The sequence below is a fragment of the Dromaius novaehollandiae genome, chromosome Z (genome assembly GCF_036370855.1).
Source record: "Dromaius novaehollandiae isolate bDroNov1 chromosome Z, bDroNov1.hap1, whole genome shotgun sequence".
Classification (NCBI taxonomy): domain Eukaryota; kingdom Metazoa; phylum Chordata; class Aves; order Casuariiformes; family Dromaiidae; genus Dromaius; species Dromaius novaehollandiae.
The window spans coordinates 29,988,399-30,132,577 of NC_088132.1; the positions used below are offsets into that span (position 1 = coordinate 29,988,399).

Here is a 144,179-nt window from a genome sequence, read left to right on the forward strand (position 1 = left end):
GGAACAGGAATAAAGGAATTCACCATCTAGCAACTATTTTGAGGCAAAACAGTAAATAACACAAACGTAATTATTAATGTTTCTACATTATTTGTTATTATTACTTGAAAAATATAAGAAAAGCTTCTTTTGCTATGGAGAATCAGTCATGCCTCATTTAAAACCAGAAACACATTGAAGGAACACCACTGTGTAAAATAATCACAGTAAATTGTCGGGGTCAGGCAATGCTAAACAACTGAGTTGTGACAGTTTAAGAGGTTGTCATTCTTCGCTATCCCTTCTGCCCATTTATCAGGAATAAATGCCCCAGGAACAGAACAGAGTATGTGTTTAAGCTTTTCCAGTTTCACCTAAACCACCAGACTTCCGACCAAGACCAGTAAGGGAGGACATGTGCATGTGTCTGCCAACACTGCTGCAAGGGTGCTACCATTTCGTAGAGAAGTAGGAAGTAGTCTGAAACAGCTATGACTACAGTGGATCTTCCTGTGAACCAGTGTGCCTATGAGCATAAAATGAGATTCGGCCTTTCAGAATATTGTACCTAGATAAGTACAATAAGATATATAAGATGTGGCCTTGGTATTTTCAACAGCATGCAAGGTGGGGACAAAGTTTCACCTTTGCCTCTGAACTACACTGTTAGAAGTTGCGGCCCATAACTCCCAGTTTGAAATACGAACCTAATTATAAATACAACATTATTATTTAAGGAATGTGGCTGTTATCCTAATTTGTTATATAAGCCATTCATAACACCTTTTTTGCACAGACTAAAAGCCATAGAAGATATGAGAATATATATATGCATATTCACTTGGGATGAACACTGAAGGTGATTTTGTACTACTAAAACACAATTCTTTCCAACTGCACGTAGTACATTTCTAGTCTTGCCTGTAGTACGAAAAACGTGTTCCAGGGTTAATATAGATTTGTATGAAAACTAAGGAGAAATGCACAGTGATGTTAATTCTAATACTTGGAATCCTATACCCCCTGAAACTTAAGTCGAAGTTAGTTACGGAAGGTACTGAGGTAAGAAACCTTAAGGGTGAAGATCTATTTATGCAGGGAATTGCTATAATATTGACACAGCAATAGGAGCATTCTCTACTGCTCTCGCTGGGCTGATTTACAGATTTTTCAAGTTCTGTGTCACAGTTAATCCCTGGTTTTGGCTGACTGCCAGAACTCACACCACCTACTTGTCATGATTGTGATTTCACAGCAAAGGACTCCTCTTCAACAGGGCATTAAATAGATTTTCTTACCTACAGTATGTAGTTCAAAGAACATAAACAGTGACCATTTTAGTTAGATTTAAACAGGTACAAAAATGTAAGTGGTTCCATTATACCCTCACATCTCGCAGTTCATGATTAACATAAATTTAAGCCTTTAAAGAAACATACAGCAGCATATCACTGAAGAGAGAAGCCAAAAATCCTACTCCAATTTCCAAATCAACATGGTAAGTCCATCAATCAGGCAGCATCCACCAATGCTGCCTTTGAACCAGCAGTTACGTGGTGAAAGACCATCTCCCCATTGAAAATCACTGACAAATGTAGTTCTCTTGAATTTTTTTTTTAGTCCTTCTACACAAGGCACCCTTCCCCTCCAAAAATAACATTTGATTTGCAGCAGTAAGCATACACAAAGTTCTCATCAGTTAAAAACCTGCTATAACTTAGAAGCATTATTCTTCATGCTTTTGAGGCCCTTGCACATGCAACAGAAAATGAATGCCAGAATTAGGTCACATCAAGTAAAAATAAATTTGGAAATACATTTTTCACAGCAAAACATGTCAGTTCTGTAAACAATGGGGTGCAACTTCACTTCTGCATTAGATCTTATTGTAAGCAGAGACAAGGGGGAATAAGAATTGGTAGATGACAAAAGACAACAAAAAAGGGTAAAACCCACACCATGACAGTTTGACTTTAAACATGGAGGACACAGAATAATTCAGGCTGCATGGGACCTTGGGAAGTTATCTAGTCCAACCTCCTGCTCAAAGCAGTGTCAATACTGAATTCAGATGAGGTAAAAGATGTTTAAACCAAAATGGACCTTCCCTCTTAAAGCATTTAAATTGGATATACAGTTAATGAGGCCCAAGTAAATTGAACTCTTTTTAACTATGTGCACGTTGGACAAGAAAAACTGAACTGAGTAGCTAAACATACATACAATGTATGTATCTAACCTCTTCTTATAGCCACGTTCACTTAAAAAAGTTCATATTAAACAGTGGCTTAGGTGATGCATTCCTTCCTCACAAGAGATGGCTGTATTATGTGGAAGAGTTTTTATACAAATGTATAATTCTTCTAAGCATAGCCTGTTGCTGGTCTGTGTGCAGAACTCCTGAACTGTGAACAGACATTACATATTTTCACTTAATACTGTTGTAAAACCATATAATCCTCAGAGAAGCAAGAAACAAGTGCAACAATTCATACATCACTTTTTCATTTTTAATTTAGTAATTGTTAAATGGTTTCAGAGCAGGCACTACATTATTTCAAACACAATCAAATATCTTTAACATAATTTTGAAAAATAACCTCTTCATCTCAGTACACACACACGCATACACACACACATTAATTTAAAAAAATCTGTACATACGTATTTTCCAGGAAGCAACTCAACTGTACCACAAAGAATTAGCTTCTGCACTCTCACACACCACAAGTTATAATCCATTTGTTGATAACAGAATTAAAGGACACAAAATGCCATGCAATGCTATTCAGTAGAAAATGAACTGGTAAAGAATTTTATTTATTCAGTGCTAAGGGAAAGTGCAGAATTCCTTAAATAAAACAAAGGCCAATTTATCATAGATCAGAAACATTTATTGTCCCTGAACTAGACAGGCCCCAGTTATGTGCATCTCCTAAGCCAATTCTCTTGATAGACAAGAGTGAGGAAGTATGACTCTGAAAACCCAAGGTACTTTATTATTATTACTGGCTGCAAAGATGGTTCAAGAAAGGAGTGTCCTTGTTGATTCTGAGTCTGAAAGTCCATCTTCTTGATTAGTGGCCTCATAATCACCTGCATTATCAGCTAATTCAATGTCTTGGTCATCATTGCTCTCTGCGCTGTAATCAACTTCTTCAAGGAAGCGAGGCTCATCTTCATCCAAAACATATGTGGTGGGGCTATAACGAACAAGAAGCTGCATGAATCATTTTAAAAGGTTTACTCTGAGCACTACATTCAGACTATGGAATTTCCCTGTCCTGACATACAATAATCCAAAAAATGATCTCAGGAAAGGAGCAGTTTACCTGAAATAAGTATTGATTTTTTTAATTGCATGTAAAACAACTGAGAGACGAAAGCGCATTTGTAAGACCTTGAACTAATTAGTCAATCATACACAACTCAATGTCCAATTATGACATAAATTAACTACACTTTATGGACCCACAGTAATGGCCTGTAAGTAGTTCATATAATCACGGTAGTGTCAGAAGTGTTGCAGAAGGATACAAATACATAAAGAAACAGCTATTGCTCCTAGGTTTAAGCAAGCTAAAAACCAGATCAACATCTAAAAATTCAGGTAGGACTTTTTATTTTACTAAAACACACATTTTACTAGAGAGCACTGTGAGTGATTCAACTGTGCACAACAGAGGTGATAAAATCACGTTTTTGTCTACAACTAATGTTAAGTTCCCATATGGTTCATATCAGGTCCTCATATACTTGCATGCAGTTAATGCTCAAAAATTACAGGTTAAACCCGGCAACCCAGAAGTAGTAGATTTAAGGAACTGAGCTATTGGTCACAGAATGGTCTATAGCGTCTGTGCCCTTAACCAACAGCATCCAAGACTAACAGATATTAACACCATTAGGTTAACTGCAAAAAGGTTAAAATACACTTTTTTGAACGTCTCACCTTCTTAAGAAGCAGAAAAATAAAGACCAATGTGTTTTCCATGCATCGTTTTACTACTCTCCCTTGCGACATAAAAAGCTATCTGCTTAAAAGCACTAAGTACTTCTAAATATTTCATAAGTAGTTTTGAATTCAGATGAGGTTTTTGTAATGCACTCATTTTAATTGATAATCAAATCATACAGAACTCCTACAAAAACAGTCAGAGTGTTCTGTTTGTTGAGAAAGATCAGATACTTGAATAAATGTTTAGGTATTAATTTTGATGAATTTCATCTCAAGGTATGGAACAGCCTATCCTGGCTATGTCTTTATAGTTGAATAAGATTAATCACTACTTCTTTCTAAAGGTCTTTTTAAGAGCTTCAGTGGACCACCTGAATCTGCAAAGCAGTCTATTCAGTACTAATAAATTGCACACTATTCTGCCCCCATCTGTAACTTCAATGACATGCAAATGTTTTGTGCAGTTAGCAACTGATTCACATATTGGGACAGCAATAGATTGGAAAAAATTATTAGTCCTAAGTGTTTTTTTGGTTTTTTTTTGTTTTTGGTTTTTTTTTTTAAAGAAAGAATGAAGATAGAAGGATGAGGAAAGTAACCAACATCTTTACTAATAAGCCTCTTTCATTTTATGGGTGGGGAAATCATGATACCACGTGGATACATGTTTTGCACAAAGAAGCTGTGGTAGAACCAGCCAAAGAAAATAAGCTCCCACGTTGTGATGCCTTCTGCCCTAGCAAGTCACTACCTGCCAACACTTCTCTAAATATAGGAAAACACAGAGTTGAAAATTTTCATTTATTTAAAAAACAAGTGAAAGGAAGTCTGCCAAACGCATCTCATGGCAACAAATACCCAGCTTTTTCTGCAACTTCTGCCTCTAATCGCTTAACACAAATATTGATTTGTTAGGTTTCGTAAACAAGGAATCCACACTGCAACTGCAGGATAGACTGTGTAATTCAATTTACAGGAAATAGAGCCATTAAATCTGAAAGTTGCCCCAGTATTAACTAATAATTCTGAAAACTGAAACAGAAAACGAGAATGAGCTGTGTCAATGACAAATATTTTATGAGCCATTGACAGTGGGATGTTAATGCGTAAGAGATGCATTACTGTAGGCACTTATAAAAAATAATGATAGTGAGGTATAACACACAATAGGAAAGCTCTTCAAAATATCTACATATATATTTTTTAATAAGTACCATGATTTGGAAATTAAACTCACATGGTTAATCCAGTAAAAGAAGAAAAATAAAAAAAGCAACCAACAAAAGCTATGCAAGCAGAAAGCACAGAACTGGAGAGTTAAGCAAACCATCTAGTTCAGTATATATAAAATGGCTTCCCAGTTCACAGAATATGTTCTATTTTAGATTATAAAACACATACGTACACATATCTATCTAAGGCACTGTAACATACACAAAGTACTATCGCTGCAGTATTTTAAACTTCATTTTAGATTAGCTACAAATAAATTACCGTAAAAGCAAGCTGAGCTTCAACAGGATTTAAAAAACAAGGAAAATCGTGAAGCACCCAAGCTTTTAACTTAGAAATTCAGCCAACATGCACAGTCTTAAAGCTGCCGTGTCCAACGTAACACACGAGGTACAGCATTTTAGACATTTGCTACTGCACACGTACATTCAAAATTCACATCAAAAGCAGAGGGTTGTTTTTAGTTGACATTTCTCCATTTAATAAATTAAAATCTACTTTATAATTTATTCTGTCTATTCAAGAAAAGCACCGGTACCAGTAGAATAGATGCACAGATCTTAATTCTCAGAACTACGTAATACCTTTAACATAAGCACTAGCTCTGAAATCTGCCTGATAATGTTAGCTTTCTACCGTCATCTACAACACAAGGTGCCACCACTTCCCCATGATTTACTATTGAAATTAAGTATTAGGATTATCTTTCAATTTATTAAGATGAGTTTTTCATTTTCCCCCCTCTTGAGTTTTTATTCCTCACACAATAGTACCTGAATACTCCCTACATTCAGTGGAAAACCCTGTGCTGCACATCACTCTCACATATATGTGCTTTCTCATGGCTTGTTTTCTTTTGATGTAGCAAATTTTAACCTTGGATATTTAACTTTATAGCAACGTTACTCTGTAGGGTACCATGAATTTGCAAAGTATAGTTATTACTTCACTGTTTTACTGAGGCTGGGTCACCAGTAATGCAGAAATCCAAACACCTGAAAAAAAACCCTACTGTTTAATCAAACTCTTTATTTGCCTCCCTGCTGCTCTCCCCCGCCCCCCCCCCCCACCCCAATCTTGTGACAATATATTTTTAGCTGCCATCATGCTGATTCTATGGGTTTTAATTTCCTAACTTTTCCCTCGGGCTGTTTCTAATTAGCTTACTCAATAATCCCTCTTCCTCCACCCCTACACCTCCTGCTCTCCTTTTTTAAAGGAAACCATTATTTTTCCTCAGGTTAGGAGACGCTGTTCATCACACGACTACAGTTTGTGATGTAATGGATGTCATAATTTGTGTATTTTCTTTACAGTCATGGCTATTAAAATATAATGCTCTCTGCAAAACTTCAGTTTTCATATATTTTATTTAGGTAACATTTTATGGGTAAAAGGATGAACTTCTAAATGTGAATTAGTATACCTGATACCATATTGTGGTCCTCGCATCTACAAAGCACTAATGCTTTCTAAGAATACTCCTTTCACCGAAATATACATATGTATGTGTATGTGTGTATATATGTATATGCATGTAAGAAATCCCCATCTCCTGTCATTTAAAGCATTCAATTTAGAAATGAATATTACTTATTAAAACAAGATCTCATTTTAATTAAAAAAGTCAGTATCTCACTGTTTTTTTTAAATTTAAATTAATGCTCTGAACATACTCAAAAATAAACCCAGTCACTAATACAATAGATGTTTTTCCAGCTGAAATTTTGTTTTTGTCCTTCAAAAGCTATACTTAGATTTTTAATTATCCATATGAGTCAATTATGGGGAAATTAGTCCATAAGCCAGACACAACCAATACCAGTTTCAAGCCTGCAGAGATAAGCAGTTTTCTGAGACTATGAGGAAAGACTATATTTACAAACTTCAGAAGAAAAACAAAATTAAGAAATACTTTCTGCCAAACTATGGAGAGTTGCAGCTGCTTGGGGAGTTGGGAAAGGAAGGAAAGAAAATCTGAAGTAGTAATGACTCCTTTTAAAATTGTGTTACCAGGGGAGGGAAAATGAGGTGAAAAATAATCAGGAAATTTCACGAAAGAATCATTTCTCCATACTTTTGCTTTTAATTTCCCCTTAGGGTCTATATTGTCTGTTAGGGATCAGCAAAGCCTCTGCAGTAGGCACTATCATCGCACATGCAGCTACATTTGCTGTCCCCTTAAGGAGCTCTTCACCTGTGTGTTTTTACCAAGTAGTAGGATATTTCCTAAAGGGAATTTCCAAGGCCAAAGAGGAAGAGTTACACGTCAGACTCCTTTCCAAGCAATAAGCTGAGTATCCAAATACCATTTATGCTTTGTTTTCTAAAATCCTGATTATTAATGTTATGTAATTTCATTCCATGGCCGAAGAAACTGTAATCTCAACACTCTGTGGCATTGCCCCAAAATACCTTTTGTGAAACTCAAAACTAGACTAAATTAGTCACATTGAACAATCATTGACTGCAGCACTTTAAACATCAGTAATTGCATCATTGTAACAAAAGCATGAAAGTGATATGAAGAATAATTAACTATTAATACACTACTATTTCTGGTTTTTTTTGTTTTGTTTTTTTTTTTTTAAAGCTTACTACTTCCCCACTGCATCCTGGAGAAGACAAACAATTTTGAACTAAGCTACTTTTTTTGTATTAGAAAAACTGGAACAAAAGCAGAGAGAGAACCCTGCACTGTCTCAATAAATTGGCTTCCGTAACCCTGAAATTATCTGTACTCTGTTTCTATAGCCTACAGAGAGTTAAAAGCTAGATAACACCAATGCCAAAGGAGGGTCTTGGCACTCTCCTCCTACAACTGCCACTAGGCCCATCAGTGAAATCCCAGGTATCATCTTCAACAGCTTTGCCTTCCAACCTTCTGAAAAGGACACAGGAAAATAGGACAAAAGTTGCAGTGTAAGATGCCTTCTTTTTAATTAAATTGTGTTCCTAAGATACTGGAAGGCCAAGAAAAGGTTAACAGATGTCAGCCTGGCATGCTGCAGAAAGGTGGGAAGAAAAACTTCCAGTCCCCTTAATCTGTGAGCAGAAGTATGCAAACATCTGGGCAAAGTTTAAGAGTAAGTTTAAGAGTAAATAAGGTGGAGAGAGTAAATAAGAGAGTAGGTCAAATCCAGTTTCCTTCTGGCAGCCCAGGAAGAGACCCACTGCAAGAAGGTCCTAGTCCAGTTCTCCCTTGCATGGACCCCTCATTCTTTCCCCCTACCAGTCAGATGTATTTTCTCAAATGGTGAGACCATAAGTGCAGGAAATGAGTTTTGCAGCAGTTTTTTTCTTTCTCATATCTCCTTTTGGCAGTCTACCTTTTTTATCATTCCCTAGATATGCCAGGTTCCAAAAGCTCAGTATGCTTCTCTGTTATAATTAAATTAAGTTTATAAACAAAAATACACTATGTCCTAGAACGTACCAATGAACCTTTAAAAAAGAAAAAGCAAATAAAGGACTGGAATTTCCAAAAAGAGGTCAAGTTAGCAGGTAAAAGATAATTCCAGTAAGTCCTAGTAGTTATGACTAGTCATGTGTTTTTATTTCATTGCATACAGTCTCTATCAAACCTGTCAGCATAACAACTATAATTCTTACTACAAGATCAATATTACATTTAGTCTAATCTTTTCCATTTGGAAATGGAGGAAAACATTGGCAAATGGTTTCAAAATAATTAAAGAAAAATAAAGTGTTTAATTCATCACTTAAAATGTTAAAGTGCACTGCCAGAGGGAAATAAATCTACCTACTGCTTTATTTTTCTTAAGTCAAGTATGTTTCAGACATGGTTCAAAATGAACTCAAGGAATCTGAGACTACATCTAATGAAATATTGGAAGTATATTTCAAAATATTAACAGTTACTTGGTCAGTTTAAGTACAGCTAGTAAAACCAGAGAGTCTGAGAAACCCTCAAAAGCATTTGCAAAATTAAGAATGATGCCTCTGAAACTTTTTTTTTTTTTTTTTTTTAACTCCAAAGCATTAAAAATTATGTTTTTAAAAAAGCAACATCAGTAACATCCAAAAATATAGAGGAAGTAACTATGATCTTATTCATTGCTCTAACTGGGACACATAACAGTCTTGTAAAAACTACTCATATTTCTATTTATGAATTTCTTACCCGAATTTTCTGTAGGTAGTTTCTCTTCTCATTCCTCACAGTAAGTAATGAGCAGTGAAAAACAGACATACAAGGAAAGCATAAGCAGTATTTTTATTATAGGAAAATAATTGGTATGGAAGTCTCCCCATATAAAGCAAGAAATTGTGTGATAATCCTCTGACCAATGACTACCTTTGAAGTGGAATAGAAATTAGCTTTATAAGTTTTACTCAGTAGAGGCTCACTGTATATTTCTAGCACCCAGGTGAATAGATGCCTAATAAATCGGCTGGTACAGATTTTTACCACCTTGAGAAACTCCAGTCTCAGCACTGTGGATGCAAGGTGTGGATCAAAGGGCAAACAACCTACCTCCTCCACATATTTGACATGAAGGCTTCAGGAGGTGTCAATAAAAATTACTAATTTTTAAAGTACTAAGGAGTAGAACAAAATTACAGGAAATCTACTTCCCATTAATTATGAAGAGAGGGACTTATTTTGAACAGAAAGGTAGCCAGATCCATAGAGGGGGAAAATAACCCTACCAAACAAACCCTTTTCCTCAAAGCAGTAGTATGGCTTGTTAAAGCCAGGGAGCCCAAATCCTCTGCGCTTCAGGGGTAACAGTTGCCAGAAATACCAGTCCGTATTTCACTACTGCGGACCTGGAAAGGGGGGAAAGGAGCCCTCAAGACTTTGCCAACCTTCATTAGAAATGTCACTAAGAACTGGAACCCATTGAACCTCTGGAAATTAGTCTGAGCCTTCTAGTCAACTATTCAGAGCATCTCTCACACCTCCAAAACTGGAGGGGGGCGGGGGGGGGGGGGGAACCCACCACTCTATGAACAGCAACATATTGAGGCAGTGTCCAGAATTCTTTTTCACCTTGAAACAGAAATATAAGATAACCCTGAAAACTTATTCAGTGATCTCAAAACACTGCTTATGTAGAAAAATATGTGAAAGGCTAGTGGAGAATCCATGCTGAATCTCACTTTCCTTCTTCAGCTGTTAATATTTGAATATTCCTCATCCAGGAGAGGAGCTCCCACTTGATACAATCCAGATTTTTTTTGGAGGGGTAAATATCTCATCCTTAGCTAGCCATTAAGCCCTTCTCAAGTACCTCCTGAGACAGCAGAAAGACGCTTTTAGGAGGATATATTAAAAAAGACACTTTTATTAAAATTTATTTAAAATAATATCTAGAATAGAGGCATCTGCTATTTCCCTTGTCCCTTAAAAAAGTTAACCTTTAACCCTACTCTGTTTTACAGTATGTTTCAGCTCTGAACACCAGCCAGCCCCTAAAAGGTGAGGAATATGAGACTTCCTTTGGGAGTACCATCATTGGTAAACCATGTGGATTTCTGAAGTTTCTGCTGAGACATGTGGCAAGTGCTATAAAAGCCAGGAAACTGGGACCCCCCAAGGATATTTAGTCTGGTTGTCATATAGGCGTTTTTCTCCAGAAGCAGAAAATTGCTTTGCTCTAGACAGACTTCTCCAAGTGAACAAGACAGAAAATCCGGTGGCCTGAGATGTATGGCACAACTCAAGCTTCTGAGACCTCAGAAACAAAAAGGTGTCAGTACAGTTATCTTGATAAATTCCTACTACTATGAAGACACACTGGCATCCTCCTGTTTTGGAAGGGTACCCAAATTATTGGCTTAAAAAATTCTAGTCATACTGCTCTAGATTTACTGAAAGAGCATTTTGACACACTAAGTATTATTTACTTTAATATTTTCCAATGTTTTTTACTGGAGATGATCACTTAGGTGACTTTGGTTAAACAGATCTGTTTTGATACATCAATAGGTTCAATCGAATCAGTGGACACATATAAGGCTGCTATGGTTACATATAAAGTCCAAGAAAAAAAAAGTCACACTTGACAAAAAAGGGACTGTGAGATACTGGGTGTATTATGGTAGTGACAGAGACAACAGGAGTTTGAGCTTTTCCCTGAAAGATGCCCCCTGTCCAGTTAAGTGTCCGATTCTGCTCCCGGTTTTTAGTAAAAAGCATTGCCTTTGAATTCAGTGAAATGAGCCCCTGTACGAACAATCATGAGTACCAAATCACTTTTCAGATGGATTCAGAATGTATACAGAGTCAGATACAAATACACAACTTACTTCAGTCTTAATGCCACATTTTAAAGATCAGTTGTTGGAACTTACACATCTAATTTTTAGTGTTATTAAAATCGATCTACATTTATTATATTTAAGAAACAAAGCCACCAGACATTAGAAAAAAATCTAAAACACTGCCAACAGATTTCTCCAATAAAGTCTAATACTAGTTACATGAATGCTTCTCCATCACAAAAATTTTGACGTTGCATGTGCTCACCGCCCAGTCTGGCTCTTTCTAAACTGTCCTCGTTTCTTCAGTGCAGAAGCATTTGGCTATGATCTTTCATGATCTCTAGTTGTGTAACACTCAAAGGTCATGGGCAGGGAAAATTTTTTTCATATCATTTTTGTACAAGCATTCAGTTTCAAGCGTTACTGAAGTTATTCAGTGATCTCTCTCCAGCTTAAAACTTTGGTTTAAAATACAATCAGTTTTGAATTTTCATGACTTGGTCCTTTAGGATAGAGTATGAAACTTGCCAGCACAAATAGCTTCTGAGCTGATTATATTACGGAAAAAATCCTCACGTTAAGCCTACCAATGAAAAACTGGTCCTTAATGAACAACCACAAACCACAGCTCACCCTTATCTCTGTGTGACATTCCATAAAAGAGCTTGGTCATAATCAGTTTAAAGTAAAGTTCAGCTCCAGTGATCGAGTTAGAAAAGTCTTTTAAAAGAATTTCAACAGACCTTTAAAGCATAAGCATTAATCAATGTTACCTTTAATGCTGTGAAATAGTATTTTATAAGCCACTATCTAAACCAATTATTTTGCCAGGCAAGAGTTCTTCTCATCACAAACACCTGTCCTATTCCTAGGCCAATTAAATTACATTATTAATCTTCCACATAGGTACCCAAATCCTAGTATCATCACAAGCCTCAGGATAGTAAGAGATGCTCACATACTCCCTATTCATCTTTGCTTTACAGCCTTGGACGTCTTGCTAACCGCTTTCTCTTTTATGAGGAAGCCCAGCTTGCTACCTCCCATAACAACTTAAAGTTACCATTACAGCATCAGCATAATGAGTTTTAGTAATGAAGACAACATTTTTCCATGGAATAACTAAAAAACCAATAGGTATGTAAAATCTCAGTAAAGACCATGTAATTCTAGCTTGGAGTAATATAGATGCAGTCAGGTACAAGAGGAAGATGTAGCATTGACATTTTCTAGATACCTTAGAATAACATCAGTGAAGAGTAAGATTTATGACCTGATTTTTCAAGAACCATTTTGAGTTCCAGCGTAAGGAAAAATTAATCTACATTTCAGTAGCAAAAGTGAATGGTCAACTAAGTTCCGTGCAATGCTTTTCCTACTGGAGACAAATGGGAGATAGTGGGACTTGCCAACCATCTGGTATGCGTTACTTAGGGTGTTATCGGATCTTTTGCATTTTTATGGTTATGTTACAACTTAAATAATTCTGTATTTTCAGTATAACTGATTTCTGGAATACATTACATAACACAGAACGGCCTTGACATTGAAAAGCTGAGACAAATACTTGTTATGTGGAAGGCTTTTAGCTAAACTTATTATTGCTGTCATATTTCCTCCACAAATTTAAAACACATGCTTCATATACAAACAGTGTGCAAAAGCAACAGGTGCTTACCAGTTTGGAAACTGGAATCTTAATGATGAAATTTCTCTTACATTCAAAGTAGCTGCAGTGTGATTATTTATTAATGTGTGAAAAATTGATACCAAATATTCTTTCAAAAAAGTATGAAACACATGAATTGCTGCATTTACTGCAGCAATAAAAATTAAGTGAACAAAAGGGAAAAACATTCCAAGCTGTTGTATTTGGGTAAGCGATACTAAATCCAAATGGCACACAATCTGAAATTTGTGGTATTCTCCTTAGAGAGGAAAAAATGCAGCTGTTAAGGAGAACATCAGTGTAACACATCATAATACAATTTAGGATCCAAAGTAAAAACAAATCATTGCACACAAGGTCATCCAAACTATACTTGTAACCTATGTAAAGCCTGTGAGGTTGCCTAAGTTCTCATTTAATAAGGATAGAGGAGCTAGAATACATTTAACTTGGCATATCTCCAATACTTCATTTCAGTAACTATTATGATAATCCACAGACTAAATGAATTATTAAAAACAGCTTGGTAAACTCCTTGCCAGTAATTGGGTGAGTACATGTCATATTTACATAATGATTTTTTTCCATGGTTACTGAGATTTCAGATGTCCTGCACTTAAACTGAAGCTTATCACTAACATAAGCGTACCCAGTAATAATTAACAATTAAAATGAAGTTATAAAGGCCCCTCCATCAAGAACAACATAAATGGAGTAGGAAATTCAGTCCACAACTTTTCTGAAGCACAACCACTAACTTCATCTGTGAACTGGGATGTTAGCCTTCTCTAAAAAGATAACATAAAATACATATTCTGCATCTGAGGCAGCAGTGAATATAAAGTTGCAGAGAAATCTGTGGCTATCTTCCAATGCTCTCCTGAGGATTAATCATTTACAACCATATCTTAATTCAAAATACAGTAATATTTCAAAGAGCGAGATTTTACACTGAAGCTTAGTCCTAACAAAATTGACAATAACATAACGCTTCTGCATAGGGTCTCGTTATATAGCACTTCTAGATAGCGAAAATAATATGCAGTCTCATTAACATATAATATTACCTGCAAATGAAATAAGTAAACCTATTTTTGAGAGTATGTGCTCAAGGGTAATAATGTGAGAAACCTCACAAGTCATAAAATAAGTATTACATATCAGTATTAAATGATGAAGTTCAGCACGCTGAACTAACGGACATAAGGAACTTGGGAGGCCATCCACAATAGCTGTGAAGTCAGATTGCCTTAATGCCAGTCCACATTTATGGAAGAACAGATACTCATAAAAATGTTAAAGCATATATGGCAGAAACACCAAAGAAAGGGTTTCAGGGATTAGGAACTTGGCTGTAAAAGTTCTGAAAAAATCAGACTGTGATTTTGGAACATTGCATTTTGATTATCTAAGTTAGCACTCTAATTTAGAGACATGCTAGCATACAGCATCTTTTGAGGCCAGACTTAGAGATACTCTTCCTTTTAAAGGGGAGATGCAAAGCCACTCTCAACTATTTGATATTTATGGATAATTATTTCTAGCCTGTTACTTACTGAAGAAGTTCCACACTTCCACTTTGTCTACCTCTGTGTGTAAAGCCAACTCAACTATTCCCACTGCCATTCTGGGCTAAAGTTTGTCTACATTATTCTCAATCTCCTATGGAAACTCTGCAACTTCCCCAGATGATCTATTCCAGAACTTCATTTTTGCTTACCACACACAGTTTTTTCCTAATGTCAAGGTCGACTTATCCTTGCAATTTAAGGCCATTACTTATGGTCCTATCTACCCTGGAGAGGCAACAAGTTCCTTGCATCTGTCTCTAAATATTCAAAGGCGGCTATCATGTTCTTTCTTCCTCCATCTCCTAGTTTTTCCTCTTCCTTTTGATTAAGGCTTTGTGAGAAAAATAATCAAACTATTTCCTTTTATTTGCTGTAGCGTGACTTCGTGTGTAATAAAGATTGAATTGCACCTGGTGATTTCCCTCAAGAGCTTTGCAGCGTAAAGCATTCCCCCCACCTTGCTTGCAATCCTTACATATATACCTATTTGGGATGTGCTACAGAATTTGTTTCAAGGACCTAGACAACGCTTCCTCAGCAGTTAACGCTTTTACCTTGTCAAGTTTTGGGTTCTTTTGCCAAAACTTACATTTCATCCTAAAGAACAAATGAAATTTCTATCAGACAGATTCTCGTCTTTTTAACAACCACCCTGACTAGATTATGTTTAGATGATACACATCTGCACATCTGGCCACACATACAGAACAATACACAAGCAATGCAATCTTTTCCTTAATCTGCCCTCTGTCCATGAGACAAATCCTACTGAATCTGTTTTTCTCACCCAAAAGTTTAGGGCAAGAGAGCTGCTTTCCACAGTGACATGATGATCAACAACCTGAACCCCTAGGGTAACAAGGGAGGGAACATTTCCTGAGCTGCCTGCACGGCTGCTCTGTAAGCTACAAAAAAGGACACACGAGACTTTCTAGGGGAATGTAAAGAGTTGTATTAGCTTACTCTAAAGACCAACAAGATTTTTAACCAACGCAAGAAATCACAGAAAGAGTTCAAGACCATTCAAAGTTTCTTCCCCACTTTATTTAAATACACTATAGAGATTACTGAAACATGGTTTTATACCTGCAAAAACAAGGACACTAATCAATTTTTTTCCTTGTCAAACTACCTCCTACAAGGCTCACAGTAATTCATACACCATACAAGTGAGAACTTAGAGCAACACACTGAAGATTAATACTACAAACGTTGAACACCGCTCTCTGCTGCTGGTGGTGTTTCAGCACTGATGTTGTGGCGGTACAGTAAGCAACAGCAAGGCATTCTTATTAAATTAAATTAAATTCGATTAAAATGCTGTGTTTAGTCCACAGCAGAGATATCAGCCTGAAGCCATCCCAACAGTTTTAGAGCATTGTTGGCTTTTTTCAGCGTCTGCTGCTAGACTTCCTCCCAGTGAACCATTCCAACTCACTCTTCAGAGGAAGGCTTACCCACTGGTGGGAGAGGGGTACTCCAGAGTCTCTCACATCGTATCTCTTCCAGGAGTCTTTAACTCAGCCTGATCTAGGCTGAGTCAGAAAAGCTGATCTGATGGTGGCAGTTCAGCAGCTAGCTGCCACACTAATGCTGCACTGACGAGCAAATGGTACTGGGGGATCCAGGCATCCAGCACCTTCAATCCAAGGCATCTACACGCTGCAGCTACCTTTCATATACTTTTCACCACATCCTTCAGATGCTCTCACTGTTACTTCCTTTTACCGTGCACTTTTTATTATTAAAACTGTATATGCTAAGCATTTTCTCAGGCTCCAGTTATTCCCAGCACTCCACATTCTGGTGACACTTCATGTGCTTAAATACTGGAACTGAAGACCTTCTCCCTCCTTCCACAGGGTACCACAGATGTCCTCCCACACCTCTGCTAGTATTCATGGTCTACAGACTAGCTAACTGCTCAACAGTCTAGCACCTAATTGAAAGTTTTAGTCCCAAGCACCTGATTACTTGAGTTGTGCAGATACAACAATAAATTTTTTTTTTTTTTTGGATTCTCAGTATTGCTACATTTTCAGTTGTAAGTACACCAGGCAATAACATATCCTAATGTGTAAACCTTCCTCTCTTCTACTCTTCTCTTTAATACTGAAATACGTAATTCTTAGTTTATCACTAACCAGCTTTTCAGAAAAAGAAACTTGTACATTTGAATTAATGTTTCCTGTGCATCTCCAGTTACCATGTGCATGCGGATATCGAATCATTACTTAGGGAATGGAAACATAATTCTACAAGCCTATCTGGAGCTTTAAGAATTTGGCAATTTAATAAGCTAGCTACTGAGCAGATACAACATATTTCTTTGTGACCGTGACATTATTTCATGTATTTAAATTCTTAAATGTTGTTATATATTTGTACCAGGAATAGGGGGATTGGGGAAAGGTTTGGAAGAAAAACTTAGTTCTCTCAGTAATTTTCAACTTATATAATTTAAATCTAAATAAATTTTTAACATTGTAGCTAGTAATTAAAAAAAAATGTTCCCAGAAAAAAAAAAAAAAACCTGAGCACTACTGAGTTTTACTGGACATAGCAACTCCCTGATAACATTAAAATTCAAAATCTTTATACCAGCAACAAACGTAACTTACAGTCTAGCTCAGTATTACTGTTTTCTCTAAATCTGAAGCAAACAGAATCATCAAGATCAGTTTCCAGTACTTAAATTCCTGTTACCCTAGTACATCATGATACATAAACATCATTTCTGATGAAGTGGAAGAACATTTGAGTGAATCTTTACCTCATTTTAGAGACTGTCCAAAAATAAAGTAAATACAAAAACTGTGTACTACCTTGTCACTTTACAGCTTGACTCAATCAGCTCATTTTCAATATCCAACAGACTAGAAGGCAGATTGTACTCCAAAGGTGAGGCCAGTCTTTTTAAACGCAGTAAGCCAACACAGAACTTGGCTCCCATCTCCTCCAGTTCTCTTGTCCCTATCTGCAATCCCTAATTTAAAAATAAAATTTAAAAAGATAAAATAGGTACATATAGATGGACCCACACGTACTACAGTATTATACACATTCCAATATTTTTTTATTACACTTTTGCTCTAAAGACAGAACAAGTAAGAATTGTAGAATAAATGCTTAGCAAGAGTATTAAAAAAACCCAGAGAATAACAATTTGATTCCTCTAAGATAGAACAGACGTTGCTGGAAGCTTCAACATTTCTTCCAAGCTTCTTGGTCTATACTTCTAGCATATGAATATCAACAGGACTTACACAGTTGCGTTGGAAGACAGAAACCAGGGATTACCTCTAACTTTAAAAGTCTAACAATTAAAAAAAGAAAAAAAGAGACACAAAATTCACCAGTGGGATGTAACACACTATGAAATATAAAATTATTCAACAGAAAGACCTGTCAGAATAAAACTTCACATTGTAGGTGTGATCAAGTTCACTGACATTTTAAGACATAAATAAGACAATTTAAGGCAATAAAGTTACTCCCTGTCAAAAGTCATCTCTTCCCCTCCTGTAAGTTAAAGGTTATATATGTTAATTCTGAAAGCGTTTGCTCACACATTTAGTCACTAAAAAAGACAAAAATAAATAAGTTATCCCATCCTAAAGCTGTCTTCTATCTTGAATAAGATAGTAAGACATTTTCCTCTATATAACACATTTAGGAAGTGGAACATATCCATTATTCTCTAAGTTTAGAAATGTGACAAAGACTCCCATCAGATAATTATATACATTTAATTTAATCAACAGTACAGTATATAAGGAGAGAGCATCTGACCCCATCTCATTTATGAAGTTGGAATGATATTCCAGAATGGCTCTCAACAATTACCTAATTGGCTAGTACTGACTGTATAAACAATAATAAATTCAATGTCATACCCCCCCTCCCAAAAAAAAAAAAAACCACACACACACTTCTGGATCTCAGGAGAATCTGAAAATTTGTTTCTTCTAAATCTTTTAAGGGAAAGGGTCGTTATAAAAAGGAGCTTTGACAAAACAAGCAGGGAAGCAGAAGAATCAGAAAACGGTGGCAAGCTAAGTCATCCAGTAAGAATACACACAAAGCAAAAAGAAAAGGGTAGGCACTTTTTTGCCTACAAGCTAAAAAAACCATACACACAAGCTCTGTATGTTGCCACACTGATGCTGTATGTTAAAATGCAAAGTTCAAAAGTGCCACGTTGCTCCAAAATGGTAGTCTGCAGCATTCTTCATGTGCTCCTGTTTTGAACATACGCAAACATAATAAATGGGAAGTTTCATTTTCTTTTTCTTGTGAGTTCTCTTTTTCTCAGTAATCTTCACAAATAAGGCCATTTCAGTAACAAGAAAGCTAAAGTTGTATTCACTATACTAGACAGTGCCATCCTCCAGCCAAATGCTACAGAAACCTCCTACTAGTGAACAAGAATTGGATAGTTGAGTATTATTCTTAATAGTAATACTACTTACCTCTTTTATAGTGCTTTTGTGCTGTAGATTTCAAAGCACTTTATCAATAAAGGAAGAATTATCCTCACTTTACTGATGGAGAAATGCAGGCACAGAGGGTTGAAGCGATTTGCACAGTGTCTCACAGCATGTCACTGACCCCGCTGGGAACAGAAATCAATTCTCCTCACTCTCAGTGCAGTACCTTATCCACAGAGGCCAATTTTTTGTTTTTATTTTGTATTTGTTTGCACATCAGTAACATTCGAAGACCCCAGCCATAGCTGGGTCTCCACTACGCTAATCACAGGAAGACACAGTCCCTGCCCCAAAGAGATTAAAATAACATTAAGGACAAGAGGCAACAAATACGTGGAAGAGGAAGGAGAAGGGTAACAGTAATCTCACTGTTACACAGATTACTAATGCGTGTAATGTTGATTCAGAAACTTTTCCAATCATTGCCTACATCTGCTGCTGAAGAAGTTATCATTAGTTGGCAGATTCCTTACAGACAGTGTAAGAGTGGCTCTTAAGTAGGAAAAGGACAGAGTACAATATGAAAGAAAGTGCAAGGACAATTGTTAGAAAGATAAATAGCGTGTGCATATTCTATGGCTGCTACTTTCAGCACAGCAGAAAGAAGATATGTCTCTCTTGAGTTGTAACTGAATCGGATGGGAGATGGATAACTGCAAAATATCTTGAGGGCAAAGTCTGAACTTGCTACATTGAAGGGTCTATATGCCTGGGGTAGAAGACTATGCCAAAGTCTAGATTTGCTTCTGTCATTTCTTCGACTCACAATGCAGAATACAATACTACATGGCTGCCAAACACCAAACTTCTTAATCTGTTGTTATTCTTCCATCAAACAAATGTCCTACTTTGCATGAAGCAAGGGACACAAAGTTTGCTTCAGTTAATGAAATTGCATATTATTTCCTAAAGGGACTGAGGTGAAGTTCATTTTCTCTGAATTCTTCATTGTACTTCTCTTCTCGATCTTCTGAATAGCAGCAATTGCTACCGTGGCCTATTCCGCTTCTTTAAGTGTTATAAACTTTGCTTTTAAGCCCAGGCATAGCTGTTTAAAGCACGTATAGAATTTTTGCTAGCTGAAATTTTGTAGTTCATTCCTTTTTCTTCACATTCTATACAATTAACTTTCTTCCAAGCAGTAACATTTTAGAGCACCAGCTGAAGTCTTCCTCACTCAGTACAACATGAAAATGGCTTTATACGAATAGTTCTTGATGCTGAACTTTGCTGCCTAAAAGCAAAGATTCAATACATGCAGAAGGACTGTTACCTCAAGCTGAGAAGAATCTTCCTATAATATGTATTTAACACATTTTAAATGGCCATACTAAAATTTGCAGAAGTCACTGGGCAGTATCTGTGGCACTAATTCTCAATGCACAACAAAGACCTTGCAAAAGCAGCTGAAGTGAGATTGCTTCCAGAGAACTCTGTCACAAAGGATCCTAAATTCAGGGAAGAATTGTCAACTACAATTAAACAGCTTGCTTCCTTCCTGAACGTACTCTATCACCACCACTGTCCAAGTAAAATAAAATAAAAATGCTAAATTGATGTTTTGGTATTGTACCCAGCTTTGGCAGAGACTCATCATTTGTTTCACAATGAACAGACTTTTTGAGTAATCCTCTTCATGCTTTGATAGAATTTAGGATGATGCTAAGTCACAAGAAGAAAAGAAAAGCATTTCAGGCCTTTAGGCAACACATACTCTTGTGATCTGAACTATCATGTCATCTGAGGTGGGAAGTAGGAAGAGAGAGAATTTCTACAGTTTAATGCCCTGTGTTTTGAAAAAAACACCTATTTTGAAAGACATGAACAAGTTTATACCACAAGTTCATTCACAGAGTTGCTGGCCCCACTCCCTCCCTAGGAAAAAAGGCTGAATCTCTTTGACCTTCTCATTGGAGAAATTTTGCTTTTGTTCTATCAAGTGACCTTAGCTCTTCAGACGCATTTTCTTAATAAGACGATCATTACTACAGTGAAGAAATCATGAAGGTTTTTCCTGTATGTTCAGAGAATGGATAAGACCTTGCATACTGTTTGATTCCAAAGAAAATAAATGACAAAACAGCAATTGCACCTTGTCGACTAGTTTATGATGTGGGAGAACTCTTCCCTTTTAAGCAATTGATTTTTTTGACAGAATTCAGCTGTTTCTTCACCTCTTACTGAATGCTTGATCATAAGACTTTACAAGTTAAGCATCTTAAGTTTGTCCACAAACCATCTCAGTTCACCTTTCTGAAGAACTTTCTGTAGCAACACTGGTAAAGACATGAAAGTTGAAGTTTGCAAGAATATTCTGGATGTTTCAGATTAAGTGAATTGTATGAGTTACCATTTTTAAAAGTTCCATAATACCTACATCCAAGGAACAACTGAAATTAAAATGTAATATTCTGGAAGTGACAGTAAGAGGGATGCTTCTGTTGTTAACTGTCGGAATTAATTCATCCACCCAGTAGTTACAGACCTACTGAAATTCCTGCTAAAACATGTCTTCTACTGTCCAGAAAAGTAAGTGTGGGTGCTACAGCACATGGTAGTTACATATCTTGTTACACTTTTTTCTTTCTTCTTTTTTCTTCCTTTCCCCAGCCTTCTGGTCCTCATTTGGTTAAACGCCTTATTTGAGGCTTGTAGTCATTTTCTTGTTCAGCATGCCTAAACTTATTTTCAAGCAGAAGAAACTGCCACTTCCTCCATGAATGTTCACTTTACAAACTTGCTTCAATTTGTAGCTAAATTTAACACAATAACAGAAGTTGAAGATCCGATGTTTGGGTTCTTTTATTCCATTTTTTTCCTAGGAAGATTTTCCTTGTGAAGTAGGTTTCTTATTTAGCAGGAAAAAATACACAAGGCCACCTTTTGTTTTCAAATATCCAGCCTTGCTAACATGTTTTTGAAGAAGGTAATTTGAAAATAAATTCTGAGTCAAGAAGTGAAACAACTATAATGACTACTTAGAAATGTACAATTTGTAATGTTGGTAACCTGATATTAAAAGTGTTTTGATTTAAGCCTGTTTCTGCAACTAATTCTGAAAAGGATGTTACTAAATACCTGTTGAACCACCATGAATTGACATAGTGAAGTCTCAAGCTGCCACATATGAAGGAAACTTATTCTATTGCTTGCATGTATTACTGTCCAATTTTAATAATGTACTAGAAAGAACAGTTCTCTGACTTATTTTTAATACGTGCATTTGCATGTGTCATAAGCAAACATTAATAGTAGTCTTGTTAATACAGCCAAAAAGCATAACACATTATGCAGTGGTATTATTTTAAGTGACAGATGAAGACTGCAATGCAACCTATAATATTGCGCATAACATTAATTTCTAAAACTCCTAAGGTCTCTGTGTATTCCAGTGTTGTAGTGAAATAAACAAATACAAGCAAGCTGGATTATAGAACATGATACCAATGCAGATGGTAGAAATCACAGAACAAGAACCGTTCAAATGATACGGTTCCTTACCTTATATTTGCCCTGGTCACATCCACATAACGTGCTCTCCATTGTGTAGCTCCTTTGTACTCCTATCTCTCTCCAGACAACAACTCGTGCTGTTGATTCCTTGGACTTTTCCACCACAAAGCTGCAGCTGCCCATACAGAAGGCTGGGGCAGTCTGACTGAGGATCTTAGGGAGTGCCTGCAGGAGTGGTAATTTGAAAAAGACAGCAATTCTTTCATTTCATTTATGAAAAAAAAAAAAAAAAAAGCCACAAACTCCTATCAGAAAGTTTTGCTCAAGTTTGAATTTGAAGAATACTGAGAACACTTCTTCAGCTGGAGTTTTCAAAAGCCAGTGGGCTCAAGTGACAATAGGTTTGTCATTTCCTACCTGTTTAAATCCTCTTTTGTAGACCCAGTTGCTAAAAATGAAGCATTAGTCATGTGCATAAGAATCATGATACAAAAGAATTCTTCAAACAATTCCCACCCCCTAATTCATCCAGCTAATTTTGTTCAAATTAAGTATAATACGTATCCCATGTAATTAAGAGAACTGTAATTCAGACTTCATACTGGTTCAATAATCCAATTTGCAGACCTAATATACACAATATTTTATTAATACATAAAATTAATCCCTATTCAGCAGAGCATTAAGCACATACTTAATTTCAAGTAAATTATTCAATTAAAGTTCAATATAATTGTTCACATTACAGCTTTAGAAAATGACAAGAAACAGTTATGCAAATACACATATTATATGACTAATCTTAAATACCTTCATTACCTTCATTTTTGTTCAGCTTTTATTTGCACACGACCACTTTGAATTTACTATTTCAGTAGTACATGTACCATTATTAGCGTAAGCTTTCCCAGATATTTCAGTCCCCCTTTTCTGAAGCAAAAACATTTTCTCCCCCACAACACTTACTGTTTTTCGTATGTTATGGTAACGCAGGTGTAAGTGACAAGACCCCAGACAAGTAAGAAGCGCAGCAAGTGTGAATGACATCAGACTCAGTATCCAGGAAATTACACACAAAACACTCAAATAGTACAAGAATTATTTTAAAAAGTGGGGAAGATTTGAGAAAATTCTGAAAGCATCTATAACTCATTTACAGTTTTCAGATGCACAACAAGCCTTTTAACATGCATTTACATGGTTAATGAGTCTAACTGCATTCAAAAAGTGGGTCTGAGACACTAAGCTGCACAGACTTGCAACTGCCACAAGGCGGCGGTGAGGTTACATGGAAGCAACTTACACACAACCGGTATTTTATGAATTTTTAAAAGCTTATGCAATGCACTGGATGTTGTTTGTCCAAGTCTATCACACATGCATTAGGGGCACATGCATTAACTACACATCTTTTTAAGAGGATCCTTGCCTCTTCCCATACACAAAAACAAATGTTTCCCAGAGCAATTCAGTACTTTTTTTTTTTGGTTCTGGAATATCCTTTGCTGTGCTTAAATGATTCTTCTTTCTTTCATTGATTATAAATGCACAGAATTGTATTTCCCATGTATTCACTATAAGGGAATATTGACCACAAAGAGCATGCAATGGTACCAAAAAAGATGAATCACTACTAAGAGTAAGTTCTTAAGCTATGTTAGAGCAGTCTTTAAAGCTCTCAAAATATTTTGAAATACATTCATGAACTTGAGAGATCTTTCTAAATAAGCCTAGTTATGCTGTAAAGCCCCGTATGTGCATAGCACAAGTATATTCCAAATTCATGCCAGGTATCAAAGCTGCGACTGTCAAACTTACCCTGTAACCAGGGTCTTCAACCAGGTCACAAGAGGAGGCACTAACATTAGTGTGCCACATCGTCTCTTTGATGCTGCAGCCGTACATAAATACATTCTTTTTACGAGAATGACCATGATAATCACAGTAGACCTATAATAAATCATTCAGCAAAATGAAGCCAAGGCGTATCAACTTAATAGTAACATTAAAAAAAATCCTTATTTCTCATGCTATTACATTTATGTTTGCACTGTTAAAAGTTCCAAAGAATTAGGAAATAAGACTTATATGACTAACTCATGCAATAAGAGAATAAAATCAGATTCTTTTTTTAGTAAGGTTTAACCTTCTACCCTAACAACAGAAAAAAAGTTTAGTTTAAAGGTTTGCAGAAGACCAGCTCTCCAAGTCACATTTGTAAGTGTGATATAGTTTACAAGAACCTATTAAGAAGTTTACTTTACAGACTAGCTACATAGACAAAAAGATTCCGAATTGCTTACACGTACATACTCACCAGCGGTAAACGTTTTATGGAAGCCAGATATTGCAGTAAGCCCTTGGCATGGTAAATTGTGGGATGCAGATCTGGATTTGGATTTTGCCACTGTCTGTTTAAGTCCTCTCCACTTAAAGAGCAACGATGGCTATTGGGGGAAAGGAAAAAAGTGCATGAAAAAGTGTTTGTACCATCATGATAGCTCTGAAAAATTTTCCCTCCCTAATTCAAGTTTTGTTTGTCACCACTGCTTCTTTGGAAGAGTCCAATGAACTTGTTTGGCTTTTCTTTTTCTTTTTTATTTTAAAACAACTGTGCTCTCATATAACAATCTACACCTGCCCAAGACTGCAGTTCAGAGAGTCAATTAAAGTGCAATCTCAAATCACAGGAGAATGATTATCACCCTTAAGCAACTGAAAAGCTGTTTTTACAATGAACTCATGGAACAAAATTTCTGCCTTTAAAAAGCCAAAAAGCCCTGAGAAAGTAAGTCCCAGCAGTTCTGTAAGGATTTTTTTTAAAATATATATTGAGTATTGCAGTTATATGTTTTTAGGATTAGTTTTTTTGTTTGTTTGTTTTTAAACAACAGATGTGAAGACTTAGTATTAACAGCTTACACATTCGTAAGTAAACTTAAGCTTACTTTCCATTGATGACACCATCTGGATTGAGCATTGGAATAATTTTGAAAATATAAGATTCTCGTAAACTTTGGGCACTTGGATTATTGCTCATAAGATACTCCAGTGTTCCCTTCATAACCCAGCTTGCATTCGTCTCTCCAGGATGTACACGAGCAGATAAGAAAATATAAGGACGATTCCCTAAAAGGAGCATAAGAGTTAAAAAAATATGATTCAAGCTAGTTGAACAGTGTTTACAGAAGAGAGAAGCAATAGGCCGCTCCATTCAGTACAATGCAAAGTACAGGTTTTTTTTTCTCCAGTGCATTCACATAAATGGAGCATTCTTGATAGAACTCGTCAGAACATTTTTGTAAGGACTGCTAATTACACAAGCGTCTCAATGGAATTTTAAATTCAGTCTGAGACAGCTACATGGCAACAGCCAGCTCAAGATGGCAATTATAATGGGATATACTTTTACGGTTCTTTTTCAATAGACTAGAAAAATACTGGGGGAGCCAGGGGTGGAGGGGGCACCAAGAATGCTCTTACAGCAAAAGCACACTTCAAATCCCAGTAGCTGAGACATTCTCTCTATGGAAGATTTTTTTGACAAGCTGATTTCCTCAGCTTTTGGGCAGAAAAGTTACTCAAAAGTCAGGTTTTTTTCCCCTCCAAGAAGCATTATCAGCAAAATGTAACATACAGAAATATCTGGTAACTGATTTGATACGAAAAAGAAAAAAAAATTCAGACATAAATACCCAATGGTCTTACCCGACCATTACAAATACATTTTTTTAAATACAAAGGAAATCCCAAATACTAGCATCTTCTAGTCTCATGAAATTCATTAACCTTATTTTACATTGCTGTGCTTACAGTGCACAGCAGTTGACAGAATAAAAATTTTTCATTAAGAGCTGGTTTTGCATTATTTCCTGTTGATGACAAAGAAGTCATACTTACTGAACTGACAGATATGTTCATAGTAATTTGACTCCGGCATGGCTGTAATAGTGACTAACGGACAACTGTTGCCAGCTAGGGTGTCACAGAGAGCATCGTGCCGAAAATATATCTGTTGAGGATTGTGCATGGATTCCAATCTCTGTAGATGCATCTTCACCCCCAAAATAATAAAAAGATACTTCAAATCTTTTGTAATCATGTACAACAGTGTATTCTACAGATATTTTTTGTTGTTGTTGTTCTGAATAATGCTAAAGCGTCCATCATAATTTTGACCATGAAATATTATTCTCTGCATTTCTAGCCAACTGAATTTTTTTTTGTATGTTTTTACAACTGCTCTGAGGAAGATGAAAAGTGCAAAGGATAAGAGTTTCTTCATTTTCTACTAGATGATACTTCTTCCAGAAGTTTAGTAAATTAGTAAATTGCTTAATAAATAGCTTAATTCAACACTGGTATACACTAACCATTGAATCCTCAAGTATGGTTTTGCTACTACAACAAAAACAACCGCCAAATATTCTATCCAAATGTTTTCTTCAGTATTAAATGCTTCACAACACTCCTTTCGCCTAATTCATTATCCTAAAACTGTCTGTCTCTCTCTATAATCTTAAATATAATAGCTTAGGAAGGTCAGTTATGAACCGCTGTATGTAGATCAGTAGGATAAGAGTCATCTGACTCATGTAAAGATACTTCATTCAATTACTACACAATTTTCCAGCCAATTATGAATATAGTTGCAAGTCCTAAAAAAACCCAGATATACCATTTATCTTGAGAAAAAGTATCATTTTGTTTCCCAGGAACTGTTCTTTAGTACAAGCCACACCCCCTGTCATTCTACTTCAAGACTATATGAAAAATTCTCCATTTAAAGGAGCATTTTGGAAAAAAAAAAAAAAAAAAAAAGCGAGCAAAATTCACTTATGAGTACTTATTTTATGCATCACAAGTTCTCCAAAAGTAGAAATTGTTACCTATGTAATGGATCGTAATCTTCTCACCTTTAAGGTTGAGTATGTATATGGATAATGGTAAGCAAAATAGCAGACATCGTCCTTATGTTGGAAAGTCACCGTGAATGTAATTGTATAGTAAGATTTTCCCTTCTGACCCCCAGCAGCAATCGAACTTCTTGAAAAGTGATTCCTAATAGTAAAATGAAGGTAATAAACACATTCAAATAATTTATTTTTTCTATCACAGATTATTCCCAAACAGACATTTTAAGAGTTAGGAAGACTTTTAGTGATTGCATTTCTCTTCTGTGTGCATGCAAGTTAAATACTAAGTTCACTGGTTCCCACCATCTGTAAAGAAACTTTATGATAGCAGTGATATACATCCATTATGGGAGGAGGTGAGTAAGAGAAAAAAAATGAAGCAAACAACTGTTGACCAAGAATGGTAACAAATGGAAGAATAACTTCTCATCCTATGTTCTAGGATTGCTTTAAAATGATTGTACCACAGGATACAAAAGACTAGTCACAGGTATCACTCGATCAGTATTACTGCATGTCACCAATAACATTTTAAGTAAGTGCGCACATATACGTTCCATTAAACATTTCTGTAGAATAGAACGCAATTTCTGGCCAACATGAGTATACACGTAAACTACTTTAATGCTAGCAGAGTGATAACAAAATAGAAGTCTATGTATTTTGATCACTTCTGTTACTTCTCGATAGTAACTAAGGAAGAGTAATTAAGGAGAAAAACTGTGTTCACAACAGAACTAAAACACAAAAGCAAACATTTTTTGTCAGCAAAAATTCTATCTCACAGTCATCTTCAGTATAAGATCTTTTCACTATATTTGGTTGGTGTACTTACTTGTAGTAACAAATATCTGTCCCAACACGAGTCCAACATGGTCTAGAATTTAATGCTTCCTGAACAGAATACATGAGGGGTTGCATACCTTTAAGAAAAGAGGTGTTTCATTTCAATGCAAAGATAGCACTCTAACACTGAGGTATCATCAGTAATGGACCAGACATTTTTATGCAATTTTCCAAGCTGGGCTATACTTTTTTTTTTTTATTTACTATCATAGAATATATTTTCATGAAAATCTGGATATGCTCTTCCATTCAGCTCAAAAGATCATCTTTCCCTCCCCCATCACATCCTAACTAAAAAAAAAAAAAAAAAAAAAAATCTGATCTGCAGAAGACAAACTATTTTAAATAAAAGCTGTGGTTCGCATGAATAGTAAACTACAAGAATCCTGGGCTCCACTCCATCTAGCTCATCATTACAAAAAGGCTTCAAAGTGAACATAAAAGATTGAGACCATCATCTGTTCACGTGGATAGCTGGTAAAAGACTGATGTTTCAAGACAATATCACTATCTTTTTAACAGAAGCTTCCAGGTAAATTAGCTAAGAGATTATCATCTGGTTAGATCATGTGAACTTGCCATAAAAGTGCAAATATTTTAAGTAAATTTTTATATGCCCTATTTCTCAGCAACTTTTTAAATGTTTGTATCTTAATCAAGAGAATAGTAAAGTTGAACACTTAATATCAGTTTAGAATGAATGTGGATCACTTTTTACTCTATATTATTTACTACTTACATAATCAGTCAAATGCAAATATCAAGTCAGTTGATATATTTAATAAGAAGCCAAAGTACCAAACGAATGCATGCAACATATTAATAAAGATCTAAAGTGACTGATGAAAGTTAACAAGTAATTTAAAAGGAACTTACTACTGGTCAAACTATCTGGGTATACTTCTTAGATTCTATCACTGTCATTTGTACAGTTATGACAAAGAAGAATATGATGTTATTCTGTCCCAAGAGTTTGAGAATGGAGGGGAGGGAAGTCTCTCCTCCTTCTCCTTAAAGGACTAAAAGGAAGAACTGCACAAAATCTAGTGGGGGAAAAAACTCAAAAGAAGTTTTTTTAAGCTGAATGACCTCCCTTGGGCAAATGGAAGGAAAGCTTATTACATGAGGCACAAGCCTTGCTTGAGGCTTGAGCAGCAAATGCTATGAGTTAGAAACTGCAGGGGGTCACATGTGAAGCCCAACACTTCAAAGGGGAATGAACGACCTTACCTTTCCCTCTCACAAATGCAGTCCCTCCCTTCCTATCAGTAAGAAAAAACTCTTCGAGGCTATCTACACTTTTTCGCACTTCTGAAAACATATCTCAGTATTCAAGAAGGTACTTATTGACACCAGTTCTCATTCCTCTTGCACCTGTGTTGATTGACAAGGTTTGCTTTCCTCCATCCCAAATGGTCTTAAGACAGTTTTAGCTGCAGCTGCCAGCACTATTCTTCTGTTTTGGCTTCGATCGCAACAATATTTAATTTTAAAAACTGGCAGCCAGTGTTTTGAAATACTTTTTCTTTTTAACTGAAATCTGTCATAACATTTTTCAGTGCGACTACTAAAAAAAAAGATCTGATCCATAAGACAACATGAATATATTGTTGATCTTTGGAGGGGATGACACAGCTGAGCTTTCTAGTACAGATATTCTACTACACACTTCTTCTCAAAGAATGGAAAATGTATCTTACCGTAGTTAAACTGACTGTTTGACTTTTCACAGTTGATGATGTTAAACCGATAACCAACACCAGTTTTCATTCCACTGACTTCAAAGTAAAACCACTGATGATAATGATTGCTATTTATATCCGAGTTCAGAATTAGATCATACTCATTTCTAGAGATTAACAAAAACAAATAAATCTTTTTTTAAAAGTCAGAAATGAAAGGTCTCACAGGTAAAAAGAAAAGTTGAAATATCTTACTTTCGGATCTGAATAACTTTGCGCAGGTTTCCAGATTCAAATTTGGAATTAAACTTCAAGACATCTGCTTCCTCAGGTACTGAATAACTAAGGGGAGAAAAGGGGATCAGAATGACTAAAAGAAACTCATGAAATTTTTCAATTACCAAGTGAGATCTGAAGCAAATTATTCTGAACCTGCCATAAATACAGCCTGAATAGCAGAAACGTTATCTCACAAGAAAGTTCTAGTGAGATCTGTAATTATAGTACCATCTTAAAAATTACAAATCATATCATAGAAAGAGCAGAATATACTTAGGCTATTCACCGAGTACTGTTTTCAGAAGGCTAAAAGCTTACCTGGAATTATCAAGGTCATACACAACTCTATCTATAATGTCATTTTGATGAATCAGTCTTTCAATATCTTGAGAGATTTTTGTCCTATAATAAAAAGAAGAGTCCCCACTTAAACAGTTGTACACTGTTTCCAATTATAAAAGAGAAATAACAATGAAAACTAACAAAATTAACATGAAGACAGTGGGACAGATGTTCAGAGAGACTTCAGCCTCGTCCCCACTTATGTGCACAAACTGTAAGTGTACTTATTAAACACCTGCATTCACAGCTGACCGATTCCAATATTTGTATGTGTGGAAACTGAGTTTTCATGCACAAAACCCACTGGGTTTTATCTTACAAGATGAATGCATCATGTCATAATTCGCAGTAGCAGCAGGAATTACTCAAACATTACTTATGTTAATGCTTTAATCTAGGACAGTACTTGATAATATTAGTAATTTACATGAGTCCTACCATAACTATAATTAAAGTTTTAGAGAGTAGGTCGTGCAGTGAGTGTGTTAGTGCACTAGCTTTTCACCTCTGGACATCTAGGTTCATATATCGACTAGGTAACAAATAAGAATGAATTTGGTGATGTCAGCCAAATGTCAGGTGTATATTTATCCAGATCATTAAACCATTGCACAACTGGCAGTATCTAGGTCCTGGTTTGGAAAAGTAAGAATGTGCTGCAGTTCAAGAATGAAATATAGTGGCAGAGCTGTGGGGAAAAGCTTGCACAGCACCTGCAATAAGAACAAAAGGAGGCAGATTAACAATGAAGAACACAGGAACAGAGCTGTAAAGTATGTTCAGGCTGGAAATTCTGTTTAATTAAAATAAATATCGCTGACAAACAAGGAGAGAGAGAAAGAAGGGACGTGTACAACTCTAGCACCTCTTACTAAATTAGGACTCACTTGGAAAGGAAAATCAAATCACATGTCCAACAATGTATTAATAAAATTGCAAGAAGGTCCACTCGCCATAATCTATCTGATCAGGGTTCAGTTCAGGACAGAACTACAGATTTCCCGCTTGATCTTAAACTATTAAATCTCATTATGCCTCAGCTCTAAGTGGTCATAAAACTTCCCATCACCACCAGAATTTTGTGAGGATAAAATCCATTAATGAACGTAAAATATTCAAATATCACAGTTATAACCACAGTACATAGACAGAAAGACAACATGGTTTCAAAGAAGATACACAAAAAGCAAAAAAAGTAATGGACATTTTAAGATAATGAAAAATTAGGAGATAAGAGAAGCTATCTGAAGATCATTGAAGGAAAAATTGGAAAAAACAGAAAGAAAAAACTATTGACCTGGAGCTATGTATTTATGGGCAGGTCCCCTGCGGATCCTGAGTTACCTCATGATCACTTCTGTCAGGTGATTAGAAAATCCTAAAATGTGCAGCAAAAACAATCCTAAAGTTTTAAGGAAAGGAGAAAGAAAGTAGATATTTAATCCCTAATTTACAGGGGACTGAATTAAGTAGTAATTTCCTTCTCTAAAAGGTGGAATAATAAAACGCTTCAACTATTTTCAGAGGACGTTCTGACAACAGTTCGGCGAAACATTTGGTAAAAACTCCATATTGCTAAAGGTAAACAAAAATCCCAAAGTGCTTCAAGACACAAACTAGGAAACACTGCATATCCTGGCATATCGCAAGACCAAACAAAGCACACTCAGCTATAAACCCTGCAAGGCTTGCTTAAATTACAGTGAGGACAGATTAATGCAATGCTTCGTTTTCTAGCTGAAAGGAGGTGCACTAATCGCTTGCAATAAGGTGAACATAAATCCCATTGAATGCCAGCAGGATTTAGATGCAGCTTTCTAGAAGACTTTCAACACTTCTCCATATCTTTGACAAAATTCATTTTCACCACCTTTCTACAAAGTATAAATGCCTAAAAAGATCAGGCCCCTTTTAAAAGGGTGCTCTTCTCAGAAATTCATTACATCGCAGTAACAAGACGGAGTCATTAGCAGAAAACTGAATTCTTACAATCGTGTATCTTAAAAAGGCGAAAAAGGATTTTTGAACCAAATTTAGCAGTGTTACAGGAAATTCCATTCTTGCTCCACGGAGGAAGTAAACGGTTACTTTCAATGTTAAAAATATACTTCACCAAAAATAAAATACTTTAAAGTGGAAAAAAAAAAGCCACTATAATTAACCTCATGGTTTAGAAATCAGCTCTATGCATGAGCATACAGGTAGGTTTGTTGGTCAGAAGGCACAGTTAACACAGTGCTTTGATCCATTTCTTAGAAGAATGAGCACTAGAATGACAATTCCGATTTTTCCTGATTTTAAAGATCTCACCCAGTGTAAGATTACTCAGGAATATGCAGAATGATTAAGTATTACTAAAACTCGTGAAAACATGTAAAATTTTCTTAAAATACTGTTCTGTCTCGAGTCAGAAAATGCCAAGCTCATTTCTAGATCAGTTGAATCCATCTTAAAAATAAGTATATAGATTCTTTACTCTCAACAGTGAGCAGGGCTCTTTAGTAAGAACACATGTAGTAACAGTAATATAATGTCATTTGTGTTTCAATACCTGGTCATTTTCTAGGAAAGATCACTTTTTTTAATGACAGATATGAAACTGCCAAAGTATTGTAATTATACCACCTTGTTTCAGAAAGAAACATCATCTTAATCAAGAACAAAACATAGATATGAAGAATCTCATGAAACTGGTTAAAGTTGCAAGTATAAAGCTGAAAGCATTCAATCTAATAACTAAGCAAATAGCAAGGTCTTGTAACTACTATTACATGTTCTTCTAAAACATTCATTTGTCCTTATAGTAACTCACTTCTATGCATATGAGCTAGCTCTTCGTACAGTCTTTGCAAATTATTTTTACAGTTATTTCCCTTTATCTTCTTTTAATACCCATTTATTTGTTCACCAAGAGATGTGTTGGCGATGTTTTTTTCATTCTTTGCTTATGCAGCATATAACATGACAGCATCCTCAGTGGTTGCTATTTCTAGATACTCTTCTATTACAAGTATTAAAAACAAATACTTAAACACATTAATCACTGAATTTGTTCACATTACATTTTGCTAAAAGACAGCTTTGTTGGCACAGGAGAAAGAAGAACTGAAGTATCTAAAAAACCCCACTGACCTGTCTTTCAAAAGGCCTGAAGGAGGTGTTAGTTACCTTCGAAAAACACCAACACCGAACACATCAACAGCTTAGCATACGCTCACTTCAGTGCTGCTACAGCTCTTCCAAGAAGAGGACAAGTAGAAGAAATTTTTCACATACAACCAGACTGTGTCCTTAATTCACAGACAACACAGAGGAAAGCTCCCAACACAAAGTATCAGGTGATAAACTGTCAATACACCATTATGTCCACAAGCTTTCAGAGTTCTCATTCTTTTTGCTTGATAAAATATGCCAAAATTCTTTGGCAAGTATGATATTCTGTAGTTAAACAGCGAGTTAGAAAGCATCGCATCTCTAGCTTCCTTCTTCTGATCTTGGAAACGGTAAGAAATTTTTACAAATTCCAAGATTTGGATGGGGGAAAAGGCAAGGGGGGCAAAAAAATGGAGAGTAGAAAGTAAACTTAGTGTTCAGAAATTGGAATTACAGAATTAGACCTAGCAATTCTAGAATCAGATTTTGTTCTTATTTGTGGCTTTGCGTTGATTAATACTGACTCACCTACCTTCAAACTGATTTTCACTGAAAATAGTTTTATATGCCAAAGTAAAAATTGTATACATGGAAGGTGAGCTTCCCGTTAATCTCAGCCTAAAGATTATTTCTCAAGGGAACCACAATAACAACAACAAAGAATTTTAACTCACCTCTGCACCCCGTAAGGCCTTTCCAGAATAGGTTCCTTAAATGGGGGTGGAATATGGCCAAAATAATCTGGGTAGGCCACTTCTGAATATTCAGGGATAGACTTTGTGGATTTTACCATTTCAATATAAAGATCAGAGTCATGAACTGGTGATACATCAGAAACTTCAAGCATCACTTGTTCCCCTGATGAACTTGAGCCAGAGTCATCATCTTCCTCAGAATCCACCCCAGTGCAGCATAGTTTTCCCAGCTGGACAGATGATGCCTCAAAGAGGCTACTTCCACAGGGTGAAACATGTTCGCAAGGTTTACTACAAGCAAGTGCAGTAAGGCTACTTTTGTTTTCCTTCTTTATTACACACCCCGCACCATAATATTGTTCATTTTTTGCACTGTTCTGCAAAGTGATTCTGTCCAAGCCTTTCACAATTTCTTGGCTTAGACACTGGCACGATGGCAGCAGCTTCCTTTGATCGTTTTGCTGATGTAAACTACTGTCTTTGTTACTATCTTTCTTTGGCAGTTCCAGAAAGGCTGGCCTTATATTGTAGTCCTCTGTCAATAAAGAATTGCTCTCCTTCAGAGACATTTCTTTTACTGATGAGCGTGCTTCTGCACAGTGCTCCTCTCCTGCTGTAGGAACAACAATAGGCCCACCCAGATTTGCATCAGATCGAAAAGGCTTTGGCTCCTTGGAGACTAAGTCACATTCCTAAAAGGAAACAAAAACAAACCTCGATTCTTGGATTTTTCCCCCCCAAGTAAACACTTCTAAGAAGCTCATTTATAACAGAAGCTTTCTTCCTACGTTATTTCAGAGGTATGCTTTGCAGTAACCCAAAATAAGTTTCATTTAAAGAAGATAGTTATTGTGTTGTAAACCTACATAAACAAGGCAATGAAGTTTCATCTTTTCCAAGAAGACAGAGTCAAAACAGTAAAAAAAGTAGTTTGCCAACAATAAACTTTCAAGTCAATGCCGTTCTCCAGATTTTGTAAATCACTGCTTTCAGTAGGTACACAGCATTTAAGGACATAGCTGATATAACAAATCTTTGTCAGAAATACCTTATGTCCTTTCTTATATTTTACTTTCCCATGTGCTATAACAAGACATTAAAAAAAGTTTTCCTTTATGTTTGATTTGCCCCCAGTCTCCTTCTGAGTTCTAATATCAGCTTGAAGTAACATAACCAGAAACTAAATAACTCACTGTATAGCACCCTCATATGTAGCTCTAGAACCGCTCTGCCTTTTTTTTTGCACTAGAATAACTCTATCCACAAAAAAGAACGTCAAAATATATTCCAGAGTCTACTTCTCATTATGAGGGATGCACTGGGAATCCTATACTTTACCTGAAAGTTTTCCGAAAGTTCTAGGAAAAATTGCTCATATATTTTCAGTTCTTCTATGGGTCGCCCCAATTCCTGTCTAGGTTTCAGTTTATTAATATCAGTCTCAATATCATCATTCTGAAAAGAGCAACAAAATAAATCAAGCTTGCATTTGGGATGAATTAACTTCTAAAATTATGATATGCAGCCTCTGCTTTTGACATGAACGTGATTATGACATGACTCAGTATTATTTTAAAATTAGCTGAACAGCACATTTCATCATGAGGATTTAAGCAGCTCAATCTTATTGGTCTGCCAAAACCTCCATTTCAACGGAAACATTACAAATCTAGCAGTTTTCTTGCTTTCATCCAAATGTATTATGCACAGATATTAGACTACCCGTTACAAGAGATTATGCATAATGCAACCATTGCAACGTGAAAGGTGGAGATTTCATCTGACTGCAGTGACAAAGGAATAATGGCTTCTTTAAAGACAATCCCTTCATCAGGACTCATGAGAAGAGAGCCTGAAATCAAAGTTGTGATTCCAGTTAGTGGGAAGATGATTCAATCAACTTCTGCATCTACATAACATACAAATACAAAATAGGGCAGTTCTGACTGAATGTCCTTTCCCGTCCCGACTGGCAGCTGAAGAACAGAACGAGACCTTCCCAAAGTGACACAACAGTCAGAGGTCTCGTCTCTATCTATAGAGCTGGCTGAACTTCAAAGTCAACTTGACCTACTCAATACCAGGTCAGAATAATGGAAAAAGCTGGAGTAACTCCTACAAACCGAGTACAGTAGGCAGTAGAGAAGAGAGGGCTGAGGGAAATGCAAGTTGGGAACAGAACACTGAAAAAGCAGTTTGCAGTTCTGCTCCATCCCACTCCAGCCAAATCAAGTGTGAAGCAAACAGATTTTGATAAAAATCCTGATGCAATCTGAACAACAAAGGTTCATGTTTTCAAACAGCACCCAACTTCCTTAAATTTCAGATGATTTTTTTTATTTTAGAAATTTTTTTTTTAGAAAAACCTCCCCACATTCTACTAATGTTTAAACCATATGGCTGTATACACAACTCAAGCAACAGCAGTTGTGCCTCAGTTTTGTCTTTAAATTTCATCTCCTACCGACCTTAAAATGTTGGTCCTTGTCATCTTCATTTTCAGTTTCAATTTCTGATTCTGCTTCAGCATCATCATTGTCATCACTTTCATCCACTACGTCATCCACTGTGATATATAAAAAAGTTCTCTAAGGCAGATTATAAATTTAATATAATATATAAGCTCAAAATAGAAAAAAGAACCATATGTTTAATCAATCATCTGGATTTATATATTTTTTACTTACCAATTGAAAAAAGGCAAAACCAACTAGTTAAAAGTCCTGTGAAACCCTGGAAGCTTTAGTAACGGTTACCAGATTTACAAAACTAAGATTGTTTGGCAATACTGCATACTCCATTCTACATATCCATCCCCCCCATCCACCCCAAAATAGCACATGTCTATTAGAAATGCTTAACAACCTAGATGTGCCAAGTCTGCTGTTCGGTGCCAGAACATCTCAGTACAGCCTCAGCTCAGCACAAAATGAGATGGCCCTGACACCTTTTCCCAAAGCAAGTAGTAATGTGCAAGTCCAAAAAAGAAAAAAGGAAAATTTTCTGTCATATCAGCTGATAGTGACCCGGTATCACAGAATGGTGGGACAAAGCACCCCTTTCACAATGTTTTTAGTCTAGCCTAAGGAGTCTAAAATTAAAAATAAGTCAGAAACCATCAATGGAGATTTCTCCCAGTAAGCAAGATACTGGAGCTGAGTGGTCACTGCAACAACTTAACATAGCCATTTTGGAACTAAACTTTACTCCAAATATATACAGGAAGAAGTTACTTCCTACATGTGCGGAAATATTTAGATCACCAGTCTGTATTTGATCTAGAGATGTAATACTTTGAAACTTGAACAAAAAAAGGTGAAGCAAATTAATTGTTTACATGACAACTAACGAGTACTGGGCTAAAAATCACTCCGTGATATGCAGAAATGGGCACTAGTCAGTTACTCTGATGGATGTCCTAATCACTAGTGACAAATCTGATCTTCTAGAAATATCACACAGTTTGCTTTTTTTTTTTTAAAGAGGGTTTTCAGTGCAAGAGATTTGTTGATTGTTAGTAGAAGGCTCACTTAGGACATTAACAAAATATACTGATTTGCTAAGGTATTCAGAATGATTACACTTACTGCTTTTACAATGCTGACTCTACAAAATTGTACTTTAAATAAATTCAGATAGTACCCTTACAGACCATTCTGCACCTCTTCTAATAGAAAAGTTTAAAGAGATGTAGCCTATTTCCTTAGGTTTCTGCTTCTGTGTTTATAGATTAAAAACCGCTGGAAAGAGAAATGATCGGTAGTCTACTTCAACAGAATACGAAGTTTCTGAAAAAACGTATTACGGCTATCAAAATACTGTATTAAGTAGAAATTTCTGTGGATTTTGGAAGATGCTTCAAAATTTATTTCCTATTTTGAAGACAAAATATAAACAGACTTTAAAATCCTGCAGTTTGATGCCATCCTATATGAATCTCAAACAGATACTTGTCTTCTTTCAGACTATGATCATATTTTCCTTCAGAAAATACTATGAATAGAAAGATATTAAAAGTGCAGCTTCACCTCTTTATTTTGGATTAACGTCCCCACAGCAACTTCATCAGTTGCTCACCCAAGTACTATTTCCAGATATCTGAAAAATCATTAGTTATCCAAAAATAATGAGAGGAAATCACAATCAGACGAATCCGTTTCCTACAAAGCACCAAGCTAATACTTTGCAGACTAGTGTTACCTAAGAGACTGCCATAGTTCTGTAAGCAGCTCTACTTCTCACCATACAGATGAAGGAATAACCACAATGGTTTAATATTAATGCCTCAAACGGCACAGGTTAATCTAAATTCCGTACATCCAGTTTATCAGATTAACAGAAAGAAATTAAGGAATCACACACATTCTTCTGTGTGCTAAGTGAGTTAAAAAAAAAAAAAAATTCTTCAGTTTGCAGATGAATAGATACAGCCTGTGCTTTACAGCTCAGAGTTAGATGAAAACCACTTTTCAGCTCCTGGTTTGTTTTTATATTGTATCTCCAGAAACATAACCACATATAGGCAGGCAAATTTGTCATCAGCTGAAATTTAGCATTAGAAATTCATGCTCCCCTCTAATGGTCACAGATCCTTTGCTAGGTGAGAAGAACCTCACCAGAGTCAAAATTTTAGTGGAGAAGTTCACGAACAATTGTAATTGATTCCACCCTACACAGAGGAAGGTTAGATAAATTCAAAGACAAAATACTGTAAAATGACTATACCTTCAGGAGGCAAACTGTACAGCTGAGCCACAGGACCGTTAGCAGGAATAACTGGCAGTTGGAAGTGGAAAGCACTTTTAATAGTAGGTAAAGGAAGACGATTTTTAGGAAAACATTTTCTCATTATTAGGCTGGATGTGTTGACGAGTGGATCAAGAGTTCTTACTGCAAGGCACTCCTATTAACAGGAATTAACGGAGAAAGGGATCTCAAACCAATAGTCAAATTGCATTTGCTTTATAGACTTTTTGAATTCACTAAGTATTTTATGCTGCTACTTAAAACAACTTTTGCTTATGCCTCCTTTGAAGGCTAGAGGAACTTTCACCAACTCAAATTCACCTTTTCCAAACCCCTATCTTCACAATAGAAAGATATTTTTTCAGAAGATCAACAGCCCCTCCCAGAGATAGCCACACATGAGTAACACTAAAACATGAATGTCATCCTGTACCCTTTTCTTCCACTTTAGTCAAGTACAGAATTTTCTCCATAACCCCACAATCAAGAATGAGCACAAATAGCTAATAAATTAATAATGATAAATTTGAGGTCACAAAGTATTTTTAAAGCTTAAAATGCAACAACAATAAAAAAGGAGATAAACTTACTTGTGAAGTGTTGTAAAGAATTTTCATCCCATTGGCATCAATGAATGCTTTCCTTCCTAATTTGATGTTTGTAGCACTTTTAATGCATTGTAAAATGCCTTTACGTATCAGCATATATCTGTGTCGACTATCATGACGGTGCCAATCTACATAAATCGTTAACAGCACATGTACATATCCTCTGTCTACTGCTCTCCTGGCGTTTGTCTCTTAACAAAAAAGAAGTTAGGAAGTAAATTAAAAATTCTGTAAGGACTTTATTATCATCATATTTTCAGTATTATTTTCAGATCAAAGTTTAATTCTTTTTACTCAACTTACTGAATTATGTTATCATTTAAAGTAGTATTTCAGCCACATTTAGCAGTTATATATTGACATAGATGTGAAAACTCCAAAAGTACGCTTTCATATTTTCTAGACATTTCTTACAATCCTGCAATTTTTCTGCCCTGTCAGTATCACCAAAGATTTAATTAAGTCATTCTAAGAAACCTATTTAGGTTAGCTGTCCAAGGCAGGTGTTGTTTCCCCCCCTCCACGCACAAATTTTGAACAACTCCTTATTGCTATTGGGAACGATACTTAAAAAGGGATTGACTTCTATATGTCAATGCCTGTAGACAAATGTCTATAAGCAAAATATGCAATATGCAAAATATTTTGAATCAATATAACAGTGATTAGTAGAATTTCCATAGGTATTTTAGAAATATATAGGTTTGTTATAACAGGGTAATCATTCTTGCTCCAAGATGGTAAATGCCTTAAAATTGATGATTTCCAACTTTTTTTTAAAATTAAAAGCCCATTTTATACATAAATTTGTTTTGAAAAATGAACACTAAATATTTTTAGTACTCTTTTGTTAAAGACACATGAATAACACATATATCAATAGATAGCAAATTTGGATGTGCTACATTTAAATCATAGTAGTAATTTATTAAGTAGCAACATCCCTTCCTCGTGTTATTTGTTTTGCATTGCATTACTGTCTTCTACTGCTTTACAAAATTGTGTGCATAAGTATCATTTTCAAGAGAACAGATACAGGAACTATTACTCTCATGAGAAATGGCTGAATGACTGAACCCAGTACTGTATCCTTCATTCCTCAGGATACTGTTGCATTTAATTTTCATGATTTACCAAAAGAGCAGTGTTTATTACACGTACTGGTAAGCGTAAGATACTGTCAGCTAGCAAATTTAAGAAAAAAGTGTTTCTAGAATATCCATCACTGTCCATACACCTTGTGTAAACACAAGACTTGAAACAAACTGTTTTACTGTTTATACTCCGTGTAGTATTCCAGGAACTGTCACTCAAATACGATAAACTCAAAATATTTCTACCCCAAGTAGTACAGAACTTGTGCAACCCCATGAAGAATCCAGTTCTGACAAACTCAAACTTACAAAGTTCTGCTGTTCTGTTTTTCTTAAAGCCATTAAAATCATTATAATCTGATTATGAATCTACAAAATGGCAGATTATAATTTATATAGATTTTCTAACTCTCTTTTCTTCTCCTCCTCAAAAAAAACTACCAATGGAATGAGATATTTGAAATTAGATAAGCTTTTTTTCTTTTTTTTTTTTTTTTTTTTTTCTTCTTCTCCCCAGAAAGCTTCCAGCAATTGCAGGAAAAGCAAGGAGTGTTATAACACAATTTCACAAAAATAGACAAGAGTTCTACATTCACTCACTATGTGTTTGTTTTAGTTGGGGCTTAGTTTAAAAACTCAATTTATGTGGAATATTCAGTATGACAACTGGACTCCATGCACCAGAGATGAACACTGTTATGGAATGTGACATAAAAAGTGTAGGTGCATAAAATGCCAAAATCTCTCAGGACTAAATAACGCTTATCAAAATAAATGCAAGCGTGTCAGTCAAGAGCTCCTGCTTTCCTTACATGCTTTGCAACATTTTATTTCCTCAATATTTAAATTTGTCCAAAAATTTACAGAACAGGACGCCAATGGTAATCCTGAAATGTTTCCTTTCCTCGATTTCTCAAGAAGAAATCCCCAAATTAGTAAATCACTCTGATCAAACTTGAGAAAACACAGCACTCTACATGAAGTGGAGTTGCCTACTGTGCGTCTGAAACTGTTTTCTGCAAACACGATCATTGCTGAGTTCTTCTCTGACTACACTAGAATTACTGGGACTGCTGTAGCTTTTACACAATTGTTGAGAGAGAATGAGTTTATAATTCCTTGTGCATTATAATCTTGACGTGAGATCGGCAGCGATGACGTTTGTTGGGATCCTCTGCTGTCGGCTCAGACGGCCAATGCCCAGGAACGATCATTTCCTCACCCTTGATGCTGACCACAGGCAGCCCAACAGACTCGGCTTTAGGACCCAGGACCTGATTAGTCAGAAGGGCACCAGAAGAAACCCTGTATTATCTCCTGTCATCCCGCTGGTATTTCTGGTCACATAAGGTGTGTGCGTGAGGAAGATGAGTAGGAGTTACGGCATGGGTGACCACTGCTGAAGGGTGGAGGTGAGTGACTGTAAGAGGTATTTCTCCACCTTGGATCCAGACCAGTTCTGCAGAAACTTGGTAGCCTTTCTGCTACATAATTGAAGAGACAGTAACTAATTATTAAATACAGACGTGCGCACACACACAAACACTAAAGCATCAGGGAATGCAGATGAAACCATTGCCTTAATTCTAAGCTTTCTGGACTTGATTTTGTTTTGGCCACAGACTCAGTGTTAGTTTTACTTTTTTCATTATATATATTTGCATACACATATATATCTCAACTAGAAGAACAGTTTCTTGTAGTGAAACACTTACTTGATTTTAGCAATGCAGCAAGTGTGTCTAAAGCAACCCTGTCAACATAACAAGAAAAGACAAACAACAAACAACTAGTAAACTTCATCTACAACATTGTAAAGCTATACAAAAAGTTTTACAGCTCACATTTCTTTAGTGTCTGTTTTCCTGGTTGCACTGTATGAGACTTTACCCTAAAAATTTGGTTTTATTGAAATATCATGGTCTCTGAGATATGAAACCTGACAGTGAAAGTTAAAAATATTGATACAATGGCTATATGAATTTCCAGTCTTTGCAAAAAACCCCACACTATCAGTGATAATGTAATGTTTATGAATCACATTCAACAGGAGATCTCTGAAACCCATGTTTTTATGCTAGCAGCGTAATAAGCTACTTCTGTATAATGAAGGACACCATTTTAGAAAACTATAGGTTAAAATTGGTAGTATATGAATGTATTTAGGAGTAATGCTCAAAGGTACTACAATAACAAAAATCATCGGTATAAAATTTTTTTGTATACAAAGGTCTTGCCTCAACTATCTCAGGACATACAACTAGAAAACCTATACACTTATTTTTACCTTCTTTGTAAAGATAGACTTCACGCATCTGATCTCACACCATAAATAAGGATATCATGATTACTCACATCATGGAATAGTAAGTTCATATGTTAAATTTTAGCTGGGGTTAAAGGGGCAGGAGTTATTTTTTTTCTCCTTTTTTTTTTTTTTTGAAGTATTTCAATAACCATGTCTACAAGATTTAGAAGACAGAACACTAATTTGTACTGAAGTTAGAATCTAGCAACATGATATTATTATTTCAGTAGACAGATGAAAGTTCAGTTTTCCACAGGTATGCACTTCAAGAGGTTGGTAGTGTATAAATAAAGAGCCATCTCCAATAAGATCAAGCGGAAGACTGGTATACAAAAAACAGTCATTTAGGAACATTCGTGAAAAGTATCTGATGAACAGGATAGACGAGTTACTCATTTTTAACCTAAAATCACTACCCGCACAGCAGAAGCCGCCAAAGGCACCACTTTAAGGTACCCATTCAAAATTTTATTCACACAGTAGTGCACTAGACATATATTCCTGGTGTTTACTGTTCTGTGGTGGATGTTTTTATCCTGAGAAACCATGTAATTGCTTGGAAGTGTAATGCAAAGGAAATTCTATTATAAAATAAAACACACAGTGTCACTGTGAAAACACAAAGGAGAGCTGGGAGCAAATTCAACAGTTTTAAGAATGTTAGGATTGTCTTGATCTGTTTGTCCTGATTTGAGGATACCTGTGGGTACGATTTCTATGCAGGAATATTAGAGACAAAAAATATAACACCTCTATCCTTTAACTTGTACTGTAACTAGATATTCAAATATTTTGCGTTACTGCACTGGATAAACTTAGAAAGTCAGATTTGTAGTTCTCCTTCCCACCTCTCTTTAACTGTCAAATATGAGTTTTAAAGCTTTTCCACGCGCTATATTAAAAAGACTTTACTTACTTCATAAGGCTAGTGTTCTTTTTACTGAAAGGGCCAATGATCTTAAACATCAGTTCTACTACTCCGTTTTTTCCCAAGGATACTGCATTCACAGCTGGAAAAGTTTAAAAAAAATCTGTTTTAAGATAATGTAGCCTGAAAAGCAAAAGAAATCGATACTCTCAAACTAAAATCCAGAGTGAATTTTCAAACATAGAAAATGTTAGGAGCCTCTGTGCTTTAAATACAATGATGAGCAGATACCATTCTGCATATAACTTAGTGTGATATCAGTCCTGATAAAACCATGAGAACAAAAATTAGGTTTTACTTTCTAAACAAACTAAAGGAAATCATTACTTCTTTGTGCACGCTCTGTTTCCTTTCTTATTAAGATACACCACAAAAAGGATTTCCTTCCCAAAAGCTCAGTCTATCAAGACAACAGGGTTTCTAAAATTTAAGTCTATCAGGTTCTGTGACTTGCTATTATCCTTCAGTAACAGGACAGACAGGTATGTCCAAAAGTAACTGAAAGCCAAATGTTCACTGTATACTTTAGAAATAACAATCAGTATCATCCCTACCCTTCCTGAGTTACAGGATATATAAACACGTTCTCAAAGAAAAAATATAATAAAAAAAATAAAAAAACCCACCTAGTTGAGAGGGGGAAAGTTGAGAGAGATGGTGCTGAGATTCGTGTTCAAGAAAAACAAACTGGATGTGTTTATAGCTAAAACCCAGTGTCCACTGAAAATGCAAACTGCTTATTCATGCACAGAAACATTATTCCTGTCTGAGTTTAGAAATATGCATTCCTAACCAGGTGGGAAAAGAGCAACTAAGCAAAGAGCTGCCCTCAACATAAGAAATGCTGCATGCATACAATTCATTACTTGAACCCGGGCTGCAGTTTTATCATCATTAGCAGAAGTATTACAACACTAGAATCAAATCAAAATTAGGACTCTATTCTTCTAGCAACAGTACACAAATTTTAAGTAAAACTACCCATCAAAATGTAATAAACTACTACTTCTGTTCAGAAGAAACGTGAAAATACAAGATGAAAATAACTTAAGCAGAATCCAGGTTAAAGACCCAGTTCAATCCCCCATTTCCAGGACAAAACAAGTTTTCAACTGAACTGTCTAACTACCTGTATTAACTTCTCCCATTTAAAAGTTTTTTACCTCATTACCAGTTGGCACAATAGAAATAGAACTTCCACATTTTGCAAATACTGCAGTTTTATGAATTCTAGTTGCTTATGTGAATGTTCAGAAAACACAAAGTTACAGGCCAGCAAATCCATTCTCTTGGAAAAATATAGTTATGTTTTCAATTTCAAGCATATAATTTAAAAAAGTTAAATGGCCATTTTGGATTCAATGGAAAAAAGTAAAAAAAAACTCAAAGAGCAACTAACTAGTAGTAAAGATACAATAAGAATCACATTGTTTTCATCAACTCCCCACTGCCTGCAAGAACAGTGAATTAAGCTTTTATGGAAGAACATTAGTCCAATAGTGCAACACTTCAATACAAGTAATAAAGAAATGGTTAAAGAAAGAAATAAAAGTATTCCTGTGTAAACTAAATTCTGAATTAGCAACAATGAATTTAAAAATATAATAAAAATATAAAAAGTCATGAGCATGTGTAATAAGGAGAACAATTATTTCATTTGAAGTGCTTTTGCAGCACAATGTTAGCATTCCTGTTTTACATAGTGCATCAGCATTTACACAAATGTGATGGCCAAGAATTCCACAAACCCAACAGCATTGATTAAAAAACAACCACATATACACACAAAACAGAAATCAGTCATACATAAGTACACACACACTTCACAGCAAATTCTCAGGTAAAACAGTCATTTTAACCATATAACACCAAGCAAGTATCTAGATTATATATTTTAACTGTCTCTAACATTTTTGTTATTATAATAAAAAGAGAAAAGAATGCTCTGCAATACTTACAGTTGGATGAGTAAACTCTTAATACTTGAAGACATGGCAATATTAGCCTGTGGTTCTGCAAGTTCTGCTTCACCAAATTCAATGATATGTTTAGGGCACCATTAATTCTAGCTTTCATGCCAATCTTTTTATCTGACATCAAAGAAAAAAGACTGATCAAACTAATTTTGAAACCATCATTAAAAAAAACAAAAGGTAAGTGAGCTGTGAATTCCTACTAGTGATATGTCAACTCTGCACATCTTTATTTTTCACCACTTTCCTTCCCTCCATTTCACTGTTCCTTCTGTTCTCCTCTTACCAGTCCTGACTACATAAATGCTTACACAATAATAGAAGGAAAAAAAAAAGTTTCCTTAAGTGACAGTTATAAAACTGGTAAATACTAAGCCATATTACGCAAATATATCATCACCTTTTGGACCAATTTTTGCAAGAAGGGTGTGAAGAAGCACCATTAACTCCTCATTTGGTGGAGAGTCTTTGCTGACATTCAAAAGCAACTGCAACAATATCTGTGTCCCTCCTTTAGCAACTAAGACACTTGCTCTTCGACCACCACCTAGGAGTTCAAAAAACAAAAAACAAACAAAAACCAAAAAACAAGTGATATTTCTAAAGTCAAAGAACAGTCAAATACCTAAGCTATGATTATCATAAAGTCTTAAGAACAGCAATGCTCTCGTTATATGTGACCACACTACACTAAAGTACACTGTTGGACTGTACATGTTTAGCAACATAAACACTGAAACCACCTTTCAAAGAAACATGCACAGTATAAATTTTGTTTTAGTGAGTTCAGGAAAAGAAAAGAAAAAAGGTCTGCAGAAGAATACAAGATTATTATCACAAATTGTTCCTTAAAGAAAACTTACCAACTGAGACTAACTCAATGAGAATATTCAATATATTTAAAGTAGTTTGAGGATCTCTTGTATTCTGAAATGAAATTAAAAAAAAAAGATATTTCCTTGCTTAATTTATACATCTAATATAGGAGCTTTTAGATACCTAAAGCTCAGAGAAACTGCCACTGCTGAATCAAATGAAACTCAGACATTACCACCCAACTAACCACCCCACCATGCAGCCTGAAGTACCTGCAGAACCAATTAAAATCTAGTTCTTAGTATGGCATGTTATTTAAAACCAATAGTTCACAAATAATCTCTTAGAATATTTAAAATACGGGACTGAAATTCTTAAGTAATTTAGTTTATGATACCTTAAAGACCCTATCTAACCACTACAAGTGACCTTTGACAAACAACTTTTGGAGATAAGAGCTAGGGTGAAAACATATTTAATAGTACGAAGCCCAAATGATAGTATGAAAACTTGCAACGTACACATAACCACACAAATTAAAATGTTTTACCTCTAGGGTTGAAAGGATAACTTCTATTCCGGTGGAACCCTTAGAAGTCATCTCTTTCCTAGTTTTTTCTGCCAGTCAGAAAGATACCAGTTTTCTTTTAATACATTAGCTTTGCAGAAAAAAAATGTAGTCCTATACATATAGATCAGAAAACCTAAGCTACAAACAACAAAATCTACTAAAAAAACTGTACACAGGCATACAAAACATTAACAAATCGATAAGCAACAGACTTAAGTGATTTTAAAACTAATTTTTAGTTTCATCTGTTCAACAGTTTTGTGTTTAAGCTTACAAGCCCGAATTTTAAGGGGGGGAGTTGGGCAGGGAAACTATAAGAAAACAAGTGATAAGAAAGCTATCTTCCAGATACTTCTGAATCCTAGGAAGAATTACTGGAGATTACATTCTTGAGAATTCCAGCAGCAAATTTATTGCAAGTTATTTATATGGATAGAGATAAATGTTTGCTTCATTATAGACAAGTTTCTACGGTACTCTATCACTAGATATTTTTTTCAGGCTATCAAAGCTATTTTCAAGCTAAAAAGAATGATAACTATCTAGACTAAATAACGAACTAGAATAACTAACTAATATTTGGGGAAATGGGAAGAAGGGGAGCAAAAGCAGCTGTAACTTTTAATATTAACCAGTTTAATTCATGAAATTGCATATAGATTGATCCACTGTAGATTTCTATCTTGGCAAGAGGCCACTGCTGAATAGCACTAAACTAAACAAGAATCACTTTAAAAACAGTTTATTCTTCATAAGAGTATACTTTTAAAAGCAGATTGGCAAATGAAGAAAAACTTCATTCTGTATTAATACTTTAACTACAGCAGACTTTACTATATGTTGCAATGTACCAAATGTGATAGTATCACATTAGCTGTTCTTGTGCTGTGAATTATTACTGAAATCATTGCTGTTGACAATACAAAACGCATCCAGGGTAACCAAATACTATACTATGTAATATTTAACATGGCTTTGAACATGTGCTTTTAACAATCTATGATAAAAACAGATGGATATCAACTTTATTGTGCTGGAAAAGAAATTTAAAAAAAGTCTAGAAAGGAAGAAATACAAGGAAGGCAGGCTCCAAAGGAAAATTATTAAAACAAAAAAAAGTTAAGATACTTACCTTGGCTCTGAACCAGATGAAGGATCTTTGAGGTAACATATCTGGCATTGTCTCCTTGTCCTGCTAAGGAATCTGAATTGATCTTCTCCAGCTGTGACAGCAGGGACATAGTCCGAGAACTGGTAGAAACACTACAAGAAAGATTTCCCACATTCATGTTTCCATCCACACTAAATGTGAAACCAAACACTAGATCAGAAAAAAAACTACCAGGAACAGAAGTCCCATGGCCAGAGTAAGGGGAGTGGCCAAATCACCTCTGCGTTTTATCTTGACACGAAAACAGTCCTAATTCTCCTCAGTTCTGGCACCTTTACAAATTTTGCAAAGCCTGCATTGCAGCAGACTAATTATATATAACAGCATCTCCAAGAGCAACCAGGAAAAACGCTTGCAGCAAACAAAATCCAGACATGGGTACAAATATTATTTATCTATGTCAGGCTGAGTAACTTCTGTTGAATACCGTCCATGTTAAGTGTGAGGATACTGCATCAAACCTGCCATACAAGAAAAACTTGCTGCTCCTGCTCCAAAACTAGCTGGCCAGTCCTAAGGACTGTTTGTCTTACAGGCTGGTCTTTCTAAATTAAAGGAAAATGGTATCATTCAAGAATTTAACAAATAAGCACCCTCAGCTGAAGAAAAAGATCACTGTTTTGAACAAATAATTTAGGGAAGTGCCCAAAGGTATCATCAGATTTTTGATTCATTTTGAACACAAGGATATTGTGGCCTGACATCACAAACTCGCCTAGAAATGCATTTTAATATAAGGAATAATCTCAAAAAGGGGCATTTATATAGACAGATAACATAATAACAGCAAATATAAATTTTTACAGCATTCAAAATGAAGCCAGTATAAAACACTGTTTTATTTGTTCTCCAATTTCAATTGCCAAAATTATTCAGAATCCTTTTTGGATTCACCTTGCCATATGAAAGTCATTTTCAGACAAACATTTACATGACTATAATTCAAATGATAATTACTAGAGGAAACAATTTTCAAGAAATAACCGCCCCAAGTTTTTACACTTGTAACATTATAGTCCTGCAATAATCAACAGTAACTCATTTTACCATATACTAAAGGTTCTGGCTATCTGCAATAAAACTGAAGTACATGACTTTAGCTTTGTAAATACTGTCAGTGTTGTTTATAGCAAAGAGGAATTACTACTCCTTGATCTGTATTTTATATCTGGGAAAAGGTTTCACACTTACAGTTAACTCTGCTAAAAGAATTAGTTCACATGTGGACAAAAATGTTAATATCAAGCAAAAAGGTAGCTGACAGCAAAGGTCACACTGCTGGGAAAACGAATTGATACAACAGCTGCAGAGGAAACTCCTTCCAGCACTATTACTTTTCCACACTGACATCTAAATGAAAAGCATAACCAAAAGACAACTTCAGATTAAAGAGAATATTACAAGCTGTCAATACCAGTAGTAAGAAGAGGTTATATTAATTATAAATCTGATATTGAAATACTTTTATACTGAGAAATAAATACATCATCTTCTCAACCATTTGCTAGACTTTGATTTAAAAGTATTTTTTAAACTAAAATAAATTTGTCTTGGCTGCTCAAATTTTACTTTCCTTCATAAGGCATAAACCCTTCAGCCCTCTCTCATCATCCAAAACAAGGCTGGATAGTATAAACTCACAACTGTTTGTATGAGCTTTATTTTATTTATTTCCACTCTTCCATTTATCCACTGAACTTTAAATCCTCCAAAATAAACCCAAGATTTTAATGAAAGCCACAAACAGTTGCCGAACTGACAAACTTCCAAAGGATGCTATCTTCTCCAGCTCCAAAATCAAAACAGAGTCCAACAAACTATAAAGAAACCACTGTGCAGGAGAACTGCTGCTCCAATTTATATATATATGTTGTAATTTTCATTTTGGTGTATCATTGGTCTGGCAGCAAAATAAATGTAGCTTGAAAGATGGAAACAACCCAACATAAAAACAAAGATGACCATTAGGAACAAACAAAAAAAGGGTACTTAACTTCTGTTAAAGACGAAACACTCAGTAAAGGTATTAAAATTTCAGAGTAAACCTGACTTTTGATTCATGCAGCCAGCAAAATCTGAAAACACCACTGCCACATGGAAGTAATACTAACACAGTCTCTCTGCACTTACTGAAAGCTTTAAAAGCTTTAGGAATGGTAAGTCATTCCCACTGTAGGGCAGTATCTTCTGAAAGTCAACAATTTAAATTCCTAAGTTTAGAGCTAGAATTTCTAATACGAGCAACTAGCGCTCACCATAGCAGTTAAACAGAAATATCAGCATTTGGATTCAGTTAGCTTTAGAACAGTTTTAGGCTAGTCATTTCGCAAGAAGTCTTCCAATGGAGTACAGCCAAATATCGCTGCACGTCTGCAAAGCACTCGGTAAAGGATTCTTGAAAGCGACACCAGCCCAGAATCCATACCAAATATAAATCAAGGTCCTGATTTGTTCTCCCTAGCTGAGACTGAACTGAATTCTGTTCTTAGAGCAGGACTTATACCCTTATTTATCAATATTCTATACCAATATACATACTACTATGTAATAACTAAGACAGCTTTCAATGTCTGCACTGGAAATCAAAAAGGCTGTAGGACAAGAAGGACAGCAGCCAGCCTGACTAACGCTGCTCCTGAAAGTCATACTGCTGCCACCACCCATTTGACCCAAGAACAAAACGCCTAATTTCTGATATCTGTATTACAAATCAGAAATTCTGATATTTATATTACAAGTATCTGAAAGATGTACTATAAAAGCAGACTTTTTTCTCAAACAAACCATCCAGGGTTCAAATCTAGATGTCTCTTTAAAAAAGACAGGTAACCATGGAAGTCAGTATTTTTAATCCAACAGCTAGTTAAGCCCAGGAAATAATTGGAATGGCACAGTAAAAACTGTGCCCCCCTCAGCGCTAAATCTTCTCTTCAACTACTGACGTTCCTGAACCTCACATAAATACTCTGCACATCATGGCCAGCCTTTTATATACACGGCTTATGCTACCCCAGTGTGAAGAACCCTTCTTAGTAATAAGAGAAAAGACACATTTTTCACCTCACCCATTCAAAAGCGTCCTAAGAGGAGTCTGTAGTTACTGAGCATTACAAAGAGTCTCTACTATTTTTAGTTATAAAAACCATAGATAAGGAGGACCAGAAGGAACCTCACAAGGTCATCTAAACTATTACCATCCCCAAAGTCAGATCAACACGACATCTGCTCTTCCTAATGGACATATGCCCAACTCGTCCTTTAACGCCTGCAAAAAATGGTGATTCAATAACCAAAGACGCATTTATTTTAAGATCTTATACACCTCCACTGGAAAGGTTTTGTCACTGCAGTTTAAGCTTACTATTCCTGGCCCTCCCCACAACAAATGTGATTACCTGCCATCCTCTATCCGTTCAAATGATATTCCGCCCCAAGCATGGCACCTCGCACGTATTCCTGTCAAATATTTAGGACCATTTCCTGCATTTCACAGGAGCATTCTGAATTCTTATTTCGTCTTTGTAGACCTCCTCAGCTTCAAGTTACCTGCAACTTTAACAAGCATTCTTTCTTCTGTCTTTCAGATCACTAACTAAACCTCACAATCTTTTCAGTCAGTGACTGTAACCAGAAACAGGAAAAACAAACAAAAAAGTCACCATTCAGAAATTACACTGTGCATTCTTTCTTTTTGACAGAGGAAAAACCAGCAACTGTTCTTTTGGTATCCAATCAGTTTTGCATCTATTCTATAGTAATTTTATATGGAGCAGTAGCCTTAGCTACCTGATGGCAACTTCATATGCAATGGCGCTAAAGCTTTGCTAAAATATGGTGTTTTAATACCTCTTCCCTGCTCATGGAACCTGCTATCTTCTCTCTCTCAGGAAAAATCAGACATTTTCAGGAATAACTCAACCCCCCATTGGTGTTAGTAGCCTCACCTGTTTGGCTTTGCTGGGCAAAGCAGCAAAGCTGACCAACCTACAATTACTCAGTGTCTTCTCCCTGACTCCCACCAGACACAAAGACTAGCTTTGCCATTTCTCAATCTTTCAGTACTTAACCCAACTCTCATAAGTTCATTTAGACAGTTTTTCTTTAAGCATCCTGAGGGCGAAGTTTACCAGGCTGACTTCATCCATACACAACAAATCTCGGTAGGCAGGAAATCCTCCTCCTTTCCAAAGCCTGACCATGCTGTAGCTCACAGTACTTCTCACACCACCAGCTTACACAAAGCAAGCAAAACCAAACTAGCTGTCACTTCAACTGTTGCCCAATTTGCAGTGTGATTTTAAATAGCCAGACGGCTCTGTGCATTTCCTCCCATCATCGATTGGGAAAGCTCTGAGTAGACGCACAGGAAGCCAGCGCTCACACAGTGAGGAACAGAGGACTCAAGGTTTACATCTGAAGAGATAACTCCCTCAACAGGAAAACATCTTTTAGAAGAGTATTTTCTCACAGTTGGGACATTTATCTAGTTCCACCAACCCCCAGGAGGTTTAAGCGTTCTTACTCTGATTCTGAAGAACTGCTAGATTCACCATTCCCCATTACTTGCTGTGTAGCACTTTTACTATACTACACGCTCAAATGCATCCTACCCCTTCCTCAAATATCTGCTCAGGGAGCCAGTTCTAGAGTCTGATGAGAAAGGGAACATCTAATGGTTGCCATGGCAGCTTACCAAAATTCCTTTATCTTTAGAACAGTTTTAGGCTGTTCATCTTGCAAAAAGTTTTTCAGAGTAGAACCAAACAAAGGAAGTCATCAGAAACTTTCCGTTTCCCAACTGTATTTATTTCCTCTGAAATTGCTTAACTGTTTACAGTACATTTACATACCGAGTAACTTCTTCCCCCACAGCAAAAGGGTCTCTCATATATTCCAGCACACTGTTTGCAATAGCTTCATGGGACCTGTACAGATCTATTTTAACTAGGTAGACTTCTCATGAGGAGTTTCATTAAGGGTTTTTGTTTGTGTTTTTTTTTCTTAAGTCTAGTGCAAACCACTTCCAAACTTTTTTTCTTTCAATTATCTCCTAAGTTATCAATAGTCTTCAGACAGCAGCGAACCAATCAGAAATATCAATTATCTCTGTACGCACTAAGTTTTCCATAATTTATTCACAATTTAAGGAAAAACTGTTCTGCGTTGCAGGGGTGGGAACTTTCATTTTAACTCAATAACTAAATAAGAATACATGACATTTAAGCAGACACTCTGCAGAAAGCTAATACTCTTTGTGCTAGTATACTTCATGTATTATAATCATCCATTGCTGATGAAGAGCTTGCTTTACTTATAATAATGCTTTAGAAACTAGTGTACCCTAAATAGAAAACATAGTAGTTTCTTGATCATCTCTTTTGATCCACCTTTCACACAATCAAGCGCAACCAGTCTCTAATATCAAACCATTCCTTTGTTACAGTCAACAAAAGTAAAGGCCACTCTAAATGCAAGCATTTAAATTCAGCATAATATAACCTTCTTACAAAATTGAAACCCCTCCCCAATGAACAATAAATCCACAGTGGAGCAAGTCCAGCATGCAAATCCATCCACTCATTTAGAAAAAGACTGGTATTTCAGACACTTAAGACTACAACCAAAATAACCTACTTTGCTGCCTCAAGATAATTTTTAAAACATCAAGCTAGATGGTTGGATGAAACAAGATGGTTCAACCTGTCCTACCACAGGAAAAGAGTAAAACTGAAAGCCTTTTCAGTAATTTCCTGAAGTTGAAGACATGTTACCTTCCACAGATAATCTCCTAGATTTTTCAAAAGATTTTTATAATGCTAAATTAAGTTCTCACGAAAATACCACACAAAAATTTTAAAGTCTTGAAATCTTATGCAATCTCATGCTTGTTTTGCCTAACTGTATGCTGGATTGCAAGACTGTTGGAGAATGATATATATCTTATGCATGACAAAGTTGTGGCTTCATTGTAAGTTGCACAAACTTGTTCTTTAATTCCTTCAGTAGCATTTTATGTTTTGCCAATATCTGGAATGAAATTAATTGATAACTGTGAAACTATCAGTGAAAAAATCAGTGAAATTTAATGTTCACTTGATATTCACTAGTCAAAAGTACATTGCCATACAGACATCTCTGATGGAATAAACACTAACTGGCAAATCTTTAAGTTTGCTGAGTTATTTATTACAAGTGAAGTTACCTAGATAATCAATATTGAGTTCTCTCTGTGTTTCAGGACATCAACTGCCACTGTCTCACTGTGGACCCATAAAGTAATATTTATTTGTTAAGATGCAGAATGCTTCTCTACAAATCTCAAGATGTAGTGAGAAGTCACTATGGTTTTAAATTTACCTTTTCTCAGATGATGTTTTTGCTTTGTTCATATCGGAAAACTTGATTCTTCAAATCACCATCTCAGATAACCTGGAAGATATTAAACAATTACAAATTATCAACAACATTTGTTTATTCATCTCATCACCATATTAATTACTCCTGCACTAGAAACATTAAGTAAGCTACTTTGCACTCATCACTGTTCTTCACACTGTCACAAGCTCTTCTCTCTTCAACCTATTTGACCCAGTTTTTTCAATGAAGTATTACAACGTAAGTATGGAGTTCTGCATTATAATTCAGTCCTACCAAACTCCAAGAGTCTGATTATAAGAAATCACAAATTTACCTTATCAGTGGCTTAACAGCTAGTATTTTCATGTTCAGGACAGACTGTTATCAAGCAAAGCTTTTGCTGGAGACCACATTTTTTAAATTTACTTTACAATACTGTGAAACAGCATAGCATACTTATTTCTGACTGTCATTTCATGTATGTATAGGATAACTAGGAAGACAGGCACAGTGATAAACATGGAGTGTTTGGTGTTCTTATTTAAGCAGGACCTGAATACACTTCTTGGATGGAAACCATATCGTGCTAAGGACTCAATTTTCCTATCCTTTTAAGGACATAGTGTCCTCAGGGTACACTGCTTCCTCAAACGGTGCCTCCAAGCAATTACGGCTGCAGTCTACAGGACCATGAGCCGACGCTTAGTGATTCCGTATGAGATCAAATATGAATGACACACACTCCCACTGAAGGGAAAAAAGGAAAAAAAAAAAGTGTCTTCAAAGGGCACAGTGTTTAGTTTAAAGGTAGAATATAAAGTAAAGGGGGGGGGGGGGGGAGATGTTTGAAAATATCCTCTTCCTTCTCACCATCCATAAGGCACTTGTTCTCCTGGGAGCTGCAGGTGAGAACTTCTGTGAAACACACGCACTTCCCAAAGGGAAATCTGCAAGACCCTTCAAAAGCTTTGCTCAACATACACAATAACCAAAGTTTTGTTTACTGCTTAATTCTATTCTGCAACTGTTACAACTCAAAAGCAGAAGGGGTATGAAGCAAGCTTATTTCCAGACTTACCGAAAGCAGGATCTTTTCCCAACAACCAGGACATGAATGCTCGGCTTTTCACAGCAGTTCCAGCTTGACCCAGGTTGACGGGTGTCTTAGATTTGTCCAAGCACCCTTCAAGTGTAAACAGTCTTGACTTCCTTTAAAGAAAAGGACTAGTTATAGCAGAACAGCTGTGTCCACCACAAAGCAGATGCTCTGCTAAATTATAAAGTCAGGATTATTCCAAACAGGTTGCGGGTCTAACTGGGGAGAAAATACTAGATTCTTGAATTGTTATTCAAGTAGCCAAGTGCTGTTTTGCTTGCAGCGTTGACCAGCTGTCAGACAGATGATAAACAGTCTGCCAGTGCCAACAGTATCTACATATTAAAGTGTACTGAACTGCTTTACAAGTGCAGTCAGCTACAGAGCTGAACTATCTGGAATTGCAAGGTCTTAATTTATTTTGCTCTAAATACAACACGAAGTATTTCAGTAAGCACTAACATGCAAATGCTGCAGGTCAAGGGGAAAAGACAAGAAGAAAAAAGCAGAGCAAAAGCCAGAAAACAATGAAAAGGAACAGGGAGAAAGAGAAAAGAAAAGAAAAGAAAAGAAAAGAAGTATGTATCTATAATCCAGAGAGCTGTAGTAGAACACTTATACATGGTTAAGTACTAAATCTCTCTTTAACAATCCACGAGATGTGCAAAAAAAAGTTGTTTATAAAGTATTTTTTAAATACTTGCTTATTTTGAATAAAGAATTGCTAGAAAGGTAAAGAGGTGGGGTTGCAGGGTTTTTTTGCAGGGGGGGAAGGTCATTTTGGTAAGGTTCAACCTTAAAACACACTCCCAATAATTTTTTTTTATTATTATTTTTTATTTTTTTTAAACACACGGTTAATGCTGCTTGCCTGCCAATGGTGGCAGAACAAGGGATAAATTACCAGCAGTTCTTCCGCATTTAAAAGTCTAACACAGAAGCCACAAGTTGGGAGGGTTAAGGCAAATCTCAAGTCGACATACGCTGGATTCTGTGGACTCTCTCAGGCATTTCACACTGTCTGTGGAACATTATTTCCTCCCATCTCCCACCTGCACAGCAGTAACAGGAGCTTCCCCATAGGAAATTTCTCCAGGCAGGTAACGTGCCAGAGGAGCAAGCTGCGTTCACTGTAATGCTACCACCATTAAGATAATGGAAATGGACTGTAAGATGTCACACGAAACTTTCATGTTTCCTTACTCCTGCCAGGTTTGAGGTTTCCTGCCTTACTGTGACCCCCAAAGATCACACATCAAGACTGCAAACGTTTCTTGTCTAAACTCCTCATTAGGGACACCGAACAAAGCCCTCTTCTTCCTCAGTCTTGCCTACCTCATCTCTACACCACTGCAGCTGCCTTAGCTAAGCCACCTGCAGCACTGATGCACAGCCTAGGCTGACTCCTATTTCAGCCCAAAGGAGTGTTAAAACCACATCTCATTCCCATTTTAGATATCCATTTACTTTTCTGATCCTAAATCTACTGCTTTGGGGGAAGAGGCACCTAAAACGATGCATATTTCAAAAAAATAAGTAAATAAGTAAGAAATTCTCCCACTGAAACCAAGTCAGTGCCCAGCCCGCTCCCCTTATTCACCTTCTCTCTCAGCAAGATACCTTTTCATTTTCACACCAGCATCAGGAACTCGATATCACACCTAAAAGTCACTCAGTCATCAATTTCATTCTCCATCATGTACTTAACAATGGAAAGAGGGAATTAAAAAAAAAGTAAATACTGTTCACCAGATACTGTATATGTACCATCACATAGCTTTTCTTGCATATTCTACAAGATTCTAGTACTTAAGCTGAGGTGTTCATTTCAGGGGAAAAAAATCATTATACTCCCTATTTATTGCAAGTCATCCAGGTGGAATTCCTAAACGGTCTGAACAGTCATCTTTAAATAACACTGAAGAAACCAAATTATACGCAGTGCAGTAACGTACATGCCTCAACTACGCCAGCACTTGTTTCTCATGGTAAGTGCATTCACTGCATATTGCTTTCCCTCTTATCTCCCATTAATCGCTAATTGATTTTAAAAAAGGAAAACACAAAACCGAGCTCCAATTCTTACTCTATCTTAAAGTCATATTAAGAAGTATACAGTCACAACTGGGCGGCTATTACATCATGTCCGTGCTGAGCACTTTTATTGTCAACTGCGTGACATCACATCTGGAGGTAATTCCAGTTGCTACATTAGACACAGTAATATCACATGAGAAGCTCTGTATGTTTGTTTTAAACAACATGAGGTTGGATTTTTTCCCCTCCAAAAGTTTTTGATATAGACCTTGTTAAAAATATATTTGGAAATTTTATCAGGCTGTCTTGCCACGGGGCCCGGCCCGTTTCCCCACAGCGCCTTCAGCCACGGAAGGCGAGCCTGCTTGCCCCCAGCAAGCTCCCAGGGAGCAAAGGGAGCAGCGCTGCTCAGACAGGGCAAAGCGACTCTGCCACAGAAAGAAGTGCTGGGAAGCAGCGCGGCCAGCACATGCCAGATGAAGTGCATCCCCGGAGCTTACGGCAGCTGAAAAGCCCCTAAAGCTTTCGTGCCGGGAAGAGGAGGATAATCTGTTTGCTGCTGAAGCTGGAAGACATTGAGTTTACACAAGCTGAATTCACATGCTGCAACAGACCAAAATACTTTACCATGGAACACCTGGAAGGATAAATGTAATTCAAAGATTAAAAACATCTTTGTATTTTCTTTTTTTAATCAGAAAATAAGATTCCTTAAAAAAAGCTGAATACCCCTGAAACTTGATTTACAGTTAATATCAGAAGGCTTTACTGCAGACTGCTTTGTGACTCCATTATGAAGACAGTTCAGCAGATCTTTTCATCAAAAGGACTGGAAAAACCAAAAATAAGAATAGATATACACAGTTTATTGATAAATCTTCTTAAAACATCTCTATTTGCAATATATTTTATTCTCTGCATTGTTTTCCAGAAAATCCTTTTAGCTAGTTTAACTTGTATTTTAAAAAAGGCCAACTGTTCACTGAATCTGTCCAGCAACTCAAAAATCCCTTTTATTATCATAAACAAATCAATCAGTTTAGTAACAAAAGCACATCAAATCATATTCATGAGGAGACAAAACAAAGCTTCAGCTTTATTGAACATGTCTAGCATATTAAGTCCGCAAAACCTGTAATATTGCTCATCTATGAAAACTAAGCAAAACACAGAACCATAATAAAGTTATGAGCATCCCACAGTATTTTCAAAACCAGAGTTTGATCTTCATTTCTGCTCACCATGGAGTTACTGATTTGAAAAGATTAAAAAAAGAAAAGGAACTGTAAACAAGTGCATAGCAAACAAGTTATTTTTTTTGTTGTGTACTTTTGGAAGCAGGTAACCGAGCAAAAGCTTTGTAAACACTACAAGATAAAAAAATCTAATACTTGAAAGAGACAGGACAGAATACAGAATTAAGAGGACAATTTCATAGGTCATTGTTATTTGACATAATTAAATAGGGAAACATTACTATGAAGTAAGAAACCATGTAATGATTTAAAACTTCGTATATACTGGGGAAAAAAAGACTTGTGAAGTTACAACTCAGTTAAAACTCTCCACAAGATGAGATCATGGCCTTCTTAGTTTAGGCTTCCAAAAGTCAGTTCTGCCTCTCATAGAAGCACAGGTGGGTCTCCCCAGCCCCAATGGGAATTAAACCAGAAGCAGACAGGCCTTTGACAAGCCATCACTTCACACAGCACAAAGCCTCAGAAACTGTTTATAGTCTGAATTTTTTTTCCCAAGACACTGAAAAGGGTTTCTTTAAGTACAAGAGTATAAAAAGACCACTGCATTCTTTGTATTCCTCTACGCAACCTTAATTCCGTAACAGTACTTGAGTTTTAGTTTGTTTTTTTGTTTGTTTTTTTTTTAACATAAAACTAAGTTGTTTTCAGGGACAGACTTTTTACTTCAGTAAACTTACACTTTTAGAAAAAGGCTCTATGCTCAAAATTTAGGATGAGCCTCCTCACAGCAGTGAAAAATTCACAGATTTTGGTATGGAAGAGAGTCTGATTTTCAAACTCAAAAAGGCTAAGAACTTTCACTCTTAGAAGAAAAATTACTTTTAAATCAGCTATTACCTCTTCCTTGTACCCTTTGCTATAAATATTTATAGTGGGAAACAAGAGGCATGAGCTGATTCGTTTGCATGCTGCTGCATTATAGCAAAGTGCTGGGTTTCTCACATGACTAGATGAAGTGCAGTATATACTCGGACATTTGAAAGGACATACTTAAAGCTTCACAGAAGCTGAAGCACCCAAGTCCTGTCGAGCAGGCTGCCAATTATGCCACACAACTGTTTACCACCAATCCACTTAACTGCAAAAACAAAGTCTGATACATGTAGCCAGTAAGAGCTGTAAATACCTATTTGTTTTTGCCTTTAAAAAACAAAGCCAGCAAGAAAAAAAAAGGCAAAAAACCCAAGAAAACTGCACTTTATTTCTTGCCTAGAAAGAAGCTCCTAGGAAGTTACAGGCACTTGGTAATCTTACCCTCCAAAACATGACAAGCTTGCTATCATCAGGCTCACAGGGTATCGTTTCCAGAGCTCGCATGATTAAAGGTGTCAGAACTATCGCAGAAGTCAGCTGCTCCTTGCCCAGCTAACATAACCCTCTCGGCAGGCAGGAGGCGAACGGTGCGGGGGGGGGAAAGGAGAATGGAAAGAGAAACAGCCAGGAGGGAAGAGGCAATCGCAGCAGAAACGAGGCACTTCCTTACACCAAATACTGACCAAGAACAGCACGTGCTCTAAGTGCAGTATTACTCCAGCCTACTTTTGCCAGCTCCTCAGCTTGGCAATGTCACATCAGTATGGTGCTAAACCTTGAAAACACTAGCCAGCACCTAGCCCATGGACTGCTCCTGTGGCCGATGCCATCAGGATGGCTAAGGCTGGTCTGCAAAGACATCGGCCTAAACACCTACCCTGGTTAGTTCACCAGCTGAGTGAAAGTGAACTGTCAAGCCTGGTTTTGAGCCAGAACGAAGGGGGGGGGGGGGGGGGGAAACAAACACACGCTATGGCTCCATGTTGCCCAATTTCTACTCAAATGCATCTCCAGCTCTTCAACTTTTAAGCTGATTCTGCTTGTTATTATGCAGAAATGCAGTCATCTCGCAGCCCATGAAATCTCTTAGCGACAATTCCTATTTCCAAAACCTCAATTTGTACCACTTAGCTTATGACTTATACATGAAGCAACTAAAACAGTATTACCTCTCTCCGCTATGCAAAACTCTGGACATCCTGCTTCTCAAAAAATCATAAGGCATTTAAACGTGAAGTAAAACTTTTATATACACCTTTTAATGTATTGAGCTTTTAGGTGGACGGCTTCAGGATTTTCATCTGCGCAGCTGCTGCAGAAAAAAGGAAGGATGTTCAGGTTCCCCTCCTCTATGTTTAACTGTTGCAAAACCTTTTTTCCAAGCATAAACCATGCTGATTTGTCTTTGTATCGAGGACACACACTGAACACAGTTCATAATCTTCTTGATGCAGAGGATACCTGAAAGTTAAGCTGGGGGTAGTAACAGGGCGTGAAGACACGTCCATGGATATATCCCCACCACAGATCCCACCGACGCCCTGATACAAGCAGCTACCCAGTGCAGCATGATCATACTCTTCCCAAGAGACTCAGTTCCTTTATACGTTGTTCACGGAGTTCAAATACTCAAGTTACTCCAGTTACACACCACGGCCAGGGCACCTCGAGTGGCATTCAGTTCTTTCAGATATTGGAAATCCATATCATGGAAGTGATCTCCAAAGAGCAAGAGCTCACAGGAGCTTTCAACCTATTTGTCAAGAACCCAAACAGGCAACTCCCAAGTGTGTTTGGTGGGGTATCACCATGACTTTTGAAGGCTGCAAAGGCTCTAATCATGAGATACATTGCTGAAAAGTTGTGAAGCAAGTGTGGGCCAAATTCCTTCTCCAGGCTAAAGCCTAAACCTGAGGTAAAAGTTCCTTCTATAAGCCAAGAGGACTTCAGAGAGTCTTCTCAGAAGCCTTCCCACTCCAACTGTAGCTTCTCATGAATAGTTTTGGAGGATTTGCTCCCAAGAGGGCAAACTTGTGGAGGATTATCTGGGGGAAAATGGACATGTGAGCAATCCAGCCCTAATGCTAATAGCAAGAGTGTGAAAGTAGGTTTTGCCGCCTACCGGTAAGGTTACTAGAGGGCATGCAATGTGCTGAGAAGCTGTCCTTGGAAGGAGAAAAACAACTCCCAGATGTTCAGTGAGAAACTTACGGGCTTAGGGGAGTTTCCTTGCCTCCTCGTGGACAGTACATGCTATCCAATCACATACTGTTCAGATGTGTGTGCTAAATGAACATGTACCAATCACTGTATAGTTTGAGTCACATGATCACGGTTAAAGCATATAAAAGATGCTATTCAGGCTTAATAAAGTGTCAGCATTTAATCATATTGATTGGCGTGCTGTCTGTTTTTGCTCCCACATAAACTAATTGTAGCAAAACTCAACTGATTGTTTGTTACCATCTACTAACAAGATAAGGGAGTATTTTTCAAGTTCAAAAGCTTTTACAGTTGGAAGAGAATTTGAAAATTTTTTTAATATGAAAACTTTACCGTGAGCTGCTGTCACCCCAAAGCCTGTACTGAAAGTCAGGTCTGTGATCAGGTATCACTTCACACAAACACCCATATATCAAGACTGTACTTTGGTTCATCATCCTCCCCTTCCTTCTTCAAGGGAATAAAAGTAGACACTTTTTTTTTTTTTGAAAGCTTCATAAAAATACTGTTCTTAATTTATGGTAGCAATCATAAAAAAATTCACAGTAGTGTACCAAGATATCAGAAACAAACAGTAAAAAAACTGTTCTGCTGAAATAGGGGTATGCAATAAAGTTATCTGGATATAAACAGGAAGATTCAGAAAAGGAAATTATCTGACTGAACCTGAGACAAACTCACCACATGCATAAAAATCTAATGTGAACATTTCTTGTTTCAATAAGGATAGGAGGATAAAAGGATCTTTCTCTGAAAGAGTAAGTGATATCCAAATATTGAAGCACAGTGCTTATACAGAAGGATTTTTTTCTGAACTAGTAAGAATAGGAATCCAGTTCAAGAAGACCCCACATATTCACTAATTATATGTTTGTTGTTATCAAGAGAAATCAGAAAAAGGCTTCAGTTTTTTCAGTGAGAATACTACCTTTGATATTCAGGAGAGTTATAACAATATTACAGTGACTTCCAGCCTCACGTTTCCACTCCAACATGCAGGCTAGAAAGATGTTTCAGTGGAAGCACGGCGCCGCATTAGCGGCGCTAATTCCAGTCATTTTCACTAATCAGAGGCGATTCTGTGCCTGCTGGTGATGAATTCAAGTGGTGAATGCTGGAACAGTTCAGAATCCCATTTTCAGACTTTCCCCTTCCCTAGAAATGGGAGAGAAAGGGGTTGGCAGGGAGACACACAGACTCACAACAGTTTTAGTACCCATTCAACAAGGACTGAAGAATCATTTAGCAACAGAAATCGTAACTTTTTTCACAGTGTTGCATGGCATTTCAGCAGTCTGCCTCTGTTGCCAGCTACAACAGGACAAACGCTCCAGGAGCATGGTGCAGGTACCCGGGAGTAGGTGAAGAGACACCCAGGTCATAACAACATTTCTCTGATCCTGGGGCCGATTACAGCTCTGACATAAGTTAGAGCAGCAGCAGCTGTTTTCCGGACTACTTTGAATCTCATGACTTTTTTTTTTTCCTCCAAATATGCTCATTAATACGCCATCTGTCTGTTAAAACATAGGTGTGGTGCATGGTGCACAAGTTCATTGTTATTTTGGTGTTCTCAAATTCACAAGTTGAGGAAAGTACACTGCCTTCTGAATTCATGAATAGAACATAGCCTTTAAAAGAAAAGTAGATAGGTACATCTGATAAAAAACATTCTTATCTTTATAAGTTTCTGACTGAAGAAATGGATTATCTCAAAACAAAGAGAGAAGAAAAGGCACAGAAAATAATACTAGCAATTCTTACAAAGGCCGTGAGAGTCAGTGAAGGCTAATGAGAGCCCTGTCGAAAAGGAGATCTTACTGCATGTGACCACAATTTCAAGATAAGAGAGAAAGTTATTACATAAAAAACTTAAATATGCCCAGTTTCTCTTGCCACTCCCTAACCCAAAAATAAAGCTACTCCAACACACACTTGCACTGACCTCATAGCACAAAATGTGAAGTATTATAAGTATTTTCAGAAAAACTCGTAGGTCACAAGTATGTTTTCACTGAAGGATTAGCCAGAAAGTGAGGCTATCCTATCAACACCATCCTATTACCATCATCATCACCCTGTCATTACGTGCAACAGTAAAATATAAACAAAAAGCTACTTGCAAAACAGGGAAGCCTTTTCACGAAACAGAGCCGATAAAGGTTCACACAGATACCTATTCCTCTAAAGAACATCATTAGTGAGAATATGCTTATTGTTGCGGATCTAATTTCCTCAAGAGGGAGAAACAAATACACAAAGTCTGCATTCATGTTGCAACTCCACCGAAAAGCTTCACAGCATTTTACATAGTGCAAGTTCATAAGTAAGATCTCTGCCCACAACATACAACAGAAAGCTTACAGCTAGAAGAAAGGAAAAACGATAGTTTATCTGAGCGAGATTCCCTAAACAATTTCAAAGCTCAGCGTTTGAAAAGACAGTAACTGAAAAAAGCACCATCACCTGCTATATGCAGGTTATTGCTCAAAGTCCCTCTCAGGCATTTGAAATTATACCTGCAGAAATACGGTAGATTTCCACAAATGACAGCGGGAAACCGGGGGAGAAAAAACACAGCACATTAACAAACTCGGACACAGAGACTCGCAAACGGGTACCCGGCGGACTGCGCCGCACGGCACATTAACTAACTGTTGTTTCAGCAGCGGCTTCTCCGTGCAACACCCATACCGGTTTCCGAGGCGGGCACCGCAGCAGGACCGCGGAACAAGAGGGGGCCGCGGGGACAGACCGCAGCCGCCGCAGCGCGGCCGGGCTCCGCCGGGGCAGGGAAGGCAGCGCCGCCCCCCCCGCAGCGCGGGGCCCGCGGCACAAGGAGGCGCCCCGCCGGCCAGGGCAGCCCGCAGGACGGAGCCCCGCGGGGCGGCGCCGCCCCCCGCAGCCCCGGCCGCTCCCTGCCCTGCCCCGCCCGGCCCGGCCCGGCCCGGCCCTGCCGCAGACCCCCCCCGCCCGCGCCGCCGGGGGCTTCACCTTGGCGGCGGCCGCGGCGCCGGTGGCTGGGCCGCCCCGTCGCGCGGCCTCGGGGCGCCGCGCCGGTGCGGGGGCGGCAGGCGGCGGCTGCGGGCTGCGCCCCGCCGTCCTCATGCGAGCGGCGGCAGCAGGAACCTGCCCGCACCGCGGGGACGTCGCGGCCCCCGCCCGCCGCGCCGCCGCCGTGCGCAGGCGCCGCGCCGCCGCCCCGCGGGGGGGGCGGGGTGCACGGGCGGGCCCCCGCGCCGCGCCCTTCCGCCGCTCGCCCCCCGGCCCGGGGGCGAGAGAGGCGCCGCGGGGGTCTGCGGGGGGGCGGGCGAGGAGGGGCGGCGGCGCTGCCGTGCGGCGGCCCCTCAGGACGGGCAGCGGGGGCGGCTGCGGCTGCTCCGGCAGATGCTGCGGGAGTCGCGCGGTGGCAGGAGCTGCATGACAGTCGCGTGAATTAACCGCGCCTGTGCCGGCCCCTAGCGCCAGCCTTCTCGGCAGCGCTCTTCGGGTTGCCCTTATGTTCCTGGTGCTCTCCCCCGCCGACTCGGTGAAGCTCCTGCACCTGTGCTTTAGTAGAGCTGAGCACTCACAGCTGCAGATGAGGCTTACAGATCCCTAATACCCCGGGCACTGAAGCACGAAAGAAGACTCAGGAGATTAGTGATCAGTGATTGCCAAAGGCCTCATTTTCTTTTCTTTCCCTCCCGTATCTTTGTCTGCAAAAGGGAAATAATACTTCATATTAGTAGTATGAAGACAAAGTGCGTGAAGCGCTCTGCCATTAAGCATTATGGTAAATTAACCTCTATGTGCCTGGTTTTGAGCCACTCAAAAATACTCCAGCTGGTGACTTCTGGAAGCAGGCAGCTCAACCTCCCTGTCACTTTTCCCCCTGTAGAAACAAATAATATCTCCTTTTTCATGAAGTTCTTAAGATGGAGTTTCACACAAAGCAAACCGTTAAGAATTCCAAAGTCAAATTCTTATCCTGGCAGTTCACAAAAATCTTCTGAAGAAGCAGCAGCCCTTTAGCAAGGGCTGTTAAACAGAAATCCAGTCCAAATCTAATTTCTACCAATTACTATAGTCAATATTCCTGTTGAAAGCATAATTCTTATATCCAAGGTCAGTTTCCCAAATTCCATAGGGAACTTCACAGTTAGGCAAGCTAATTCTCACACAGTAAAAAATCCATCAGATCCATCAAAAAGCTTTATTCATCTTGCCTTTCAAAACCCATATGCCTTATCCGTTTGGCTACATCACGTGCCCCACATGCCGTAATTCATTCCACTCCCAAAGGCTAGAACAAAGAAGAGGATTCCTTATTTCTAAAACTTACGCTAGATGCTCTGTAGCAAGCAACAGTGCGCTTCATGTGACAGCTGCTAACTCTTCCTTGGAGTTGAATCATGTAGAGAATGGTTTACAGTTACTGCTTGTTAATCCTTTAGCTCAGGTAAAGATTATGGTCTTAGTGAGAAAGTCTGCTTATCATCCATGCCACAGTCTACACATGATCTGTAGAGAATACACCCACACCCACTCTCCTACACCTTCTGAACACAAAACAAGCTGCTCTAGTGGCAAGTCAGCAGATACCTCAGAGCTTAGGACTTGCGCACTAACTCCGTATAGGTAAGAGAGGAGACACCAATCCTCCTATCTGGACTTTGTTAACTCTAGTCTTTGCCTAGGGTAAGCCAATTTCTACACATTAGATCAGGGAAGTGAACTGCAGTTTCAACTGAGTGAATTCAAGTTTAACGTGGTTTAACAGATTCTTTAGCCCATTACTGTGTCACTTATGCATAAATGCCAATTACCTTCTCTTAATAGCCCCCCCATATTAACATGAATGGATAGGAGTAGTTAAGGGATATAACCAGTACTCCTTATTTTACTATTGTTCACTTGGTCTTTCTCCAGCATTTCAACATTAATTATGCTCCCTGGAATTTGTAAACCTGCTGGGTTTGGGTTACAATTCAAACATACACATACATTTGCAAGGAGATCCCTCCCTCTCCTGCCTTGGAGTTCTTCAGTCTTGAATGAAAGGAACGCAGAGCATCAGCATGCAAGGATTTAGCAGTGTATTGGCACTGGAGTAGGAATAGTCTCACTCATTTAACAGCAGTCACACTGGACTCTTACGAAGACAGAATACTCTAAACCAGTAAAGATTTACAGTGAAGATTAAAGATTTACTTGAAGTTCTACTCATAGAATGGTTCTGAGTGCATAACTCAGTCTAAAGCATTGTCAGGGCATTAGCAGAAGAGATGGAATAAACTGAAATATGACTCAGTTGAAGACAAAAATAGTCTAAGGCAGGCACTGACAAGTAAATAGCAATTAAAGGGAATACAGATAAAAATATATGACATTTTTCAAAGCTGAAGTCAAAGTCAGTTTACTTAAGAAGTTAGTTCAGAAAAGAATGTTTTTAAACAGCTCTGTATGTGCTGGCACACAAGAAAAAAATAAGTCAATTCAAAAGATGAGACTTCTCTACTGCAGAAAAAGGACACAGCATCAGATCCAATTAATTTAAGACTGGCAAAAAGTTTCATTTCACTTAAACTAAAAAATGAGCAATATCAGTATGGCTAATACAAATACTTAGATCAGTTACTGAAATCCATTACCTTTTCACACTGGGAATGTAATCAAAGTATGCAGATAAATGGAGCCCCAACACAAAATAAGAATAAACCTTTATCTTAGTTATTTCACCCAAGAGATTGTTCTGCACAGAACTATTTTTTCTAGCTAAACATCTATTTATTCTTGCAGGTAAACATCTATATATATTGCAGGTAAAGTGATTCCCCATTTAGCATTTATTTCTACAGAGCAGACGTTTAGAAACTTTTCTTTAGGAAACCTGATTCTGGAGTACAAATGCACTTGCAAGCCAATATTCTTATTTACATTCATAAGCTATTCTTACTTACCTAAGAAGTGTCACTGATTCTGATAGAATTTACTTGTATGAGACTGTCTGCAAGAACTTGTCCTAGTTTTGTTTCTATTTTGAAACAGATTACTGTGTGTGAAAGCGAAGAGTTTATCCATGGAATCCTTTGTAAAGATATACTTAAAATCACTCTCAGAATACAATTGTAAATCGTTTATTTGATGCTATAACATTAATGTAATGGTTAATTTTTTTGATTTCACAAAATTGTACAATATTTCAAGTAAATTCTGACAGGTACATAAAACTATTGGAAACAATTGACTTTTTAGTTAGAGAAAGCCATAAATCTGCATTGTTAAAAAAAAAAGGCAATGGTAAATTATATTATTGCCATTAAATGCAAGTTTGACAGGGAGCCAGTCCCTCTTTCCTGTAATTAACAGACACAATAATACGGCCCTCTGGAGCAGAGCTGGTTCCACACAAGATTTAAGTCTTAAATTTCAATATTTGTAGGGAATTCTGTCACTGGTACATGCTTAGCAGAACAATCCAAGCACTTGCAAAAAAGGAACAGACATATGTCAACCTACAAGCACTGCAAAAGGGCAAGGCAAGAAAAGGCAAAGGATGTGTTCAGCAACATAAGCAAAAAAAGGCATATTATATGTTTATAGAAGTCAATCACATTCAATTAATTTAGTATTTTTTCTCAGGGTGTAAGCAAAATGAATTGAGTGAGAAGCATGGACAGAGGGGCATAAGTTTGTAAACAGACAGCACCTTCCCCGCTTCCAGTTGCATGTTTATGACCTGATTCTTCAACATTTACCAGTATGTAAGTAGTGCAGTAAGACTTCCAGGATAGGAGCATATAATTAAAATAATCATAAATAATTTTAAGATTTGATGGTTATTCCCTGTGGGAGCAGGAAGAAGGAGAACAAGAAAAAGCTCTTCAAAATATCTGAATGGTAATTAAATGTAAGCAGGAAGAGACCCACTATCCTTTTACACAATTTCAGTGAGACTATACAAGTTTAGTACAACTGAGAAACTGATCAATACCTTTCCTGTTTTTACTTTTTTAAAACTAAAATAACAACTACTGCCAGCTACTAATCAATTGTGGAAAGATTTCTAAGAAAAGGAATAACACACTTCTGTTAGCATCAGATATATATAATTACAATCTTTGGTACAGAGAAATATTAAATAGGCCACATTTTCCCTAATACACTTATTAACTAGGAGACAGTGAAATATCCATTGACTGAAATCAGATCTAGTCAGTCAGTTTATGTAGATGTTGAAACAGAAATCAGGATGAGCCCTGTGAGAACTCCTGCAGTTCACTCAGAATGAACCTCCCTTTTTTTTCCCCTCTCTCTTGGAAGCCTTCTTACACCTCCAAGAGGAGACTGTAGGAAACTTGTTAACAAGTTCTATCATTGTTTTATTTTCACAGGATGGAGACAAAGTTGATTCCTGTACAAATAGACAAAAAGGATCTCAGCACAGGACTGCTTGAATCCCTACTGTATTCAAACAAATTCTCATGGAGCAAACAGAAGCTGTAATCGCACCAAAGAAAACCATGTTGACTGAAAGCACGATGCTGGAATGTGCTCAGAGCTATGATTCTCTGGTGATTTCAGATGAAGTAAACAACACTTTGGAAGAGACAGATCAGGACTCTGTAATGGACTAAAAGTTCTCCTCTGTTTCCTTTGTAATTACCACATGGTTGCTCATTGTTTCCCATTAAACCTTAACCTGTAGTAGTTAAATCTGCCTCACCTGTTCCATAATCTCATGTACTGAACAAATCCAGTCAGTTTGAGAGAATAAACATGACTGCTAGCTCTCCTTGACTCTAAATCATCATTCCCTCATTTGAGAGCCAACACTTGTCTCTACATACACACTGAAGAATTTGTTTTCGGCTCTGTATCTCTAGGTATGTCAATCCTCTCTAACTGTTAGAGCACTTGGTACTTTTCCAACAGAGCCTCTGTTCTTTTTCACCTTTGAGATCTTCTGTGCTCTGCTACACGTTGTATTTCAATGTATGCAAAAGCATTTCAGCTCAATGTCACATCCATGTTTCATTCAGCTATTCTTGTTTTTATAATATTAGAAAAGAAATTACAACTCAACTGATCTGTCTGAAAGCATAAGGTGGAAATTTGCAAATACATTTTATTTTTTGCATATTCCAACTCAGAATAGATTTGTATAGATATATAAATTTGTACTGGTGGTATTTTCTTCTAATATTCTGGGGGGTTTTTTGGTTGCATTGTCGGTTTGGGGAGGTGGGGAGGAATTCCCCAAATGATGCACTATGCTTCAAAGGCTCATACCAAGTTGGTCACTTTTTTTGAATGCCTACTGACAACCCTCAAGTTTGATTTATATATGCAGGATATTAATACAACAAAAAGCAGAGTGAATCTTGTATGTTTTGGTCAAACAACCTCCATTCTCCCAGTTTTATTAAAAAAGGAAAATTTTATGCACATGCTGCTATCTCCTCATATCCTGAATACTATCACAACTGTTTTTAGTCATTTCAGTGCACCAGATTTTAACGGCTTATATTAGTACAAAGCTGGTAGCTAAGTATTGTGAACCTAAAACTGGGGCAGTTTTCCAGTTGATTTTTATAGGCCCTTAATCTGTGGTAAACTCCACCAAATACAGGCACATTAAAGAACAGCAAGAATTAAAATAGACTTAGGCCCAGCTGAAGGTCACCTTCTTTCTATTTATGAAAGTATTTCACATATCTCCATTTTCCTTCTCTCCCTGCACCAATTACTTCCATTGACAAGGGCATCTAAAGCAATGCTAATTCTTGAACAATCTCCACAGTACTTTGATAAGGCAAAGGGAAAAAGTGACCTTCAAAAGTGGTATCTGTTTCTTGGGGGAAAGTTACTTAAAAATAACTTGCAGCAGGTGATCTCCCTTCCCATGATGGATTTAAGACACTACGTCAGGGAGAGGAGGGTCGACTGTGTTATTCAGAAATATGATAAACAACTGATTTTGTTGTAATTTTCCATAAACAGGTCAGTATTTAACTCCACATGCTTAAGATTCTTGATGCATGCCATTACAGCAGACAGAGGATAGTTATCTTTAAATCTAATTGTTTCCGTTTATTGAGCATGTTTTAAGAACAGCTTCCAGAACATGAGGAAAATATAACATGTTATAAATAGGCAAGACTTACTGGTAACTTATGTTTTTCCATTTAATTTGACTGACCTTTGCAGATAGAGTACTTCAAAGACAGCAGGTGCCTCTTCCCTTATGCAGATCAAAATGAACAGTTTTACAGGATTTTTTTTTTAAGCTGAACAGTGAGGACAAGTCTGCTCACATCTCTTTGTAAGTGTCCTTAAAAATTCATAATGCTTTAGTATGAGGTTCTGTAGTGTAAAAATAGACACTGTCTATTACAAACTCATACAAAATGCATCTGTATCTTCAAAATTAATTTACCATTATTTTGGAAGGACAAAAATAGCAGACAGTTGATTGAGTAGGCCATAAATTAGTTAGTACCTGTTAGTTGATGTATAGCTCTGTTTCCTTAAACAAAGCAGCCTATTTAAATCAAGTATATGATGAAGCGTTTCTTAGCTGTATTAACAGAACAAAGTTAGTCAGTACTTAAGATTGGGGCAATCCCCTCATAACGCTGACATTTAATCCACACCCACTTCACCAGGAAGGAAACAAACAACATTGTGCATACATCCACCAAGAATTAACCACAGGGTGTTTTTCTCTTCTAATTAACATTGAGAATTATCTCATGGATCCTAAACAGCTGCTGTGCTTGACTAAAAAAAGAGGGATACTTTTGTATTAAAAATTGAGGCATTTTAAATACCAGTATCTTTTGTAATCAGTCCCAGACAGGCTTGAAGTCTTAGGGAAGGGGAACAAAAATGAGTGTGTGGGGGGAACCTAAGAAAAAAAAACAAGAGATGTTTCTTTGTATGTCTGTATGTGAATATCACTCGTATCAGAAGTCAGATCATTACTTCTGAATTCAGATCAATACTGAAGTGCTCTGTCAGTGCACTTCATTGTATTATATCAGGTAAAACAAGCACTTTGATGTTTTGAAACAAAACAGCCTAGAGGTTCCTACAGTGAACATGTGGAAGCTTTTTAAACTGCTATGGTCATTTCACACGCAGGTCACACAGGTGACCAACCTGGTGTTCATTTTTTGACTCAGGTATTTTTGCCAAGAGAAGTTATAACTGATTCCAGTCAGTTATGATATATTCATTGGTCTATTGTAAACTGGACTGAGATCACCATGATCACATCACAAAAGCCAGCTTATAGCTGTTACCATTCAGCCTGGGCAGAAACATAAACAGGTGTTTGTTAAAAGGAGTATCTGTGGCAAATTTCAAACATATTATCTTCTCAGAATTTTTAATTAAATACTGAATTATTTTATTAATTTGGTACCTAGATGATCATTACAGATTATTGTATGGGCTAGAGTCCTTCTCTCGAAGAAATTAAAGACTGAATTCCCCAGAAATTCAGCATTCTTTCTAGAGAGCAGAGTGATGGTCCAGGCACCATTGTGTTCTATATCAGAGAAAACAGATAAAACTAGTTTAATTTTACAGATGTTTAACCACCACCAGGTTTCCTCAACCCATTAGCTAGGTTCAGACAATGACATACTCTGTGGCCATAACCTTGAAATCATTAGAAGATTTATATTACATAGAGTTGTGTATCCTGTCAGGAAGTCAGTATAAGTGCAGCACAGCTGTGAACCACCAGCATATCAACAGTCCTTGAACTAAAGACATAGTTCTTTCACGTAAGTTAGGTGATGCCACTGATTTAACAGGAGCTCACACAAAGTTTTCTCCTGTTACTTGTGACAAGTACTCTGTACCTGGAACATGTTCTTTTAGATAGAAGGGTGACAGATGAAGTTAGTGTTTCCATTTGAAATTTAACTACTTTGTCTTAATTCTGCAAACAAAAGCTCCTCAGGCTAGTTTACTTGGTTAGCAAAGCATACTAACAGCTGTCTTTTATACTGGTGATGTTTCTCAGAAACACTGAAAGCATTCAGTTTATGCGTTCTGAAAGAACATTAAAGATTAAATCCACTGTAAATGGCTCTAAGAGTATGGTTCCCTAAGACACCTTAAGTGTCAGCTAGTTTCCTCACTGGCAAAAATAGTGGATCACCAAAATGTCTGAGTGAACTCCACAGAGAAACATGTTTATATAAGCTCTGCTAGATATGTTTTAAAAAAGGGGGGAGAGTGAAAGGTATGAGAGGAAACACTAGACACAGAAAAAACTGCCTAGAGCCTGTTTTCAATTTGGCAAATCAAATTTGGTGACAGCACCAGGACTACCAACACTTCTGCACCATACTGCCTACTGGCCAACTCAGCACACCACCATCAAAACCAAGGGTCTCCACTGCAGCCTCACAAGACTAACTCACACCAGGGTGCAAACAACCACAGAAAGAGATGCACGATACTGGATCACAGAAACACAGAGCTGAGAAGGCCCGAGATCCCCACAGAGGCAAACCAGAGAAAACAAGCAGATCAGCAGCAACAGTTCACCTATGCTGTCAAAATAATTCCTCAAAGGAGATGCTCTGGCCTTATTAAGCAGCATTTTCCAGGTGCTCTACTGGCCACAAAAATTCTCCTAATCGCTAACCTATAGTCCTGCAGCCGCGAGTTGAACCACTTTCTTTGTAACCTCGCCGGGGAGACAGTGAGGGCAGCGGATCCCTACCGCCCTCTTCACAACAGCCTTCACATGCCGGAGCACCTCCGATCCCTTCTCAGCCGTCTTTTTCCCGGTCGGAGCCAGCATGTCCTCGGGCACCGCCGTCTGGGGAGCGGGGGGGGCTCTCTCTCCCCGGCCCTTCCTACGGCGGGTGCCCAGAGCCGCTGCGATCTTCGCTCAGGACATCCTCGCCAGCACAGGCTGCAGCGGAGCCCCCCCACGTTCAGACTCGCACCTAGACGCCGTGGTGGCACCGGCGGCCGGGATAACCCTCGCGCCGAACGGCCTCGCGGCACCGTTACCACCCGCCTTTCTCGCGATGATTCCAACTCTCGCGGTACGCCCCCCCCGCCACGGACCGGCACTGGAGGCGCGCGCATGCGCACCTTGGGGGGGGGGGGAGGCTCCAACAGAGCGGGACGGCCGCAGGAGGGCCCTGTGGCGCGTGTGCGCGTGCGCCTGACCCTGAGGCCGGGGCCGCGCTCCTAGGCTGGCGGCGGCTCTGCGCGTGCGCGGCGGCGGCAGCGGCCCGGGCGCGCTCCGAGGGCAGGAGGAAGCGGGTCCGGCGCGCGGCACCGAGGCGACGCGGTGGGTGAGGCGGCGGCTGCACGAAGCGGGGAGGGAGGTAACGGCCGCCCCGCGCGCCCCCGCCCGCGGCAGCCGCCTGCCGGGTCTCGCCGCGCTTCCCCGGGGCTCCGGGCAGAGCCAGCCCCGCGGAGGGAGGGAGGGAGCGAGCCCGGGGCCGGCGGCCGCGGCGGGGCAGGCGGGCGCCGCGCCGGCCCTCCCCTGCGATGGGGCGGGGGCTCCGCCCGGCCTGTCAGCGGCGGCCCCGCGCCCTCCGCGGGTGCCGTGCCCGGGCCGGCCGGGGGGGTTGCCAGCCCGCTGCCGTCCGTTAAATAGGGCGCGGTGAGCTGCGGGGGCCGCCGGTTGGGGGGGAGGGGTGCGGGCCCGGCCGTGCCGGCGGTCGGGGCAGCGCTGGGAGGCGGGGGCGGGCGGGCTGCGAGGAGGGGAGGTGCGGGGGGGCCTGCTGGTGCCGGCTCTCGTTTTAATAAAATAAAGCGTGATCGCTGCTGTTTTCTAACCGGCTTCCCACGTATTTCCTCCTCCCGGCCCGTTGAGGCTGTCAGCTTCTGTGGTCATTTGAGAACTAGTGAAGTGTTGGCGTGAGCGGAAGGGCAACTTGGTATTACTTACGGAGAGGGACTTCCAGATGAGTTGTCCAAAATCTGTTTGCTTTGGTCCCCCTCTTTTTTGTTAATTTTTCTATGCTTGGAAGGTCTAATGTAGGCCTTTATTTAAAGCTTCAACGTTTTCTTTGATTAAGCTGTTTAAAGCTCTCAGGGCTTATTGATAGAGTCTCTTCCTGGATCTCCAACAAAATATGATGCGGGTTGGAGTTGCTTATATCTCAAATTCAGATTAAGTGACAAAATGCAAAATTCTCTCAGGGTTGCCCCACCTGTCCTGAGGTTGTGAAAGCACAAAATCAGTTAGAAATGACTAGTCAGTACAGTTAGTTTAAAAATTATGTTCCAGGCTGAAATTACTTAATATTGCTATGGTAATCTAGATGTTACTTTCAGCTGAAGAAGTCAGAGGAAATACATTCATTTTCACAAACTTGTTTTGATACACTTTGTGCACATAACAAACCTGTGTGTGGTCAGTTCTACAGTTCCCACTTTTTAGTGCCTTTCACACAGCAGTGGGAGGAGATGCATATTTCTGTTAGTGTAAGACATCAAAAAATTAAATTGTGATACTTCTCTTGTAAAGAGAATTTTCTGAAGTTATTTTCTGTTTTATTTCTATTTTGGCTGTGCACGTTTTCTCATGGCTCTCTACTCCTAAAGTTTAGCTGTCCTTAGCTTTAGAGCACGTAAAACCTATAAGCTATTTGAGGGAAAACTCTGAAAAAGAAAACAATTTTTTGTAAGAACTGTTAGGCATAAGTTTTTTGGGGATGTTTGTACTTAACAGCAGCTGTTTAAATGAAATCAGATTAGTTCGTCTCCATTTCTCCCTTATGGTTTAAAAAAAAAAAAAAACAAACCACATTTATTCCTGTGAAGCATTTTCTTTAACTTGTGCATAATGTGCAGTGTCTCTGATACAAATTTAAAGGTGCAGTATCATGGTTATGAAAGCTTCGGTAGAAGATGATGATTCAGGATGGGAACTCGGTATACCTGACAAGATGGAAAAGAGTAATACAAGCTGGATAGATATAACCCAGGATTTTGAAGAGGCTTGTAGAGGTGAGTTGTACTACTTGCATTTTGAGAAAACTGGAATCCTTTGGAGGACTGAGCAGAGATGCTGCATCCTCTTTCAGATTATATAAATATCCTATCTTTGGTTAAGTCGTGGGTTTTTTTCTTGTGCTTTTTCCATTGTTTTTCTTTTCTTTGCAAAGAGGGTTTCTCCCCTTCTCCTAAATGGAAGCCTGATTCATCCATGCAGAATCAGCATTCTACTTTTACTGTAACTCTTTTGGATCTGTAGGACCCAATGCTTTGTTCATTTAATTGGTCAGTGCATCATTTTTCATCTTTGAAGCAAACCTGAGCTTCAGAGGAGATGATATGCATCCAAGTCACTGGGGACCAGTTACTTTCCTTTAAACAGTGCCTTTACTCACTAGTGTTGTTATTAGATATTACTTTGTGTTAGTTTATTCTGGCAGTCACGTCACTTTTTAAAATGATTTTTATCATGACATTTGGGAAAAATAGATATAAAACTGCAAGTTACCACACACAATAAGTTATACAGTAAACACGATTTCCTATACCACTGAAGGATTCGCTTATAGTAGTGACTTATGGTTTGTACACCTGTGAAGTATGTCTAAAGGCTCTATGAAAAACAGTGAGGAAAAGCAAGCTTTTCAATAAACATCTACCCTGGAAAAAAGTAGATGAGCCTGAAAACTGCTCTCCTGTGTTCTAGGCTATTCAGATGCTGCTATTTGGTAATTTTAAATTTCAGCTGCTGGAATAATTGAGAGGGCAGAGGAAAGACTGTGGAGAACTGTTTGTTTTTTTTTTTGTTTGTTTTTTTAGTCTTTTGGTTTTGAAAGTGCTTTAAGAAAAAGCAAATAAAAATGTAGTAGAAATGCCTGGCATGCTTCCCATGTCTTGTGCTCTTCCTCTAGCATAAGACAGTCTGGTGAGCAAAATGACTTATCTTGGAAAAGTTGTTTTAGAAGGCTGATGGTAATTATTTATCTTGTTCTGTTCCTTTGTAGAACTGAAGTTAGGAGAACTCCTTCATGACAAGCTGTAAGTATACTATTGGGATAGTTCTGTTTTTTAGATAGGATTAGTGCATATGTACTAATGCTTACTAATGAAAAAGTCATGGAGTACTAACTAAGCTTTTTTTAAACATCTACTTTAAATGAAACAGCTAAAATGACATAATTCAGAATAACATTCATGTTCAACAGTAGTTATATGATACAGCTGTATAAATGCTGAACATTTTTTGTAGTGCCAGTATAACATTGCATTTTCAGTTAGTAGTTTCAATACAAACATTAAAATTGTATAGTATATCTGATCATCAGTTGTGTTGAAACTGATGAACCTGCCGAACTATTTTGCACATACTTTTACACAAAAAGGTGAGAAACACTCCAAACTTTTCAGTTACCTTAAATGTCTCTAGCAAGTTTAGGTTAAACTATGTACACTGCCTATTCTAACTCTAAAATGTCATGCCAAAATAGAAGCTGAATGCTCTACGGATTAAGAAAAAGTCTATTTAAAAAAGGATGTGTTTTGTCTTGCAGAATTTATTATAATATGAAGTGAGATTAAAATATTTTAAAGAAAAAGGAACTTGTTTAGCTATGTGGATGTGTTGACCTGCAAAAGAAAAAAGGTGCTGAATAGCTCAGAAAACAGAACCATATTATTAAATGCAAGCTTGCTTAAAAACATTTGTGTGAGGATGTGACCAGGTAGTTTACTCAGTAGAATCAAAGCATGTTTTCAAGATATAATTTCATACATAAGTGCCTTTCCCAATAAAGATACTTTAAAGCATTAGAATGTGCATTTTGCAATAACCTTTTTATGTGGTAAAGGCTTGTGCAGCAGATCTGTTGAGTATCACATGTCATAAGAGAGGCACTGTTTCCCTTCTTTTGCAGGCCTGCCTTCATTGGACAGCTCTTCTGCAAAATTTTATATGCTTCATGGCTACAATAGAATATATTTTTGCATGCCTTTTTTTTTTCCTGTGTCGGTTTTCTTAAACTGCCCATTTTGAACAAAGCTGATGTGTTCGATATGTATTATTATTAGTTGTGTAATGTTTATGTTGTCATTAGTTTGTGGGGAACACATCTGTCTTGTATCTTTTGGTACAGTATAATAAAGAACAGCTTGTTCAGTTAATATCAGCTTATGTTACTTAATCCTGGGTTTCTAAAAAGATGCTATGTTTTATGAGGTATATAAACACAAACACATGCAGATTTAGGAATGAGATATTTGGCTGAGGAAGGTTCTTCAGCTATGAAAAGGCTAAGAATTTTCTCTTACCTTTAGGCATCTAGTTTTTCAGATGCTTTTTGAGAACTCCTCAAAGTCTTGAGAACTATGCCTTCTCAAGATCAATAGTAATGTTCAAAATCAGTGGACTCAGTTTGCCGTCATATGTTCTTCTACATTGGTATATGAAGATTATTTGTTTAAAAAAAAATTAATTTGGAACTTTTTTGTATTGGTGTCTTTAGTTTTGGTCTTTTTGAAGCAATGTCTGCAATTGAAATGATGGATCCCAAGATGGATGCTGGTATGATTGGAAACCAAGTTAATAGAAAGGTTCTTAACTTTGAGCAAGCTATCAAGGTTTGTGTGATTTTTTTTTTTTTCCCCCCCCCTCTGTTTTTGCCTTTTCACTGCCTGTAGAAAATATATAATTTAATCAAATTGTAGTTAAACACGGTTCAGCATAATGAATGTTTTCAATCTTTCCATAAAATTATTTTTTCCCTTTTTATTTTCGATAGCTAAGAAATGCTTGAGGTATTTTCCTTCTTTGTAACCTACTTTATCACTAACTCTCCCAATGAAAAGTATTGTAAATTTGTTAAGTATTAATACCATAAATAAATCCATTTCAGAAGCGGTGCTATAAGTCATCCCAGGCTTCCCTAAAATGTGTCTTTTATATGAAGATGTATTGGTTAACCGGTCTTTCAGCTGAAGGGAAACTAGCTTCTGTACAGAAGCTGTAAATTAACTCTTTTTAATGTGACTATCAGTTCATTAGCATTGAACAGAAGCCATCTAATTTAACAAAAGTTGTAGGATAACCATGGACAGTAATGATTAACTTCTGATGCATGGTCCAAATGAATTGGTGAATGGAACTTGAAAGACTCTCCATCCATTACTTTGGAAAAAATAATACACTCTGAGAGAAAAATCTTTTTTACAGTGGTACTTTGAATGGACTAGAAGAGAAATCTTTCTAAAATAGTAGCCTTTTAATTCTTGATGCAGATTTGCATACATTGAACAAATAAAATAAGAGAAGTAGGGTAGCTGCCTTCTTGATTCTGATCTTGAAGGCTGTAAAACTCTGTGCAAGCAGTTGCAATAGAAAAAGTTGCCTTTGAAGAATGGGTGCTACGTATTATTCCTTGTTTGATTCTTTTTTTTTCTTTTTTATGATTGTACATGTTTTCTTGTGAATAAGTATTATCAATTTCACTGGTTTTAAACTTTTTATAGGCTACTCATAAATCAGAAATTTCATTCTAGCTTTCTGTTTGAATAGCTCTATGTTTCTGTCAATGTCTTTACATGTTCAACATCATGATACAAAAAGCAAACTTTTTCAGAATTGTTAAGACAAATCATGAAGCTGATCAGTAAAATTAGTCGAATGCAAATAATCTGAATTCTTAATCAAATTGTAACTTCCTTTTTTACTATACAAGATAATTTGCTCACATAATTTGCTGTTGTCTCACATATTCTTTTGGGGTTTTTTCTTCCTTTTCTAAGGATGGGACCATTAAAATAAAGGATCTGACCTCACCTGAGTTGATAGGGATAATGGATACATGTTTTTGTTGTTTGGTAAGAATTTCATTTCTCTTAATGTTTAATGTTTATGCTTTCAAAATGTAATCCCTTAACCCTGTAAAAAATACATTTTAAAAAAAGTAGATCTCAAGAAAAATGATCCATTGAGCTGGAAGAATGTACTTCATATTTTGACTTGCATTTAGTGGATATTATTATCTAAATTGTCAGTTACTTGATTTTTTTTTTTTTGCTATGTATGTGTCTTAATTTCCTCTGTAAATGATACAGAATGTTTTCAGATGCTTTTAAAAATGACTTCAATAAAATTACCTCAATTTGTAAAACAATATTTCAAATTAGTTTAGTTTATTCACAAAAAGCCATATAAAGGTCACTTTGTATTTGATATGGTGTAACACAATTCCTCTGTTGACTTTTTCTTTTTAAAGGAACTTTGATCCTGTTAGAAATCTGATCCTACTGTGTTTCATGATATTTCAAGATAGAAATCGTGTTTTAAATTGCTTTGTAGTTTATAGCAGCATGAAAGTAATAGAGGGGATTATGACAAAGAAATTATGAAATGTACAAAAGAACATGCAGATTACCACTGAATTGTTTCATGCTCACATTTTTGATTCCTTATTTGTGTAGAGGAAGCTTACAAATCTAATGATCTGATAGCTTAATGTCATGTCCAAGCCACAAAGACCAGAGCTAGTGACTGAACTTTGTGGAGAAGGTTTACTCAACATCAGGATTTGATAGTGTTTAGGGTTTAGTAACTTACTGCCTTCCACAGCCAGCAAATGGAGAAAGGTTAAAGGGCAAGAGATGCTCTCTGGTCCTTTTTGCCAGATGGAAGGTTGCCATGATATGGACTTCCTCAAAGATTCACTGAAGCAGGGTAAGATAGAAAAAGAATGAGGCTATTAAAAATGAACATTTGTCTCTCAAAAGTAAAGCATTTAATTTTCTTTTCCCTAGATAACATGGTTAGAGGGGCATTCCTTGGCACAGACAGTATTCACTTGCCTTTATATTCATAATCCAGACTTCATAGAAGATCCTGCTATGAAGGCTTTTGCTCTGGGGATCCTAAAAATCTGTGATATTGCTAGAGAAAAAGTTAACAAAGCAGCTGTTTTCGAGGAGGTATGTTTCAGTATATCCTGTGGTTAAATATGCAACACTATATGCAGGCTCCTTAATACAAATAAAAAAGGAGTATTAGAGAAACTCAATACTGTTTGATTGGAGGGTAATATAGAAGAAACAGTTCATCCTTCTAAATGAGCTATTAAAGTTAATATCTCCTTAAAATGCAGTTTTATTCAATAAAGATGTTACATGCACTTTTCTGTATTTTACATGAATATTTGAGCCAATATGCTATTGGCTCTATAAATATTCTAGTTGAGAAACCTTGTTGCTAATAACTTGGAATTGGGTTTATATTTTTTGTTTCATTTTGAATTTTCTGCTTCAGATAAGCATGATTGTCTTTTGTCTAAAATGTTCTTCTAGCAATGGGATGATATTCCTGTGACCTTGGAAAAGTCACTTCTCACTGACTATATCTAAACTTGGTTAAATAGTACTTTCCATCTGTAGTTCTTGAAAAATTTTGATAGGACAATGCTAGATATGAATTATGACACAACTGTTGAAAGACATACTGGTGTTAAGGATGTATGCGGAAAATAGTTACCCCAAGCTGGATTTATGTAAGAGAGTCGCCCAAACCATGGGTGTGTTCAGTGATGCAGAATATAAAACTGAACTTCTGCTTTATGCTTGGTGTGGTTTTTTTAAAAAAGCAACCCTTAAGACTGTAATTATTACTTTCTGTATTTCATTAAAACTCGCTTTTTTAATTTTTATTTTTTTAGGAAGACTTTCAGTCGGTGACTTACGGATTTAAAATGGCTAACAGTGTGACAGATCTTAGAGTTACAGGTACAACTTGTGCTTTATATGTACCTGTTAGTGTGTTTCTCTTTTGAGCATGTTGGTTACTTTCAGCCAAATCCCATAACTCAGTAGGAATCTCAGATGTTTTGTTTTCTATTAATCTTATGAAAATTGATAGCTTGTTTTTTGAAAAAAAAATTTTCCTTGAAGAAAAAGGTCATTTTTTTATTTTCTTTTGTTCTTGTTTCTCTCTTGTGTGCTCTCTTTTTTTTTTTCCTCTAATGCCTGAGAAACAGAGTAGAGACTTTAAGATGTGCTAGCCAGAAAGTCTGTGTTTTTCCTTACTAGACATGGCATAATCCAGGACAGAGATACAAGGCATTGGAAAGTGGACTTCTTGAATTCTGCTAGTCATAGAACTACTTGTGATCTAAACAAACTTTCTTGAGGAAGAAGTGATCCAGTGGTTCTAAAGCTATGGATGAAGAAGCTGGATGTGAAGATGATAGCCTTCATATGCACTGTTTTTGATAGTATTGAGGCTTTCCATTGACTTATTTTTAGAGAATTATTAGAACACTTTAGCTTTGGGTCAGCCAGTCCATACTCCGATATACTTATTGTTGCAAAAAATCCCAACCATCTCTGATGACAATTTTTGTATTATCTAGTCTTTAGCTAATGGGTGTTTAAAGCACTTCAAAACTTAATTTGACCCGCAGCTTCTTTCCACTAAGTGGTGTAAGTGTATCTAGGAATAACTCTCACCTTTTAATTATATTACAACTTTTTCAGGTATGCTGAAAGATGTAGAAGATGACATGCAAAGAAGAGTGAAGGTATTTCTGTCACTTTTTCCTAGACCCTTATATCTGAAGTTTGCTTAGAATAGAGTTGTTGGGTTTGGGGGAGTCTTTTCATTGGTTAAGCAAATTATTCACTATGAAAAATGCAGGATTTTTGTGTCAGTAAATAATGTTTTTTGAGGAATTTTTGTAATGGTTTGTGTAAGATGCTGGTAGTCTGCCTTCTAGCTAATGATGCTGATCTCTTCAGACTCTTCTAAATGGGTTAATGGTTGCTTCATTAGTGGTAGGATGGAATGATGGTATAGTAGACAACACTGGGCTCAGACACGGAAAGCATAAGATTAATTTCTGGCTCTTATGCAAGCATATCCTGTGATGCTAAAGAAGTTATTTATCCTTCCTTTGCCACAGTTTACAGTATAAAATGTTCATATCATTTCCTTGCCTATTTGTGGAGTAAACTGGGATAGATTTTATTACTATATGAAAGTTTTGAATCATTCAGGTACCTAGATCATGTATTAAGAAGCTTTGAACTTGAGGATTGGTTTTTAGGGATATTTGATAGATGGATGTTTTGGAGGGAGGAAAAAGTTTTTACCAGTAGCTTCCGTTTTGCAATTATTAGTGAATTGTTTCTAATTCCTTTACTTTTTTAGAGCACACGAAGTCGACAAGGAGAAGAGAGAGATCCAGAAGTTGAACTTGAAGTAATGAACCTTTTGCAATATTTTTTCTGGATTGCATGAATTAGTACCTCATTACTTTACTTGAATTAGTATGTCATTCCATCTCTGTGCTTTTAGAAATGAGTGCGTCACCAATGAAGGGCTGTCACCATTGCAGCCATATCTGAGCTGCTCTAAACTTCATAGCTCTGAGCATAGCTCAGGCTAGTAGATTGGCCTCTGTGTGCTGAAGGGTCAGGAGTTCTGGATCTGTCCCAATGGCAGGACAGTGATGCTGTTGCAGTGCTGCTGTTTATCTACCAACCTCTCAAGAAAAAAAAACATTAGCAAAGCAGAAAGTCTCAACTCTCCTGTGCTTTCCTCCCTCAGTTCCTTAGCAGCAGCTTTTACTGCTGCTGGTAGCCTCTCTGTCCAGGGATAAAGTAGGAGGAGGAGGTGGAAGCAGTGTAGCTTCTTCCAGAAAGAGTGGGAATCGTTGACTTAGAAGAGCATGGGTTTCTTTTCCTAATAATGTATTTTCTTCAGAAATAAGTTTTAATATCGATCTTTACAAAAAAAACGGGGGGGTTGAAATCAGTTTGTTATAGTAGTTTTCTGGCTGTTTGTTTAAGCTGACATTTGAATGGCATTGGCATATCTAGCTAGTGGTCGTACCTTTATCTAGTGTATCTGTCTTATTCCTTTGTGTTAGTGATTTTCTGACAGCAATTCAGTCTATCAGAAATAAGAATAACTTCTATAACTTACGTGGTCCAGTTTTCTTCACAGTCAGAGTGGATACTGTATTTTTAGAGACCAGAGAGCATAATTTGATGAGTCTATGAAAGATTGTCTTTTAATGAGTATCTTTCTTTTAATAGGTGTCAGGATTTAATGAGTATTTCTTACTGATTTGCAGTACTTTTTTATATTATTATTACAGCATCAGCAGTGTTTGGCAGTGTTCAGCAGAGTCAAGTTTACCCGGGTACTACTGACTGTTCTTATAGCATTTACGAAAAAAGAGGTATGTTCATTCAATGTTTCTGTCCTCACACTATGATTCTGTAATATATGTATTTTTCATTTTCTAAGGTAAAATAATTATTCTGTAGATTTGAGTTGATGTTGCTGCAGGTAAAGGGCTGGGTAAAGCCTTATAATAGCTGCTGTTCAGTTTTCTTTCAGCTTTGAAGAAAGCACAAGGAAGGACAGTGGATGACATTAGTATAGCCTTGTGGAGAAGCACAGTATAGATTACGCAACACTTACATTTTTACCGAGTTTTGGGTTACTGTTTTCATATACACAAGCAAAACTTTTCTTTCTCAAGTTCTCTGTCTCTTTTTGCTGAATTACCTGACATTGAGCAATACTTTCTCTATCTCTAGGGAATCTTTAGCTCTTCTTTTCATGTGGGTATCAAATTTGTATCCAGATGTCATTAGTCTGAGAAGAGGAATATAACAGCTATACATGTAATTTACCAGCTCTTTTGAATATGAGATTTCTGGAAATGTTGAAGGGGCAGGGAACTGCTCGTTTCAGGGCAAAAAGGTAGAATCCCATGGGTTGGGTGAGACCAGACTTTCCATTTAATTGTTTTTTTCCCTTATACAAGGGCAAATAATTGCCTCTTGCTTATTGTTCTATTTTCATTTTTATAAAGAAACAAGTTTCTTGCTTGCTGGCTTGAAGTTCCTCACTCCCTGCTGTTGGAACAGCTGCGTGTTGAATAGTTTAAAAGACCTTGATTAGAATGCAAGTCTGGTCCAAACATCATTTGGAGAAATCAGTGTCGAAGAAAAAAAGATTGAGTACTTAAGAACAATTGCGTTCTGAGTGTAACTATTTGTAGCATAAATAATTTAGTCTTCATCAAACTGATATGGAAGTGAGCTACATTGATCAATGACAAAATTCTGTCTGTATTAATTGCTATGAGTTAATGATCTGTACAAAATGAGATTAACTTAATTTAGCTAGTCTGATTACTTACACTGTAAGTTATTTACTTCATGGATGACTCTGATTTGATTTAGATCTGCTTAGCTGCCTATTCTTGTAGTAGATCTATGTGAGATGATATAATAGGTGGATATATATTATGCAGAGTTCATTATTAAGTGCAGCAGATCGGTCTGGTTCAGCTTTTATTGGATCTTCATGGGTTTTTAAACCTCTTTTTCTCTTAAACTCATCATGTTTCAATTCTACCTTTGATATTAAATATTTAGAGTTCTGTCAGTGACTGCTAATCCTGTATTTTTGAAACAGGATTTTTACTTTTGCGGAAAGCAAGTTTAAACAGTACCCAGTTATGGTGACAGATTTGAGTTCAAATGATGTCAGAAAATTCAATATGTCAGCAGATAATGATCTCTAATAAAGATTTCTAATTGACGTCTGGGATTTTCTAATCGTGTGTAGTGACTTGGTACCACTTGATAGCATGTGTTTCGTCTATGTTGTCAAGAATTCTGCATTTTCTAATGATGGGAGGGTTTTTTCCTGTTTAGGGTGCTTCATTTGGCAGAAGTGTATTTTTTTCCTTTTTTAACTAAGTCAAAAGTAGGGAACCTGTACATAGTGTATACTAGATTTTCAGTTATAATTACTGTTAAGGGTTATCTAATTTCAAAAAATATTATGTTGTAAATTTATCTATATAGGAAATATAAAGAACACTTTTACATAAAAACAAAAATCTAGTTGTTCAAAACTGGTTGAATACAAACAATAGAATTCTGATATGATGCTTTTTTTCTAAATTAAAATGATTTTTGTAGTCAAGATATGTTTGTTCATAAAATACATGAATAGCTGTTCTCTGCCTTTCAGACGAGTGCAGTTGCAGAAGCTCAGAAACTAATGACTCAAGCAGCTGACCTGCTTTCTGCCATTCACAATTCATTACATCATGGTATCCAGGCACAAAATGATACCACTAAAGGAGGTAAGTATCAAATTTTCTTTTTTCCCCCCTTTCTTACATATAAATATGCTTTTTTTTTGATAAACTTTAATATTAAAGTGCATTTTAAAAATCACTATATATTTTGAACTAGTAATACTTTTTATGCAAACTGTTAACAAATGTGCATTGTTTGATCTTAATTTCATTTCTCTGAAAGCTGGTTCTCCTGAGAGCAATATTGCTGCTTCAAAGTCAGAGATAATGTTGAACTATTAAGTACATTGCACTCCAAATCACCATTTGAAAGAAGTACCACCTCACTGTCTGTATAGTCTTTGCTGAGATTTTTCCATAGTCGTCATTATCTCAGTTGAGTAATTAGTGTGACCAGAAGTTAACTGTCGGTTAAAAAGAAGCTTTTTCTTTCAGTTCTGGAAATGCTTATCTCCATCGCTTATTTTGGCCAAATGAGTTACTTTATTGTATTTGTAAGTTTTAAGTGAGTTCCACAGCTTACATGCAGGTTCTCTTTCTCTTTTTTCTCTTTTTTGTCTTCTTCAGATCATCCTATTATGATGGGCTTTGAGCCCCTTGTTAATCAAAGATTGCTGCCTCCAACTTTCCCTCGATATGCAAAAATAATTAAAAGAGAAGAAATGGTCAATTATTTTTCCAAGCTAATAGATCGGATAAAAACTGTATGTGAAGTAGTCAACTTAACTAATTTGCACTGTATACTGGTAAGCATGAATCTCTCTCATTTATAGTCAAATATCAGATCTTAAAAACTGACTTTTGAAAAGAATCATTTCAAATATACATGCCATTGCTCACTGGAGAGAAACTGAGCTATCTGTGTAAATCTTTTCGTGTTTCCCATTATTGTGTGCAGTTTCAGAATTTGATGTCTTTCCTTATACTTCATATTTTTCTCTTTCTGACACCTCTCCAATATCCCATTTTTTCCGTAATCCGTTAAATAATAATAATAATGTATGTCAGTGGCGGAGCACAAGTGAGTTATTTTCCTTGAGATTCTTTTTCCCCTGGCTGAAGAGCTGCATCTGTAGTAGCAGGGTGTAAGTCCTTGCTATATTCCTGATTTTTCAGATTCAGTAAGCAGTATTCTACATACATGTTTATAATACATGTGTTAAGTGCTCTCTTGTATGTTTGAGCATGTTATTCCCTGAAGAGGGATAAAGCTAAGAACTTGCATATGTTCTTCCCTGAATAAAGGATGCTACCCTCAGTTAGGGCCTACATTTATTAGAAGAGATTTAAATGTTTGAAATGTGTTTTATAATGTACATTTTCACTGACTGAGAAAAGAGCTATGGCTACATCAGATGAAGTTGCAAGAGCAAGCAAAAATTTTTTATTTTTAACATATTTTATGTTAAGTTAATAAAGTCAGTGTTTGCATGAAACATTTTGTGCTGATTGATGCAGTTTTGTTATGTGCCTGATTCAGTCTTGCTGTGACCTTAGTGGTTTCACGGTATCTCTTTTCTGTATTAGCATCCTTCTAATAGCTGCATCTGAAAAAGAAAATTCAGAAACCTGATGTACTGTTCAGTAAAGGATAATTGCAGAAAAAATAGATTTCAGCTTCATAATGTGTTTTGTTCAAATTACTCATGCTTATTTTCTTAAAATTTGTACAAGCTGTGCTATGGGTATGTCGGTATGTGTTTTGTGTGTATATAACATGCATATGAAAAGATGTAGATATACATGTGTGTGTATATATATGAAAATTAATATATTAACCTGACTTCCCTTTTTTTTTCCTAAATGTGAATTAGGACTTTTTCTGTGAATTTAGTGAGCAATCACCATGTGTTCTTTCAAGATCTCTGTTACAAGTAAGTCATAATTTGTGTCTTTGGGTAAAATACTTACGCTTTCATTATAAATATACATTCATTCTCTAGTTTCAAATCTTAAGTTATTTGCATATTGTTTAATAGTATGCAGGTTGTAACATTTTTCTATAGGTATATGGAGCCTTATGAGCTAAATTTTTAAAAAATATTTGAAATACTGTTCTCCAAATTGTGTTCATGTATGGTAATTAAATGACAGTGTTTTAACTTGTTTCTCTGCCATAAACCTGGGCCTATACAGATGTTTTTATATTGTTTTCCATAAACTGCCTCGTTTGGGGCTGGAGTAGTTAATATTTCATCTTCCCTACCTTGACTGAGCTTCACATATAGACTTTCTCTCTTGCTTCACCAGTAATGATGGTTAGGGCAGAACTGAATACTTCTTTACTGTTCACTGTCCTACTTACCTTGAAACTATATAATATATTCCTTAATTCAGAGTGAAACACTCTCTTATAGGAGGTTTTGATTTCAATAGGGTTTCCCTGGAGGTCAGAACTTTTTTCCTTTTGATCCTGATTAGACCATGTATAGAGCTGATGGAAAATATCTATTGGCAAGCAAGATGTTTCCAGAGTGAGCATGCATTCTGACTTTCCACTACATGTGTTTTGTGCAATCCCTATGGGTGTCTGGCAGCAGAGCTTTTTTTCTTTTTTTCCCTGAACTGCTCAAGAATTGTGCAAGAAAGGGGTGCCACGCTTGTGGAGGAAAGTGGAATGAGCATCAAACATGGCCAGTGAAAGCAGCAGTATCTGTAGGGATTAAAAAAAAGGCCTGTGTTAGTCTCATTCTTGTCCCTGAAGACAGATAAAGGTAGATCTGAAATTTCGTAGCCTATTTTCTGTTGATCTTCAGAAGCGTCTGTCTGATTAATCATCTTTGAAGTCCACAAAACAAAATCATCTTGCATGCAGTGACTTATGCAAGTAATAGTGTGTTATGGGAATACCACACAAATGACTGATTTCAATGTGCCCCTGTTTTCCAAGTCCACAGCCTTGTACCTAGTTGAACAATTTTAATTTTAAAGTGATCTTGTAAGTTTCTGAAATATATAGGTACTGTAAGAGCTTTCTGTTAGTAATTTATAAAGCGTTACTTCTAACATCTATTTCTAAAAACATAATTTCACTTTCAGACAACTTTCCTGGTAGATAACAAAAAGGTGTTTGGTACTCACCTCATGCAAGATATGGTAAAAGATGCTTTAAGATCTTTTGTCAGTCCTCCAGTACTTTCTCCAAAGTAAGTACAGCCTGAGTTGGTTTGCATGTGTTACATACCTGATGAAAATATTGCTGTTTACAAAAGCAAGGGCAGACCTTTAAAGAACTTATACATTTTCTACTTATTAATGCTTATGTATGAAGGAGTCATTTGCTGTTGCTGCACTCATGTTTCTTTTTGAATTTTGTGTTATAGCCTGGTGACATTTATATACATGTGTGCGAATATTTTCCTTTTAGGTGTTGCCTATATAATAATCACCAGGCTAAGGACTACATTGACTCCTTTGTGACACATTGTGTTCGGGTAAGCATTTGTCTCAGTTACAGGACCTTTATGCTTATACAAGCACTTTCAAGATTTGCTTACCTTTTTGAAAACGGGAGCAGTTTTATTAAAACACGTAACATGAAGGCAAAATTGCAAAACTTGACTATCTTAAAATTATTACCGTTTTGAAGAAGCCAGTATAACTATTCTCATTTGTATCCTGTATGAAGCTTCCAGATTTTTCACGAATAAATATCAGTTTACTGGAAATATGCACCCACTCTGTTACAGGGTAGTTTTATTTTGCAAAACAAATATATAGCACTAATAAAAACAAAATTATTTTTATCTTCTTTACATTTCAAAAATTACAAATAACTGTTTGAAAGTGTTCAGTTACTAAATGCAGCACACTGAAAAATCTAAGAAAATGGATTTAATCATAAGAATTCTCTCTCTTCCCCCAAGCATTATATTCTGATTGGATTCTTCACAGGATGTTCATGCAATCTCATGTTGACTTGTGTGCAGAGAGTTGGACTCTTGAATCACTCCAGAGAGTCTGCATGTTAGTATGTACTGCCTCAGAACCAGTCTCCTAATACAGATGTATAGATCAGGTGCCTAAACAGACCTCATCATAGTACTCTTCCTGTAGTGTCGAAGTTGTCTTGAAAATGTATAACTACGCTTTGTTTCTTTCAGCCATTTTGTAGTCTGATTCAAATCCATGGACACAATAGAGCTCGTCAGAGAGATAAACTGGGTCACATTCTTGAGGAATTTGCCACTCTCCAGGATGAGGTAATGTCCTAGGCAGGAGGCCAGCAAGCCATTCTTTTCACATATATTCTTACCAGAATGGAGCATGTAGTATTAGTTTCTAGATGGATGAAGCTACTCCTCTGTTTGTCTTTGCTAAAATGTTTAGGGCAAGGATTCCTAAAATGCAGCCCAGGAAGTCTATAGGATGCATCTGAGAACTTTTTGTTACATCTGTTGTACATAAAGGTGTTGCATTTTTGGATTAATTTTGTCCAGTAAATAGATTTTGGGAATCCTGTTGTGGTGTCTGTAATTTCATGGTACTTCCACTGTTTGCGCTATCTCTCTTTTTTGTAACTGTGACTCTGGAAGATATAAGCAGAGACTGACTGAATGTTGTTTACAAGACACTTCTGAAAATTCAGACTTATAGCTACGTAAAATATAAATTGCAAAATTTTGTAAGTTTAAAAAAAAATATGTAAAAGGAGTATAACTTAAAAATATACACTGTGATTTTTGGAACTTTCTCCAGAATGGGCAATGAAAGGCCACAGTGAAAGATACATTTCCACTTCTTGGAAATTTTTTTTTTTAAACAGTGAGAAATAAGAAATAAGAAAATATTTTTCCAAGATGTGCATGCTAAAGAGAACATTTGAGGAACTTGGAACTAGCGGAGGAAGGATTTGTGTGTGCTTCAGCTTCTCTTGAGATTTTTTGGCTGAGAGTTTGTTGCAGTGCTGCAGCTGAGAGACTTTTTTCATCTTGCAGCAGGTTTTATAGGATGTTTTGTTCAGGACCGCTGATAATATTCCAAATGTGAGAGGTTTTGTATCTTCCATATGATTAATTTTTGAGACAGAATATGACTTCCCAGTATTATAGTTTCTGTGGTGAGCCACAGTGAGATTTTTGCTTACACAGCCTGTAAGTTTTTTCATTGCACCAAGGTTTAAAAAAAAAAAAAAATCATTGCCAATACAGTAAGATGTATAACAGCTTGTTATGGTTCCTGAGTTCCAGTACTTATGTGACTGCTAATGGTAAATAAATGCTCTTTAATTTTAAAGACTTAATAAAACTGATGCTACTGCTGGTCAATAAATTTATCTCCGTGTATTACCACATAGAATATTTTTTACTCTGTTCAGCTGCATTTGCCTCTAGTCATATGAATAAATTTTAATAATTCAGATTTGTGACAGTTCTAGACTGTGAGGTCGCAGTATCTGGGGAAAAAAACATTTCTGTCTTTTAATCTGGAGCATGGGTGTACTGACCAAATTTGTATTCAGATTCTGTTGACATTTATATCTGGCAGAACTTGAATGCAGTTTCAACCATATGATCTTCCTTTCCTGTCTGTTACTGAATAGCTTGCTTTGCTCTCTTTTTTTGGTAGGCAGAGAAGGTAGATGCAGCACTTCATAGTATGTTGCTGAAGCAGGAACCACAAAGGCAACATTTGGCTTGCTTGGGCACCTGGGTCCTTTATCATAACCTTCGTATTATGATACAGTATCTTCTGAGTGGCTTTGAATTGGAACTTTACAGTATGCATGAATATTACTACATATATTGGTAAGAGGATGCTTGATTGAAAGCTGTTGGGGGTGGGATGCTCTCACCAAGCTTTACTTGCAAATACTTTAAAATAGGACTTCAACTACTATTTTCAATCTCAGACTTGCTCAACATGCTATTTAATTAGCTATTTATAGAATTAGAGGCAGGAAGAAAGTGTATTAGTCTCTTTTCTAGACTTACTGATTAGTGTACTTACTAATCACTTTTTCTGGAACAGTAATAGGCTCTTTGTTTAGCTTTTTGTAAAAGTGTCTTCTAATGAAAATGGATAAAAAACCTGATGATTTTGGCAGATAAGGAATGCAGAAGGAAAAACAACTTCCTTTATTCTTGTCTGTTTTTGTCCTGCCAGGACCAATAATCTTGTTGAGGTCTTTAGCATTTTTAAAGAGAACTCCAAAATTGAAGTTGTGACTGTAGTCCGAAAGGTGACTAGGTAAAAATAACATCTTATTCCATGAACATATTTGAAGAGGTACCTGCCTTTAGTGAAAATGATTACACTATATGGAATCAAAAGATTTTTTTTCATATCCTTTCTTCACATTAAATTATTTTTCATAGTAGATCAGTTGGTCCAAAAGAGATGATTCTAGATGGTTCATCCGTAATTCAGCAGTAAAAATTCAGTGTTGAACCTTTCTACATTGCAGTGCTTTTGTACTTGTTTTCTTTTTGTGAAGCTTCTTATAAGCTCTTACTCGGGAAGCTGTCAGCCTTCTTCCTGAGAGGTTAGACCGGCTTAAAAGGCTTGAATTTCAGTGCATATCATTCTTTTACGTATTGAAAGCTTAATTTCACTGGGCTTCAAGTAATGTTTCTACATTGTTTCATCAGTGGATTAAACATTGAGTGGGAAAATTAATACTCCAGATAGTTGCCAGAAGATGGCAATATTCTGTAAGTAATACACCATTTTTACCTGCTCATATTTCCCCTCACCGTTTCAGTAAGATCACTCTGAGTCAGAGCTGTTGACTCAGCTGTTTTATCTCCTCACTGTAAGTGAAGAACAAAAAAACCTTTGTTTAAAAGGAAATTCAAAAATGAAACTTGCAGCATTATTTCTCAGACTTTTTTTTCCTGAATTATAGCTTCTTATATAGCGTTGTTTCTTCATGTGCTGTAATTTTCTACTCTCTTTTTCCCATTCCTTTGGGTTTGAAGTCAGGCTAGAGATTTCCTACCAAGTAGGACACACATCTCTCTTAAAGCATTCTTGAAGATGTCTCTTAAATCTTAAAGAATTGCATGTATATGTAGTGTTCCTGTGGGCATTTTTATGTGATAAGTCATGGTTTATTAACGCTTGAAATGCAGCAATATTAACCTTGTTTCCCAAAACAATAATTTACAACAAAACTAGAAGCATAGCATTAATTTAGTTACCATTTTAAAAATGCTTGATTTGCTGTGTGGGAAGGAGAAATCCTAGAAAAAAATTGATCCTTATATGGGTTTTGAAATAGTAAGAAACTTTGACTCAAGTTAGTAGAAGCACAGGAAACTTGCGTACCTTGAACCATCTAGGGTTGAATGTGTATGGAGTCTTGTTTAAAAAAGTAGAACAGGGAATAATCAGTTGATTACAGCCATCATCCAATTCCATCAAAAAAGAGAGATGCCCTAAAAGGTGTCCCTTATCATTAGTTCTTTGAATAAACAACTCAACATTCGGTGAGGATGTGTGCATTATGAATAAGTTTTGCTTTGTAGTATGTAACAGCCACGTACTGTTTCTACCATAGGTATCTATCAGAGTTTCTCTATGCCTGGTTGATGTCAACACTGAGCCGTGCTGACAGCTCTCAAATGGCAGAAGAGAGAATAATGGAGGAACAGCAGAAAGGCCGTAGTAGTAAGAAAACAAAGAAAAAGAAAAAAGGTATCTGAGGTGTGGAGTGTAGCTCAGACTTTTTTCCCTCATGTAGCTGTTCAGAGTTAAGAAATAATTCTTCAAAGTCAATAGGATCAGCATTGATGTGGATAGGACAAATATCCTGAAGTTTATGTAGGCTGAAAGTAAAACATCTTAACTAAAAAAGTCTTAGTCTCTACAGAATTTTTTTGGTTGGCTAGGGTTTTTTTTTGCATTTTTTTTAAATAGGTCTTTCAAAAAACCCTGAACGCATTTATGTTTGCACCTCCACCAGTTCTACTGTGTGTCAGATGCTGTGAGGTGTAATTAACAAGCCAAGAACAAATTTCTTTGAAAATACTGCCTCTTACAGTCTATAATTCCTGTAGAAGGATGGTTTGTCTGACTGTAGCTAGATTTCTGAACTTTCATCTTTATTTCTTTAACTTCTCTTTGGCTCCAGAAGGTATTTAAGCGTGTTTCTTACTTTTACCATGATGAGTTGCCCTGTTTCAATTCAGTGGTAGTACCGTTGTGCAAAAGACTCCTTTAGATATCTCGTTTTCTCTGGTGTATATGCATGGGTGAAAATGAAAATGTCCTTTCTTACATCATAGCAAATTGCCTCAGTGAGATCAGAGCTGTAAGCCTGTGACCAAAAAGGCAGTCAAAGCCAATGTTTAAATTGCACTTGCTATGCAAAATTTGCTATTTGCCATGCCTAAGAGGCTGCGATGACTGTGATATGTTGGTGTTATCATTAACACTGCAAATAATGAACACCATGCAGAAGCTGTACTTCTTTCTTTGCTATTCATTCTTCCATTTTGTGTGTTTATCTGTGTTTTCCTTTCAAGGGGACCCAAACAATTAGATAAGAACAGCTCCAGATCATTTCAGCTGTATTCACTTCTCTCTGCAAATTCAGAAAATTACTACTATATTTTATACTATCCAAAATGTTGCCAAATTTGGGGGCATTTAGCACTAGGTTAACACTGGAAGCTGAAGAGGAGCTTAAAGGAATGTTATCAGGATAAAAATCTTCATTGTTATAATGCTTTAACCTTCTAATCCTAAATGTTTAAAAAAAATAAATCCCTGAATTAAGCAAAACAAAGGTCTCTCAACCACCAGCTGTAAATTTTAAATTACTGTTTATTGTTGTATGGTGACAAGGCATATTAATACTATTAACTGCCTGGACCGATTTATTTCATTGTATTCAATGTCATGTTCATGTAATTGTTGTTAAGTATATTTTAAGATATTTTGCTTAATCTGGAGCCAGGTGAGCTGACATGCATGCCCATGCTTTTTATGCTTCAGTTTTCCATTATTTCTAGTGATATTTGAGAACTACATCATTTTCTGAAAATGTGAAAGACATGTTTTGCTCTGAAACTATTATGTGTATTTATGTTGAATAAAAAACCTTTTTATGTGAAATTTGCAGTTCGCCCTCTCAGTAGAGAGATCACCATGAGCCAAGCATACCAAAATATGTGTGCTGGGATGTACAAGGTAATTTATTTGTGCTTGCTGAACAATGGCTTCAAATTTGTTAATAGAAATTAAGCATACATTGCTTGCCTTCTTTGTTCTTATTGGGACTGGAAATGAAATTCAAGTTTATAATATGACATGGTAAATTTTCTACTATTTTTCTCTCCTGTCAACTATAGTTAAATCATAACTTTCATCTTGGTAACAGCAAAATAGAACATAAAGTTAACACTTTTTATTATATGCTGTCTTTTCCTTTCTCCTCTTATATAGACGATGATTGCATTTGACATGGATGGCAAAGTAAGAAAACCTAAGTTTGAACTGGATAGTGAACAAGTTCGATACGAGCACAGATTTGCACCATTCAACAGTGTTATCACACCACCCCCAGTACACTACTTGCAGTTCAAAGTGAGTAACCTTAAATGTGGTACCACTCATTTAGAAAAAAGAAAAAAAACACATGAAAATCATGTGTCCTACCTGTTTTAGACATTGTGGACAGTAAAAAGAGCCCTTAATGCCTCAAAGTTCATGTTGCAGTATAAATCAAAATGGCAGGGACTTCTGGCTTTAGTTGTATCTTGGTATATTGTGGGAAAATATATTGCTTTCAATTCTTACTAAAATTAGGCTCTTTAGATGGTTAAAAGTTGGGCTGCTGTGGCAGTTTGAGATGGTTATGTTGGCTTGCATGAAAATAAAAGTCTACTGAAAGTCAAATCACAACCAAAAAGTTTGTCTATAATGTACCACAATGTTTTTACTACTGCAGCAAGCAAACGGGAAAGTGAAACCAACATAAAAATAATTGAGTGTTAAATCCCAGAAGTGGAAAGGATCTGTGGAGGTTTGTCTCATCCAGTTTCCTCTTTGAAATAGCATTGTAGATGAGGTCAGCTGTGGCTTTGTCAAGCCATGTCTGAAAGCCTCCAATCTCTTTGGATAACCTGATGCAGTTAACTTTTTTCTTAATCCAGTTGCTCTTTGAACAACCTGATTCAGTGCTGCACCATTTTCCTTTCCTTCTGATATGCAGTCTGAATCTCCCAAACCACAGTTGGTGCCTGTTCCCTGCTGCTTATATTGTCTGCCATTACCACGAAGTGTTTGTCTTTTGACAGCTTTGTAACTGCTTTTTAAGTAGTTGTAGGCTGCTATTAGATTACCCATTGGCAACCTTCTTGTCAGACTGAACATGTCCAGGTCCATTAACCTCTCCTTGTGTGTCATATGAACTATGCTTCTAGCCATCTCTGTAGCTCTCTAGTTTCTCAGCATGCTTCTTGAAATGGTGGCCCAGCACTGGATGCAATGTATCAGGTGTTACAGCACAAGTATTGATCAAGAACAGGGATAACTTCCTCGATCTGCTGACCATACTCCTGCTAACATAGTCCCATGTGAGGTCTGCCTTATTTGTAATAAGAGCACTCTGTTGGCCTGTACTGAACTTGTTGTTCACCATAACCCTACTATTCAGCCAATCAGTTACAAGCCTCTACTGATACATGGGATTCTTCTGGGTCAGGTGCAGAAATGTGGACATTTCCTTGTTTAACTTAGATTTCTGGTGGCCAGTCTTTGGGATTCTGAGGGTCCCTGTGGACTGAAGCTGTCCTATTTTATTTTGTATGTTGGCCATCCCTCGTAACTTACTGTCATGAACAGTTGTAGTAGAAGCTGGACTACCCTTGCTTTCTCCCTGTCAATGAAATTATTTTATCTTTAATTTAAAAACAATGTTGTAGCATCAAAATTACATAAAATGAAGTTTTGAAAAATGTCAGTATACTGCTTGCTATAAATGTGCCTTGAGTTGATTACCTATCATTTTTTTTTCCCTCCTCTGTTCTTCCCTATAGTTTCACTCCTTACTGTATGGCAATATTAAAGCAAATGAATGGCAAGTTGTTCAAAACAGTGATCATTTTAACCAGAGTATCAGATGTTCACTGCATTTTTGTGGAGTTATAAAATAATCATTAAACAGTGTATTGTAGTTGGATATTTGCCATTTTCAATAAATGTTTCTAACTTCACTAATTCTTAAAATATTACAGTATTTAGTTGACATAACCTTTTTCTTGAATACAGTAATTTGTTTTAGATGAAGGTGATAAAAATATAGTTTGTTGGCAATTGATTTTAATACATATCTATTCTTTTCTGTAACATGCTAGGAAATGTCTGATTTAAATAAGTACAGTCCCCCTCCTCAGTCATCAGATCTCTACATGGCAGCTAGCAAACACTTCCAGCAAGCTAAAATGATTCTTGAGAATATTCCTAATCCAGACCATGAGGTAAGACTGAAATACCGGAAAAAGAAGTAGATGCTAATAATGGAATAAGTGTATTTGTTTTCAACTGGATCTAGTTAAAGAATGACTTACCAGATGTCCAAATTATTCTCTAAATAATTTAAGCTTTTATACAACTGGCATGTTAGTATACAAAGTTACAGTACAAATAGACATTGAAGCCTGATTTTATTCTGTTTAGTTTGAAGTATACAGTCCAAACTCTTGACTTGTGCTATATCTAAAAATGAGCTTACAGATTAGATATCCCTGCCTGTTCTCTGGCTCTCAGTGGTACTTAAGCAAGAGCTAGCTAGCTGAGGCTAACAGGGTAGTTGGAGGTAGGTCAAGTGTGTCCAGAGCACTTTCAAGCAAAAAGCCATCTGTTCGGTACCTAAGTTGCCCCTTCTCGTAGGGTTTGGATTACAGTCTTGAACGTAGATGCCTAGAGTCCATCTAAACCTTTATTTGGACGAGTGCCTCAGAACCTGCCATAGTTTAACATTCTTTGAGCATAAACATGGAAAATGGTGGTTTCTGTGGTCTGTTGAATAAAAAGTGACTATTGAAATAAATATCCCATTTATTCATTATTCCAACTGATGCACTTTAAACTAATTCAGAATGCCTTGGCGTCTCTTAAAATAAATTGATACTGCAGAAGACTGCATTCTTAGCATAGGTAAACATCTGAGCATTATCCTCAAAATAATTTTGAGTTCATATGTTTTCCCTTGAAACTTTATTGCTGTTTTCTGTTTAGGTCAATCGAATTCTAAAAGTTGCTAAACCCAATATTGTGGTCATGAAGCTGTTGGCAGGCGGTCATAAAAAAGACTCTAAGGTAAGAAAATGCTAGTCGAATTGGATGTAAAATATAATAGCATATACAACATTACCACAAAACTCCTATAGCTGAATTAGCAGATTCAGGTCATAGTTATTCCAGCTCTTACAAGAATTGAGGAAGTGACCTAATCTATTTTTTCCTATACATGATTTTTTAAAATGTAGATTTTAGGAATTGAAAATCTGTTTCAGTTCCTAAATACAGAAAACTCTTCCTCCTCCTTAAGTGTCTTGGAAAGAAAACTGGAAAGTGTTTTTAGGATGGCATGTACAAATGTGGGTAGGTTTCAAGAGCTGGGAGGGCAGTACTTTGCAGTAGTGTATCAGCAGCTTGTTGTGAACCTAACAGGGAGAACAGTGGCCTTGAGGATCAGCAGCTGCCACGTGGGTCAGAGGGAGGAGAGGGGCTGCAGACTTCCAGCCTGAGCCAGGCAGGGAGGAAGGAAGGAGCACCCTGGATTAAGACAGCACACTGGCACTCTTAAACTTTGTACCCATCACTAGTGGGCAAATCCAGACCTGGGTTGGAATATTTTTGGACATGATTTAAAGAACTGGGATTATTTTTTTTAATCTCTTAACCTTTGAATGTTTTTTTCTGTAGTATATGTCCCACTTGGAGTATTAAATTCGGTAGTACCTCAGTGTAACGTTTTAAACCTCTTCCTTCTAGGTTCCTCCAGAATTTGACTTCTCCCCTCACAAATATTTTCCAGTTGTGAAGCTTGTTTGAAAGACGAGATTATTGTTAGGATATGTGAACCATAATCTGTACATCAGATACCAGCTGTGGGATGGAATATATAGTACTGTACTCAGACTAAAAGGGATCTCTGGGATAAAAGTACTGTTATATGGAATATCTCTAGTCTGCCTTCTTTACATGATCTGAATGACAACTGCTGTTTTAAAGTGGTTTGTATAATGTTCTACGGGTGAAGCTGATTTTAATCAACTGCATTGTTGAAGAATGTTGTACCTTATTCGATTTTATTACAGATTTAATCATAAATCATTTTTATGAATGAAGTCTGACTGCAAATGGTGTTTTAAGGATTTAATAACACTTTTGGCTGAATAGAAATAACACAGTAGAGCCTTATGTCTTAGGCACAGCTGAGTTAGTGAAGTTCTGCTTTGAACAAAGCCACTTGGAAAAAGTCACAGTTTCCACTTTTTTTTTTCCTTCCCTTTAAATTGCATCAAACTTGCTGATTTTGCCAGCAGAAAGGCTTTATTTTTCCTTGCTAAGTCTGCCAAGCTAATACAATCTTCATAAAAAATTAAGGCCAGATGAAAACTAGACTGTTTCATTTAGCTCCTACTGCACTTAATTCAGTAATTTTGTTTTAGAGAAATCAGTTGTCTTGAATGGAGATTATCCTTGAGGACAGCAAGAAATGGAAGATCAGTTATTTCTGGTTCTAGCTTGTGCCTTTGTCTTAATTTTGCATGGTACTAGACAGTCTGTACAACTAACACTAGAACAGGCTTCAGCAACACAGGAATGCAAAACTCTAGGAGTGCATTTTAACTGCGTTGCAACTTTATTTTAATCCTGGTGTACCTTTCTCATTAGCACTTCCTTCTTTGCAGTTTGTTGCATTTCTCGGTAAGCTGTTGCATGACCATCCTTCTCTTGATCTGGCTGCAGTACTGCAGCTGGGATCCCACCACCTGCTTTTCTGCAACTGTAGAAGTACCACCTAGGGGGAGCCTAATCCTGCCCTTTCCTTCAGTGAAGGTAGTTCTTCCTCCTGTCCTTCCAGATCTTAAATAACATAGGGTAGGCTCTTGTGTTGAGCAGTTTCCTATCACAAGAGGTCAAAATAACATTAACCTGACCTGCTCCTTGATGAACCATACTGCCTAGTATGCCTGGGACCTTAAACCAAGGCCTCCAGGTCTCCCTCTGTTGAAAGGGACAATTGTTTATTTCAGTGCAGAATGTCTTCCTTCATAGTGATAAGCTTGTAACTCCCTCTTGATCATGCAGGACACTTGTTCATATTTCTCTTAACATATATTTGCAGCATGGAGTAATACCACTTTAACTCCATCACCTCAGCAGCAGCACTGCTAGAGCAGGAAAGCAATGCAGAAACCCTGAAGTGGAACACCTCACTTGACTGCCAGCAACTTGCAGCTTCTCAGAATAAGCAGTAGCACTGCCTGCAAGATGTGCTTTTTCTCCTTTTTCTGCTATGAGGTTGCATAGCATTTTACGTTTGCTTATCTTGATTCATACGCTTGAGTGCACTTACTTATCCTTGCCACAGGAATAAAAATGCTGGAAAATATAATTGAAAAGATGGTGAACCAGCAGTAGTGCAGGTCACTCAGAATTCATCTACCATACTATATTCTCATCAGCTATCATAAAAATTTTTCATCTCTTCAAAATCTTGAACTACATGCCCGTGGCTCAAGGACAGCCATCTGTACTTCTCCAAATGAAACAGCAAGTGATAGAAAAACTGAATTTCACATCATACTGCATTTAGAGAACTAATAAAACCAAAGAGCAGATCTTTCCCATTTTGATTAATATCGAAAGTCGATCAACTGTACAAAACAAGGTAATACACAGTAGAGAAGATTTTTATTTTAAAATACTTATCTAAAATGGATTAGGATTTGTTTTTAAAAAAGTGTTAATTTAATTCCGAGATTATTACAGTCAAGAAGCTTTCCCTCCTTCATGCAAGTAAAAACTTTAGTGATAGACAACATTATGTAAACCACAGCTCCAAGTGAATCTCCTGTTTTGTTCAACTAAGTCCTTGAATTTTATAATTCTATATAGTAGAGAAAGAGGCCCCTTGTCTACCAAAATTCTACCACTGTAATTACATTCCTGTAGCACCTGAAGCCAATAAAAACAAGATTGTATTACTATAGGCTTTTGAAGATTGCTTTTACACTGGCTTTCAGACACCTAGTGTCAAGAGGTAAAACAACAGTGCTTTGTACAAGGGGGTCCTGATTATGGAGAGGACGCCGTCTAACTGGCTAGAAAGGATCCCAGTAAGGTTTGGATACTGTACAGAAGTATAGCCAACAAATATTTTTAGAAGAATTCTATGGTAATGTATTAATTACCTGAAGGATTTTTTTTCCCCAAGATTTTACCAGTTTAAAGTTAAGGCCCACTCATTTAACTTGAATACAGTGTTTTACTGTATGCTTTGTTCTGTTAGAATGTATATTCTTTAACAGTTACTATTAAATTTCAGATTTATTTTACCTCAGCTAATAGTATAGATTAAGTCCTAACTTAATGCCTATTTTACTCTGAATGTGTAAACATTTTGATGTTAAGATGTACTTTGCAGAAAAATAATTCAAAACAAAAAAATTCATCAAAACAGAAACACCTCAACTTTCTCATCACTTGTCTTTTTTAGAAGAGATGCTCACATTCCTTCCTTAAAAACATGTTTTTCTTGCTCTGTTGTCTGTAGTAGCCTAACACAGTTAAATCCAGCTTAAAAAGTCAAAAACACAGTAACCAAGATGAACTCAGTAATGGAGGTCAGTGCTTTTCTCAGACCAATTAACACTAAACTTGGCAATCTGTTAGCAATGAACTGTCTGTGAATTTAGGCATAATAGGTAACACTTAACTTGAGCCCTGTTTTTTACTCTATTACAACTACTACTATTTTCATATACAAGAGAACCAATCCTCTACTTGCACACTTAGCCACCTTAAGGTACAGGAGTTGTAAACTAGTACACTAGAAGAATGACACACAGTGATGCATAAATCATCATAAAGCACATTAAAAGAAAGCCATGACAAATTGATGTTTTCTTAAATGAAATTTTTGGTTGGGAAGATAGTCGTGTCTTTCTTCTCTCATGCTGTCTTGGGGAGGTTGGTTCATACTCACAAAGATGGTTCTAAACACAAATGTCTGTCTTAAGAACAGACACAAATACAATATTTAAAACAGTTGGCTACACAAAATGCAGTTAAGACATGATTTCTTTTTGCACTGTAACCTGCGAGACTAGGGTATGTGTCCTGCTGTCAGCAGCACCAAGTACCAGGAGCCAACTCCCCATAGCCTCTGTACTGAGGGTGCACAGGTGAACTCTGACACAAACTAAAAGCAGCTGAGAAACAGTGGGGATAAACTAGATCCCACAGAAACTGTCTCTTAGAAGGATTTGACCTATGAATAGACCACAGTGCTTTGAAAAATCCCTATTTATAGCAGATGTCTGACTGAAGGCAAGCAGTTGAGGTTCCTAAGAGTGTCTCAGTGATAGTTGAGGGTATTTCTAGTTTATCCCAAGTAAACTAGTTTCTAGTTTACATTCAACAAGTTGCAAAAAAAAGACAAAGACTACAAAACATTAGCAACATGATACATTGTGCATAACACAGCACTTCACAACAGCTACAGCTTCCCCTGTCAGAGACATTGAAATGTCTGTTAAATGCATAGTCTGGTTTACCTTCTTCAAAAGTCCAACAGTTTATTTGATTTGATTTGAACAGTTTGCCAAGCATTTGCCTTTCTACTTTTTAGCAGAGGATACCGTCTGAGTGGAATAAAAGGTAGCTGTAGCACACCATTTCAGAAGGCATCTATCATCAAAAGTTCAGGAGTCAATTTGACAGAATTTTTACTCTGAAGCTGTGCAAGTTAGTGATAACCAAGGAGTCCAACGCTGCTTTCAAAAGAACCTTCCTGCAGAGCTAGGCTAACCTCTTAGTGAAGAAGATACTGTTATCAGGATTTTTTTTTCTTAATACCTAAAAGCTATGAAATCAAGCAGGACAATGATTCAGTCCTGGTACAGATCTCATAAGCTAACAGATTTAGCCTATGAGACTTAAGAAACAATCTATCTACATTGCCCTATAAAAGGTTCCAGAACTGACAAGAGAGTAGACTGCGGCATGGGTCAGTTTAATTTATTTTCTTCTTCACATGTTTTGTCAAGGTAAGTTAGCCTAAGCTCCTCTTAAAGCTAGGTTGGGGATCTCTCTACTGCATTGGTCAGGAGAGAGATGCATCCTTAGCAGAGGACTTTCCCACCTACCACCAATACACACAAGTTGTTATCGTAGTATGATTGTACAAGGTAGTTGACTTCAAAGTTACTACAGTTATTGCTAACTAGTTTCAGTTTTATAATCAGGAGGAAGGAAGGAGTCATCACAGAGGTCTGGCTGCTTTGAAACAAGCCTCCAGAGATTTAAGATAATGTTTTCACCACTGAAACAGTACTAAGACTTCACCACAAAAAACTACTTCATTTGGGTCCTTGTTAAAGCCTTGAGAAGATAATTGAAACATTTTCAAATCCCTTGGCTGTCGTCACTGCTGCATTTATATGAAGAGGTGACTAAGTCATCATGAACCTCCCTTGTTCATGACTTCTGTTGTTCTTCTGCTTGATCAAATAAGTGGTTCTTCACGTTATCTTCATGGTTTTGAACTTTTAGGGAAAAAGAAAAAAGAACATAAATCTCTTTAAGAGCTAAAAGTGACAGTTCTTCATCCAGAAAATAATCTAGAACACAGTGAGAGCAATTCTGAGAGGGCTGCTAGTACTGAACAGTACAGTAAAGCTACAGCTACCACCACCACATGTTAAAAGTATTTTCACTGATGCTATAGAGAAAATGAGTCACACCACTAAAACTTAGGAAAGCTCACACAGAAATTAGCCAGCTACATCTGTGACAGGAGACAATTTAAAATATCTTAATTTTTAGCATGCTGTACTTGAGGTAAAACTTAGGGGTTTTTTTTTCCTTTTACCATGCAAGTTATTTTCAATTCCTGCAAGCGCTGCTTGCTTGTCTGTTTCAGATTCAGCTTCGTTCTCATCTAAATTGTAGTCAACGTCTTTGTCCTGGTTCAGTGCCTCATGTCCCCGTTTGTCTGGAAAAACATTTAAATTAATTAGTTTTATGCTACACCATAACACCATCTGCACAAGAAACAGTTCCTATAACAATCTACCACAGAATTTATTTTGCAGTTGAATGAACTGCTGCTGAAAGATTGGATTTTCATATTATTTTTCCTTTGAGCTATTAAATTTCAGAACAGCTTTTGCTGTAAATCTTGTATAAAGAGCTAGATAACAGAGACAATCATCTTCTGTGATTTGAAAAGTGTAATAAAAGTCAGTCAGCTCTCAGAAGGACAGAAAGGAAAGACATTAAACAACTACAGAATACATTACGCGACAGCCCAAGAGTAAAAACTGACGCAGATACTGAATACTTGACCACGGTATTCCTTTTAGATGTCAGTAAGAGAGATCTCAGATTCCCCACTTCTTATTTTAGTTTGTCCATCAAGTAGAAAGCTGTGACAATAGCTTAAGAGTATTTTAGGATGTGTCAGCTTGAAACAATGTTTTTCTGTAAAGGAGATTTCCTTACCCAGTCATTACTCATCCCACTCATAGAGATTCATCTCAAGCAACTTTTATTGACTACTTTCTTTAGATTCCTTTATGGAGAGCTCAAAAGTAAATGGAAATTTTCCTTCTGCTCCCCAGCCTCCCATCCTTATTTTATAATTAACCAACCAGAAAAAACTGTAACAGCACCAAGGGTGAGCATACCCTAGTTAAGAGAGACATGAGTCTCTGGTTCTCAAGGAGAAGGAAAAGTTGAACCTTCTAATTAGCAAGTGCCTTAAAAACGGGCTTGAAAACATTTAGTCTTCTATATTGTCCATGTTCCGATCACCATTTCAAATAGATTTTTACAGCAGTAGACCTACAGGTCTCAAGCTTCAAAAGAAGCTTTAATTGAAAGAGAGAGGATCCTCAGACAATATAAAAGAAACCTTTCTCTACCTTGCTGCCATCTGAAACCAGCAATCTGTTTCAGGAATTCTAAATTCTAGGAATTTTATGTGTAGCTGACAAAAATGTTGTGTTGCCATATTCAAGTACAGAACAGTCTACTTACTCTCCCAATATATACAAAAGTCTCAATTTAGACTTGAAAATTAGCTGATGTCCTGCTATTTCTAAAACTCTGTCTCATGGGCTTATCAAACACATACTTCCTGCTTCAAGATCCATCCTATATATTATATTCCAAAAATGCTATGCTATCCATCAAGTTTATCAAGAAGATTATCAAGAAGATTGACTGTAATAAGCCCTATGCAGTAAGTTATGGTATCTTTATGAACAATGAACCTGGAGAACATCCTACTGATCTTTTAGCTCACAGAAACTTGGATAGTAGAATTTTTTCCTGTACTGTTGCATGATTTTTGTACCAAATTCTTCTGTTATTTCAGCTAAAACAGAAGCAGTTTAGATAGCTATGTTGTCAAATATCTTTGGAGAACAGTTTGCTCTGGCCAGAGTCTCTCTGGGGCAGCTGCAAGAATACTCCTTTAGCAATGCAGCTGAAATTACTTATCCCTGCTAAATTATCAACTGTATTAACATCATTACTCACAATTATATGAAAGCATTCACTGGATTAAAAAGCACAAACAGTGTTCTCTTTGGGCATCAATCCCTTCTCTGACTGCCACAAGGCTTCCCTTTGTCCTCTCTGGTCCACTGACTCAACTTGGCATTATGCTAGGAAGGCTGAAAGGTGTCTCCATTCAAAAGAGCTGGTAGCAAGGTACTTGGGATACTCTGTTGGAAGACACAAGATGCAGGCTTGAACGACCTAAGGAGAAAGCAAGGATCTGAACCTGCAAGAGTGCTGTAAACTTCTCCAACTGTGTAAGAAAGCATCACTCTTCTGTGAAGGAGTAGTTGATACTCCGATTTTAAGAGCATGCAGAATGATGCTAGACAGGTGTCTAGATTCTGCTCTGGTTTAGACATGACATCAGTACTCTGCTGCTCGGTGTTGTGAAGACAGGCAGTTTGGGGGCACACTTGCTGGAGGCCAAAAACTGGCACCTTTGCTTGGAACCTCTGATCTGCGGCAGTCTTCCAGGCTCACGATAATAGACTTCGGATACCTGAAGTCTTCTCTAGAGTTGGCCCTTTTTTCCCCTTGGTAGTATATTTTGAAACAGGGGTAGTTAACATTGACACATCATCACTACAAAAAGACTATCTGCAAAACATTAGTATGCAGTATTTCTCTACCCATTAATGCTCCTGATGGATAATGTCTCATTACTTTCATTTTCAAATGCATAAACCATATTCTTATAAAGCCTTGATACCAAAAAGTTTCAGAGGCTGTTTTCCCCAAGTGCCCTGCACAGTCAATAGAGACACAGAGGAAGGCAGCTATGGTGATGCAAAACAAGATCCCAACCTTGGAGCTCCGTGGTGCACAAACAGAAGCCTCCATCTTCACCCACTGACTGTCGAAGAGTGCTAGGGGCTGACTAACCTTTTACATTTCATGCTATCCTTTCTGAAAGCTCATACTACATCTGACTAGCTGGCATTATTGTCTCAGAAATCCTGCCCTATTCTACACTTCAATCTCTCTGCAATCCTTAAGAACACGTAATGTGCTACCAACCATCCTTTCCAGGGCGCGGGTCATCCTGCCGAGCGTCGTAATTTAAGAGCTGCTCCCGCTCCACCTCCTCATTGGCAGCCTGCTCTGCTGCTGGCTCTATGGCCTCTCGCCCAGCTACATGTTTTGCAGCTTCATACGGATTCGGTCCTTTCTCTGGCTCAGGTGGCATCTCCTTAGGGCCTGCAGAAACTTTGAGCGAATCCTGGGAGTTTTTCAGTTCACTAAAAAGCCTCTCTTCCTCTGCTTTAGGCTCCTGTTTTCTGATGGCAACAAGGCCATTTATTCTTTCTGTAAACAATAAGAATCACTCTGAGTACAAAACAATGCTTTTTAGTGGCACCAAAAGTTAGAAACCTTAAATAAATACTGCTTTGTCCTTCTCATTCAATACCTATTTTTCCTCTGAAGGAGGAAAAAATCTTTTAACCACATCAATTCCAAAGAGAAAGAGACAAAAGTAGTCCCCTGTTTTCACACTACAGACAGCTGCAGAATGAGATTTGTAAAGTCTACTGTGATTTTGTTCAATATTAACAGGTTCACACTTCTACCTACCTAAAATTTTGATACATACAGTTAATAAATTGGGCAAGTGAAGCAGAACCATTTAAATACAAAACTGTGATGTTCTATATAAGTATCTGCTATCGCAGCATTAGAGGTATGCAAAAAGAGGTTTCTGTGTGTGTTGCATTTCATTATTAACAATAAAACTGATTTGCCGTTCAGAAATAGTTTAGAACAAAGCAGTCACATGGACAGTTTTGCAAGTAAAACAAAGCTGTTTTTATTTTTAAATATGGAGATGCAGTGCAGGAAGGCTGTTGCTTTCATCTTTTTTCCTGTGTATCTCTATTTTTGACTAAATAACATCAGGATACAATTTGCCTGAAGAAACTATATAGAGATGTTGTCTTGAATAGTTAGCTCTCATTTTCTAAAATGAGAGCTGCAGTACTCCCAAGATTGTAATTTAAGATAACACAGAATAATTGAAGAGGAAACTGAATTTCTAACACACACAGTACTATGCAAGACTGAGGCAGTAGTAGCCATCCGTTCAAATTCACAGCTTCTCAGACTTTAATGCCAAAAGCAACCATTAGGTGATCTAATCTGATTTCCTGCATATCATTTCCCTTACTTATATTTTACCCTGTGACAACATATGAAAGGCAGGAACGTGTGTTTGCTTAAAGCCTAACAACTTTCAGCTATCCCTTAAGGATGGGTGGGGCGCTAGGTGTGTCAGACTTATTAAACCAGCAAATTTTAAAGGTTCTTAAAAGTCTTTGCTACCAAAAGCAGGACATTTTCTCCATAGTAAATCAGGCATATGACTACAGGCTTTTATATTTTTCCTTTCCCTTACATGCAATATAGGTCAGTTACAACACATGACTGAAACAGTAGCAATGCTGGTAATAAAAATGCTTGAACAGATAATTAATTATATTTCTCCATACCTCAGGGAAAACTGATTATAATTCAGTCTACTAGTGTAACTTTTTCCATTTTAATCTTGTATATATTATTTTTAAAGACTGTTCAATTAAATTTCAAGCCTTATTACCCAAGTTGCTATTAGGATGTCAGTGATTTCCAGCTCACCTTTAGCCTGAGCAGAGTCCGTCCTTTTTGCCGTAGGTACTGCTCCAGGTACATCTTCATCAGCTTTCTGCTGTTCCAGGGCAGCCTGCTGGAACTCCACTTGCTTAAAGGCCGGCAGTTGAACATTAACCTATAAAGTGAATGCACACAGACAGGCACTGGTCTAAACATACAGGGTTTGGTAGTGAAAGTTATGCCAAAATTCAATAGCAAAAAAGTGTACACACTTTCAGAAATATTTTAACTGAAATCTTTATTTGTGATGGAATTAGCATACAATCTTGAGCATGCAATGATGTTACTAGTGTATTACATACATCACGAGAATTTAACGTGCTTTCTCTAATATCTTTCCATCTAACCGCAGCTAAGTGTGAGGTTATTGTCCTTGGTCAATGTTTCACAGGAACACAACGAACAAGCAAAATTGTAGTAGTGCGCACTTCTCCAGTGCTGCCCTGTTAACATGTCAGGTCTAGCAGTGCAATGAAAACTGATGGCATTAACTAGCACAGCAACATTACACAGACTCACAGACTCTGCTGTGGGCACACAGGTTTTTTGTTGTTGTTGTTGTTGTTGTTGTTATTTTAATATGAATATTACAAATATCTTTATTTACTTGAGCTTTGGAAAAAACAAGGAATAACATGACAGCAATATTTTTTGAAGGATTGGGGTGGGGAGAAGAGAGAGAAAGAGAGAAATTCATCTAATAGGACAGAGTAGAGGCATGGGACAGCCTTTTGTCAAAAGTTTTATCTAGATCTTATCCAAGACATTAAACATAGGTGATACACAGGGCTAAATGTTTACTAATACAGATAAAACTAATAAGTTTTATCTGTAACATAGTTTGAGATAAAGAGAAGCTGGCTACCTTCCTATGCAAGACAGTTCCTGGTCTGTTAACTCAGCATAGCAAAATATTTCTTAACAGCACATAGTTGCCTTTCTGACTCATATCAATCAATCTGCAGAGACAGATAAACTGAGTTTGGGCATAATCAGACTTCATCAGACTTCATCAATCAGACCTAATCAAGGATGCACAGAACTGGACTAAAACTATGTTGAATGCAGGCTTAAGGGAAGAAAAAATTTAAATCAAGCAACTGGACAACAGTATCCATTTAACATGATGGAGCTCACTTAAGAATTTATTAAACACTAGTACTAGACTGCTCTCAGAGCCTGAACCATCTGACCTGCTTAAAGATTAATGGCTAAGATGTACACTAACTTGAAGCTCTTCCAGTTCAGCAATTAAAATTTTATGTGCAACTCTTACTCGTATTAGCATTTAATTGGCTGAGAGCTGTGCCAATTCAGTTCACACAAACACAGAGCATGAAAGTGTGCCTGGAGCCTGTGTTGCTCTCTACCAGCTTCAGCTCAAAAACCAGACTGTAATGAAACTGCTTGTATTATGTATTTTTTACAATAGATGTGGGGAGAGGACAAATATAGGGATGTTTCGAAACAAACATTTTTATACCTGATACTGTATCAATGACTAGGAAACCTTATGGTACCAAAAGCTTTTTGTTGACTCTATGGCGTTTAATAGGATTGTTGATAAACTGTAGCTACCTATTGTTCTGAGCAGGTCAACAGAACACAGGGCTGAGAGCTGTTCACCTGCCATTTGCAAACATGTCTGTGGAAAGAAATGATTAAATGATCAAGGAACTAAAGCTGCAGAGGATTTGTAGGACATGTTTACTTGGTTATTTTGAAAATGTTTAAGCTCAGCCAAAGCCAGGCAGAACTAAAGACCTTGTCGGGTCAACATCATCCAGTTCAACATCAACAGATAATCTAACATTAACTCTTACAAAAGCTAGGGAAGCATGCTTATATGTTACCACAAAATATTTGGTTAATTTTTCACAATCTCCCTTCAGTCATTAATACATAAAAATGCTACATTTAAAGAAGTGTCTTTGTTATAAATAGTTCAACCTCTTGAAGTCACTCTCTACAGTAGAAATCAGAGAAAGAACATAGACTATTTCTCACTTTAAGCTGGTGCATGAATTCCTCTGTAAAAATACTGATCCTGCACTTAATAGCAAGAAAACACCTCTTAAACAAACATGCAAAAACACTCAACTTACATTACCTTAAATGTCTAACTTGGCAATTTTTTATGACAGTGTCAAACGAGCAGTGCGTATGCTGAAATTTTTTTTTTACATTGAAGTGGTGTCTTCTGGATAAAAAAGGGTAATTATTGGAACCTGCAGGAGATGAATGAACACACTGTATACACCTCAACTGAGGGGTATACATTGCTCCACAAAAGAGAGGGCTGTGAGAATAAGTTGTGCATTTATTAACCAATCACCTCTCCATTTTCCTTCTCTAATTTATTTTAATTCTGGTATTTCCATTACATAAGTATTTACATCTTGCAAACTCAGCATGAAAACCCCAAAATCGCAGGAGCCCAGCTACTGTGATCTGTGAAAACAGGAATTATTCCAGCTAAAAACACTGGTTTACAGATTTCTAGACGGTTGCCTTGCACTAATGACAAATAACTCAGCCTTTGTACAAGCCAAAGTTGCAAGCCTTGTGTGAAACAGAGAAGTGAGAAAGTTACCACCTGACATAAGAAACACTGTCCTGAATACTGGGGAATGCAACCAGACAGCATTTATTCAGCCTGCAGCTATATTGGTGGTTATCTCATCTGGGACCATCCTATAGCTTGGACAGGGCAGATTATCAGCCCTCCTTTTAAATTGCTGCCTACTTTGAGCCAGGATTGTCTCCAACTCTGGAAGTTGCTGAAAGAGGCTAAAAACATGCTGTAGAAGAGCTTAAGCCGAACTCCCTAGTTTCCTTCTGGGATGATTTCCTCCTCCAACTGGAATTGGTCACAAGGGAGATGAACCCCATGTTGGTACAAGTAACTTAAACAAATACCTGCCTGAAAGCAACACTGGAAGTTAAGTTCAGCTCCTCTTTAGGATGCCCTCCCCCAGGTCAACTTCCCAAATAGTGAGCATTTTCCTTCTTGACATCAATCAAGATACTTTTGTTGAACATGGTTTCCCTAGTCACCTCCAAAAGATGGACTTTTTATTTGCTAATTTATCTGACAGTGTCATTAAAAAAATTAGAGTTGGACAACAAGAGCTTTCGCTTCTTTTTAAAGGGATAAATGGCTCGTGGTTCCTGTCCATCATGCTTCATTCATTTTGTAGCTGTCTCAAACAACGAAGATCTCACAGCTGCATGCTCTAATAATGACATACGGTATTTCAGACTAGCCTTGGTTCTCCCACTTCAGCAGTCCCTCTTCCACCATTTTACATAAGGGATGTGTAGGAGGAGAACAGAACAGACACAGACTGGAACAAAGAAGGGAACCATTATCTGAACTGGGAGGGATCTTGTGCAGGTGATACTTCAGCCACTTTTATCCCCACCTTTTTCCAGCTATTTGCAAAACCAGCTTCAGTGCTAGTTTCTTTACCATTTCCATTTGTGAAGTCATCAAATTGTTTCTTCTATTAGCATTTTCCTAACTAAAGCGTAAAGGGCATATACCATCAGAAAACATATGTGCCTTTGCAATGAGAGGACGCCACCCACCATGGAGAAAAGGCCCAGTGGTGAACATATATATAAAAATATAATTTCTCTCACAGCTGCACACAGTCCTGAAGACACAACAGTTTGGTACATTTACATAAATTAATTGACTTCTGCCAGAGAGGCTTCACTGCACGTTTCCAGTACCATCAGTAGCAAGCATAACCTATCCCTGCTCTAATCCCACTTCACTGAAGAAGCATCAATAATTAACACGCCAAGACAACAGGATGATCTGAAGTTTCTTTTCTTGAGGATTTCCTCTCCCTCCACACACCACAGGAAGAAAGAGTGGGCTGGCACATAGCCACCACATTTGGCAAGCCTGCACTATTTTAGTGAGCCTTCTCATGTTATGTACAGCAATGCCTTTCGCAGTTCAATTCGGCATGTCCAAAAACAACAAGGTAAGACGTTCGATCTTCCCCTCATTCCCACCATACAAGTATGAAATTGGTATTTCTGTGAAAACTCTTAACTGATGAACCTTTAAGTGCCTAGTGAAGACCTATGACTATAATGTCATACTTGAGCCTTGCTGCTACTCTGAAGTGATTCATACCAAATTTATCCTCATCTTTAACATGCACCTGTAAATACAAAGCAACTAACTCCCTTAACAAAGTCAAAATGAGCTGTGCAGCAAAGTTCAGAGGTGTAACTACACCTGACCAGACTCTTCACCGCTCCCAGCACCACCTCTCAAATTCTGCCCATCTCTCCGAGTCAGAGTAATTTGGAGAGTAGTCTTTCTGCCTGCTTCTTACCTTCAAATCATTCAACTTCACATAAATCAGAACCATTCAGCAAATGCAAATGAAAGCTCTTCAAAACTTAGCGAGATGGGCTGATGTTAGCTGGGGATGGAAGGAAGGAGAGCCCCTTGAGAATTACACAGAAAAAGATTTTTAGGCAGTTTTCCACACCTTACCTGGAGATTCTTGTTGGAATCTTCTGAGAAGTCTTTGTTTTCTTTGATCTTTGGTATATCACTGTCTTTTTTTGTAAGCTCATTTATTCTTTCTTCACATTGTTCTTTTAATTCTTTCATCTGGTTGATGCACTGTGACCTGGAGAAAACATGAAAAAGTTAGCAGTTGCTAATTTTATCTGCATCTGTAAAATAAAGAGAAACACTCTTCTAAAAAGTTTTCATAAACTGGTTTATTCCTTTCCTGCACTTAAGTTTGAAAAGATAGTAGAGAAATGGGGGTGTTAACCTAAATCCTAAGGACAAACTTAATATGCAGGTGGTCCAAGTCCCACTGGAAAAAATTAATTTAAAGTGCTTTTGTCAGACCAGTTCAACAAGCTATGTGAGTTTTCTTGCCTTGTATTAACCAGGTCATTTAAGTAAAGTCAAAAATCAATTTTGATTCTTGAAACCTTTCTGGTATGAGAACAGAAATACAGATTTTCATTTTAGATAGGAAGAAGAAACAGGAAGGTACTAGTTCAAAGCCATTTTATGGTAAACAGAGGCAAGTTACTGTTAGCCAACTAAACACCCTTGCTCAATATTTTACCAAAGTGCAGTGTTGCAAGATGTAAGAAAACGGTACGTAACAGAGTTCTTCAGTGGTTGTTATAAGCTCCAGTAGGGATATTTTCTAAACATTCAAGTGTTTAATATTTTGTATACTTTACTACTGTTGCACAGTGCCATAAGTGCCTTAATAATACTAAGGGTCTTCCATCCGCAGTTCTGTAGCCTGCCTTTCACTTGCAGCTCTGTAGCCTTTCCCCTCGGCTGTCTGAGGAGTGCCTTTCCTCAAGCTGCCTTGGCAGTATGTCCCCGTTTTGCTCTCCTGCTGCTGTTCTTGTGCTGTTATTCTCATGGCCTTGCACCTGCAAACCCCAATAGCATTGTCATGTTGGGTTTTTCATGGGATGTGACTGCCATCAGTGCGAGATTACCCTTTCTTCCCCACCCTCTCCCTACTCCGTTTTGTAGCTTTTGGTTTATATTGGAAGAAAAGCAAGACTTAGCAAATAAACTAGATAAGCACTAATAATAATACCTATGCATAATGCTTAGCAACCAGACAGCTTACAACCCTACGTACACTTTGATCCCGTCATGAACAGGAACAGCAAGCAGTGGGTTTGAGCAGGTCTCAAAGAGAAGTTCATCATGCTAGGGGAAAGCAAGGCGAAAAATTGTCACCATCAGCAGCAGCAGCAGCACCCACCATGCTGCAGAACGTGCCTGGGGAAGAGGCTTGGCTGGAGACCACACTGCTTCTCTTCCTCGCTGGCCACTGTGGCAAAGGGTTTTCTCCCCCTTTTCTTTCTTCCTCTCCCTTTCCTTTTTTTTTTTTTTTTTTTTTTTCCCCTCCTTCCTCCTCAAAGGTAACTTTGAACAACTTGAATGCCAGAAGATGCGGACTCCAGAAACACATCTTTGCACATGGAAAACCTCTCTCCACATTAGCTGTACAACAAGACAGTTAACATGCTGCAAGTTTTATCCCCCCTCACTGAGGAAGGGGGATGAATTTCCCAGCCTGGCTCCGTCATAGCATTAATTCCCCCTGCTGTGTAACAACAGCTGGTTTAGACAAGCACGGTCCAGTTTCTCAAACTGCAAATAAGGTACCACATAATCCAGAGGAATTCCCGGGGCATGTGTCCTCTAAGGCAGCAAGTCACTTGCTCGTACTGCATTATCATTCTTCCCCACCCTTCCTTTCTAAAAGCAAAAAATTTGATCTGTAGTTCACATCTGGAAAGGAAAAGGAGTGTTTGACAGATGTGCTATCAGCTGACAAATTAATTACCTTTATTACTGTTTCTTCCATTTCGTACCCTTACTACACACTATTTTAATATGTGATTTTGCTAACACTAGAGCATAGAAGAGTCACCAAAATAAGCAGTGCATTGTAAGTTGGCAAACAGAGACTATAAAACGAAGGCTTGAGTTATGTACACATTCATTAATTCCTTGGAAATCGAGGAAATTAGAATTGCCTGCATCTCAGTTTGGGAACTGGAGAGAGAAAGGCAATAAATTGCAAAGCTGAAGTTGGAGAGAGAGCAAACATTTATAAATGCTCTTTCATCCCATCTTGCACATGAAAACAAAGTTCACGTAACATCTGTGACAAATTCATTTTGATTTTACTAGCTATGAAGGAATTTCCTTCTTGCAGAACAGGAATTCTGGAGATAAAGATACTCTATTCATGCATACAAAAACCTGAAGCATAAGAACAGCACTAGTTTCTCCACATCATCCCATCAACGTGACATACTCCAAACATGCAAAACTAGTACTCTTAAAATTCAGTCTCTGAGGTTTGTTTTCTCTTTCGCAAGATTAAATAACGAGAAATAGAGCAGCTTTGTCCATCAGGAGCAGGTATCGTCAGCAACTTTCATATATGCCGAAAAGGCGATTCTTTCACTCACACTCTTACACTTATCAGGACTGCAAATATTAAGCTACCTATTGAACTTGCTACAGGTAACAACATTTCCAAAGAAGCTGGCAGAGAGAAAGAAAACACATGTTCCTAGGAATCGAAATGCACCTGAATATTCAAATTGTTTTAAAAGTCTGAAGTCCTTTGTTTCTTTTTGACCGCCACAGGGGAGATGGGATGGTGTTGGAAGGAAGGGGAGCTCCCGACTTGTCCATGCTGTCCGGCTGAGCGAGCTCTGCGCGAGCAGACAGGGCTGTGCGTAGTAGGTACCGCAGGGCTCCTGGCCAGGCAGTTGCTGAGGGACATACCCACCTCTTGCATGCAACAGCAGTAAGCTCACCTAACTCACTGCTGACTTCTGTGCTGAAAATGCTAAGCCCACTCAAAAAATCTGCTAAAATGAAAGTCTTTTTCCCTGGCTTAGAGATCTCCGAGTTTACTTCATATGGGAGAGAGGATTTTCAAGAGCACAACAGCAAACTTACATGCTTAACTTGCTTCTCCTACCTTTAAAAATAAAAAAAACCCTGCTCTCTGGTGTGAAAAATAAGTTCCGATTTTGCAGCAGTCTATTTGAAACACCAATTCACATTTACTGTATCTGGGGGGACGGTGGGGCAGGAAGCAAGCTCTTCAGAATTATATCCCCCCTCCTTTTTTAAACGATCAATTGCTAATTTAATAGTTTTTCCAATAGCCTACAAAGCCTGGAACCACCAGCCTGCCCAATTTTGCACAGCAATGCTTATTCAGGTCTCCCTAGTTCTAACCTAATCTAACACTATCAGCCATTGCTCATCCTTGCATAAGGTTTCCAAATGACGGTCCCAGACAGTCCCCAAAGCGTGCTGTATATACGTACTTCGTATTTTTCCACCAGGGCGCTGGGCCTATTCAGCACGTTATTTGTGAAAAGCAACCCTTAGCCATGACACAGCTTCAAGAGTAAGATGTGCTGAAACCTTCTCTAACTGCTGCCAACCTCCAGTGCCACAGGAGAGCAAAATATGACTTTGCAGGTTGCGACGACAATTTACATATCTTTTCTGTGCCATCTCATTGACTCATTTTAACTTTTCAGTGTGAAAGACGTTCCTAGTATCATTTTAAAAGTAGGCCAGATTCCTTTAAAAAGGACAGATCTGTTACGTATTTTCCATCTCCCCTCCCAGAAAACACATAACAAACTGACTGTCACCTAGTTACTCAGTAGGAATATCATTTCACGCTATGAGAGGGTGCATCTAATGCGCACGGCACATGTATTTTTACCATCAGGAATTTACTCTTTTGAAACGTTGCTTCTTTTTTGAAAGGTGAGTTCAAACTGGTTGTGACTAGGTCAAAGAGGAGGAAATAAGGATGACAGCAGTGAACGAAGAGCTCTGGACTGGTCACTAGCACGCAGCAACACGGAGGGGACGCAGCCTGCGAGGTGGTGGGCGTGATGGACAGTTTCTATAAAACATAAGCAGCTCGTTTGAGTGCTTATTTAGCAATAGGGCCCCGTCTCCCTCCCTCCCTGAATGATCAGGCTGTCTCAGGGAAGGTCCACACACAGACACCTAAGGGCAGCAAATTTGGGTGTTCTGGCTTTCTCACAAGACTTAGGTTTGAGAAAAACTCATGGCTTTTGCAGCTTCTAAATCAACAGATTTTGTTCTTATCTATCTCACATGCACTGTTAATTTTTATCACTGTCTTCTATAGTACAGCACCTTTTTTAAAAAAAAAGGCAATTTACAATTTGTGCAGTTGAAAAATATAGGCATTTGGCTTCTGTCACATTTTCATAACATTTACAATTATACAATAATACTCTCTCTCTTCATTTTCCCACCAAGCAAAGTAATTTGTCACTTAAGATGCCAAACCTGAATCCATACAACTCCTAATCAAAGGAAGAAACATTGGCATGATACATAACAGGTCTAACTTCCCCTCCTGACAAGGCTTACTTAAGCTGTACAGAGAAGCACCACATTTGTTTACTACTAATATTGGAAAAAATTAAAAGCAATGTGAATGCCTTTGTAATAATACTTGTTTTTCTAGCCCTGTAACCAAGGTGGAAAAAGATGATTCTTAAGCCTTTAAAAGCAGTATTAAGTTACATTTAATAACAAAACAACAAAATAAACAGGGAACGTTTTCCATCGAGTACATTCTAGCACGTGATTCTACAATTACCAGAATGCAACGTTAAGTTACGTTACTGAAATATTAAAGTTCACACATCCCCCCCAAGGTACGGCAAGCAGCATAGAAAAAAATGCAAATATATGTTTCTGGTGGAATTTTAAGAGTGCTACAGGGTGCCCACGCTACGAAACGTGCCATAGAAATCCGAGCGCAAAGTATGTTTTTCTTACTTGCATAGCCACAAAATCCAGAAATAGAAAACAACCACTTCAGTTTTATCCAGCTGAACTGAATCCTCGACTGAGAACACTTCGTTTTGTGTATTTCCACGGAGGGACTGCAGGAGATATTACAGGGTTTGGCATTTATTGCATCTGCCTCAGGACAGTGCGAAGGCAGAAAAAAAGGCAGAAAAGCTAGCTGCTTAGTCGTCGTTCAGCCAATACCATACTAAATTATCGCTCCTGTCTCTACATCCACCCTGACCCAAGCAAACACTGAGTAAGCAGCGTGGCTTCATCACTATCGCTTGCCTAGTTCTTTACTTTCAGCCAACCTTGATGCTGGAGCTGCACCCTCCAGATGCGATCTTCTCCTCTTCAGCAAAGAAGGATTCTGTACATTATATTCTCATGAGCAGGGATGCTCTGTCTGGGATTTCCTCAAGAGAGCCGTACTTGAAAGTAGTGCACAAAACCTGGGCATTAAGCCTGAGCTTTCAGAAATCAGACTTACTCTATTTGCTTTGTATTACTTGTCTGCATTTGTACATAAATCCAGTTTCAAGGATTCACCTCTCATGCAGGGCATGACTGTACAGCACTATGAACACATTTAATCTTGCTGACCTCAGCCTTCCAAGAAAGATGGTGTAACTGAGCGAAAAATGGTACTTTAACAGACCCACGAGTGCAACACAGCTTAATAGAAGTTCAGTACAAACTTAGGTCTTCAACTTCCTTTTCTGTTAAAAGTCCTAAACTTTTAGAACTCTGCTAATACACTCTGTCTGGGTCATCACTATTAAATGAGTAATAATGTCTTTGAAAAAAAAAAAAGTACACAACCAACCAGTGATCACTATGTACCCTAAATGCAATAATACTAATCTTTAATTCCTAAGTGGAGAAAAAAAAACATATTTCAAGTTTGGTCTGCAGAATTCCAGTTCTTTGTGATTTCCATGTTGAGTTTCTAAGTCAGAATTCCTATAAAATTTGAATAAAAAGTGACTGCTATAAAAATAAATTCCAATGGAACAACTACATTATTGACAGAGATTCATTATAAGAGCACACAAAAACAAAAGCCTCATAGGCCAACAAGGTATATCCATGTGTCAGACAGAAGATATAATAGGAGGTGGGGGGATAAGAACATTTTTGAACAGCTTGACTAGGCAGAAAGAACCCAGGAGAAATTCCTAGGAATATCAGAAATGTGTATTTAATGCAGGGATACTAATAAGCACTTATGTTCAGTTATCCATGACTTACAATTCAGTGGGAAATTTCTTCAAAAAATGTGACTAGGTATGGATGGTAGACACGGTCTGACCCTAACTCTACCAGAAGCTTGCTGTATGACCTCTGGCAACTCAATGGAGTACAGCTTCTCAAAGGGTATTCCAGTATCTTGGTCCTTAAGCTTCTCCAGCCTTTAGCCACTTTGCGTCCTAGTTTCCCCCCACCTCTGAAGTGAGAATATTGCTACCTTTCTCCTCCTCCAATGGAAGGAACATCAAGAATTGTGAGAGAAGTCTATGGATGCTGAGATGTTGGGGGCTGCAAGGACTAAAAGTGTACATGGAATTGCAGTTATATCCTCTTTGACCCAAGATCAACTGAGAGCAATTTTAGAGAAAGTGTCAGGTGTTACTTTCATCTTCAACTGTATGCCTATAGAAGGCATTTCAGCTATCAAAAGAATACTTCAGGTTATAACCAAGTCACCTACAACTCTAGAAGCTATTGTTTAAAACAAACAAACAGACAGACAGACAGACAGACTTACAGGTCATACGAGAACTTCCTCTGAAGGTTGGTCTGGTTCTTCTGAAACTGGTAAACATCCAGCTGCAGCTTTCCATATTTTGTCTGTAACTCTTTCAAGTGTCCTGACCAAAACAGAATTAAATACATATATATTTTTTTAACAATAGAAACATCAAATAACAGATCTGATAGCAAGCACACTTCAACTCCATCCATCGTATTCATTGTATTTTGTAGACAAATACATAGACAATTGCAGAATTTATTCATCATCAGGATATTATAAGACTCAATAAGCTTTTCAGCCTAGCATATACTAACAAAAACTGCATAACCTAGATTTTGACCCCCTTCTCTTCCTAAGAAATACTCTAGCTTGTTTGCAACCTCTGGCTCTGCTGGGTTTCAGCGCAGGAAGTCTTAATGTCTATGAAAGACTGATCGCAACATAGTATGAAATATCATTCATGTTTATTAAAGACAAGCTTACAATTCTTCCTTCAATAATATGCAATTTACAGCTATGTTTCTCAAAAATGGGGCAGTCTGTGATTTAGAGCTTTTTTGTTTTCAAACATCATCCATCATGCTATAACACTAGGACTTCCCTGTTCCTGACAGAAAGCTTTGTGTGAGGGCATCAGGAGAACTAACAGCATATTTGCCAGTTTACAGAACTTACTGATCAGTTCCCCCAGATTTTGGAGGCATAAATTGCTAGCAATGATTTTGAAGCACCAAAATGAATAGAAATTAATTAGGCCAAGTTTTCTTGTTCAACATATAAGTTTGCAAATTCCCTCAGTGCCAAAACGCATAACCCAACCACCTCAGGGAAGAATGCAAGAATATGCTGCAAAAGGTAGAATGAAGAATAAATATATTAACAATACATAAATTAATTTTTATTTCATATTATTTTCTATCATTAGCGTTCAAGGGTCAGGAGTCCTGCATGGGCAGTTGAACTCTGCGCACACTCAGGGTCCAAGTCATGGCAATTCCTGAACTTTCCCCGTGACTTGGGGAAGAAAGGAAGTATTCTGAGAAGGCTCTGATTAACACAAATCTTAAAAAGAGGTTTAAAAATCCAATACAAGAGTGAAGCATAACTGTATTAAGACATACCTCGTAGACTCTGGATCAATTGCTCATTTGTTGTGATGTTATTCATCAGTGTCGCCTGAAAGGAGCAAAACAGAACATGTTTTATTTGCAAAGGGTGCGCATTTCCATTAATGTTATAAACAACACTGACCAAAGAACTTGCAACAAGATTTTTCCTCGCAAAGTGCTGAATTAAAGCCAGACACAAAAATTGCATTAGCTGCTGTAAAGATTTATTATTACAAATAACAAACACTCATTCTAACCCAGATTTACCAGTGAACCATAAAAAAAAAAATCATTAAATATCACTGCACTTAAATGAGAAGGGGAAGAATTCAAAGAGCCCACAGCTAAAATGGCTTGCTGCTCTGTTCCTGTTTAATCTCATGCTCACAATCACAGTCAGATTTACTGTATTTATCAAGCAGGCCTTGAAGGAAGAATACAGCGTGGGACAGCTCATTTCATCAACCACTCTCTGACTGTGGAATCCACATATTTGCATTCGGGGATGCACGGATGAGGTATCAAATCATGAGTCACAGAACAAGCATAAAGGAACTCTATGAAATCAACGCTGAGCATTGCATCATTTTCTCCTAATTATCCTCTCCCTTCCTTCAACAAGCAAGCGCTGGAGTACCGTTCTCCCATTCCCTCGCTTCTCTCTCACTCTCTGGAGTTCAGAAAAGCAGTCAACATATGAATGTGTTTTGTCCCGCTTTCCCCCTGCTTCCCTTTTACCAACCTGCATATACACACACCCCAAGACACATGAATACTCACAGGACCAAAGCAAGTCCAAATGAAAATAATTCCTCTGAGCCAAATACCATGATAATTCAGATTTACATTTAGTATTTGGAAAGTCTGGTGCAGAAGATTCTTCTTAACACTACAGAAAAGATAACTGACCCTTCAGAGATGATCCAGTTTTAAGAACATGCATTTCTTATTCTTCATTATGATTTCCTAGCCATCCTTTTCCCAAGAAACCCCAATATTCTGCAGGGGTCTGAGATCAGACATCAGGTCCTCAGTTTCCCTAAGCTGCAGCTCAAGTACTGATATGTACATATGTCCACATTGCTTTCGCACAGCAAAATGCCTACAATCATGCTGTTTGCTCAGGTCACTCTGAGACACTGACAACGTTGTCAATTAGTGCCCATTTTCATGAAGTAATTCGTACCAATTGATTAGGAGGAGGAGAGCATTCAATTAATACAAGCAGGTCAACACAGAGCAGAAAAGTAGATTTGTCCTTTATTTATCCTTGAAAAAGCCCCAATTCAAAGCACTGGTCATTCAGGTCTTGATGAAGAAGCAGCCATTTTCAGTCCAATGAGATGAAATATTCCTATGCACAACTGGCCAGCGAACACTACTGTGAAACATGCAGAGCAAAAGCTTTTTGCTAGTGCCTGGGCAATGCACTCAGGTTGTTCCACCACCACCTCCCTCAGGGTTTCCTGCAGTGCGATTAGATAATCCTGGCCATTACCAGAAACCATCACTGAACTAAAAGAAACATTACAGATGACACGGCAATTTTACCTTCTCACATAATTTTTGAAATCCCTGAATACTGAGACCATTTATTTCATTTTGGCAGTGAAATGGACAACTGTTAAATGTTTTGCTCTTTGGGATAGTAATGACTGTGACTATCTGAAGCAGAGAAAATAAAATTATTTGCCATCTGAAAAGGAAAAAAATTGCACAACTTGCTCTTTATGGACCGCATACAAAAATCCCTTTTGGCAATGCCACACCTCCCCCCCGAATTTGAGACTAAAAGACCACAAAGAAATCATGAAAAGCTACTCAGCTTTTTCACTTGAGCAGAAAATGCTGTTTAATAATTTACGGGGCAGTGTTCCAGCTGCTGTTTTCCTATCTGACTATATTAATAAGTTAAGGCTTTCCGTTCTTCCACTTGGTACACAAACATTAACTTATCTTCACCCCGCGGCCGTGACCTAGGCAGTTACTATTTTTCCCTGATTTCTTGCAGGTAGAGAGAGCAGGCTGCAGGAAAGCAGAGAGCAAGATCCAAGAGGCAATTTAGACGGAAAATCTCGCTCAGCCCACAAAACAATACCTACGATCCCCGGGAGCGAGAAGTCAGCGCTTGAGAAGTCAGGCTACTACCAGATCAAATTCCCACCTCTTCCAGCATGGAAGTAACTCTGTAACACCGAACCAGCTTATTACACTTGCCAACACACCTTGGCTACCAGAGAGGAGAAGCCGCTCTCCGCACGGGAGTCGATGCTGCAGACAGCAGCAGGAGTCAGATCAAAAGCCGTACTGCCATCAGCAGCGACAGAAGAAACTTGCTCCAGCTGGGCAGCAGATGTTTTAATGACAACTGCCAGGGATATATTTATTTCTTTAGCACAGAACGTGTCTGCATAAGTCATTTTCTGCTTGGGAAGCAAAAACGTTAAAGCTATTGTTAAAAGATACAGGAATATCTGCTAGGAAGCCTGTCTCCAGATAATTTATCTCAAAGCACGTGTTTCGACCACCTACTCCAAACGATAATCCCATACACAGCAGTCTCCATCACATATTCCTCAGAGGCAGTATTACACTGCGCTCCTTCAGCGCCGGCTGTATGGAGCATTTGCTGTCGTCGTAAGCCACGCGAGCCCCACCACACAGGGCTGACGTAGGTGCTCTCTAACACTGACTGCACACAGCGCACCTAAATGCGTAACGAGATACTGCAGCAGAAAAAGGAATAAAATGGCAAAGCAGTTGAGAAAAGTAAACACTTGTTTCAGAACTAAAACCGAAAAAAAAAAAAGTGGCTTCCACGTGGCACTCACCAGAAACAGCTCTCAAGAGAAAAAGGAGAGGCACAGCATCAGTAATTCGCTGCTAGGAACTGAACCAAATGATGGTCCACCCAGCCTCTAGCACCCACAACAAACTGCCTAGGAACAAAACGAGCTGTGGGGGGAAGATTTATACACAGGGAAACCAGCAGAAACAAGCATTTATAATTCATAGGGAGAAGATGGGCACGTATTTCACAATTTACTCAAGCTGATCTAAGCCCTTGTTGCAAACAAAATGAGCAGTCCTGTCATGCACATTCCTGCTGCTGCCTCCTGCCCATGCCAGCAGCACAGCGCAAGCCATGCTTTTGTTATCTGTTGTTCATTTTTTAATTGTACCTGGAAATTCCTCTCCTTCCTCTGTTTGCACAAACACACCTCCCCCCACCGCTTTCTTGGCAACCTGCATCTTCACTTCGTTTGTGGCTTTGTACTTTTCTTCCCCACTGTTTTAAAATAATTTTCAAGGGGAAAGAAACCATTCATACCAGCCACAAAAGCTTTTTTCATTCTAGGACATGAGATTAATGGTTAACTAAATATTACTTGGTGGAAAAAAAAGCCTAAGAAAACATTTCTTTTTTAGGTTGGTCTCTGCGCTGCACACTCATTTAGGCTTCCGAATGAAAGCCCCGAGTGAAGCACGTCTAAAGCAAATTTCAAACTCAAAATAGAGCAGACGTTGTTTATTTAAATCCTTCTATTTTCCACTGAACCAATTTCCACTTATAAATTATGAACTGTTCTTCTCAATAAAGGAAAAAAAAAAGAAAAAGAATAGCTCTATTCCCAAATACTGACCATAGTAAAGATTTTGGGCTCAATCTTCTATTACATCTTCAGCGAAAAGCAACCTATGCTCTCTTTTTTTGTGATTAAGAGCATCTGTATGGTGACACGGTGCAGTTCAGTCCTCGCACCGTAGAAGCTACCAAAACTGTGAAGTTAACTCACGGTTTCTCACACTCCCAGCAGAAGAGCCAGGGAGCGGAGGGGAGAGCCAGGTACGACAAGGCAGTGACTCGGAGCTGCAGGGCACCCGGGAGCGGGTGACAGCGAGTACGCCCTTTGTGGCTGCAGGGTTTTCAAGACCATCACCATATTTACTTAAAACCCCAACATCTGGCAGCGTAAACAAAATAGCATTATATGATAGGAAAATCCTAACGATAAACCACGCACAGAGTGTACTTTCTGCTTTCTTTTTTGTAAATTCATTTAGCTATGAAGAGAGGTAGGAACGTTTCAACAGTTAACTCCTAAACTGCACATACTCTGAAACTCCGCTCTTAGGGTCCCTACAGTTTACCTAGGTCTAGATCAGCCATTTCTTCCTCCACCATATAAAAATACATTGGAAAACACAGGTAGTCTTCTAGACCTCTACTGTACCAGCTACGAGCAAACGGACTGATTTCTCTTGCTAATTTAGAAACATCATGTTACGGCAAGTAGAGCAGTTAGGGAGGGGCGGGAACGGACTTGCTTTTCTTCAAAGTCTTTTCGAGACTAACCAAAAGATGCAATGTTGGTTTACAAGCAAAACCAAAACACCCATAGGCACCTCTCTTCCTTTTTCACCGCAGGCTTTTTTCTCTCTTCCCCCTAGCCGCTGTCATTTTTTTCGAGCAGAGCTGACTCTGAGCATACTGATAGGTATTTTGTGTCAGAAGGCCGTGTTGGGAATTGAGGTTTTCCCGGAGGGGGGAATCTGAGAACAGCTGGGGCCAGTGTTAAAAGACAGCGAGCAACAGGGCAGTGACATATTTCACACATAACGTACAGAGCCTGGTGCCCCTCCTCAGTAAAACAAGATCTGGGCTGGGGGAGAGTTACATAAAGCCCAAGAAAATGACAAATTGCAAAAGGATGTCCTAACAGGGGGGGAAAAAAAAAAAAAAAAAAAAAAAGATGGACAGATCACATGTACTGTTCTCCAGTTAGTCTTCAAAACAGCTATCATGGTGGCTGTGTATATCCCAGCAGCTATGGGTCCGGAACAACAACCAGAGAGGATATTGTTCTCCTCTAGAAAATCATTCGCAGATAAGAAACATCCCTTTTGCACTTGTGATTCCTTATCTGTTGTTATCGAGAGTTCATGTAAGCTCTCTTGATCTCCTCAGACTGCTTCTATACGGATTTCCAGAAGCCATTTGCTAAATCTACATTAATCCTCAAAAATTCAAACAGATTTTTAAAAACAGGCTGGTGATCAACATGTTTTATACATTTCCAGATCTAAGAGAATAATTATGACAGTAATTTCCCAGGATTACATCGCCTGAATGAATGGAGAGCCCATGGGGTATTTCAGGCTCCATCTATCTCCCACCCCCTGTGCCCTTGTTCTTACAAGTGGCACAGAGACAATTTTACCAGAAATGAAGACATTAATTCAGGCTGGTTGTCACGTTGCCACTGAGACTGACTTTAACCTGTAGAGTATAATATTAGTGCATTATTTTGGTATTAAATGAAATCAGTGGCATAATTATTCTGCATTTTGTGAGCAGATGAGTAATAAGATACAGTGAACAGTGAAGAACTGTAATTAAGATAGGTCTTGAATGTTACTTGAGAGTTACTTTTGGTAAGGAGTCTTCTAGATTGTGAAGGTTTGTTTCCTTACAGATTCCTCTATCACCAGTATTTCTCCCCGAGAAAGTTTCTCAGAGACAGACCATTCACTCCTACATATCAGTGGAATACATTTTTGTTTTCCTTTGTTAAGAACAATAAAAATTAAACAAAATCCTTTTTATCAAAGATCTGTGCAGCTACACTGAAGTAGTTTTATTACTTGGAAAGACAGTGAAAAGACTCAGGGTTCGGATTTTCATTCATCGCTGCTGGACGAGGTAAGTATTTCCCCCTCAGGGATTAACGGTTCAGTTTAAGGGCTCGGTTTCCTGCAACCAGAAAGTATGACTTTCAGTACTTGCCTCTCAGGAATTCGAGATGCCACTGGAATCTCTGGAGCAAATAAACAAGCATATCTATGTGTATCCATAGCTACATACACACGCACATGAAAAGGCTCACAGACGGTCTTTTCATATATTCTGCATCCGATTGTCAAATAACCACTGCCCATGCAGAGCTTCTTCATATAAAGGTCCTTAGTTAATAAAACTAAGCTTTTTTTTTTCCCTTCACCCTCCCCATGTCAGAGGCATTCCTGTTTTAGAGTGGATGAATCCAGGCCAACTTGGTCAATAGCATCTTTTGACAAGGTCTCTAAAATACACTGGTCCTCATAAAAACAACTCTCCCTGCTCTCAACTTGCAGAGTTGGAAAATAAACATCTATGTGGGGTATTTGCTGACCTGCAGCCAAAAGAGTGAATTTTAAATTTGCCACGAAGCAGTGCACAGACACACACATGTTCCTCCTACTACTTTAGTCTCCTAAGATGTGCTGTTTTCCAACCACAGAAAGCAGCCGACAGGAGATAAGGAAGCCCATTATATCACTGTTCATCTAATGTTTCCTACAGCATCAGGCCCCGGGATTACAACAGCAAACTTCATAGATTATACCATTCTCAAACACCTGCATTTTAGGAGGAGAGCAGACAAAGCACCGACGAGGCAGCAAGAGCTGCACCAAACCAGCCCCCAAATCCACCTTGCGTAGCACAGTCTCTAATGCTGGATGCCAAACGAACACCAAGGCAGCCATAAAGCAGTAATTCACCACCACATACTTCTAACACCAGCTACTTCTGGCTCAGGAACTTCTGGAGCCAGAAACCACATCTTCATATTTGTGGGGGTGAGGGCAGCAGGTGTTTGACTGCGTCTATCCAGTTGCTTTTTAACCTGCACAGACCTGCTGCAACCAGACATTATGGACATTACAAGCCTGCAGCTTTACTACGCACTGCATGGAGAGCATTTCTTTTCTTCGTTCTGAACTACTACTTGCTGATTTCTTCCATTTGATGTCTGCTAGCAAATGGAGAACTTGTCTCTTCCAACATCTGTCTCCCTTCCTCTCTCCTGGTCTTCCTTGTCTCCTCCTCTCTCCTGGTCTTCCTTGTCTCCTCCTCTCACCACGCCACTCAGGACCGTCAGCCTTTCTGCCACGGCTCTTCCTCAGCTGTCTCAGCTATGTCCCCACGTCCTCAAAAAAACAGAACAAAACAAACAAACCAACACACACCACCGGCACAAGCCACCTTTCATTTCGCTGATACCACGGTAGTCTGAAGCAAAAAGGCTACGCACCCCACTTGGCTGAGACACCTTTTCCTCCACGCAATCTCTTGGAACTCGTGGGCAAGTTCTTACGACCAGCTCCTGGTGCCTGTCCGTTTTGCTAATCTGCTCTATAACCTCCTATGCCAACACCTCAGCTAATATAATAACCATTCTAAAGAGAAGAAGGAAGTATAGCAGAGGAAAATCTACTACTGAGAAGGAACCATAAAATGCATTTCCCTTGTTAAAAAAAAAAAGATTATAAAGTAAATTAAGTAAATATTCAGTTCCACTTTGTCTTTCTCTTTTTTTAAATATTTTTTCATTCATTAATATGCTCTGTTACTTGCAGGACGGAAATGAAACGCAAAAGATGTGAAAACAAAACGAAGGGTTTCTCAAAGGACTGGGGAGCCACAAATTAAACTCCAAGAGGCAAACAGGGGTAGTTTCACAGAGGACGGTGAAGGTAAACAGCTTCCGCACAACTCATAACTAGGAGGCTGAGGGGACAATCCCGATTACGTGGTACAACCCTGTCTGAATATCCAGGGGTATCTTAATTAAGTACGTACAGTTAAAAATAACTAAATAAACAAATAAAACACACCTCATTTTTTTCAAAGCATACCCAAAGACTGAATTCAAAAGAGGAGAGAGAAACTATCAAAGAAATGTGTCTGTCCCAAAATAGAGAAAAAGAATAGGTTTACTACTTCTTTGAAGAGCTCAGATAGAAATGATTTGAAAAAAAATTAAAGATATATGCCAGTAATGTGCATATTAGTCAGACACTTCCACCTTGATTTTTATTGAGCTTTTCCTTCTCCAAGACTTCCAAATATTCATCTAGTGATGTTTCATTTACAAGAGTTTTAACACACACAATGCATTGTACACCACACATTTTGAGCAGCAAGCTATCACCTAATGGTAAACCTCTTAACACTTACTTGGATGTCTCCAAACACCACCAGGTTTTGGAAGCAGAAGGCCACACCATTTGCAATATATTTAGAAACAGACGATCATTTGTGCTTGCTTAAGAAGGGAATACAGATACACCTGTTGGTGCAGCTTCCTCTTTTCCTTAAGTTTTAAACCATTAGCATAGAGGAAAGAAAGCCAGAGGCCAACCCGAGGTGATTACACCATGTGATGTACCAGTGATTTACAGCAGGGGTAGAGGTATTTTTCACAAGTGCTGTCACTTGCAGCTTTTAACATTGCACATTTAAAAGCTGATGAAGTGGAATCATAAAAATCTAGATTTTGGCTCATTCTGTATGCTTTTATCTTTCCCTCGTCCCTCATTTTTCAGTTAAAATATTTCTCTATTACAGACCGCTAAACAAGTCTTTTACCACTCCGAGGGCTACAATACGCATTCAGTTTCCATTTACTAAATATTACGCAATAATACATGTATTATACATTTCACAACACAAAAATCCACCGCAAAACCATCAGCTGGAACATTTAAGCAACCTTATTCTACTGCAGGGAATGTCCTGATAAACTGCAATCTCAGGGTAAATGGCAGCTAGAAGAGGCCTACCTTCTCTTCCCGATGCAGTCTGTTGGCATTTTCCATCTGAAAACTGTGCAAGGATTGGATTTTATCAATCTGCTCGCGCTGCTTCTCTAGCTCTCCTTGGAATTCATTCTTCTTCAGCTCGACTGCGCCTCGCTCTGCTGCTGCTCTGCGGACTCTGCCTTCCAGCTCCATGATCCGATTCTGAGCAAAAACAAATCAGCAAAAAACAAGTAGAAATGCTTCTTCTAAGCGACGGTTCAAAAGGAGAATGTATTCAAACGTCTCAGAGAGAAATGAAATAGATAGTGGGTGAATCCATCTTTCTTCTTGCTGACATTTCTCCTTCGCATTTAGGGACCACCTCATTTCAGGGGAAATAACAGACTAACAATACTAATCTCATCAAAACGTTTTCCTCAACTAGTTATATCCACCAGTCACTTACACACGCACAAAACAGTCTTGGACAAACAATCAATAGTTCATATACTATACAGACCATCAAAACCTCAGTTAAAGATTTTAAGAGAAATGCAAAGCAGCCTTAATAGTTCAGCTTAAAAACAAACATGTAAAAAACCCTCTGTTTTCCCAAAAAGCAGTGCAAAGTCAAAACATGTCTAAATCCCATCCAAACAATTCTGATACCACTGCACTTCCAGTGTTGATCCTAAACTAGCTTAGAGAGAAAACTCATCTCTCAAATAATCAGCAGGTTTTCCTGTAAGACCTGGGAAGGAGCTCAGGATGGACAACTCTGTCCAACTTTTATGCAAGCAGCTAACTGCACATACCTGTCACACAAAGATGCGTAGACAAAGAACTCATTTTACGTCAGAAACTCTCCCTCCTGGATTGATCAAAGAGCGGTGACAATCAAAAGAAAATTCAACATTGTCTCACAGATGCATGCACAAATACAGACACATGTAACGTAAAGGCATCAAGTTAGATGTGGTCAAGGCTTTTCTTTTTTTTCTTTTGAAGTATCAATTTAATTTTTGCAGGAGGTTGTTCTCTTCCTTGTTGCCGAAGAACCGTCAATGTCTTTCTCTTAACCCAAAATTATTAGAAACAAAGATAGCTAGAGGGAAAAAAAAGCTCACCAGAATTTACCCAGGTAGAAAAACATGGGGGTTCCTGATAGATTGAAAACTGGATATAATAAAAACTTACAGCAGCTGCCAAGGCAACTCTTGTTACACCATAGTACGCTGCATATTACTGCCCGTCTACGCCATAGCATTGCCACAGAGAGCAAAACAAAATGGACGGGGGAGGGGAAGGAAAAATGTTTGCAGTTGAGCTGAAGGCGCACAGAAGAGCACTTACTCCATTTTAATCATTACAGTAGCAAAGTCCTGCCAACAAATGAATGCGTTAATAGTGCTTCAGAAGCTCCACTTGTATCCTGGGCTATGCTTTTATTCAGAGTGCGTGATGACACAGAAGTGAAAGGATTTTCAAGCTTACTTTGGAGGAACTGTACAACATAATACCATTAATCAATACCGGTGAACAGGACTTCATTCCTCTAGGTTACTGAGATCAAGAATAAGCTGGCATGCTAATGATTTTTTCCTCACTATCAGTTGCAACATGCTCGCACAGAAAAGCTTCAGTGGTCTGGACAGAGCTACTAACAGCTGGGAGCCACTGTGCTGAGGCCAATGACTGAAGGAAAAGCAGGAGTTGAGCTAAGTCCCAGAATGATGGTATCGTACCCCTCCCACCAAGGAAAAGCTAAGACATACTGCTCGAATAGTGTCGACTCTGAGATTTCACACGAGTTTGGTTTCTGCAGCTGTCAAATCAGTTCTAAAATCCAGTTCAAGTATGAAGAAATAATACTGATTCCATAGAAAAAAACACAGGAGGACCTCTCATCAGCCCTTTCTAATCGCCAGGTTTTCAGTTTTATTTTAAAAAAGAACCACCCTGCACACATAATCACAAACCACAAACTTTACCCATGTGGTATTCAACTTGAGAATGCAGGGCCCTGTAAGGACCACAAACCCAAACTCCAGAGCACAGAGCATACAGTTACCATTGCAAAATAGCAGAGAGCATAATTATCCCACATGAGTTTTGTTTGCTTTCCTTAGGAAAGGTTCCTAAGAAATACAAATTCAGATTGTGAGATACTCTCTGAATCCGCTGATTTCCTTGTACTTGGTGGGAAGGAGTGAGCACATGGAGAAGCTGCCTTGAATCCTTCTTTGCCCAACATATATTGAAAGAAGTTGATCTTACTCTACTGAGCAAGAACGGGACATAAAAGAAAAAATGTAGGGATATGAACGAGTAGGCAGAGGCCCATTCAGATTAAAAATGAAGTGCTGGTTTGCAACATACTGTGGGGAAAAAGAAGAAAACCAACAAGAGGGCATCTGCCATGCCTGTAAACTGAAACAGCATAAAATGGCTGAGTGCCTCGTGCGAAGAGTAGTAACAAGCACCATCCACACAGGTCTTCGGGTCCCTTGCACCCCTTGCAAACAGGCATTGCTCCTTCTCTCCCTACTGATAAGCAACAACTGCAATAGTTGCAAACATCCCTGCGACACACCAAAGCTGCTATCTCACCGCGTGCAGGCGGAAGCAGTCTTCCTGTTGCGGACCACGTTTATTAACCACACGAGTACAGAACCAGGCGCGGAGCAACAGGAGCGTTACCTGCAAATCCACGCTGCGAGAGCTTGCGATCCAGTAGTTGAAGCCCAAAACAATGATACATGCCAGGAGCGCAGCTACAAGAAGAGGTGGAGACTTCATCCCTCGGCGGCTGTTTCCTAGCCCTATCATTTCAAAAAAAACAGCAGTGTGGAAACCTGCAAATTAAAATACATATGTTACATTACATCCTTTGCTACAATGACTTTACACATACAATCAAGCTTCTACTATAATTCTGCAACAGCTCTCAGTTCAAAGGACTACACCTAGCAATGAAAGCCTTCTGTCAAGATATTTCCATTGGGAGGATGAAAAAAGGCCATACCATCCTAATAGCTCCCACATAAAAGCTTCACATGGGCTGTCAGCGAGAAGGCTTGCATACTTCTAAAAATATGATAAAACCTGCAATAAACGGAACAAACAAGCCATTTTCCTACCATGTATTCCATACAGCAAGTTAACTGGACAATACTGGTCTACACATAGAAGATTAATTCCTTGTTATCTCGTTCTAGTCAGTAATCAAGTTTAGTCTCTCAGTTTTAGGAGTAATTTCCACTCTGCTTTCCAGGCTGGGGTGGTTTCATTTTTTTCCCCCTGAAAAATATTATTTTAACTTTTTGGATCCAAACTTGAAAAAAAAAAAATCAGATTGAATGAACTAACTTCAAAGATAATCTTAAAGAGAAAAAAAATTAAACATATACTTCTGTTGTTTTCAATGGGAAATTTTACTACAGCTTTCTTCTGCTCCTAACAGAAATTAAATAACCTTGCTTTGACAAATCAGCAGGTACTGCTTGCTTTTGAGCCTTGGGTTGTTTCTATGGCACAGCACATTTTAACAAAAAAGTGGGGACAACGGGCAATTGTAATTCTGTCTGAAATAGGCCGCATCTGTTCTGCCAGAAGAGAAAATCTGGCCTTAATGAATGTATTAGCACCTAGCTCAACAAATCTTCAAACTCCACCGGGAGCCTTCAGCACGATTTGTAATACAAATTGCTTTCTCGCAAGTTGAGATCAACTTTTTTACTTCTTGCACTGCAGCAGACAAAAGCCAGAAACAATAGCACAGAAAACCAAATAGACAGCAAATACTGACACATTGCAAGACACTAACTCAATATGAAATAGGTGGATTTACTGTTAATACATCGCACAGTCTCACAAGGTGCACGCTCTTAAATAAATTAATTTCTTTTTCCCAATGGATGCAATTCACAGCTTGTAACGTACTTGATTAATAATGGTAGCAACTCTCAGAAGGTTTGCAGGAGGACATATCACAGGGGCAGAAGATAACGTTGACAGCTAGCAAGCAACAGAGATGTCGATTTTACCACAAGCCCAGTACCCAGCCCTTCAACAGCTCACCCACATTTAACAGGCACATGCAGCCAGAGCAAAGCCTCCTGTGAAACACCCCCTCCTTGGATCCAAACCAAGGTAGGGCTGTTCCTCCTCTTCCCTCAGCAGGGAGTGCACAGACTGACGGACCGGTAAATATTTCAAATCTGTTTGTTCATTTGAAATGGTTACGTGCACTTATTTACAGTTGGGGATGGGGCATATGCTGAGCCAAAAAGTAAAACGTGGCCTACTAAAAATGCTGCTTCCTTATTCAGGCTGCAGCTTCTGCAGCAGCTGCTGGGTTGCAAGCCCATGACTTCGTGTGCGTACACCATGAGTGCACACACACACACACACACACACGGGGGTGTACAGGTCCAGCACCCAAAGCCTCAGTTTCTCGCTTAAGCAAAATTCAGACACGCAGCGCACAGTCCCTGCGGACAGCCATAGGGCCACAGAGGTAACCGCAATGCCACAAGCAAAAGGGCTGGGGCGACGCATTTCGGTTGTAAAGCACAAAACCAAGACTGACTAGATTAAAAAACAATACAATATAATACTGAAAGACACATTGCATCACTCCAAACTTCAAAAATTTCATTTTTGAATGAAACAATTGATATTTTTCTCCTGGCAGTTAGAAGCAGAGAAAGCAACCCATTTTATTAGCAGTAACAACTTGCATTGAAAATAGCTACTGGACAAATATATCGGACTACCTATTCAGTTTGCAAAGACTCAGAGGCAGAGCAACAACACTGTGCAAAACAAGCATGATTAAATCACGGTGCACCTGAAAGCACAGGCAGGACACAATGTTTAAGGAATGCTGGAAAACCCTCCCCACGCACAAACTGAGCAGCCTGAGCGACTCTTCTGGTGTTTTCAGCTATAACTAAGCAAGCATTGATCTCGCTAATGCATGTTTGACTTCAATACCCTTTCGCCTCTGGAAAATCCAGCACTGTTTGCCCTTAAATAATCTATGTCAATTAGAAATACGTTTTTATACTTAACAGAAGGAAAGGTAAACGGAGGAGGAAAGAGATGGAACATGGAGTCGAAACACACACAAAGATCTCCCATCTAATCTAAGTAGTGCAGACCCAAAAGATCACCTCAATTGCAATAATGATATGTCCTTCCTCACCAGTAAAAAACCAACAAACGAAAGAAAATTGTCTGATTTTCTGTCACAAACCAATGCACATACACACACATGCTGTTACAAAGATAAGCACATTAGCTTAGTAAATACATTTATATGGAAATGTATTTGTACATACAGTTTTCCAGGCAATCTCTGGTTTGGCGCAGTTATTTAAGTTGCAAAAAAACAGGTTTCTGATTTTGCGGATAAGCAAGTGATTTTACTGAACACAAAGGAATCCATCTTTCACGAATGTTGACTACAGATGTGAAAAACAGATGCTGTTTCACATATATATTTGGTAGTACATAAAATGCCTGATTTGGGAACAGCAGATTTCAGTCTTTGGCTTTGCTATCTTTATGAGCTACGTCCAAGATAAAGTACACTGAGCAATTCCTATTTTACCGTACTCCCCCCGGACACCAACAAGCCTACTTTGGGTATCTCCCACTAGTTAAGATGACCAAATGCCCTGACTCAAGACTAAGACTGGACAGGCAAAGACGAAGCAGGCCTTCTTGTGCGTTTCCAGCTCCGGCAGGGAAAGCCGAGTCTCCCCGCTCGCAGGGCCCAGCTCCGCGTGCCCGCAGCAGACTCGCCGAGCGGGAACAAGCAGGACAGACCCAGTGCTCGGAGACACTGCGGGCCTCCTGGGTAACGCTTCGGCCCTCCCCCACCACCGTAATCTAGGAAAAACATCGAAGACTCCCAGACTTGACATCCTAATTTCTTATTCAATGAGCCGGTTTATCTGCTTTGGGGAAAATCATATAACGGATTACTGGGTGAAACGAGATCAGAGGAAAAGAAGGTTTCTGGACCAGGTGTTCTGGTCCGTCAAGACCCGTGGCTGTCATTTCAGTGGCATACCCACACTCCTAACCTATACCTAGACATGACCGGGTAAGACTAAGAGTGTCAGAAGCCGTGTTTGATTAAAAAAAAAAATAATATTTTTTAAGTCAATCAGATAGCAAGTGTTTGTGCAACCACTCTTCCAGAAAAAGGTGAGGGTTGGGAGGAAGAGAACAGAGGTGATAAAATGAGTCAGACATAAAATTTTATTTCTAGTTTCATATACAGTTAACACGAAAGCCACTGAAAAGCAAATGTAATTGCTCACTTTCCTCATGGCTAGATGTTAATGACAAGTATGAGCATTCATAATTACGCTGTCTCAAAGCAGTTACAGCCAATAACAACCTTCATGATTTCAAGGGTATGCTGACTACCAACAGGGATCAGAAAACGTCTAATACACCATCATAAAATGTGGCACTCGAATTTGCTGTCTTTTTCTAGAGCAAGAGTGTTTGGGGGGTTTTTTTTAGTTGTTTAGTGACTTTTTTCCTGGAATTTACAAGTCAAAGAGGTTGAATAAATGTTTTCCAGTGGAGATTTCAAGGCTGCTGGAAACAGGCTCTCTCCTCCTAGTCATCTTTCACAGGAATCCACAAACTGCAGGCTGAAAGGTAAAACACTTCCCTGAAGCATCCAGCAACAGCCACTTTCCAAAGTTCAGTACTTTGGACAAGCGTCTTTTTCCTCTGCATCGTTGCCAGTTTGAAACATTTAAACACAGATGCTGCAGGATGTCATTGAGTCACTATTTGTTTAAATTCTCAAGTTGCTCTTTTCACAGGAACAGGAAGAGAAGGAGCGGCATTTAGAGCCCAACAGGTTCAGCAACTGCATTTGCATCATTCTCAGAAAAAAAAGCATCATTTGATACTTCTCAGTTCCAATCTTAAGTCTTCCTGTTCCAATGGATCTTAAAACATAAATACCAGTTCGTAAAAGTATGAAAATACTGAAAAAGTGTATCTCTGTTGGGAGAGAGTAATTGTTACCTGACTCCACTAAGTATTTTCCGTATCAGGCAGTTTACCTTTCCTCTTTTAACTGCCTGCTTTACAAGGAGCTAATAAAACCCACAGATCACCCACAATATGCCACATCTTATTTAATGAATTCTAAAGAATGTAAACAATAATTTACATGTCATATTAAACTTAAACTCGCTTAAACCCCACAAGGTTTGTAGTTAAAAAAATCCTAGGGGTATTGAAGTCTATGCTGATGAAAGAAACGATATAATCAAAGGTAGCTTGACAAAAACTCTTCTAAATTACCCACACGTAAGAGCTCTGAAACATGCTCCCTAGCTGTACTTGCAGATAGCGCTGCTGCTACCTGAAAGAAGTTGTGTATGAAGACAAAATTAGACAAAAAACTATACCTGAGAAGGATCTCAGTGAGCAGTCCGAGTTAAAGTCATCTTTAAGAGAACAGTTTGTGTGAGGTATTTTCTCTGCGCTATATGAATCATCCTGTTCGCGTCACGATTAAGAGTACCCGCACATAATCTTAAAAAACAAGATTAGGAAAAGGAGCAGAGTAGGTTTAGACAGGCAGCGAGGGGGAAAAAAAACCCACAAAATCGCTGCAGCTTCTCCGCCCCAGTAACACCCTGTGTATTATCTTACTGGAAACACCCTCCCCTTAGGAAAAAAAAAAAAAAAAAAATCGGCGTTACAAATACCTCTTCCTGAGCGAAGCGCTGCCAAGGCGTAAGATGAGGGGCCATTCAGAAAGATTTGTTCCAAGGTGAAGGTTAATTAACGACCTGAACAAACATCCCCATCTTCGGGTTTTCCGGGAAATCTAACATATGCAGAGCAAGGGGCATCTCCCGAGCACGGGGCCGTGACCACGGGGTTATTCCGAGGACCCTGCGAGCGACACCCCGCAGGGCAAAGGGGCGCCCGGCCGCCGCCGCCCGCGGAGACCGCGCAGGGCCCCGCGCCGCCGCCGCCGCTCACCTCGCCGTGCCCGGGCGGCGCCTCCCGGCAGCGGGGCGGGCAGGGGGCGGCGGCGGCCGGCGGAGCGCGCCGCCCCGGTGCCCGCGGGCTCCTACCTCCGCAGCGGGCGCTCCCGCCTGCGCGCGGCCGCCCCGGTGCCCGCGGGCTCCTACCTCCGCGGCGGGCGCTCCCGCCTGCGCGCGGCGGCGGCGCCTCCGCGCCTCATCGCCGGCGTCACCGCGCGCCTCGCAGGCTGCGGGAGCCCCGGGTGGAAAAGCAGAGCGCCCGACATCAGAGGCGAAACGGAACTGGGCAAGACTCCGCGGTACGTCTGTGGCGACGGCCGGGGGGAGCTCTCTGAGCTCAGGAATGTCGGAATAAAAAATACCAGGCAACTACGTTTCTCGCGTTATTACTGACCCAGCCGAATGCTGTGCACCTTCTAGTTGCGAATGCCGTTTCTGTGCGTTAGCCTTTGCAAGTGGGACGTAAACAGAGGGAAAGCAGAGTGTAAAAACTGCTGTAATGCCATGCAAATGAAACAGAAGGCTATGAAATGAAGGCTATGCAATATGCAACGCAATCTAAGCACCGCTGGCAGAAGCAATTATTTTGAGATGAGATATCCTTGATGGAGTCGATCTGCTAGATTTAATAAGTAAACTGAAATTTCTAACTGAACAAAGGGGGCAGACTTGACAGAAGTGACCTTTCATGTATGTCAGGTTTCAGGAAAGATTAGGCTGAATTTAAACCTTTCTGCCATTTCTTACTCAAAACCCATTTTAAATTTGGTCAGTATAAAACCTGCACCCTAGCATTCACCAGAGAAGAGATTTCCTTTTTTAATAATACATACAACAGCTTTGTCTAAATCAGAAACAGGACTTTGGTTACAAATTTAAACCATGTTGGGTTACATTCTTTCTCTCATCCAGTTAGGCAGATATGTAATTTCCTGAGTGGGCCCTTCTTTTTTTAAGGAAAAATGGCTCCTTTTTCAGCAGCCCAGCATATCTAGAGTTATATTATGACTAAAAACAGGGTTTCAAACAGTTAGGGAACTGGATTGCTTGTGAGATTCATAAAAACAGTGAGTCAGAAAACAGCTCATTCATCTTTGTCATTAAGGCAAGATGATGTTAAAAATAAAAGCTAGTAAAACTATTCCTTAGGAATTCATTGTGCTAGCAGAAAACAGGAGTTTTCATGGACTGTCTGCAGCTGTGATCACTGATTACCTAATTTTGCCCTGCTGGCTTACAGACAGTTAAAAATCCTGGAGACATAACCCCATTATTTTCGCAGTCTTAGGAGGCTGTGTTGAGGAGCAGGAACTCTGCCCAAAAGATCAGGGGAAAAAAGCAAAAAAAAAAAAAAAAAAAAAAAAGGTCATTTAGATACAGAAATACCTTGTAAGACTGAAAACCCTACTGACTATAAAACCTATCTTTAGCAGGGACGGATTAAGTCCATCACTGTCTGCTATATGGATCCAAGAAGAAATTAACTTACCAGGGTTGAAAAACACAACACTACGCAGTTTGTGACAAATGATTCTAAGAACATTTAGACACACTAATAGTGATAAGACTAGTTCAAAATATTTATCTGCAGTCCTTACCAGTGTTTCTGAAAATATCAGTAACTGATATGTAGAGGAATTTGTGAAAAGCTCAGACACTGCAGAAAATTGTTCTTATGTAAAAAACTGCTCTATTTATGCTTCATAGCCATCATTACTTTCCTTAAAATTCTTTAAACTATAATGAAAACCCACCTTGTACAAAAATTAGTAGAACATGCAACATTAAAGTTTATTTTTATTTAAAAAATGAATAGTCAGGTATTTTAACAAAGACCACAAAAAAATGCAGAATTTTTGTGAGTTTGTCTTTAAATACAGTTTGGTTTTGTCTTTCAATGTGAATGTGGTAAAGCAAAGAATTCTTGAAAGAAAACCACATGTTTTTGTTCAGAAGAGCAAAATGGATGGAATACAGCAGCCAGACAACTCAACATGAGCTCCTGTTATATGTGCACAGCAATGCTGTGATCTTTAAGACCTATATCCTAACACTTCTTTGGAGCCAGTAAGAATGCACTTCTAATGCGTTAAACCACAATAAAGTAAAGTATCTCAGCAAGAGCTGTTAGGCCCAGTAATAGAAGTGATACATTTAATAATGGGTTGTTTGTATGAGCTTCACGAGACTGCGGGACCCTCAATCAGGGACAGAGCTGGGGTTGAGAATGAAGCCAAGTTTGTACTTGAGACAACTGTACGCTAGAGCTGTGTGTTAGGCACTTACTACTGCCAGAATACCGCATCTGAAGAGCGGGGTCTAGAAGTAATGTAATTTACAGAGAGTTGATGGAAGTGGATCACCTGCATAATTTGTACATTCAACAGATATTTGTGAAAACCAAAACTACTGATTATGGCTGAAGAAAGAAAATTAGACATGTATTGAGACAGAGGGATTAGAAGTACCCAAATCTGTAAAATACCAGTTACTGGTAGCTGGCATAGTCGGGAAACCAGGATGTGTTCACAGGGGAGAAAGTCAACAAAACAATTGTAAAAGAAAAAATATTTTTATTTTTGTTGGAAACATTAAAACTGACTGTAGTGCACATTCTTTAAACACTAAGAGTTACCATGTGAAAGATAACAGTATTCAACACAAGCTTTTATTAAATAAGTCTTTGTCACGTTGCTAGGACTCTGCATGGGAACTCTACCATAAGCAGTAGGTTCTGATGGATGTTAAAATGTCTCCCCAAAAATACCTGAGGTGCAAAGTACTTTGCAGCTGGTGTTGTGGAAAGAGTACATCTAGTCTTTCTGAAACCCCTGGACAAATAGATCAGAAGAGTTAATCCATGTGAAAAAATTGTTCTGAAGTGTAGAAGCACTATGTCTCCAGGGAGTAACTGACATATAACTGCTTGACATGTCCAGTCTACTGTTTTAAATATTACCAAGCCAGTGTTGTGCGTCTGTGCTTCATGCAGCATTCCTGACATTTCCATTACCAAACAAAATTAATGCAGAAAAAAGGACCTCTTTCTCTTTTCTATTTTAGAAAATATCCTTTCTAATTTTGCATTGTCCCTATCTTATTAACATAATTAAGCAGAAGGCTGCAAATTATTTATGTTTCTAACACATGGGAAAAAGAGCATTTTTAAGAACTACACGTATAAAGGGCATAGTTCTTGGATGGGTCCAGCCCTTCAGGAAATTTTAACAGGATATAGTACCTCAGTGGCCTGGACGTAGAGTACATCTCAAACATAGAAAGTGTTTTCTTTTCCATGGTATGTATGCAATCTTACATGTATTCTGAGTTTCCTGATGCCTATAAAATGAATTGTAACCATAATCATAAAATCCGTTGACCACAAATGCAGCTCATCTCTTCTTTGATCTGTGTTGTCTATGAATGTGCATGAGAGACATGGATGTAGCCTTTACTTCAAATTCCGTACCTCTGCCTACGTGTGAAGAAGTTTATATTGTTAAATTATCCTTCCTTGCAGACAGGAGAGAAAAACAGACTTCTTAGTGTCCCTTGTACAACTAGCAGTTTAATAACCTCAATCCTGAGGAGGTTATTCACTCATAACTCATAACTTTTTTTTCTCCCTAACCTTCATTACGATCATTTGAGCATATGCACAGGTAATATGTAACTTCTGTAAACAAATTTCCCCACGAATGCTAAAGCATTCATCTTTGAATACATACACTCCCACAGATTCAGTTCAATGTGAGCCACATCTCTCCTGTCACCTCTCCAATAACACAGAAAGACTGCTTCCTTCATCTTTTTTTTAAAAAGTGAGTTTTCTTTCAGCAGCTTTGATCAGGTAAGACAGCATTGGTCTAGCAGGGAGAGATCAGCTTCTAAGAACTTTCATACTAATCCTGTCCTTGCCATTGGTTTCCAGGCAGACTGAAGGCAAATAATTTAAAATCTTAGGTTTGAAAATGACTATCCACCTCATAGCCAGGGAAATGATGTACCATTGGTGTAGAGCGAGTTTTGGTATTTGCTTTTCACTTTTATATATATATATATTTTAATAATATCCTTTTATATATGTATATACACACACACATAAAGGATTTATATAAAGAATATATATAATATCCTTAAGATGATCCACAAGAGTTGATGAGAAAAGGCAGTGTTTGACAATTGCAGTGATTCCTCTGTGCTGAAAAACTCTAACTGTAACTCCAAATTCTGGCCTAGATGAAGCTAGATTTCGGACATTATTTTTAACTCACCTTTTTGGTCACACAAAATAACATTGTAATGATAGATTTGTTCTGGCTGTCCAGGCTGAATTCATTTTCATTTTAGGCACAGTCCTTCCCCTGCCCTCTCCTTCATCCCTTTTCCCCCCCTCCCCCGAAAAAAAATCTAAAAAAGGATTAAGGCATAGAGAAAACAAATTTATGAGAAATTCAGTTGAAGTAGATCTTGTGTTTGCATTCTACACCTCAGCTGGGATTTAACTGAAGCTACTGAAATATGTTTTTAGTTGGGCCCACCTTTCCATCAGTAAAATCCTGTCCCTCCTGAAGCCCAAAGAACTTCAGTCACTTACTTAACCAAGGCCACAAATTCATTTTGTGTCTGTTGCAGTCAGAACGTCTTTTCAGGATCAAAGGGAAAAAAGATCTTAAAGGACCGAGCTTAAACAAACAGTGCTTCACTGTGCTAAAGGTGCTGATTATGCTTTTTGATCCTGACAGACTCCTTGCTGTGCCCTTCACTTCTTCCTCTCCAAAGCAAATTGAGAATAAGGGAATCAGCAGATCAGTCTACATGCATGTGTATCTTACCTGAAAAGCCTACCATTCTCTATTAGTAACTGAAATAGGTCCTGCTAAGGAAATCTGAAGAAGTTAGACCTATATCCCAGTCTCTTTTCTGCTTCATCCTTAAGGATCTATTTTCAATAGATCTTTTGATGTTTGTATATTCTTTTACCTTTTGAATCATATGAGATAGGGAGCAATTCTCAAAATTTTGCAGAGAAATAGATTATCTTGAACCATTTTTTCTAATATGCTTTTTCCTCCAAATGACAAGCTAAAACAATCCAAGTCTCATTATCTTTTCACTAAAACCAATAATCAGAAAAATCTAGTATGTTGTTCTGCTTCCTTAAAGTTACTGAAAACACTATGGCAGAACAGGAAAACCGGTCATGAGATCATGCTCTGGAGACCTATAACCAAAGCACTGTCAGAAGGTCACTATCAACCAGCAAAGGCATAAAAATTCAAACTACTGAAGGAAGACATTAACCACACATTGGTGGGAGTAGGGTCAACTGCTTTACCATACTATTAGTCCTAAAGATATCAAGCAACAGGAGTGTAAGTCCCCAGGGCATCCAATGAAGTTCAAGATGTAACACATTCCATTTTTCCCATATTCCATTAACTTAAATTGCCAGACATGTCTCTTTACTCTTGACAACACCTACCATGCAACATCATGCACTGTAAAGTTTGAGGATCCCACCTCTGAGGGTGTGATTTTCCTGAGCATCTGATCTCTAAACTGAAAAAATGAAGTTTTGTACTCTAAGAGACAGAAGTTTTACAAAATCGCAAAAAACATGAAGGCACAACGTGGGTGGAATATGTATGGCATAAGTGTGGTCTCATTTTTTTTTTCATGTTAGTGAGTCATGGTCATACACCAGCACCAGAGAGGGCAGAGGTGCTGAAGGCAGCTGCTGGGAGATAGACAATCTCCCCTGCCTCCTGTCTCCCTCCTCCCTGCCTCAGAAGGGAGGGCATGTAAAATCCAAAGTACACACCTCAGAAGTGCTGAGCATCTTACAAGGTAGAAAAGACCACATTTGCACATTTCTAAATAGTAGGCAAAAAAGGAATATGAATTTATATCTTCTCTTCTCTTCTGCACAATATGTAAATGCACACTGACCTAAGTGTACATTTAGGGTCTGATTTTGTGCCAAAGAAACTTATGGCTGTCCAGCCACTTGATGTCATCCTATGGTCTGCATGTTACAGAAAACACATCTTAATGATCTCATTTGGCCTTAAAAACATATCCAACAAATCTTCAACTGAAATGGGTGCAGGTTGAAGCCCTCAATAAAACTTAACCCTTTCCCAAACAAATTAACCTACATAATGAAAGCTTTGAAAATCAGCTATGAAGTAAGAATTTTCTGGTATTAATACCATGAAAATGGAATTACTATTCACTATTTAGTTCAAGTAGCATACATATTCTGGTGTTTTTAATTCTCTCACTCATTAGACACTGGATTTACGTGCAGTGCTTTGTACTAAGCTGGAATTCAG

The 144,179-nt window shown here is 38.0% G+C and overlaps 3 protein-coding genes across 19 annotated transcripts in view; 1 reads left to right on the forward strand and 2 right to left on the reverse strand.

The window, feature by feature from the left end:
- Positions 1 to 2,467: 2,467 nt before the first annotated feature.
- LOC112978752 (ATP/GTP binding carboxypeptidase 1) lies at positions 2,468 to 74,565 on the reverse strand. Of its 8 annotated transcripts, XM_064502373.1 has the most exons (29): positions 65,492 to 65,653; positions 63,426 to 63,652; positions 61,530 to 61,586; positions 56,148 to 56,278; positions 55,070 to 55,141; positions 48,674 to 48,804; positions 47,521 to 47,588; positions 47,018 to 47,081; positions 46,555 to 46,701; positions 46,140 to 46,271; positions 44,170 to 44,263; positions 42,661 to 42,698; positions 39,834 to 40,042; positions 39,223 to 39,400; positions 36,966 to 37,063; positions 35,836 to 35,952; positions 34,477 to 35,189; positions 30,626 to 30,709; positions 30,284 to 30,370; positions 30,047 to 30,195; positions 28,336 to 28,423; positions 27,501 to 27,645; positions 26,485 to 26,638; positions 25,533 to 25,713; positions 24,902 to 25,031; positions 24,403 to 24,534; positions 22,633 to 22,809; positions 17,467 to 17,627; positions 2,468 to 3,182 (listed from the first exon to the last, which is right to left on the reverse strand). In XM_064502373.1, the coding sequence occupies exons 5-29, from the start codon at positions 55,099 to 55,101 to the stop codon at positions 3,005 to 3,007; spliced, it is 3,687 nt and encodes a 1,228-aa protein (XP_064358443.1). In that variant the 5' UTR covers positions 55,102 to 55,141; positions 56,148 to 56,278; positions 61,530 to 61,586; positions 63,426 to 63,652; positions 65,492 to 65,653; the 3' UTR covers positions 2,468 to 3,004. The 8 variants fall into 8 exon arrangements, 7 of the variants coding, with proteins under 7 accessions (XP_064358443.1, XP_064358440.1, XP_064358442.1 ...); XM_064502370.1 differs by lacking the exon at positions 61,530 to 61,586; XM_064502372.1 differs by lacking the exons at positions 61,530 to 61,586; positions 65,492 to 65,653 and adding an exon at positions 65,192 to 65,261.
- Positions 74,566 to 74,657: 92 nt separating this feature from the next.
- Positions 74,658 to 99,872, forward strand: LOC135325026 (N-alpha-acetyltransferase 35, NatC auxiliary subunit-like). Of its 2 annotated transcripts, none has more exons than XM_064502378.1 (23): positions 74,658 to 74,844; positions 76,344 to 76,477; positions 77,470 to 77,503; positions 78,967 to 79,081; positions 80,246 to 80,320; positions 81,257 to 81,424; positions 82,162 to 82,228; positions 82,979 to 83,022; positions 83,652 to 83,702; positions 84,604 to 84,687; positions 86,502 to 86,616; positions 87,139 to 87,317; positions 88,386 to 88,445; positions 89,611 to 89,717; positions 89,939 to 90,005; positions 90,675 to 90,773; positions 92,140 to 92,318; positions 94,073 to 94,209; positions 95,639 to 95,706; positions 95,962 to 96,102; positions 97,875 to 97,997; positions 98,758 to 98,838; positions 99,517 to 99,872. In XM_064502378.1, exons 2-23 carry the CDS (start codon positions 76,354 to 76,356, stop codon positions 99,574 to 99,576), a joined length of 2,178 nt encoding a protein of 725 aa, XP_064358448.1. In that variant the 5' UTR covers positions 74,658 to 74,844; positions 76,344 to 76,353; the 3' UTR covers positions 99,577 to 99,872. The 2 variants fall into 2 exon arrangements, with proteins under 2 accessions (XP_064358448.1, XP_064358447.1); XM_064502377.1 differs by having other exon boundaries at positions 74,659 to 74,807.
- A 1,554-nt stretch (positions 99,873 to 101,426) lies between these two features.
- Positions 101,427 to 144,179, reverse strand: part of LOC112978777 (Golgi membrane protein 1) — a 55,495-nt gene continuing 12,742 nt past the window's right edge. For 2 of the 9 annotated variants that reach the window (XM_026092489.2, XM_064502380.1), the window contains exons 3-11: positions 132,503 to 132,657; positions 129,845 to 130,024; positions 121,250 to 121,304; positions 120,141 to 120,243; positions 113,489 to 113,627; positions 108,952 to 109,081; positions 107,341 to 107,628; positions 104,627 to 104,749; positions 101,427 to 104,300 (exon numbers count right to left, since the gene is read on the reverse strand). In XM_026092489.2, coding sequence (XP_025948274.2) covers positions 104,233 to 104,300; positions 104,627 to 104,749; positions 107,341 to 107,628; positions 108,952 to 109,081; positions 113,489 to 113,627; positions 120,141 to 120,243; positions 121,250 to 121,304; positions 129,845 to 130,024; positions 132,503 to 132,631 — 1,215 coding nt within the window. In that variant the 5' untranslated portion in view covers positions 132,632 to 132,657 and the 3' untranslated portion in view covers positions 101,427 to 104,232. Of the gene's footprint in view, positions 104,301 to 104,626; positions 104,750 to 107,340; positions 107,629 to 108,951; positions 109,082 to 113,488; positions 113,628 to 120,140; positions 120,244 to 121,249; positions 121,305 to 121,643; positions 121,752 to 129,844; positions 130,025 to 132,502; positions 132,658 to 137,253; positions 137,447 to 137,556; positions 137,877 to 137,988; positions 138,143 to 144,179 lie in introns of those variants that run through there. The other 7 variants (XM_064502381.1, XM_026092490.2, XM_026092488.2 and 4 more) reach the window with 7 other exon arrangements.

Bases quoted from the DNA above. Each gene is read 5' to 3' on its own strand.
- LOC112978752 (XM_026092431.2), bottom strand. From the start codon at position 55,101: ATGAACAAAGCAAAAACATCATCTGAGAAAAG. The intron at 48,805-55,069 runs GTAAATTTAAAA...TCTTTCTTGTAG, and splicing joins AAAACATCATCTGAGAAAAG to TGTTTCTACCAGTTCTCGGA. The intron at 30,371-30,625 runs GTAAGCTTTTAG...TTCTCCCCTTAG, and splicing joins TATGACCTTGATAATTCCAG to TTATTCAGTACCTGAGGAAG.
- LOC135325026 (XM_064502378.1), top strand. From the start codon at position 76,354: ATGGTTATGAAAGCTTCGGTAGAAGATGATGATTCAGGATGGGAACTC. The intron at 77,504-78,966 runs GTAAGTATACTA...TGGTGTCTTTAG, and splicing joins GAACTCCTTCATGACAAGCT to TTTTGGTCTTTTTGAAGCAA. The intron at 89,718-89,938 runs GTAAGTACAGCC...TTTTCCTTTTAG, and splicing joins CCTCCAGTACTTTCTCCAAA to GTGTTGCCTATATAATAATC.